At 45.1% G+C, this 131,625-nt stretch overlaps 1 long non-coding RNA gene and 1 other non-coding gene across 2 annotated transcripts; both read right to left on the minus strand.

Moving 5' to 3' along the window:
* Positions 1-43,337: 43,337 nt before the first annotated feature.
* On the minus strand, positions 43,338-115,643 carry LOC146893833 (uncharacterized). The gene is made up of 5 exons (XR_015738565.1): positions 114,944-115,643; positions 111,564-111,822; positions 108,038-108,304; positions 87,474-88,780; positions 43,338-44,189 (listed from the first exon to the last, which is right to left on the minus strand). It is a non-coding gene; the product is annotated as an uncharacterized LOC146893833 (long non-coding RNA).
* LOC148121156 (U6 spliceosomal RNA) lies at positions 84,732-84,838 on the minus strand. Its single transcript, XR_015738654.1, has one exon. It is a non-coding gene; the product is annotated as a U6 spliceosomal RNA (small nuclear RNA).
* Positions 115,644-131,625: the final 15,982 nt, after the last annotated feature.

The raw sequence follows: 131,625 nt of genomic DNA on the forward strand, positions 1-131,625 counted from the left end.
ACAATGATGTGGACAGAAGGTCGAGAGATGATGATGTGTAAGACTACAGAACACGGAAGTGGGAACCAAGAGTTGGGCTCCATAACTTGCCAGAAGCTCGGGGGCAAACGGAGTCAGATTCACCAGGCAGCCTTGAAATAAGAGTCCGGTACACTGACTGCACAGCCCCGATATCCCGCCATCCCTCTCTCCTGTTCTTCCCTCCTACTTTGAGGGGGTTTGTTTTACAAAATTTTGCTGAGTGAAGGAAGGAAAAGAATTTGTGTCCATGCCGCAGCTTACAGAAACAACGATCGACAAATCCTGGGAGGATAGATGTGGTAGAGAAAGTGAAAAGTTAACGAAACCCAGGGGAGAGCCGAAAGCCTGGGCCAAGAGTGGGAGGCCACTCTCACAGAAGAGTGAGCCCCTCCTGGGGCTGTTTAACACACGAGCCCCCCCACATTTTTTTCTTGCTACCTAGGGAAATTTGGGTTTGATTTTTATGGAGTATTTCCCACGCAAACTATTCTCCTGGTGGGGTCTAATTTGAAAATGATGCTTTGTTTTCCAAACCTGCGTGTGAGCCTGTGTGTGTGTGTGTGTGTGTGTGTGTGTGTGTGTGTGTGTGTGTGTACCTATGTGCACATATTCAGACTTTTTTAACATTGTTCACTGTCCAAAAGAGGGTGAGGGGATTTTTTTTGCTATCTTCCTCTCTGTCAGATTTTGTACTCCAACAGGTATACTCTGTGGCTCTTCACTTCTAAACTCTGTTCATTTGGGAAGGGAATCAAAGTTCATGCTAGTTTTTATTTTTTTTTTAATTAAATTACAGCATAATACAAACCTGGCACTTCTTCTAGTAGCCATACTAGTAGGGAGTCTTTTCAAAACGTGGAGCCCTGCAGAACTCAGCCCAAAGTAGAGAAGGGGATCATTTCAGACACACAGCGAGCGGTCAGCCCCTTCACTCAAGAGCCAGAAGCTGGAACTGAGCTTTGAAGTCAGAAATGACTTGGCAGTTCCTAGCTGCAGCCTTCCAACAGCTGTGCTTCGCCGTGTTGACACTGGTGGCCACACCCTTTCCATCCAGCCTTCTTTACCTACATTGAAAAGTCTTCACAAAATTCTGAAACTTCGTGCAAATTTTGGTAGCTTGAGTTTTTCCTTTCTTTTTTCTTTTTCTTTTCTTTTCTTTTTTTTCCCCCCGTTTTTGTTTAGTCAGAGTCTCACCGTGTAACTCCGCCTGCCCTCAACTCGCTATGCAGATGGTGTGGGCTTCTCACTCAAGGAGATCCATCCGCGGCTGCACACCTGATGTGAGCTGTCGTTTTTCATCCAAACGTGGCTTACTTTGTTCCCAACACTGTCGGTAGTTATAGAAGGAAGGAGAGAATGACAGTCACCGTTTCCTCCCTCCGTGCTGGGCCTTACTCTGTGCCGCTCCCCCATATCCCTCTGATGGCAGACTAGATGTGGAAGTTGGAGCCTCCAGCACACCGGGCAGGCTCTCTGCCAACTGAGCTACACCTCAGCCTAAAGGAACTTTTTGAAGAAAACGTTCTAAATCTATTGTGTGCCGATGGCTGCAATCCTATAGATTTACTAAAAGCAGTAAATCGTGGGATGATAATCAGTGAAATTCGGGGTCTGTAAATCATACTTGAATAAAGTTGGAAAACCTTAATGAGGAAATGCATGGGGGAATTGAAATTTACAAGACGTAAGATGAACTTTAAAAATGTTTTGCAATCGATCAGGAACGCTGGCCTCTCCCATCTGTGACTACAGAAGGGCTCCCAGGCCATCCCAAGCGAGTCCTTGGTTCCTCACCGTGTGGGGCGGAGGAAGGGTAGGATTTGGCGGGGCAGAGTTTCTGACTGGCTAATTCCCAGTGCTGCCGGCCAGTGGTAAAACCCTCTAGTAGTAACTCTGGGAGAAGTCTTCTGAAGACTTCTCACCAAACTGAAGCTGCTTGGAGACTCGGGAACTTTAAAGAGCACTGACTTACTCAGGATATTTAATCCAGTTAACACCTGGGTGCCCTTGCTTCTTACCCACAGTCCTCTGCTGCCGCCTCTCCTTCCTCTGTTTGGCTCTTATCTGCAAAATGAGGACAACCATATTCGGCACCACCTGCTTCCGGAAGCCCTGTGGTGCTCAAATATGGTAAATGAAGGGGAATTGCTTTTAAAAAGGAAGGAAGCCCTCTGCCACTAGAATGCTTTCAACTCCCAAGTCAACGGCAAGTCCGTGTAGCTCAGAAATTTACCCGAGATCTCTAAGATGCCCTTCCAGCGGCCATCTCTGGGGGGAAATGCTTTTCATCAACAGTGGGGTTGGGTCAGGGTGAGCAGCCGGGGGTGTTTTCAAATCCATCCCCCTAATTTCCTGGCACTTCTCCTACCTCCAAAACATCATTACTTTCCTGTTCTCTGTTCACTTGAATGAGTCTGAAGACAATGAAACTTACCCTGTGTCCACTGACCTGTGATACGGAGAAAAATAATAATAATTTGGTTTAGCTATCTATAACAGAAAATATATTTATTTCACCCCCTACTTTGAAAACGTATCCATTCTTGCTGAGATGCCATAAAGGGGCCTGTGTGTCTGTAACACCTGGATCCCCACGACTAATATATCCTGGGTATCCTGGGTGTATTCATTTCTGCTAAAGGCTCCCCTTGGCCCACCTTCTTCCCTGAGCCCCTGACCGCCCACACTGGGGCAGGCCTCACTGAGAACCCTCAGTGAAATGAGAGCCCAGCAAACCAGCCTTGCTGCTGGCCCTGGGAAAACACCAGGTGCACAACCCGGCTCAGAATGAGAACTGGGAAAACACATATAAATCAAGCCCAGCTGGGGAGTGAAAGAACAAGATAGCTGAAAAATGGCGATCACGTGACCGGGAAAGGTCAGCTCACACCCACCCAGCAGCAAGCTGATCACAGTGATCTCTCTAGAAAGAAGGCAGAACAAAAGCGAAGGAAGCAGTCTTGCCTCCCGCATCCCACAACCTCTTCTACACGAGTATTGGCCATTTTGTGGTGATGTATCCTGTAAACGGTTTTTCCCCATTTTTTCCTGGTGGCCAGTTGCCTTTTGACTTTGCTATGGTTCTTGTTGTTATTGATATTTTCTATGTAAATATGTCTGTCTTTTAGTTCAGCGGTCTGTCTTTTTCTTGCATCCAGGTTCTGAGTTTTATTTAGGGAATGCCTCCTTAGATCCATGTTATAGTCATTGCTGGTTTCATCCTTCAACCCATCTAGCATTTATCTGCTTATCTTCACATTATGGATACCTAGTGTCCCCAAGCCATTTATCCAGAAATTTATGTTACAGCTATTATTCCAGCACTTGGGAAGAAAGGAAGAAAATAGTGAGTTTGAGGTCAACCTGAGCTAAAGAATGAGATTCTGCAACCAAAATAAGAAAAAAGAGGGGGTCGGGGGAAGGAAGAGAGACGGCTCAGCAGATAAAGGCACTTGGCAGACAAACATAACAATCTGAATTCAATACTCACAATCTATGATGGAAGGAGAGAACCACATCCAGGAAGTTGCCCTCTGAACTCCAGATGCTCTGAACACTAACAAACACACCACTCACACGTATACACAACAGCAGTAAATAAAATTGAAAGAAAGCCAATTCACTTTTCAACTTTGTCCCATCCTATAATCGCTTTGGAGAAAGCACCTTGCTAAATCCCCACAAACATTTAAGGCTATAACTGGACTTGCTTTTCCTTCTTTCTTTCTTTCTTTTTTTTAGGTTTTTCGAGGTAGAGTTTCTCTGTAAAATGGTCCCAGCTGTCCTGAAACTCACTCTACCGTCCAGGCTGGCCTCAAATTCACAGAGATTTGCATGTCTCTGCCTTCCAAGTGTGGAATTGAAGGTGTGATGGGTTTTCTGTTTGATTCCATTGGTCTGTCTATTCTCTGTGTCAGTTTGAAACTATCTTAATTACAAAAACTTTACATTATATCCAAGAAGCTTTGCAGTTGGCTTGTTTTAACTACTCTAATCTTACATGTTTTTTTTCTTTTTTCTTTTTCTATGTAACCCTTATTATCAGAAAAAAAAAACTTTGTGATATTGACTCTTCCTATCTATGAGAAAGGACATCTTTCCTTGAGTCCAAGTTTATGTTTATGTCTTTCAGAGGTGTTTTGAGTTTGTCCCATATAAAACTCACATTCCTTGTGAAGCCATTCCCTGGCAAGCGTATCTTCTCTGTTGCTGCCTCTGTTGATCTGTGAAGCCAAGATGATCTCAGTGCTTGATCTCTGGTTCTGAATCAAGAGTAACACGTCTTGTCTACCTCCATTTCATTTCACGTTTGCCAGGCTCTCACATTTCTTGATCTGCATCTGAGAGCATCTTCATGGATCAGTTGAAGAAGAAAGAAAAAGAGAGGCAGTCTTGGGTCTCAGGACTGAAAGAGGATGGCTTGAGACAGTGTTGAGTAAGGCCTTCAGGTCTCGGCAAAAAAAGCATTCTCATATGTCTGGGGTCAGAGATAAGAAATTACAGAACTCATATTTAAAAACCTGAAATTGGTTGTAGCTGCTCTGCTTTTCCCTATCAAGTAAACTCTATCCATCTTTGTGACATCTTAGACAATCTTCTAAATCCTCTTTCCTCTGCTTGGGCTGATATAATACAGTAGACCTGTGAGTAACCGTATCGATAAATCCCTACGATAAATTCTCCTTCCCTGATATTTCTCTAAAACGTTCATGATCCACAGGACTCTCTCATAGATCATCATTGCCAAGGCCGTGGGTAAGGCAGGTTCAAGGCCATTGTGCTACACATCTCAGAGTGCACATTTCAATCCGATTTTAACTTAGAGTCTTTGCTGACTTTCTCAGGTGGTTTCTGCCTAGTCCTGCTGAGACCTGCTGCTCTTTGGGTTTTCCTCCAGGTCAGCCAGCTGTCCTCTTTCCTAACGCCTGTCTTCCAATTATCCTTCAGCCCCCTAGACCCCAGGATGACTCCGTGAGCATTACAGACAGGCTTTGGGAAAGGCAATAATGTAAAGACAACCGGGGACCTGAAGCAATGATGAACATTTAACAAGACTTCGTCAGGAATAAGCGGGACCCTGGTGAAAACAGGGAATGTAGCCAGTCCATGCCATACCTCTCTTCTGCCTATTAGTAAACTTGTAATTGGCAAAATGACAACCAATATAAGAATGAAATAAGATGAGAAAAATGTTGTTACTATGGAGACTGATGAGAAAGATTGGATAACAAGGATTAAATTCCGTGAATCAAAGGAATTCCTTTATTGAATTGCAACATGATCTAACAGTCTGTAACTCCACATCTTTTTTCTATCACTACACTGAACAAGTGGGACGTCGTTGCCAGGATGCCTATGCACTATATATAAACAAGAACTCAAGAGCACTGTGGGCAGTTTCTAGTGCACTTGCTGGAACGCCAAGGGTCTCAAGAAAATGGAGAGAAATGTCCATGTGTCCATGGCATAGCAGTTCATCCATGCGATCCATGCGTGTTCATTTCTCTTCACGGACAAGCTCAGTTTTTCATTATCAGCAACAAACTGCTTTAACATACTTCTGTTTGGACACTGCCATGTTTTGTAAAACTCAGTTTCTAAGATCCTCTGGTGCAGGCACGCTGAGGGCTGAAGGTGACCCATTGTCTCTGTGCTTACTATAATAATATATAAAGGGTGCTATAGATTGCTCTAATGGGTCATCATGACCCTTGTATGAAGCTTTCCTGCCCCATACATATTGTGTTTAGACTCCAGTCCTTGTAAGGAAAGAGATGAGCTAATTTAAAGGAGAGATTAAAGAGAGTTTGGTGGAAGAACAGGTTCCAAAGGGCTGGGCAGACTTACAGGTAAACAGGGATGGTAAGACATCCAGCACCTAAGGCAACCAGGAAGCAGCTGCCCTTCCCTTCCTTAAGCTTAAAGGGAAGAGGCAGGAATCAATCATCAGTCTCTGGGATCCTCCAGAAAGAGAGTTGCAGATGTGGGAAGAATAAAGCAACCACTGAGAATCAGCGTCCAACAGAAGAGAGCTGGAGGGGTAAATCTTCATTCCCCTTCTGCTTATGTGTCCACTGGCCAAACCCCGCTGGAATCCAGAGGCTGCCAGCCCCAGATGTGGGCCGCAAGGGCCAGTCTTCTAGGACAGAAAGCAAGGGAAAGGAAGCAAAGGATATCGAGAGAGCGACAAGCAAGAAGCATTCAACACAAGACAGCTAGCTTTTTGTTTTTCCTGGACAGGAAGCCCAGGCTGGCCTGTAGCTGAGGAGCTGAGGGTGACCTTGAACTTCTCATCTCCCTGCCCCCACCTCTTGAGTGCTGGGATTAAGTCCTCCACCTCGACTGTGCTTATGGGGTGCTGGGGATCAAACCCCAGGCTTTGTGTGTGCTAGGCGAGCATTCTACAGATTGAGCTCCATTCCCAGCCCTAGCCTAATGAGGTCTTCCTGACCTCACATTCTGAGTTCAGCCTTCTTGTTGTTGTTGTTGTTGTTGTTGTTGGTGGTGGTGGTGGTGGTGGTATTCTTGTTCTTAAAGTACTAAGTCTGAGTAATTTTCTACTTGGGCTAAAGGAAAAAGAACACTTTTTATTAGAGAAAGTAGAAACACCTAGCCTCCTGTGTATGGGAAGAAATCTGGAAATCCACAGCTCAGTCGTTTGTTTTATTTGAGGAGTATTCTCTCTCTATGTAGCCCAGACTGAGCTGGAATTCACTACAAAGCTCAAGCTGGCCTCAAGTTCAGCAGACTCCTACCGCAGTCTCCCAACTGTAGGATACTTAGGCGTGCCATTGATATGTTCCACTCACAGTTTCCCTGGGAACCTAAATAAAAACAGACCTCGTTCATGCTTTCCCTGAGTCGTTTTAATTCACTTCCCCAGCAAGAGTCTAGGTATCCCACTCTATCTTCCTTCTCAAATTATCAATTGAGCAAAATGTAAAGATAAAGTCAACAGAGTCAAAGGCGAAGGGTAGTAAAACCCAGTAAGGAGCAGAGACAGAGACTCTCCAGACTCCTCCTTTTTACTTCTTCTCGTGTTTACTCAAGGTTTTGATGGATGACAGACACGAACAGCCCGTGTGTACACGGCGTCTTGCTCCAGATGGAATTTCTTCCCCGGAAATGAGTGAAGGTCAGCTTGTACTCCCTGTCCGTGTTGGGCAGGTGGAGGCTCCAGCTTCCAAAGTTTACTCAGCTGAGTTTAGAGAGCATACCTGTCGTGGCTGGAATATAAAATGTCCCCCATAGGTTCCTGTTTTGGAGCACTTGGCACCCAGCTGCTGGTGCTGTTCCAGGATGTTAGGCAATCTTTGGGGGGTGGAGCTTGGCTGAAGAAAGCGCGCCACTCGGGGCTGATTTCCAGGCTTTACAACCTGGCCACTTCTCCGGCTTCCTCTTTCTGCTTCCTGTGTGTATACGAAACGTGATCAGCTTCCTGACCACCAAGCCAGCCTCGCGGTCCTGCTGTGCCATGCCTTCCCCACCGTGGGACTCTACCCACTCTGGAACTGTAAGCCAGAATAGACCCCGTCTTCCCTAGCTTGCTTTTTGTTAGGGTGCTTTATCACAGCACAGAAAAGTGATTAATACATCATCAAGTATCCACTCGGTTTACATCCAGTTTTGTGGATTGCTATGGTCCCTCACATTAGTCTTCTCCCCTTATCTGTGAGGCTTGCGTGCAAAGATTCCCAGGGAATGCAAGAAACCACAAACAGTACTGAATATGCAGATCTATGATACATTTCTAAATTAAACAGAGTAAGAGAGTAACTACAAGAGATAAAAACCACTTACAGCAATATAACAATTGCTTAAAATTTATGAATTCTTTATTTCGGAAATATTCCACTTAATAACTTTTGGACTTCAGTGTCCCTGGGGTAACTAAAACTATAGAAAGCAAATCGGTGGCTAATGGGCTTAGTTTGCCTGCTAATTGTATACAATTTGGAAAGCGCATACGTATCTAAAGAGAATACAAGTAGTGAATACCCTCAACACATAGTGGATACATTGTCACAGTCCCTTTCAATCCCTTCATAGCCACACATTTCCCAGGTGGGCATTCCACGCTGTGGGCTGTCTTCTATCACCCTTTATTATAATTGACAGCAGAATTAGATTATCCAAATTGTTAAGCATGTTGGTTAATTTTATGTCAACTCAATACAATCTAGAGTCATTTGGGAAGAAAGATTCTCAATTGAGGAAATAGGCTACTCTGTAACAGCTTAGAAGGTAAGAATTCTGAGGGCAAAGCAGGAGATGATCTGTGAGGTTTCAGGGTGGAGGAAAAACTCCTGCTATTTTGTGTTACAAGTCAGTGGTTCTGGGCAGCTGGTGCTGAAGCGTCATTAATTAAAAAGAGACTGGCATCATTGGGGCTGAATTTTCTGGAAGTGTTTCCACGGGGACAGCACACAGGAGCTGCAGTCAAGTCAGCCCAAGGCTGTACCTCGTGCTGGTGGCTGAACTTGGTAATGGATGGGTTCCCTGGTATTGGTTCTGAAGACCTGGGGCTTGGCACCCCAAGAGGCCAGGAAAGTCCACTGGCAGAGGCACAGCCTCAGTTGCACTAGAAGCCCCAGGATTAAAGGAGTCATGAGGAAAAATTGAAGCTTAGCATCATGGGACGGGGTCAGAGGCCCTGAGGAGAGCCAAGGAGAGGCCATTGGTGAAGGTGCAGCCTTGTTGCAGTGGAGACTTCAACATTTTGGAGATGGTGGCACAACGGGATGGCCACCAAAGGCAGTAGCAGCTGTGCAGCAGAGCTGGCCCGGGCCTAGGAGATGAGCTGTGTGTGCTGCAAATAGCAAGGACAGAACAACGGGGCTAGCAAGGCCTTTTGGAGCCCAGTGGATCATTGAGTGGATTCTAGACCCTAAGCAATGAACTTTTTACACTGATGAATTTTAACTGTGATGACTCCCTAATTCTTCCTTCTTGGAGCAAAAATGTATCTAACTTTTTTGATTTTAGGAGAACTCACAGTTGAGAGACCTTGACTTTTAGAGACTCTGGAGTTTTAAGAAGGATTTAGATATTTTAGAGATTCTGGATATTTCAGAGACGATTTGAACTACGAGAGTGACATCGGGTGTTTGAAAGAGACTGAATGTTTTGAGTGTTTCAATTTTTTAAGAGTGGGATTTTTCAAAGTTGGAATGTTCTATGTGGTGATGTTGACGTTACTATGAGATCGTGGGGACAGAGGAAAGGCTGTGGTTGAACAAGTGATAAGCTCACGTTGACAAGAGGTCAATTGTGTTGGTTAATTTCTGTCAATGTGACACAAGACAGAGTCATTTGGAAAGAGCAACTCTCAACTGAGAAAATAAATCCATTTTTTTAATTAATGATTAATGTAGGCGATTCCAGCTCACTTCGCGTGGCAGAAACCTTAAGCAACTGGTCCTTGGTTATATAAGAAAGCAGGCAAAGCAAGCCATGTGGAGCAAGTCAGTAAGAAGTGTTTCTCCGTGCTTCTGCTTCCGCTCCAGCCTCCATGTTCCTACCTTGATTTCCTTCCCTGACTTTCTCAGGCAAGTTCTGAGAGTTGTAAATGAAATTAACCTTTTCTTCCCCAAGTTGCTTTTGATCATGGTGTTTATCACAGCAATAGTAACCTAAGTAAAACTTTAAGTAATTTGCAAAATAATAAAATTTAAAGACTGCATGAATATATATTATATATGAATAGTTAGATCCTACCTTATTTAACTATTCCCCGGTTGTTGAACAATTAGAAGATGGAAATAAATATTTCCATTCATACTTTTAAAATTTACATTTACTTATTTATTTATTTTGTGTGTTGGGGGTACATGGCACACATACATGCATAGGTCAGAGGACAATGTTACAGAGTGAATTCTCCCCCCCTACAATTTGAGTCCCAGGAATCAAATCCAGGTCTGTAGGTTTGTTGGCAAGGGCCTTCACCTGCAGCGCCATCTCTCCGGCCCTCCCCTTCACATTTTTTTTTAAGCTGTGATAAATTTCTTGGAATGAGTTTTAGAAAATCAGAGTGATAGTGTTAAAAGTTTCACATTAGAGTTGGCCAAATCGCTGTTTAAAAGATTACATAAATTACAACCTCCATCACAGGAGAGAAAGTACATGTTTCCACAGAGCCTGGCTGCCACGGAGTTTGGGATATGTTTCCGTCTATCAGTGACATCTCCTCGTGATTGTAACTGACAATTTTTGTTCAGTGAGGTCGGCCATTTTTTCACACATTGTAGGCCACTGAACTCCCCTCCTTGGGGGACTGTCTGCTTCTGCAGTTTGGCAGCTAAACTTTCTTCCAAACTTTTGTCCCTCTCCTGAGAATCACAAAATTTCGTACAATTTTCCTCCAATCTATTGAGTGTTTTCAGATGGTCGGTTGCTTTAACAGAGCAAGTTGACTCCAAAAATGTCTTTTCACTTTGCTTTTTGACAGAGAAAGACTATACATTCAGTTGAATGCTACCCAGACTCTTTCCTAAAACCATAACTGAAGTTATCTTAATTGTCTCTCTGCATATATTAAAACACACAGTAGCCTACAGTTTGCAGTCCATAAATCCAAAGCTCTTGGAAACAAGTTTTTTTGTGGGCCTCTCTAGGCCTAATTAGGACTATATGATCCCTTTTAGGGACTGCGAAGAGTGAGAGAAACAGTCGGGTCAAGCACAGGCCTTTTGACAGCAAACTTCAACTTAATGCGAAACCCAGGAAAGCCAGGACAAATGTGTCCTTAAGTGGCTGAGAGCTGTTCCTCTGTTTCCATGGGAGGTGATGATGAGATTATTTCTATGCTCGGGCACACTTTGCAGGGGCTGCTAGAAGTTAGGAATCCCACAGGAGAAGTGGGGAAAACCAGTGGAATTTAAGTTCATAGAGTCATTTCACATCTGCAAGTTGGCCGTGGATAGTAAGTAGCTTTTGTTGAGCCCTCTCCGTTTTGCAAACATTTTCTCACCTGAAATCCCATCTGGCATTTACAGCGACCACGTGGGACTTCTATCCCCACGGCCCCGCTTTGCAGGAATAACTAAACAACCGCCTCAAGGTGTCTGGCTTAGAAGCTCCACGGTCAAGCTCCCAGCTTCTGCCTGTCAATGGATTGCAACTCCATTTTGTCACCCTGGCATTCGATTGATTGGATTCCCTTTACAAGCATCACGGCATCATGGAACATGACTAGAACAAAGAAGAACAGTGACAACCGAAGTACAGGATACAACCTGGGCCGTCTTCTTCCTCGATGGCCAGTCGAGAGGAAATGAGTGTTTCGGTGTGGTCTTTCCAATGAACAGGCACATGAGTGTACTCTTTGAATATGTGTTCATGAGTGTACTCTGTGCATATGGTGTTCAGAGGCAAGGGAAGATGGGCAACAATTTTTAACCCATATTGATACATCTGTGCAGATTTCCTAAACACGAATGTTCTTCCTGGAGGAGAGGAACTTGGCCCTCTCTTTCCCTCATCCCTGTCCTCTTTATCAAGAAGATAACAAATGGTTGGCTGGTCATTATTTTGCCCAAGTATACTGGGAGCTGCTATATGTTTTATACTCAGAAGGCCTCCATCAAAATGTCAGTCTCCACAAAATAACCAAATGACAAAGGTCACTGAGTGAGTCGATAGTGAACCCCACTACAGCTACCCAAGACAAGCATGGCCCTGGTAATGGGCATTGGGTGAGTAACTCCTTGAGGGTATGGGGTCACTGCGGGGGCCCCGGCTGCTTTGTTCTGCGCTCCACTTCACTGAGCGCAGAACAAGGCTGAGATAGTTTCATGACTGCTTCTTTGAAAGGAACTCGTGAACGCTCGGTACTGTGGATGAAGAAAGGAGGAGACTTGAGCCGCCCTCAGATAGAAATGAGATGACTGTGTGGGTGTGAGATTTCAATATTATTTCTCTCTCCTCCTCGTCTACCACCACCACCAACTCCACGACCACCACTTTCTGCCCAGAAAAAAATGGCACCATTGTCACCCTTTTAGGAAAACCTCCAAGGTGAGGTCAGATAGTATGGTGCCAGGGTCTCTGTGCCCTCCACTGCCAGCAAAGTCATGATCCTCAGGAGGCAAGAAGTCAATTCGGCTCCACACAGCTAAGTAGCCAGTGTTGGTTCAAACTTTGGGAGTCTGACCCCAAATGGTTTATTTTAGACATATTTTCACCCAATACAATTTGATGAAAACTTTTCTGATGATAATTGACTCTATCCCATGTACACAATAAAACACATATAAATCTCTTGAGAAACAAATTAAGCTAAATAAAAGTCAGAGATGACTACACTGAAACTCTCTGGAAAATACATGTGACACCCTCCATAAAGACGGGTTCTACAGATTGACTTAGAAAAGGAAGCTTACGATGGCAATCTGGGGAAGACCTAGTTTCATCTCTGTTACACAGCACAAACCGCACTACGGCGGTACACATCTGCTCCCATCCTGCTGGGCAGAAAACGGGCACCGCATTCCTTCCTTTGAAGGAACAGCCCTGGGTGCTAACATTGCACATTTCCCTAGAGCTCGTCTGCGAGCCTAAGGACCTTTGTGACTCTGAGAGCATGAATCCCAGACTGTTCCGCATCCTGGCTCCTGGTCTCTTTCATGCCACCCACCGCCTCCCATTAACTGGGAAGGCTTGTATCTGCCCTCAGCAAAACACTTCCAAAATGGAGTCCCTAGAATTTAGAACTTTCACATTCCAGGATTTAATTTTTTTTTTAAAAAAAGCATCTGAGAAAACCTTTTCTCTATCTAATCAAACAGTAAGATCGATGCACTAGCTCACATCTCCTCATCCTTTATTCTGGAACACAAAAGTTATCGGAACGTAAAGTACTAAGCAAAGTTACTAAGACATTCGTTAAGGGATGAGGAACAAGGCAGAGCAAAAGACTTCTCTAGCCCACAGGAAAGCATTTTGCCTTCAGAGGGGTGAGCAGCTCAGAGGCAGCCTCCTGGCAACCAGACGTTTCCAGATACACGAGGGTCGAATACTATTTAATCTCACCGTGGGCATTTTGGTTGGAAATGCTAGACAGTTACTCAGTTAACTTTATAACCACCGTCCCCTATTCTTTATAGCAATTAAGGATAGAATTCTTCATGAGCCGGTATATAAGTTTTCAAACTTAAAAAAACATCTTTCCAGGACTTCCAAAGAAATCACTGCATTTATAGTGACTTTTAAAACACACAAGATTGACTTTCTTTAAGTTGCTACCCATCCTCCGATACTGGAAGGGTTCCAGTGTCTTCTAACCTAGTGAAAATGAAGAGAGAACCGAAAAAAAGATTGTATTTATACACACACACACACTTTTACTATGAACATGTGAGACCAACTGCAATGTTCTTGTCGGCGCATTTGTCTTGTTGAGAAGGTGAAAGTTCAGTGGACCTCTCAATTGGGTGACCTCACAAATCTCCCCCACACCCCTCTATATGTCATTTTGATTTAAGTTTCTCTGGCATTCGCATCCAGTTGAAATCCTGTTAACAGACTGCCTCAGAAAATTTGTAGACCAAGAAAATTAGAAAATCGGTCTCTTTTGATGATCAATTAAGCAGCTTTTATGGCTAATCAGTATATCGCCAACTTTATGATTAAAATTTTCTGAAAGAATCTTAGTTACAGGGTTTTTAATTTTTAGAAAAAAAATATTGTTCTGGGTCTTTTTTGCCACAATCATATCACTTGAACTAAATGAATGTTTTGGAGAGATCACTGAAGGCCTCTTGATCAGTCCTAAAAGAGATTGCTTTCTTTCAACCAATGGAATCATTTCTCACTTCATCCCTATTTCTAATTTGTAGACTACAAAGTTTGCCTCCCTTTTTATTTACCCATGTTCCCCTCAGTTTCCCCTTTTGCAACCTGTAGCAAGCACTAATACATCCCTTTGCTGATCTGGGAGCAAATACGTATCTTTTTTTGTTTGTTTGTTTGTTTTGTTTTTGTTTTTGTTTTGTTTTTTGAGACAGGGTTTTCTCTGTAGCTTTGGAGCCTGTCCTTGAACTAGCTCTTGTAGAGCAGACTGGCCTCATACTCACCGAGATCCGCCTGCCTCTGCCTCCCAAATGCTGGGATTAAAGGCGTGCACCACCACTGCCCACTCAAACACATCTCTTAAAACTGACACCTGCTGACAGGAGAAAGGCAACACACCTCCACACAAGTTTAACCAGGGAAGCAGCTATAAGTAGCAGAATGACCCGGGAAACTCATAATTTAAGCCGTTTACTGATGAACATGCTTCAAAGATTTGCGAGTAAGTCAGTTATGCGAAACTCAGAATACAGTGTCCCAAACACATGGTTTTATTGTTGTCACAGATCCCCAGAGCAGACCCTATGACCCCTTTCCCATAAGCTATATTTTAGCACACTTAGCATCCCATTCTGCATGGGCCCCTCAGTCAAGAATCATAGGTCCCGCCAGTAATCTCCTAAGCCTGCTTTGCCATACGGAAACCCTCTGTTTTAGTGTGGCATAGCATTCAGTCCTTCAGAGACCCCAGTGTAGGCTCTGAGCCTTCTGGAATAGTAGTTAAAGTCCAGTCCACATTACTAACCACATTAGCAATTTCAGTTTAGCCTATTCTATGGTAGACACAGTAATACCTATCTCTTGAGGAATAAACAAAATGATAAAATAATGTACATTTAATACAAGCTTCGTCTCGGAAGAAACAGCGATCATGATTATGTGACAGAAATGGCCCCTGTGAGCCAAAGATAAAGGAAGACTGGGGGGAAACGTTCTTATATCAGGTTCATGTCCGTGATGTATTAATTGAGAAAATGCGTAGTGAATGTGTGAGTTTCCTAGAGCTGCCATGAAGAAGTACGGAGTGAGTTAACACAGAAATGCATCATCTCCTCTCTCTGGAGGTTACAAGTTCAGCATCAAGGCGTGCGCAGGGCTGGTTCCGTCAGAGGGCTGGGAGAGAGCATCTGTTCTGGGATGGTTACTAGGATCCTGATGACTTCAGACATCTCGTGAGCTGTAGCTGGCACTCTCCCTTGTCATCATGTCATCTTCCCTTTGTGTCTGCGTCTCTGTCCGGGTCCCCCTTTTTATTAGATGAGGACACAACCTCCTTATTATCTCCAAGACTCCTGAACAGCACCCCAACTGCTAGGGAACATAACACATGACAGTGCATCTGTGAAAACTACCACTGAGCATGTTCCAAATCCATGGAAGGAGGGAGGGGCACTCCTGTGTGGCCTCTGCCACCAGCATAGGGCAACCTGTCTGCAAATTACCCATGCCCTCAATAGTGATGCTCTAGGTACCTTTCTGTTGCGATAAGACACCAAGACTAAAGTCAACAGACGAAGAGCTTGTTAGGGCTATGGTTCTAGAGGGAGAAGAGCCCTTTGTAGTGGGGAGGTTCCAGCAGCAGGCATCCAGAGCAGCCAGTGAGAAAGCACATCTGCCACCACAAGAATGAAATGCACAGAAAGAACCAGAAGTCTGACGAGGCTGGATACCCTCATAGTCTACGTCCGGCGGCACCTGCTAAGTCTCCCCAGACCGTGGCACCAACTGGGACCAGGTGTTCAAACACCTGTGTGAGGTGTTTCTTATTTACACTACCTTGGATAGTAAACTAAGGAACCAGATTTCTCACGAAGTACAGTCAAGGGACCCAAAGCAGATGTACAAATGCACTTGTTCTCAGACTTTGTCCGAGGTGACTAGGCTGCTTTCCTTCCCGAGCAATAGCCATGCTGTAAGAAACTTCTGAGTGGGTGCTGGAGAGATGGCTCAGCCCTTCAGAGCACTGGCTGCTCTTCCAGAGGACCCGGGTTCACTTCCCAGAACCCACATGGCAGCTCGCAACAGTCTGTAACTCCAGTTCCAGAGGAATCAACACTAACAGACAAAAAATAAAAATAAATAATCTTTAAAAATACCTCAAAAAGAAAAAAAAAAAGAAAAGAAACTAAGGGCTGGAGAGATGGGTCAGCCGTTAAGAGAGTAGGCTCACAACAGAAAAGGAACTACTTAAATACCTTCTTGTTACGGCCGTTCTAAATGGACCCTTATAAAATTCAACACCTAATAACAATTTCACAACACCTGAGGTTTCATCCATTTCTCAAAACTCCTCAAAGTGAAGTTAATTTTATGTCCAGCTAAATATTTGAAACGAGCCCACATGGCTCAACACTTTGGAGGATGAGGTCACCCTGACATCTAATAAACGGTTGGGAATCAGCACTAGAAAACCAACTCTCCCTGGTAACCCATTCACCACCCCATCACCCGGAAGTAATTCCCCACTGGGAGCCTGTGTCTCAACAAAGTTCATTCTGTGTATCCCCCAGGCAGAGGGTAATCTGGGGTCACTCTTCCCCTCTTCCAGTAGGAACGCACCCCCTCAGGTTCTAGCAAGTGTGGGGGGGGGGTCCTCTAAAATAAAGTGGCTCAGGTCCCCTAGGGTAATGCTTGTGATCTCAAAACAAGCACCACCGTCTGGCTTCAAGCAATGTATTAAAACATTCAGGTTTCTAAGAAGCCAGTGGGTGGAGACAATAAGAGCAATTGTCTACTAGCAATGCTAGGATACCTGGGCCACTTCTGCCCTCTGGTCCAGTTAGCCACCTTTCACCCTCGCATTCACCTAACATAGCTTTTCTCAGAGACTCCCAAATAACCACTCTCCATGAGTTAGCAGCGTCCCAGCTATTTCTTCCACAATTTTCTATCTAAGCACTTGCTTGGCTGGCCCGCTCCATACGGTGTAAGCTTCAGAAGGGTAAGAACACCGCAGTATTCTTTTCTGCCTGGTCTAGATACCATGCCTACCACTGAGTAGACGCTCACTAAGCCTGCACTTCCCGAACTGTTTACATTTTCAACGGCAGGCAGGTGGACCTGCACCCTTGGAGCCCTGTTGACTGGCGGTCAAGGTGTATCCCAGATTGTACTGTATCCTGCATTGGGTGATAAAATACTGACCCCCAAAATATATTACCTTCCTGAACAGTTACCCGGCCTAAATAAACAGAAGGAGCCCTGGGGACTTATCGCGAGAGGCTGATTTAGGAGCATCATTGGCACTTGTGTAACGTTTTGGAGACTGATGTCCTGAGCACAGATGCCGTCTTTAAGAACTTAACACCAGGCCCAACCTTCTGGGGCCGACCGTGTGGGAACGGAGCCCTCTTTATGTCGCGGGTGATGTATGAACTGATGGCTCACGAAAGGTGAAGCTCAGACTAAGTTATCAGACTTCTGCCTCCTGAGTTATGGCAGGGAGAGCAGACGTGACCGATTACAGCCACTGACAAGAGCTGAGCCGTCCGTCCGCGTGCTTGTTTACGTTACTCGAAAGAAGTGACGGCGCAGCCCAATTTAGGGCCTGCAACCCAGCAACACTAAACAAATCTTCTCTCCCATCCGCGGCGGAGCTCACCTAGGCACCGCTGGATTTATAGGAAGCAAACGCCCAAGAGCGTCAACCCGTCTATACTGCTTGCTTGGGGCCAAATTACTTTAAAAAGCCACCACTTAGAAGCCTCTAGGAGTTGAAAAAGAGGAAATCTCTAAACGGTGCATCTAGATTTCTGGTATGTGCAGCTCATGCACGTCGGGCAAGGTTGTTTGCCCGAGTGAGGGAAGGTCACAGGGTCACACAGAGCCACCTAACTAACAACACATCCCAGAGCGGGGAGGCTCAGTAATTCAGAGTGGGGGGGGGGGGGTTCTACACAGCTGTACACTTTTAATGACAACATCCATCACCAAGCCGAGGCTTTCAAGCCCAGAGGTCTTCTGGCTAAGACAAGGTTACCTGCTCTGTGGGCTGGTCCAGAGATGGGGGTGCAGCGAGCTCAAGACGCAGGGCTTCCTCCCTCAAGAGCAAATGCAAACACTTGAAGGAGGAAAACGACCAGAGCCATCTAGATCTTTTTTTTACTGCTACAACCCCTGCTAAGGAAAACGGGAAGCATTCCAGTGAAATCTCCCTCCTCTCCTGTGCTGAAATGTTGTTTTTAGATCCCAGGTGGAGAAGTGTTCCTGCATCTATCTTCCTTCAGTATAATGCTTTTTAATAAGAGAGGGGAAGGAAGGGCCAGGAGGCCTCAGAATGGGGAGATCTTCTAACTGACGGAATGGGAAACGGCTTCAGGGGCTCAGACACCAAATTTTAAGCCCCCCCTCCCCGCCATGGACCCACAGCAGTTTCTATATTCTTAGAACAAAAAAAAATGTTCTGTTGATAGATAAAAATGAAGATGTGGTCAAGAAGTGATTCCATGGAGACACGGGAATGATGGGAGAGAAAGGGTGTGATCGGCCCAGGGACAGAACTCTATCCCAAAAGCAGGTCCCTAAGGCACAACACAAAGAGGCCCTGACGTGTAGGACTGACTTTGACTATGGACAAACTGGGGGAGTCCTCCGTGGCTGGGCAACTCGGGAGATCTTCAGTTGTGCGTCTCTTCCTTCGTTCTGCAACTGTGAGTCCACAGGTTTCTGACCACACAGCCTGGCAGTGAAAGATAATAAAAGATGCATATTAATCTGTTAGTTGCCTTTCTCACCACTGATAAAATATCCCATAGAAACAACTTTAGGGCCTTCTCCCCTTCAGGGTTTCAAGAGATAACAGCCCACCAACCATGTCAGAGAAAGTACCGCAGCTGGGACAGCTTGGGGCAGCTCATTCAAGTCTTTATAACAGAAACTCAGAAAGTGAATGACCCCTATGCAGCAAACATTTACTTCTTATTATCTTAGAAGCTAAAAGGTCCAAAAACAAACATGTCAGCTGAGTCACTGTCTGACAAGGGCTCACTTCTTGCTGCATAATCAACATGGAGGAAAGGACGAACAGGTCATCTTCCTCCTTTCATAATCATGAACTAATCAGCTCCCAAGACCCACTTCCAGACACCTTCACCTCAGGTGGTTTGAGACTCCCATAAGTGAATGTGGTAACATGAGCAATTAGTGCATCACAAGTAAAGAAAGGTAAAGAAAGCAAGAGGGGAGGATTCAGGGAAAAGGGTAGGGTAGAGGAGGGAAGGGGAGGGTTCAGGGGGGAAGAAGAAGGTGGAGGAGAGAAGGAGAGGTTGCAGGGGAAGCAGAGGGTGGAAAAGGGAAGGGGAGGGTGGAGGAGGGAAAAGGAAGATGGAGGAGGAAAGGGGAGGATGCAGGGGGAAGAGGAAGGTAGAGGAGGGAAGGGGAGGGTGGAGGAGGAGAGAGGAGGATGCAGGGGGGAAATGGAGGGTGCAGGAGGGAAGGGGATGGTTCAGGGGGAAGGGGAGAGTGCAAGAGGAAAGGGGAGGGTTCTGGTGAGAAGGGGAGTGTAGAGGAGGGAAGAGGAAGGTAGAGGAGGGAAGAAGAGGATGGAGGAGGGAAGGGGAGGGTAGAAGAGAGAGGAAAGGGAAGGGTGCAGACTTGCAAGCCGTGAGTGTCTAGATTGAGGGAGCCATCCAATGTTCAGAATCCTAACGTCAGGTGCAGTCCTGAGACAGTGGAGCCAGGAAGCAGGCCCTGAATGAGAGAGCACACTGGCCTCTGTTATCAGCAGCCAGACTGAGCACAGACAGCAGGGGGGTGCAAATGAGTTCAGACTGTCCCCTGTGGTTCACCAAGGTTGTCACACAGCCAGCCAACAAGATTGCACCAGGCGGTTTGCCTGTCCACTCCCTCCTCCCAGTTGGGTTTTGGCTCTCAATTCCGAAACATCGTCAGTGACAGGCCGGGTGCTCTGGAGACAGCCACTTAAAACTCCCTCACTCATCCCCTTTAAAGAGAATGGTTGTGAAAAATAGGGTAGCATGGGTCCCCACAGGCATTTCATCAGCTCCTCCCTCTCAGCAAGTTCCCTTCGGTTCCATTACTTTTCTTTTATTGCTTTTCTTTTCCTTCTTTTTTTTTTTGACTTATGATATCTTGCAAATGGGAAGCCTCACTTTGCTATCAGGAAATCCAAAAATTGAAAGGTAAGCTTTCATTTTCTTAGGAAGACAGAATGATGAAAATGTCCAGACACGGTATCAAATCAACACTTAATTCCAGGTCTCTACAGACCCACTTTGGCGAACTATCTGCTTCATTCATTTACCTAGTCGTTTGCTTGTTCAGCAGGTATTTATTGAGCCTCCCCTCGCTGCCAGGCATAGCTGAGCTCTGAATGCACAATGATGACACAGCGTCTGCTCTTGTTCTAACCGGTGATATAGACGAACAAAAAGACAATGTCATAAATATTCTGGGAGGATAAGGTCCGGTTTGGATCCGTTTTGAGTTGTTGAAGTTACGGCAGCACGTAGGAGAGATTTCTGTTTCTATAGGGATGAGTTTCCCAGCTGATTCCCTGTGCCCACATCTTTGTTGTGGTGACCAGTCGGATTTTGGCATGCTGTGACATGGGTCTAAGGAAAACAAGATAAAAGAAAGGTATTGTTTGGGCTCACAGTTTTAGAGGGTTCAGTCCATGGACACATCACAGTGGAAGAAACATGTGCTATGTCCTTTTCTTCTTGGCAAATGGGAGGCAGAGAGAAAAGAGGATTGAAGGCCCAGGACAGCATTCAGAAGCACCCCCAGTGACCTACTTTGTCTGAGTAGGCATCACCTCCCAAAGTTCCCACGGTCTCCCAAAGCAGCACCACCAGCTTGGAAAGCATTCAGAATGTGAGCATTGGAGGACATTTTATATTCAGACACAAACAAGGCTCCAAAATGGCGACCACGGCCTCAGGATTAGTCATGTGACCTGCCAGTTCTGAATCTAGGGCTGAAGATGCTCCAAGTATTTCCACTTTCCAGCTTGCACCTTCGCCGGAGTCCTGAGATGAGCATGCCCTAGATAGCCCTAGATAGACGAGGAGGATGGGAGACACGTGCAGAGGAGTCACTGTACTAAGCCCAAAGGACACTGAGCCACTGCATCCTGTGGTCCAGCCGCCAGCTTCTCAGTCCGACACGAACGATAACATGTAATCACTGTTCTGAGTCATGAGTCTTGGTTTGTTTGTTTGTTTGTTTGTTGTTGTTGTTGTTGTTTTTATTTTTTGAGGCAAGGTTTCTCTGTATCTTTGGAGCCTGTCCTGGAGCCAGCTCTTGTAGACCAGGCTGGCCTCGAACTCACAGAAATCCACCTGCCTCTGCCTCCCAAGTGGGATTAAAGGCGTGTGCCACCACCGCCCAGCTAAAGTTTTCCTTTTTGGTTTTTTTTTTAATTATGTGTACAGTATTCTGTCTGCATGTATGCCTGCAGACTAGAAGGGAACACCAGATCTCATTACAGATGGTTGTGAGTCACCACGTGGTTACTGGGAATTGAATTCAGGACCTCTGGAAAAGCAGTCAGTGCTCTTAACCTTTGAGCCATCTCTCCAGCCCAGCCACAAGTCTTTGAACAGTTCATTAGGCCCTGGTATTGTTCCTTTGCAGGAACTGATGTGACAATCAAATAATAAAAATGTGCGGCTGAGCATCCATAACCTAAAATCAGAAGAGTGGGAGTCTAGGAGACCTAAGCGTTGTGAGCAGTCACGTGACCGTCTTCTAAAACAGCCATGCTTCCATTTCGGTTCTTACTGGAGCATTGTCTCCACTTCTTCCCACCTTTGATGTCTTCAACGGTGTCCCTTGACGTGGAGTTTGACCACGTGGCTTAACACGGCCAACAGTGGATATGTTAAGCAGTGGATATCATTTGGGGCATCTCAAATAGAAAATTTCCTTCTTCTGGTATCCAAGTGGTGTGTGACTGTCATCTTATCCTCCTGGAACTTTAAACCAGGAACCAAGAGGAAGTGGATGCAGGGAGGCATTGTGGGCGCTGTTGGGTTGTCAGCCTGGACCGCAGTGTGGATGACGATGCCATTCATTCCCATTCTCTTGGTGCTTTTGCTTGACACTGCAGACTTAGGCTAACCCATGGCTCCGGTGCTCTACTCTGAGCATTAATAAGAAGTGCTTTTTGCTGGCTTGTTCCTCTTAAAACCCACAGTGCAATGATTCACTTCACTTGAGAGTCGGTAACTCTGTGGGCCGATTTAAAAGGTTCCCCCAAAACATCTGTCCTCGATTAAACAACAGATACCACTTACAGACCGTGTCTGTTTTCCAGGGTTTCAGAGCAATAATTAATCAGGCACATGAAAAAGCACAGGCCTCATCCTTTTATCCAATTAGAGAAATCTCTGGACGGCCAGGGCACCAAACTGTTTGGCTTTGTGGACACGCATTGTGGTGAGTGACTGATTTTACATCTTAGAAAATATCAATATTTACCTTAAACTTCCAGTGAAATTAAAGAAAAACAAAACGGACGAGTTAACTGTCACTGAATATATGGCGGCTGCTGTTGAGCTGCTACCGCAGGGTACCGGGAATGAGAAATAGCCGCGCGAGATGTGCTTCCCGCCAGCTGGAGACGCATTTCAGGTTTCCTCGGTGGCTTTTGATTTTTTCTCTCCCATCCATCATCCTCATGTAGTAGGTTTGTTTCCACCTCTACACATTTGCCCATAAATCCTGGGCTGCCCTTACTCTTCTCCATCCCACTATGGCCTTCGCTGCCTTCATAGCGTGTCACGTGCCGCTTGCAGGAAAACCCTGCCAGGCTTACGCTACCTGAGTTCTCATAGTCTCAACACCAGGACAGGTCTGTTCTCACACTTCCGGGAAGCCACCAGGATCTTCACAGAGGTATGACGACGTCACAGTGGACCCCAGGGCTCTGCAGGCTAAGTGCTCCGTGAGACTCTGAGGAATCACAGACACTCCAGCAAGGAGGAGTTGGCGCCACACTGCCTAAGCCCGAAGTTTGCCCAATAAGGAGACAGAGACACTCTGGATTCGATGGAGGCTTGCCCACAGATTTCTATCTCAAGTTCATTACCACAGACTCTCAGAGGAGAAGTTGCCCAGGCCTGTGCTGGCTGCGCCTCATCTGCCTCCTTGAGAAATTTAGGAGCAAACCCAGAAGAAGCTTCTTGGATCAGATGAAAGGGGCACAAGACCTGTGCGTCACAAATAAGAGTCACACTAGATGTGAGCTGCACGGAACAAAACTAAAAGGGAACACTAACCTGAAGGGGAGCTCCCCCCACAACCCACTACCGTTCTGAAGAGCAACTTTGTAAAGACAGCACAACCGGGAAGTGCAGAAAAGTCCAAATAACCCGTAATCACGTCACCCATAGGCTTGTTAACACCTTCCTGCATTTACTACTATATAAAAGTCCACACAAGACTACATAATTTTACCCTCAGACACAGAGAGAAAATCAACATTTTAAATGTGAAAAAGATCCAAACATTTAAAAATTATAGCGCGGTACGTAAAAAGTTGTCAAGTAGAGTCACAGAGTCTGTCAGTGCTGGAACTGAGGGTGGGTTGGTGTTTTGGAAGAGGTTGGCTGAGGTGTGGTCATCTCCGTGGCAATCTTGAACGGCCCTCTCCGCATCAGGGTCACCCTTGTGCCATTCCCATTTATAGCCAGCGATTGCCCTACATGTTCCCAGGACTCATGGGATCACCCGGAGAGCGGCCAGTGAGGCCAGTGGACGGACAGCTTTTGCAGTGGCTCGGTGCCAGCAGTCCATTACCACCCCCGGGTCCCCACCGCTCCCCGGTCCCCACTGGAGAGAAGGCAAGCCTCTCTAGTACTGTATGGACTGGCGATGCAGGCTGGGTCAGATGCTAGAAGACCTGGCAGGTTGTAGCAGGGGGTTGGGATATCCTCTTGGGTCCTAAGACTCCTACTCTTGTACCTAGAGTCTTGCAAAATCTTTCACACACGTTTTTGATTCTTCAGCTGTGGTGGGAGATTCTTTCTCTCTGCACCTCCACTTCCCCTAGAGCTGAGGGTAGGGAGCGCAGGGCGCTCTCTCTGACTAGCCTTCTGAGGGACTCTCATGCTTCTGTCTGAAAACTAGAAAACACTCTCATACCATGACCCCGAAGCCCTGCATCCTTGGGTGGGTTTCTCCCTAATTAGTCTCTCTTTACTGAGAACACCAACGAGAACCTTGTGGCCTGACTTGGGAGGTAGTGTCGACCACAGACCATGCCTTAGTCTTTCTCGCTTTCCTTCCCTCGTCACCAGCATCCTACTAGAGAACTCCACTTTCCCTGAACCCCCATCCTGAAACAAAGACCCTCTACCAACTCATGCAAATAGATTCAGGGTAGGAGTCGAGAATGCCATCTACACATTAGAATTATCTAGAATGGTAATGAAAGCCCAGCCAGAACAGCTTATGTATTATCTCATTTAATCCACCTGGATCATGCTAAGTACCTTTTATTATTATCTTTACTTTAGAGAGTTCAGGAAACAAAAGGCCAGAGAGATCACGGGATCTACTCACTGTTGCGAGGTGTTAGGCATTGAGAAATATCAAACTCAGGAATGTTTTATCGCAAAGTCTATATTCATTACCACAAGTCTGTTACCTCATAGTTAATAAGATCCAACTTCCCAAAGGTTAGAATAAGAACTACTGAAAGCAATCAAATATTAAGATGCAATCAGATATTATCAAAGCATAGTTATACAAAGAATAGTGTGAAGTAAATAAAATATGAATCAATATATTTATCTAAAGTGATCAAAGTATAATTAGGATGGGTAATCAAATCAATCAAGGATTAATATGCATTAGACTTTTCAACATCTAATTATAGAACAAGTAATCAAAATATAATGGCAATAGGAATAAGACCAGGAAAAGTTTCTTACCTAAAACTTCGGTTTTCTCCCCTAAGCAGAACCAAATTCACACTCTACGTGACACTATGCATACACCCAGGATCCTTCCTTGGTCCCATGAGCACCCCTCCGAGGGCTCTTATCAGTCATCCTTGAGATTGTGAGACTGACAGATTTGATTACAACAAACCAGGCTTGGTGGTGTACACCCTTCATTCCAGCACTCGGGAGACAGAGGCAAGCGAATCTCTGAATTTGAGGCCGGCCTGGTCTAAAGAGCAAGTTCCAGGACAGCCAGGGCTACAGAGAGAAACCCTGTCTCAAAAAGCAGACACAAACAAAGAGAGCATAATGATTGCATGGGGCCAGAAGGTAACAGTGGTGAGAGAAGCCTCCTTGCAATCAGCTCCATTCTCAGCTTCTAAAAATTGAACCCTGTTTTTAAAAACTAATTATTAAGCTCGTATTTGTGCAAGACTGTTGTTTGAATACTAGAAACACAGGGAGTAACAAAAATTCTTGGCCTTATCTTGGCTGCTAGAAAAGACAGACAAGTAGATATCAGAAAATTGAGCTCCAATGTGGTTAAGTTCACGTAGAACACAGTGGAAAATACACATAGGGAGGTGTGGCCAGCAACATTCCAAAACGGTCCAGAACAACAACCATTCCATTACTGCTGGTGATTTTGTAGAACAAAAATTGGGCAGGGCTCAGCTGGGTGATTCTTCTGTTAGTCCAGACATCGGTGGCAGTCACTGGGTGTCATGTGATTAGTGAGTGGACTCGTCTGGAAGACAAAAAAGGTTAAATTGCTCACATGTCCGCTGCCTGGCAAGGTGGCCTCAGTGCTGGATCCAGATGGGACAGTCCTCTGGAGCACTTTCGTGGGGCCTCTGCTGGGTAGCTTTGGGTACTTGGGTTTCTCACATTACAACTTAGGGATCCCAAAGCAAGTATTCTAACAAGCATGGTAGAAATTGCACGACCACTTATAACGATTTGCCACCAAGTCTCAGAACTTTGACATCTTCCTTCCCACTAGCATTCAGAACACATGGGCAAAATAATCGACATCTTATGTAAAAAGTATAGATTGTCTAGAAGATACTAAAGATACACAGAGAGATGAATCCCCATCCTCTTTGGAATTATTGTCTACTCACTGGGGGACAGAATTCTTGTCTACTCACTGGGGGACACACATAAATCATCGGGCACCGTGGATAGAATGAAGCTAGCCCTGCTTGAGTTTGTGTGGTGAGGAGAAGGCAGGTCTAGCTCCCGTTTGCACTGTGCTGTAATTGTGATAATTAATTCGTCAACAACTTCATATCATGTGACCCTCCTATGATACGCTCCATGTGAGAGGTTGCATCACCTGCTAGTCTTGAAGCTCATTCACTAAATTCGTAGGCCTGTGCTTCTGATACTGTTCCTATACAGCTATGTGCTCCTGATTTAATTTTATAAATTTAGAGGTGGTGTCTTGGTTAAGGCTTTTATTGCTGCAAAGGGACACCATGACCATAACAATTCTTAGAAGGAAAACTTTTAATTGGGGGCGGCTCACTTACAGTTCAGAGGTTCAGTCTAAAACCATCATGATGGAGAGCATGGCAGCGTGCAGGCAGGCATGGTACTGGAGCCGAGAACATTGCATCTTGCAGGTATCAGGAAGACACTGAGGGAAGCTTGAGCGAAAGAAACCTCAAAGCCGGCCCCTACAGTGACACACTTTCTCCATCAAGGCCACACCTTCTAATAGTGCCACTCCCTTTGGGGGCCGTGTTCCTTCAAACCACCATGGGCGATAATATTTTCTTTGTAAAAATACGCTTTTGATCGGCCCATGCCTTCTGGCTTGTGCTGGGGTGTGTATGGTTATTTACTTGCATAAATAAGGTATGAAGTTACCCTGCCTCAGTACTCCCATTAGAAACTGGAGCACACATTTTATAAGATGGAGTCACCAAAGGCAAGGCATGGACTAAAGTTACTGTGCTCTGCAATACGGAGTCAATTGCTTTTTGAAATCCCAGTGAAGCCCACTGCGTTTTCTTGCAGTAAGCACCCGATTGCCGTATTACAAATGCTTTCAAAATGTGACCAAGACTGGCCACTGACAGTACAGGGCTGACTTTCTGCTCACACCATGAAGCAGAACACTGCCTTGTAAGGCTCAGCTGTGTCTTGGGAGCAGGAAGGGATCGTCCACAACAGCCCAGAACTGGTGGAAGCAGAAAGACCAAGATTTGGAATTGTGGAATCCAGATATTTAGGGGACAAGCTGTTGTAGCTTTCCATTAAACAGTTGATGAGTCCTTTTTTTTTTTTAACTTTTCTTGATTCTTTGTGGATCTCACATCACGCGTCCTGATCACATTCATCTCCCCGTTCTCTCTCGGCCACCCTCTGCCCTTGCAACCCTCCCCCAAATCAAAATCAAATTTAAAAAAAGAAACAAAAACAAAAGAAGAATCTCGTTGTGGAAGCTGTAGTGTGGCCGGTTGAGTCACACAGTTTACCCTTTGTCCATTCCTCTTTACTTGCAAGTGTTCCTTGCCCTGAGTCATTGATTGGCCTCTGCCACACCACCGATAATGGACTCCCACTGGGCCTCCTCTTGGTTATCCTGGTGCTGCCCTATGCCACGGTGATCCTGCTGTTCTGGGTCTGTAGGTTCTTCCCCTTCACATGCTCCAGCAGATCACAGATGAGGAGAATGTTGGGTGGGCCAACTCTTAGCCCTGGTTCTGGGCCTGGGTGGTAGATGGGTGGCTCCGCCCACTAGCAAAGGCCTATAAGGGTCCTTCAATCACTGTGCCTACACAGGAAGCCTCTACAAAAATGAAGTCATTCTAATTCCAATGGCATACATATATGATAATATGGAATATGAAGCTGTATTGATGTGGACAGAAAGTGTGGTCTGTACCAGGAAAAACTCTAGCTGTGTGTGGATACATGTGCAAGCATGTGCAGGTTTGCATGTACGACTGTGCACATGTAGAGGCCAGAGGATAGCCGCAGATGTTATTCCTTGAGCACTACCCACTTGATTGATTGATTGATTGATTGACTGACTGATTGATTGATTTTTATGGAGCTCTACTTTTTTTCGGCTCCCCTCCCTGTCCCTCCCCTCCCACTCCCCACTTTATTTGACTTTATTGTTTTACACAGATTCTTTCATTGGCCTGAAACTCACTAAGTAAGCTAGCCTGGCTCCCCAGTGAGTCTCAGGGATCCGCCTATCTGTGCCTTCCCGGGAATGGAATCACATGCATGTGCCATTGCTACCAGTTTTTCCCCCCTTGGGTTCTGGGGACCAAACTCTTATCCCTCAAGCTTGCAATGAAAGCATTTTAGCAACTGAACTATCCCCCACCCCCAAAGAAAAACTAAAATTTTCAGTTTATTTGAGCAAAGAAGAAAGGCACAAATCGAGCAAATCAGAAGAGCTTCATTGAGTTCCCCTTTGCAAAATGGGCAGGAACCATTTCTAGATAAGAACACCAGAAGTGGGGTGCAGATGCAGTGTGAGTAGTGACAATTGGGAGGCTGTTCCCTCTGGGTGTGGTCTAATCAGCTGGCAGCCTGTGATGGGTTATGACTGATTGACATCTGGCTGCTTAGTAGAAAATACACTCCTAAATTGGGTTTCCCCTTGGCTTGTATATTAAGTCAGGTGGCAGTTTGCTACTTGGTGACTCAGACACTAAAGAACCCCATATTCAGTGTCACTTAGCAGCTCCAGACCTTGGTCCTAAGGCTGAGTACTAAGGCCTGTCAGGCACCCTTGTGCCAGGTCTTCCAGCTACTGAGGACAATCCTGCCTACATGGCAAAGACAGCATTAAGAAGGGACATCGCTTCCAGTCTTTGCACTAGGTAAGGCTCCTTAGAGGATGATACATCTAAGCTGGGACTTAAAGGTTGAAAACTGTTATCCAGGCTAGACTGCGTGGGTATGGCCTGTGTTCCAGGTGGAAGGGACATCGTGGTCTCTGCGTTGAGACAGCAGTTATGGGGAGATCTGTGCATCCCTCAGGATCGAGGGCTAAGGTTGTACACCAGATTGTGACGAGCCTTGTAGATTGTATGTGCCAGGGAATTGGGATTTTTACACGGAAACCCTGCAGAACCGCTGAAAACCCTGAGGCAGAAAATAAAACGATGAGCTGCGATACATTTTTCATTTCATTTTATGTATCTATTCTTTTGAGAATTTCATAAATGCACACAATAAATTTGATCATATTCAACCCCACTCCTCCCTCTCCACCTTCTCTCATACCCTTCCTTCTCTCTCCAGCTTCTCCCTGACCCCACCACATCCCTCCCCCACCTTCACAGCTGAGGTCCATTTTAAGGATCATTCTGATTGCTGCAAAGTGACTGGGCAGAGGCAGAGGACAAAGTTACACCACTCCTGGATGCTGGAATCTATTCACTTTTGCATTCCTCTTGCTCCAGCAAATGCAAATTCATGGTCCCAGAAGCTAAGGACAACTCGCCCAGACTCCACTTCCTTTACAAACCACCCTGCAGGCCAACAGGCACATCCCTCTCTCTGACCTCAGCCTGGGAGTTGGGGGGTTGAGCAGGCACCCTGTCACTTGGGGAGACCCAGAAGCAGAGCAGATCTTGGGAAACAAAATGCTAATCCAACCAGCCACCCAAGCTGTGACTGACTCCCCTGTACACTGAGACGGTCCAAGGAAAACACGGGCCTTTCAAAACAGCGAGGAATGCTCGCCCAGAGTGTGCGCTAACGACTCCAAAGCCAATTATGGCTCATCTGATCTAACCAAAGCTGATTTCCTCCGGTGGCCCAGCGAGGGGTCAAATGGCCATTCCTGAGGGTTTCCACAGAGCTAAGCCAGAACACGGAGTTCCTGGAGTGTCCCTCGGGCCCGCAGCCCAACTGCGGAAGAGCTAAGCTGTCGAATTTTTTAATTTCCCTCCCTCTCTTGATAATTATAAATACAACACCGCAAACTCCCTTCGAGGTGAGGGTTCACTGCTCACTCGCAAAGGAAACAAAAGGAAATCCTCCATATTTCTCTTCACCACATGTGCAAGATTTTCACCGAAGCTGATCCGGAAGGGGGCGGGGGGGGGGCTACAAAACAACAACAGAGAGGTACTATTTGCTAGTATGTGCGTAGAGCAGACATCCACATTCACGCAGCTCTGTCCACTGAGGTTTGCTCCTAGGCAGAAGAACTGCGGGGTCTCATGCAGTCTGAGATCGCCCTCTAGAGGAATATTGCCTGTATTGCGCCTAGGTACAGATGACCGGGGCGTCTCAGAATACTGAGCAAATCTTATCATTTTCAGCTCCCTTTTTATGCACGTGGCTTACAATTCAGGTAGAAAGCCAGAGATGCTGATTAAACGAAGAAAAATGTCAGGCTTAGGGTTAGTGAGCAGTATTAGCGGCTGAGAAAATGCTTGGAATTTAACCAGGAAAAAGCCTCGGGTCAACGATGGCAAGAATAAATGAATAAATGTCCATAAAACGGCCTCATTGCCTCTAACCCCTAGGCTGCTGACCACAACCAGAAACCCGTCTATTCTTCTTAGCTCTTCAGCAATCCAGACCCCGGGAAAGTCCCGTGATTTCTTAAGTAAAAGATGAAAAAAAATTTTTTTTTGAATCTTCTGTTTGTACAGTGAGGGGCACGCGTCTGAAAAATCTGGAGAGTCCTTTGTACCGAGAAGGTACACGGATAGCCTCGCGGGTGCCTAGTTCAGGCTTCCAACCGCCCCGCCGCAAACAAATACTCGGAACTTTTCTTCCTGAAGGAGGATTAGGTAGAGTTGGTGTCGATTTCACGTCAAACCGAAGAATGGTCCGTATGTGAGAGCTCTATGCTTGCCTGGCAGGAGAAAGGCTCGGCACCACCAAAAGTAAGAAATAGAAAAGAAAGAAAGAAGCAAATTAAGTTCTAATGTTTAGTGGTTTGGTGTTTGGTAAACTTTTATCTTGACGCCATCATGCCTTCGCTTAAAAATACTTTTACTTAATAGGGCCTTTTAAAATCATACTGAAGCATTAAAAGGGAGGTTCTTACTGCTCTGCCTTAAAGCGGTACTAAAACTTGCTAAGTTGAACGGAAATAAGTGGAGAGTACAAACCTCCAATCTGGTGGGACTGAATGGTGGAATTTTAAAAAATATGAGGCATCAGATAATAGATCTGACCGTGCTACATATTCCTGGCGCAGTGAAATGAGCAACGTTGGGAGCCAGGAAAGAGTTTTAAGTTCAATGTTTGGCAGAACAGCTCTCTGTCATACCTGCATCCGCAAACAAACCCAAACTTTACTTCCCCTTATCTAATTCCTGTAGTGAACCGCTGTCCCACTAGGGGGCGCAAACGCGACCTCAGTCAGTGTGGGTCACTCCGGTTTCAGCAAAAGGTGCGGAAGAAGACGAAGTGGGGCCACAGACCGGCAGCAGGGGAAGGTCTGCTATTGGACTTTACCTCCTGAGCTCTGGAGTGGCCACTAAGAACTCGCGTTTACGTGTGTCTTCAACTGTGTCATCTACTTAGTCACAGTGGGACACTCTCTCCATCCACTGGCGACTGCTTCCACTCTGTAGCCAAAAGTGCTGCTCCGAGATGCAAGACTGCCTCGGGCCCAGCCACGATCCTTGGGATCTGTCCCCGACTTGGAAAGTCAGAGAGCCAGTCTCTACCATCCGCCTCCTTGTCCCCAACCCTCATGGAAGGTGACAGTTAAAGCACCTCCCTTTCTCGGAGATCCATCAAGCCTCCTCATCCATCTGCCCCTACTCCAGCTCTTCCCACCCAGCTCAGAAAACCCCTCTAGCCTGGCAGGGCTGTCCGGGAGTCCCCACGTTTCGCTCCACTCAGACTTTAAAGAGTCCATGGCAAGTCCTTCCTGAAGTCTTGAATCTGCAAATGTTGCAGGAATTGGTGGACATGGCAGGAGCCCTGGGACAGGTGGACAAGGGACGTTGCCGACCGTCACTACCACAAAAGCTTCGCATGCGGATTCTCTCTTGAACCTCGGTTTCCTCGTCTACTAGGAAAGAGTGCGGAGAAAGTCAAATTTTAAACGTCTAGCACCTTGCGTCGAATGCCTTCTCTTTCCCTTTCTCGGTCTGTTAAGAGTTTTTGGATAGCAAGAGAAGGAGAGCGTTTTAGTTACAGGGCAACTGTTTCTCAGTCAAGGGGAGGCGCACAAGGGGGAAAGGAGGAGCGGAGAATAATGACATGCTCCCCTCAGGAACCCCATACCTGCAGAGGAGATTTAAGAAATAGGGGAAAAAGAGAAACAAAATTGGGGGGGGGGGGTGGATGGCGTGACGGCATAGCACAAGAACAAGGGTGCAGAGTGACCAGGGGCTAGTTCCACCACACTCAGGTCTTTCGTCATCTCGGGAAGAGAGCCTGCTCAGTCCGATTCATACACCCAAACTCTGGGGCCGCGCGGGGGTGGGTGGGTGGGGGAAACCTAGGAGATGAGCCTTACTAACAGCCCTCTATGTGCAGGCTTTAAGCAACACTCCTGCCATCTGCTGGGCAAAGTCCTGCGATGCAGTTTCTCTGAACTTGAGTCCAACCCACCTTCCTTGTCTGTTATTCATCTCACCACTCCTTGGCCAAACTTGCATCATTTTAAAATGACACTTCTTCTTAGACTTCACACATCTCCAGCAACACTATCTCATCCAGCCAATTAGGAGGTAATTAAAGGATCCCCCAAAGCCCCCGTCCCTGGATGTCAGAACCCCATTAGTTTTCCTCCGATGCATCTGTTAGTCAATATTTCCATTCATTTGTACACAGCGCTCCGCTGCTCCAGAGTCTCACGTTGCTTCTTTTATGCTTCTTCTCTAGCACTTAATGCAGTTCATAAATTTTATTCCAAAAGTTTAGGCATAAATCACGCTAAAAGCCCAAGTTTCTGAAGAAAGCCAGCTGTAAATCAAGTTGAGAATACCAAGCCACAGCATCAACCGCACACCGGCCCACTTCAAAGGAAGGACTTTTTCCTCCGTAGTGAAGAGTGGTTTCGAGTTTGCTGACAACTTTTCCCGTCGGGTACCTCAAGCTCTGAGTTTAAAAATGAGAATTCAAAATGTTTGCTTGGTTTTTCTTGTTGCTTTTCCGTTTTCAAGACTGAATTTTCTGACATTGCGCCGTTGTCCAGATACACAATTTTAAAGAAGGTCCTTGAGACAGGCGGTGGTGGTGCACAACTTTAACCCCAGCACTCAGGAGACAGAGGCGGGTGGATCTCTGTGAGTTCAAGGCCAGCCTGGTCTACAGAGGGAATTCCAGGACAGCCACGGTTGTGCAGAGAAACCTTGTCCTGAATAAACAAACAACAACAACAACAAAATAAATAAATAAAATAATAGTATAATTTAATATAAAATATTAAAAATATCCTCACAAAACCATGTTCAGTCTGGATAAGATGGAAGGTTATAAGTTCAAAGTCTACTAAGCAGAGAAATAATCACACACTCATCCCCCTGTATTCCATGCACTACCTAGGTTGGCGTCCATAGCGTATGAGGTGTCATTTGGCTGACAAAAGGCAATTGTTCTGGCTAAGAGGCTGACATCCAACCTGGATATGAGCCTTAACCACGCTGTCCCATTTCCACCCCATCACAGTCACATCTTTTTAAAAAGGAACATAGATGAATGGGACCCAAGGAGCTAGTGTACCTGAGGGGTTTTTCCTTATTGATAAATAAATACTCCACCTGTGAGCTGCAAAACACTCAAATTGAAAGTCAGTGGCCACGCTACGGCTCCCTTTCACAGGCAGGGACTTTCTCTCAGACAACATAATAATACTAATCGCCACGTCTCATCTTCAAGGCAATTTCTGAACATTAACTAATCAAGCTGTCCAGCATCTGTGTGAGGTGGATAAATAAGGATCATTATCTCCATCAGGCAGAGGGAAATAATGGAAGGAGGTGAGTGGCTGGGGCTCAGCTGAGGTCAGGACAGCGCTCCGGGAAAAGTCAGAAGAACCCACTGCAAGACTGGCTTAGCTTCGCCTGTTAGGCTAGACAGCGGCGGGAGTGGGGGCTGTATACATCAGGATGATACTGCAGACTCCAAATGGGACTTTTGCCCTGTTAAGGGGACAGCGGTGGGAAGAAGTTTTAAGAGATGGCTTAATGCTTAGGGACTTCTACAACTTGGGGATGACTGCTCCCTCCAAAATTCATGTTGAAACGTGATGTCAATGTGGCAGTGTTACAGGGTATGTTTAGGGACAATAAGCGGCCAGGATAGAAGAATGACATCCTTAAAGGATTGACTCGGGTACCATGAGAGCAGGTCACTATACAATAAAGTCAGTCCTTGAGTTTTCTCTTCCACACACAGCCACATGCCCAGCGATGGGCACCCTCACCAGAAGCTGAATGGATGCTGGCTTTGTAGCTCCGGGGGCTCTAGAAACACGAGCCAAAATATATTTGTATTCTTTATAAACCACCTCGTCTCTGGTACTCTGTTGCAGCAATACAATATGGACTAACACCATAACCCTGAGGGCCTCCCCAGAAACAAGATACATAGTTTATTAACTCATTCACCTGTTCATTCCTTAACTCAGCCCCCAGATGACAACATGTTGGTTAAACGGTAGAATTTATCAATGTTTTGTGTCAGGTGGCTGCCAAGAACTGTGTTGGCTTTGATAGACACAAAATAAAAAGGATAAAATTGGGATTTTGATTTCCTCCTCCATGACACTGTTATCAAAAGTGCTTCTCACTTGCCAGACCACGGTGGCACACGCTTTTGATCCCAACACTCGGGAGGCAGAGGCAGGTGGATCTCTGTGAATCTGAGGCCAGCCTGGTCTACAGAGTGAGTTCCAGGACAGTCAGGGCTACACAGAGAAACCCGGCCTCAAGAAATGAAGAACACGCGCTGCTCGCTCCCGGACATCGTGACTCCCATCATTGTGACCCTAGCTCCATCACTGCTGCACGCCTACCATCTCCAGCCACCTGCCCTTGTTCCCAGGTCCCCAGCCTGCTGTGTCGCTACAGTGCTTTTTCTCTACCTTGCAAATATGACACTAACTTGTTTCTGCTTGGAAGCCTTCCCCTGTGGTCCTAATATCCCAGGATTAAGGCCAAGCAAAGTTCTTCCTACTCATGCTTTTTTTGTCTAAAATCATCTTAATCCTCAATTTCAGTTCCCTGGATCCAGTATTGGGCCTATGTTGCCTCTCTGATTTGCACGTTTTTCTCTTTACCAGTGTGTCTGGGTTATTACCATTCTACCACTCTTCCTTGGTTTCCTATTCCCTCTGGGCAGTCTTCTGCCGCGTTCTGAGGCTGCATCTGCCCCTCCTCAACGTAACAACGTCATCAAATACCCACCCCTCCTGAAAGTACAGGTCCCCCTTGTTATCTGAGGACACCACTTACAGAGATTGACAGTATAACTTGATAGATAGATAGACAGACAGACAGAGAGAGAGAGAGCTAGACATTTACTTAGCAGTCCCTATCCCAGTGAGATACCCTCGCATTACACCTGTGTGTTGAATGTAAACATGGGCGAGAAGAAGCAGTGCCCACAGTCAGATGGCAGATGTCCTCCAGAAGGGACCTTATTTCCCCCTTTCATTGTCCTGTTCCATCCAGTGTCACTCTCAGGTAGGCACTCCAGAGTGTTAAGTGAAGATGTTTACCAAAGCACACCAGAGAAATCAGGTGACTACGCCACCCCCAAGAGAGCCCGTACATAGAAAGTGATGACGCGCCTTGAGAGAAGTAAACACGAAACAGACACGGTTCAGCCAGGCACACCCTCTCCTAACCATTTTTTGGAGCACGAGAAAATGCAGAAGAAAACTTAAAGTATTGCTCATTCTGGCAAGCTTCATTGGATATGGAGTGATATTTTTCAGTGTAAAGAAATACAGTATATAGGTGATCAACAGCCTCAGAAAGAGTGGGGTCACTGAGGCCATGTTCTTCTTCTTAATGTGTGTGTAGTATACATATCTGTGTGTGCATGTTCATATATGTGAGTGTGGACATGTACATGCTACTTGCTGCAGCTTGTGTGTATGTACGCCACGACATTGCTAGGGGTCCATTTTTCCTAGGGCGTACCAATGGGCACTCCATCTCATTGTGTTCTTGTGTACAGTCTGAAATGTGGGGCTGCTGTCCTTGTAATGTGCCAGGGATGGGGAAGAAGGAGAAGACTTTGGAAGGCTGTTTTGAAAACGAAGCACATTCCATAAGTCCAACTCTTGGTAGCTGAGTAACCACAGACCAGGAGCCATCCTAGGCATTCTTGCCTTTGGATTTTCATCTGATTGAGCTTAAAGTGAAGTCAAGAATGTTCAGAACTACAGCTCCCTCCTTCCAGTCTTAATAAAAATCAGTGTGGTCCTCTTAAACAGGCATCCTGTGTACCTCAAGAATTCCTTTCATATTATTATTTCCCAATGGGAAACCGCGCTTGTCCTCAGCTCGGGATTGTCCCTGTGGCCATGCAGAAGTTTTGAACTCTGTTATTCATGCCTGAAATCAATAACCACAAAGCAATAAGCCATACGGTCTAATTTGCCAGCTGTGACTTATGAACAGAAATGAGCAGGCTCCCTCGAGGGTTGCTTGGGGGTAGAAACAGTCTACAGCTTTATTTACAGATAACCCTACCACCTATTCTGAGCTAAGAATCCAGAGACTAGCTACTAGGAATCAATACATGCTCAAATTGCTCCATCAATATACACGTTCGTTTATTCCAAGGTTATCATGGCTCCTTCGGGGCAAATGTTCATTGTCTATATTGCAACCATGCCATGTTGTTTGGGTCAAATGTGTGACAAGAATCAGCCTGTCATACAGGGACGATAGCTTATGTTTGCAGCCCTGGGAGATGGCAGACCCATTCATGGACCAGGCGAATAGGACCTGCGACCAGCGTCTATATCTACTGATCTCGATTAGAAAATGTATCATGCTTATTTAAAAACTTATTCTTCGAATTCAGAAAACATGGCTCCTCCAGGAATTGGTCACACAAACACCAGAGGGTGGAATATACCACTCCAAAATATGCCACTTAGACATAAGGATTATTTTAAGCCGAAGGAATTTACACAACGGATTCAAGCAGCATGTTCTGTCCCTCCTCTCCGCCAGCCTAAAAGCAGGAGTTAAGTCTCTTGTGCAGAAGATGTTCTCTTTATCCAAAGGAGAGTAATGCTTGCTTCATCGAGGACGAGAAGCTGAGACGCACACAACACTCTGCACAAAGAGCGCTTGTTATAATAACTTTTATCTTCCGGTAGCCACCTGAATAGCTTCCTTACTTTGCACAATGCCTCTCTTCTTTCTGCCCAATATAAAATGGCAGGTTTTATGACTTCGTTGGGTCTGCATTTCCTTAGAAGGTCCCCATGTCACGTAACACATTCAGTAACTCCGTATGCTTCTTTCTTGTTAATTTCACTTACGTTGATTTAATTCTCTGGCTAGCCAAAGCAAACAAAAACCTTAAGTAGTAAAAGTTCTTCCTCCATGAGCCTGGGAGGCGTACCCAACAGTTAAGTGCTTGCCGCACAAACGTGAGGACCTGATTCCGTCCCCAACATCCACAGAAAAAGAACAGAATACAGAGGCCTGTACCCGTGTGCCAGCCCTGGGGAGCCAGACACAGGCTTGCTGACCTGCGAGTCTAGCCAAATTGGCAAACTTCAGGCTCAGAAAGAGAACTTGTCTCAAAAACTAAGGGGAGAGTGATGAAGGTAGACGCTTGTGACCTAGATATTCATGACCACACATGTGTGCAAACACAAAAGGAAAAAAAAAAAAAACCTTTACCTCCTTTAACACAGAAGTCACCAAACACACATAAGGTGAAGTTGTAACCATAGCAACACATTTTATATTAGAGCACTTGATACTTACATGTACATAATCAATAAATAGCAGTTGCATAAATAAAATATGCTCCAAGGAAATGAAATGGGCTCAAAATTAGTTCCTGCTACTTACAAAATACGTGTTATTTAATCTTTTTGGGCCTTAGTTTCCTTATCTGAAAAGTGGAGACAATAAAATCTTCCGTGTTAGGTGGTCGCCAATGATTAAATACACCAGCTTAAGAAAGCAGCTTATAGAGTGCCTGGCAGATAGGAGGCCAGGGTGACAAGCAGGTTTTCACATGTGTAGGAGCTTGACTCTATATGCCAGTGGCAGAAAAACCTGAGTCACTGAGTCTACAGCAAGAATGACTACCATCCTTAGGAGCAATGAAGAGGAAGGTTCAAATCCCCCCTTCTCTGCAAGGCTCAAGGAGTTTAGTCTACAAAACAGTATGGAATTGACAGGTTAGTAAGCAAAAAACATACACATTTACCCACACATATAAACACGAGAATCAAACACAAAGCACAAACCTGCACGGAATGACCAAGTAGTTGGGGCTTGAATACTATCCTTATATGAAAGAGACATGCAGGAGGGATGGAGGATTTTTGAGAGTAGGTAATAATTTGGAAGAATAAATGGATTAGGATTTAAAAAAGTCTCTAAAGATCCATGGGGCACAAATATCTTAGATGCACAGGAGAGCTGGCAACAGAAGCCAACAGATGATTATATGAGGAAGAGAAAGAGGGTCTCGAAAGACAAGAGTCAAGGAGATGTTATATGACAAGGGGATTCAGACCTTTGAATTTTACTACTTCTGTGGGGATTCATTTTGAACTTGAAGTCCTGAAGTTTTCAGCAGGAAAAGGGCAGTAAGTTCTTCCCCTCTCCACACCCACACAAAAACAAAAGGGCAAAGGAGATAGACATGAACTTTTAAATGGTTCTTTGGAACTTGAATGAGTCAGTATCAAGGTGTTTGAAAATGGACAGGGTCCACCAGAAGTCTTCAGCACTTGGCACTTGTGGAGAGTCATTAGAAGGCAGTGGGACCGTTAAGAGAAATTGTCTTTTTCTTCTTCCTATGTAGATTAGATCTATGTAAGTCTCTCTTGGTGTCCTCACTGTTGTCTAAGTTCTCTGGGATTGTGATTTGTAAGCTGGTTTTCTTTGCTTTATGATTAAAAGCTACTTATGAGTGAGTACATGTGATAATTGTCTTTCTTTGTCTGGGTTACCTCACTCAAAATAATGTTTTCTAGCTCCACCCATTTTCCTGAAGAATTCAAGATGTTATTTTTTTCTTCTCTGTAGTACTTCATTGTCTAAATGTACCACATTTTTCCTATCTATTCTTCAGTCGAGGGGCATTTAGGTTGTTTCCAGATTCTGGCTATGACAAACAATGCTGCTATGAACATAGTTGAGCACATGTCCTTGTGGCATGATTGAGCATCCTTTGGATATATACCCAAAAGTGGTATTACTGGGACTTGAGGAAGGTTGTTTCCTAATTTTCTGAGAAATCGCCACACTGACATCCAAAGGGGCTGTACCAGCTTGCATTCCCACCAGCAATGCAGGAGTGTTCCCTTTACCCCATAACCTCTCCAGCGTAAGTTGTCATCAGTGTTTTTGATCTTGACCATTTTTACAGGTGTAAGATGGAATCTCAGAGTTGTTTTGATTTGCGTTTCTCTGATCTCTAAGGATGTTGAACATTTCCTTAAGTGTCTTTCAGCCATTTTAGATTCCTCTGTTGAGAGTTCTCTGTTTAGGTCTGTACTCCATTTTAAGATTCAGATAGTGGACAACTCGGGAGACTCAGGAAGACCCTAAAACTGACCAATACACCAAGACAGGGATAGACTAGCTGCCCAGAAGAGGTTCAGACCAACTGAGCTGCCTGAAGGAGATACTTTCTGGACTCTTGAGCTGCCTGGAAGTCATGCAGAAACCCATAGGTGTCCAACTTCCATGAGCCATCACCCGTGGCTGGGCTTCTCCTATTCCAGCTGCCTTTGAGTCATCCCTACGCCTGCAAGCAACCCCTCACCTATATTTATATTAGTAACTTCAATAGGAACTCACTGCTACACCACGTTGGACTTTGGTGGTATATTTACTTTGGTCTATTGTTGGTCCCCTCTCTAGGGTAAGCAGGCATGTATTCACATCTCTCCAGGGACACTGCCACACAACATTGCCCCTGGTGTTTATTAAGTAGCTGGAGGCTGACAGATACAGGCGATGGTAACAAAGCCCATCCAGATGTGGCTGTGCTCCTCCTCCGTCTTCTGTTTCGCCGTAGATAATGAAATTCTATGGGAGGCAATAGCGTCCTTGACAGTTCCAGTGCTTAGACAGAAGAGGGATGCGAGGCCCAGCCTCTTCCTGCACTTGTGAGTCAGGGGAAACAGGGAACTAGATTTTCACAACTCTCAGTAGTGGTATAAATAGAGAATCATTTCATATTTTCCCACCTCTACTTCCAGCTGAGCTGCGTCCCCGTTCCTCAGAGACATCTTGGGCAGACTTTGTAACTGCCAGTCCTTTTGGCTATCAGAAACCTGGTCTGATTTGTAGGTGCTGTGAACCTCACCTGTTGCCCTTCTCTCGGAGCAGGATGTGGAAGAGCCTCAGGTGAGTGATTTGGGGATCTCTGAAGAAGCCCCAGTCCTCCCCACAGGCTGGCTTTGCCCGTGGGGTGAATGGAGGCTTTTGGACCTCCTCCTGATTTGGGCCGCTGTGTGTTTGCTAATTGTCATGATGGTAGGAGTGGTTTTCTTAGGGAGCTTCTTCCAGTTCTTCCTGCTCTAAGGACCAACTCCAAAGCAAAAAGGATTCTAGCAGGAGTCTATACATTCAACCACCTCTCCAAAGCAATGTTTGGGCGGCTCCAACATCCACCTGGCCACTCACTGCCCCAGTTCCTTCTCTACCCTCCTCCTCCCACCCTTCCCTGGGAGTGTAAGAAGCTCTGGGGTTCTCCACTCCCTGACAGTGTCAGGAACCTCTAGGAATATGGGTAGGTTTGTTCTTATGTTTCCCCTGCTGGGTTTGGCTCATTACTCCTTATCCTCCATACTTCAGGGGCATGTGATTAATTTTTATGGCTAAAACTGGCACTAACCTTTAGTTTTCATGATTAACTCTTTAATATATATTATTCTGCTCCAGTGACCCCCCCCAGAGTAGGCAAAGACGGTGTAGCGAGAAAAGGAGGTACCCTTCTTACCCTTCTCTCTCTCTCTCTCCTTCCTTTTTATTTATTGTGTCTTCCACACCATGCATCTCAATCCTATCCATTTCCCATCCTTCCTCTGCTCTTGTAGCCTCCTCCCCAAAATAAAATAAAATAAAATTTAGGAGAAAATAGGAAAGAAAATAAATATCTCATTGTAAATCTTGTCATGGAAGCTGCAGTGTGGCACAGTGAGTCACACAGTAAACCCTTTTATCCATACATCTTTACTTACACGTTTCATTACAAAGAGTCGTTGGTTTGGCTTGAGGCCTCTGGTTTCTGCTACACCGTCAATACTGGGCCCTCACTGGGACTCTCCTTGGATAGCCTGCTGTTGTCCTGTGTCGTGGAGATCCGGCAGCTTATGGTCGATGCCCCTTCACGTGCTCCAGCAAATCACAGATGGGGTAGATGTTGGGGTGGGCCACTTACAACCCTGGTTCTGGGCTTGGGTAGAGGCAGGATTGGTCAGCCCACTAACACTCCCCAGTCCTCACCACCAGGGGGAGCTCTCCAGCATTGTCTCAGAATGTGACCCTTTGCGGTGATGAGAAAGGGGAGAGGCCTTTTCTTCCGCTTTCCTGCCCTCAGGGCCAGCTCACCCCCACCTACACCACCAGGGCCAGCTCTACTGTGTTGCATAGGTGAGGTGTAGGGCCCACTCTCCTGACTGCTGCAGCTGGTAAGGACTGTCCCAGCTCTCCCACTCTGCTGACCTCAAAGCCCACCTTCCTACCGGCCACAAGGGTGTGGGAGAAGGTCATCACTCCCCCCACCCATGCCACCATATGACAGATGAGGAACAGGGCCAGATCTGCCACGTTCACATTCTGAGGCCCGATTGTCCAACCCCAGGCCCCATCCCCCACCCCTGTCAATAGGGTCAGCTCTGCTGTGTTGCCCAGGTGAGGTACAGAGCCAGCTTTTCAGAGTGCTGCATATGGTAAGGGGAGAGCGATCACCTCCTTTATCCAACTCAGGTGACAGATGGGGGTCATCTTTCCCTCACCCTTACCACCACATGGTGACCTTCTCTAGTTGAGGACATTTCCAGTCTGATGTGGGACTATGTTTTATTACCATGGGTTAAATAAAGAAACTGTTCTGGGCCTATGACAGTGCAGGATATAGAGGTGGTGATTTTGTGTCAACAGTGTCTGTTGGCATGAACTTGAAGGTTGAGACATGGGAATAAACCAATGACCTCATAACAGAGATAAAGACAAATTATTTTTTCTGGACTGGGGTATAGCTCTGTGGTAGAGTACTTACCTGGCAGGAAAGGGATGCTAGTTTTGACCCCTGTACTAACAAAAACAAATGTAATTTAAATATATGCACTCAAAACTCCTCCAGCTACCCTGCTTCTTCCTGACATCTTGAATGGAACCGATCAGCTTTATGTTAACACACAGAGTTATGACTCCTGGCCCATGTGTTCAGGTCTGACGACAGCTCAGGCATTTCAAGGTTTCCATTGTGAAAGATGATTGCAAAGTAATGAGGCTGCTATTCATGTATGACTTGCGGAGTCGGTTCTGTTGTCTTACAGCTGCACAGCACAGTTTCCAAAGGCTTTCTTCCTCTAAACTCGAAGCAATGGCAAGAAATCGATACTCAATCAGTTTGTGCAGAATATGGTGAAGGTTTCAGATCGCTATGTCTAGAATGCTTTGATGACAAGAAAAGTCAATAACTCCCATTTATTCATTTGACAAACATGCGCTTTTACTGGGCTCTGTGCACTGAAATACAAAATAAAAGGTGGAGCCCCTCTCCTCAAGATGCTGCAGCCACTGGATGCTCAGGTGATGGGGCAACTAGTCTCAGAGTGCGGATGTCACGGTAGAGTGAGGCTGTGGTGTCAGGGGAGAGTGAAGAATGGGACCTACCCAGATGTGGAGTGCCAAGAAAGGCTTTCGAGAGGAAGTGATGGATGAAGCGCCGTTTTAAGGATGAATTATTGACTAGATGAGGGAGAGAGAGTACGCCTGAGGGGAACATACGATGAAAGACCAAAACGCAATATGATGCTTTTTCTTCCCTGGGAAGAGCAATAGGAAAAGTTACAAAGAAAAATGAGGAAAAGACTGGAAAACTAAGAGGCTTCTACTTTCGTGGGCGCCATTTTGCTAGTACTAACGTTATTGATTTGCAAGGTGATTAGCCCCTCCCAGGGCTGGGAAGGTAAGACACAGGAACCCACACACCGGAAGCAAAGGAGCAGCCAGGCCAGGTGGCTGTGGTCAACTCTATAGAGGCCTAAATGATCAAAATGAGTAAGTCTGGGAGATCTACTGTTTAGAGATGCTGTCTATCCATTATGGGCCCTCCAGGTGTTCTGTGCCACTACCTGGTGAGACCCAAACAAATGTCTACCTACCTCAGAGAGGGAACTGACAACAGACCACAGTAAGAATACCACTAACGTCCAAATTGGCGAACCAGTGAGTTTATTGAGTTAAGTTACAGGATCATGGGTTACTTAATGAGCAGGAATAACATAAAGGCAATGTCACCAAAAGCCTGCCTCAGCCTGGGTGACTTCCCATGACAACTGGAATCCTGAAGCCCACTGCGACAAGCCGAAGTGTCTTCGAGGGAGCTTGACTGCTCTGCTCCTCTACCAAGCACCTGCATTTGCTCTTTGTCTCCTCAGCAGCCTTTACTGCTTATGTAGCCTTGGGAGGGAGGAACCCTCTGGTCCTCATCAGACTCCTGGATGAGGCTCTCTTCTTTGGGGCTGAGTCTTCACAAGCTTCCATCTAGGATGAAATGTTTTAATTCAGAGGAAATTGCTACACACCAGGCCAGGTTTCCAACCCTTTGAAAGCAGAGGGGAGTGATCAGTGTTTCTATGGCACAGAGTTCATAAATGAGTCATAAGAAAAAAAGCAACTATGAGTCTTGATCAAGTTTTATAATGAATTTGTGGATAAATTGTCCAGTGTATCCCACAGATAGCAAAAACTGTGCACAGTACAGCAAATATATTTCAATTACATGTATCCGTGCACATGCATACTGAATTACCTTGCAATACAAAGTTCTGCCACGCTTATGGTGAAACCTTTGGTAAATGTTGGCTTTTTTGGCATCTAAGATCTGATCATGTGCTATAGAAATCTCCCCATTAAAGGGGAAGGAAACACGCAGTGTGACTTGAGTAGGTGGCACCGAACTTCAAACCTGGTCGAGATGCAGTAACTGAGATGTCATGGAGGATCTTCAGATCTGTACAAACAAGGGAAGACATCTAGAGCTGAAGAATCACATTTTAACCTGGGAAACAAGAGAAAAAAACAAACATGTTGTTTGGAAGGAACCATAAGGAGAAAGTCAGCCACCGAGGAAGCCCCTGGGAAGATAGAATTCTGACAATTTTACCTCCTCTTCCTCAGTGATCTAGGTTTGAGGGATGTGTGTGAGTATCCACCAGGAAGCCTGGAATAACTTCAGGGATCCTGCAAACTCAAGTGCCCGGTGAGAAAAAGAAGGGCAGTGCTTTGCTTTGGGAAACGAGCTCCTTTGGAGGTCTGCATAAACAAGGAGAGAAAAGATGGCTTGACCTCAGCTTGACCTCAGTATACATGAGAATGGAGGGCTTGGAATTCATCTACTGTGGTTGTACGCAGAGGCTGAGGTGAGTTCGCTGGGTTCCCGGGCAGAGTATGGTGTTGTTCCAGGCTACACATTCTGGAAGCAGAAGGACTGGAGTCAGAAGGTGTATGGCGGTGCCCACTCCTTGTAGGGAAAGAACTAGCAAGCTTGGCATAACGGTTGAGGGCATCACGTAGCTCCAGAGAGATGATCCATGACAAGAAGAGCTTTCCTACGGCTTCACACGCTTGCACACATCTGCATCAAGAACATAACTACGACTCCTGGCACCATGCTTGCCTCTACCGCCAACTGCCCATTTAAGTCCTTTCCGTTTACAGATACACAACACCAAAGGTGACTTTAAGGGTACCAGTTGCTGCACAGACCAGTGTCAACAGTGGGTGCCAGGTCATTGGTGATGCTCTCCTGGTCAGAGTGGGTCTGAAAAAGGGAATGTCTCACAGCAGTTGGTGCCATGCATGGACATCCAAGAGCTCTGAACCATCTAACAGTGGTGCTTGGCCCGAAGTCTAAGAAGCTACGAATAGATGGTGTGATGGTTAATAATGATTGCCAACAGGGTCTAGAAGCACTGAGAAACAAGCTTCTGGGCATGCTCATGATTTAGATTGGGTAGCTTAAGATGGGAGGACCCACTCAGTAATAAGCGACCCCTCTCCCTCTATTCCTTCCTACAGTTGCTTTCGTCGGGTGTTTTGTTGAGTAGAACAAGAGTGATAACTAATACAGACAGGAAATTGAAAAGTTACTTCAATCATCTTTGATCCCATGATGTGCTGATCACCTAGTATTGGGACAAGAAAGTCCCAGACCAAGGACAAACCTCTACTATCAACATGCCCTGTGGTACCAGCATTGGTGATCCTTAACTTGAAATTTTAGAGCAGATTTAAACCACCAGAAGGCAGATGCTAATGTGTGGGAAATTCTTGCAAATATCAAACAGTTCAATTTAAATAGAAATTCAATTCTTAGCAATGTCTAGTTAAGCCAAGCACACCAACCTATTAGCTGCAGACCAGTTATGTAGTAGATAGAAATGTAAATACATAGAACATATTTTTATATTTTCATGGGAAACTCATTAAGTAGGCCTTACAGAATTCCCGTGTTTGTGGCCTATTTGCAAGCACCAAGTAGACCTGTGTGTGAAGCAACATGTTTTATGCATGCAATATATATTGGATCATGTCTTAACATACTTTCTACACCTAGTTCAAAAGAGGTCTGGGAGCTTCAGAGAAAATGCTATGAAAGTTTACCTCCAGAACAACAAAATGCCCAAAGAACAAGAATCCTTGCGACAAAAGCAATGTCCCTATATGCAATAAGGTAATTTTGTTATAAAACTATGCAATTCAATATAACATGATGGACTTTTAAAAGCACTTGTATTCCTCTTTTTTGCAGGTTGTAATTATGACAATAGAAGATATTCTAAACTTAAAACCATAATCCAAAAACATACCAGTTTGCTATAATTGTTGACTATTGTGCACAACACACACACAAATATCTGTGCAAGGTGGTAGGCAGCTTAACTCTCTGGTTTTTGGTAACCAGTTCAGTGTTGTTCATCTGCCAAAACATCATGTCATACACAACAAATATATACTTGAAAATAAAAAGACATAATCTGCTTTACTTTATCATACTAATAATATTTGTTTTCTAACTAAAATGCATAATTTTAAAGACATGATTTTTTGAGACAATGCCTCACTATGTAACCCTAGTGGACCTCAAACTCAGAAATCTGCCCACCTCTGCCTCTGGAGTGCTGGAATTAAAGGTCTGCTAGCCTAATTTTTTTAATTTTTTTCTTTTCAAGACTCATTTTTAATTTTTTTACTTTTTGAGATTATAATAGCATAATTTTCCTCTTCCCTTTCCTCCCTCCAAACCCTTTTGCCCTCTCTCAAATTCATGATCTCCTTTTTTTCATTGTTGTTACATACATATATGTCTATACATATATATTCCTAAATACACAGCCTTTTCAGTCCATATGTTAGTTGTATGTATGTTTTCATGAATGACTGTTTGATATTGGATAGCCAGTTGGTGAGCTCTTCCCTGGGGAAACCTCCTCCTGCTCCCAGCATTCCCTAGTCGCCTGTAGGTTTTTGTGTAGGGTTGAGGTCTCCTAGGCTCTCCACATCCATTGCTGTCTTTGTTCAGTTAATGTTTAGGCAGTCATGTTCGTGAGCCGTTATGGATGCAGCTTAATTTCTTTGTTAAAATGACACCTTCAATATTGGTAAGCTGAGTCCCACAGTTTGGACCTGTCCCTAGCACCTTGACATTGAGATGCTGACTCAGTACCCAGCTCGCTCCCTGATGTTTACAAATATCTAATGAGTATTGATCATAAAACAAGCACGGTGGGAAGGGCTTGGAAACCTCTGTTTGCTTTTCAAGGCTAGTCCTGAAAAGTAAATAAAAGTAGAAAACTATCTGAATATTTTCCTGGTGAATCTGGGATGTAATCAACATAGAGAATTCAGTACTTCAGAATCAGATGCTTAGAGCAAACAAAGAAACAAACAAACAAAAGGAAACAAAAGGCCTACAGACTGCTTAGAAGCACCTTAACCACCTCCCCAGGGAAGGGCACACCAATTGGTTATCAAACACTGAATGGTCAGCCCTAGAACAAGTAGAATTATATGATGTTTCATTGTGTTTTCCTCCAAGCTGACTCCTTCTCGATTGTATATGTTAAATCTCCATCGTTTTGCCAACCAAGTTTAATTTGGTGGATAATGTATAATGATCTAAAGTTTCTTTAAAATTGTGTGGTTAAGGGGCTGGAGAGATGGCTCAGCAATTAAGAGCACCGGCTGCTCTTTCCAAGGTTCCCAGCACCCATACAGTGGCTCTCAAGTGGCTGTAACTCCAGTTCTGAGGGACTTTATTCCTTCACACAGACTTACGTGTAAACAAAACACTAATGCACATAAAATAAAAATAAATAAATCATTTCTAAATGCTTTTAAAAAGGAAAAGAGAAAAAAGAAAGGTCTTACTGCCTATAGAAAAGAGGAACCATGTGATCAAAATGTGGGAATTGGGCCAATGTCAAATGTCACATTCAGAAAGAGAAAGGCAGGTGATTAATCAGACAGTGTCGCATGAACAATGCATAAGAGATTTGATAAAGCTTGGCTACATTACATGACATCTTACACTGCTTAATAGTGGCAGTACAATTTGATGTGCCTTTCTCACTAAATGTAAGTTTCTTTCTCTCTTTTTTTGCATAAATCCAGCTTTTTGCAAAATAAAAAAATGTTTTTCTCTGTGTGTGGTCCTTCTGCACCTTGGCTCTGAGATTTGCCTTGTGTTCACAAGTGTATCCTTTAGGACCAGAAAGTGGCCTGGCTTTAATAAACAATAAAATATTTGTCAGCTGAATGAATGAGCCATATCCTGACTCTTTCTTCAAGAAGCAGACGTGTTTTCTACTCTCCCAGCTAAAAACTTTGGTTGTTACACAATGCTAAGCCACAGCTGTATGAGACCATTTGTTCTCTCCTTCACGCCAAGTGCAGACGTCACATGAATTTTCCCACCACGGGGTGCCTGAATAATGCATGTGTATTGCAGTGTGTCTCCACTTTCTGTTGTCTCTCAATACAGAAATGATAGTCTCAAGCTCTTGGAATCACCCAGGCAATCTGCCCCCTTCGTCTGGAATTCAGCGGCAATCTTCACAATGCAGTTTGCTAGGTTCTGATCAGGAAACTCCCGCCACACGAGCAATGATGGAAGCGATCCACCGTTTCCACGGTACCTGACAGCTCTTTGCCCTGCTCAGGGGTTTCAGAATCAAGTACGTGGAGTTTGCCTATAGTCAGCAATTGCTACTATGTCAAGAATCTTCTTATATCTGTGCAGAACACACCTTTAATCCCAGCACACGGGAGGCAGAGGCAGGAGGAGCTCTGTGAGTTCAAGGCCAGTCTGGTCTACAGGGAAAGTTCCAGGATCTTCTATCTGTGAAGGCTTTCTTCTGGACAGAAAAGTCACCCACATGTCATTTTTTCTTGCATTTTTACTCAGTGTGACTCTTTCTTGCTTCATTCTTTGGCTCACGGCACCCTTTCTGGTCCAGAACACTCATGCGATGACCATGTTTCCAAACTTCTGGCCTGAAGTCAGGCTCTGGCAGAGACAATTTCAATTTGTGAACTTTTTTTTCTGATTCCCCAAAATTAGAAATAATAAATTTTGTGAACTAGATATCTAACTATCACCTTTTATTGATGTGTATGCGTGTACAGAAATATAAAATCCTGCCAGAATGATAACGGTGGGGGTTAACGTAGCTTTTGCATCATCTTTCCGCTGTTCATTGTTCATGTTGAGGCAGACAGCAAGGCCTCCCACTCTTAAGCTGATTTGCATAAGCCAATGTGCAAAGTTAGGATTTCCTTTTTTTCAAACATCTGCTGGAAATTTGGAGTAACCCATATAGGTGATCAAGTGAAAGTCTCTAAAAGAATCTTCAGGAATCCCCAAAGTTGTTAGCAAGAATGGCTGGATAAACACGTCGTACCAGGCGTAATATCGGTTTTCCATGAAGATATCTTAGAGACCTTGTGGGGTTTCTTGCTTCTACACAGTGAGCAGATATTTAGGCAATAATTTAAGATGGCAAATGCATCACATTTTAATGTCTTCACAGTATCAGAAAAGAGAATGTGCTAGAAATTATTCCATGTCTCCCTTGGATCTTTCCTTTTCATGGTTGCTGTCACAAATTTTATTTGTTGCTTCTTAACCAAATAAATCAAAATTGCTAATGACTTTTCAGTATATTCCTTCTAAAGGTGGGTGATTAAATTCCCATCCTTTACTTATTTCAGTAACTCCACATCACCATGGAAAGTTAACATTGTTAGGGATCTGCTCCCCATATTCATCTATTTTTATAATTAGATATTCCACATTTTTATTGTTTTCTTCAATTCTGATTAAAATGCAAAGATTCAATATTCTTCCCCTTCAGTTTAGAAAAAGTGACACGGAAAATTGCAGTGGGCATTGTTTTGATTTTCGTGTCTTTGGAAAATGTCTTGACAACGGAACTTTCCCACTGATAAAAACTCAGCATGTGATGTGGAAACATTAGTATTCTCCAGAGAACAGGCATCAGTATCAGAAATCTATGTCTGAATAGGACCAAATCTGTCTTTGATAAAAATCACATGACTATTTCACTGTCTTCTCTCATATTATAGAAATGTAACAAATTGTGAATAATTTTACAATAACAATTTCTATCAGTTGAAAAAATCTGTTGAATTATTAATAGGACTGTTGCGAATGTGTACCACGGGTCTGATCCTTTCCACGATTTGCCGTTATTGGAAAAGAATCTCAAAGATGGCATCAAAATACTGGGCGACCTGACGACAAGGATCACCAAGCCCGCCGAAGCTTAGACGGGAGGAAAGACAGTCATTTAGCTGGTCACCTCCGTCACTCAGAAGCAGGCCTCTTCCTGGCCTCAGTGCTTTCTTCCTAACTCTTTATGCACAGTGAATTAGATCGGCAGTAGTCAAGAGGGAAATTGTCATTGTCACTCACCTCATTGTAGTTGTCATCGTGATCATGAAATACTGGAGAGGTGGTTTCGAGCATTTGGGGGGCAGAGGCAGCTGGATCTCTGTGAGTTCAGGACCAGCCCAGTCTACAGAGCAAGTTTCAGGACAGCCCTGGATACACAGAGAAACCCTGTCTCAAAAAAATCCACCTCAGCCTTCGTTCTGACCACTGACTGGATAGGAGGCACCAGGCCAGTTACTTTCCTGTGCCCTATGCCTCGGCTCCTTTTTCATGAGTGGATAATACACCCAGCTTTATTGTGTGAATTAAATAAGACTTTCACAATGTCTAATGCAGTAGGCACCTTTTAAAATTTGGGGGGTGGGAGATTTCGAGACAGGGTTTCTCTGTATAGCTTTGGAGTTTGTTCTCTGTAGACCAAGCTGGCCTTGAACTCGCAGAGATTCACCTGCCTCTGCCTCCCGAGTGCTTGGATTAAAGGCATGTGCCACCATTGCCTGGCCATTTAAACATTTTTAGAGTCCATTTATAGCTAGACAAGTGTATCCAACATCAAAAGCTAAGTAAAATACTATATGATTTTCTTGAGATTCTGAAATGATGCTTTTCCAAGTTTTGTTCTGTATTTGTTTGTTTATTTTGTATTTTGTTCGTTTACTTTTTTGAGAGAGTGTCTCATAATGTAGTCCTGGGTCGCTTTGAATTCACGACGTAGTTCCAACTATTTGTGAACTGGTAGTGATCCTCCTGCCTCAGCCTCTTGAATGCTGGGGTTACAGCATGAGCTGCAAAAGTGGACTAGAAGTTGTTAGTCTCTTTTGTTTGTGGTGATGAGAATTTGGATTTAAACAATATCAAAATTAGCCTAGATATGCAGCCCAAGTCTGAAATTATGATTGTGCCTTAGGATATGAAAAGCAGTAATTTTCCTCCAGAATGCCATTTCAGCAGGAACACATGTTTTGTAGAACAGAAGAGCAAGCTACACTTTGATTGACTATATAAAGTCTCAGTAGCCCCATGGAGGATTTATTTAGACCCTTGAGGAAGTTAAGCTTCAACAAACACGAAGAAGACAACATTGGTAGCATATGGGTATGAGGACAGCTCCCATGTCTCTATGTGGGACGTAGCCCTGGTGACCTGGGGCTTGTGTTCAAAGTTAACACTCTCACGGTTCAGCAGGACTCCGCTTCTGAATGCAGGCACCAGCACCTTCTGGCCCCCTGCAACCACCCTTCAGCTCCAGCATCGCTCCCAGGCTGCAATCGTGCAAACTGCGTCTAACACCAAGTTCTGAGAACTGTTTCCTAAGGCCCCTTGTCTTCTCCAGCTTGTGTGAAAGTGGGAAGCAAGCAGCAGCCTATGGCCAAACACAGCTAAATGCCTGCTGTTTTCTGTTTGCTTGTTTGTTCGGGGGTGTTTGGGTATCTTGGTAGCCCACAAATTAAGACTGATTTTTAATTAAACGTTTGGCAAAATAAGAGAATAAAAACACTTATACAGTAGGTGGAAATATTCTGATAGTCACATTTTATCCACATCCTGCTTGACTGGAACTCAGATGCAGGACAGAGAGTTCTAGAACAATACTCACATCTCCTGCTGTGCATATTCTCTACAGCTCGCCTCACCTAAAGCACAAGTGTGACCTGACGGCAGTCACTCCCGACACTACAGGACCATACAGAGCAGATGGATGGACTCGTCAGAGGAAATCCTTAAGAGCCAAGTTGGACACAGCCAATGAGTGGAAGATGACGCTGGGCGAGACTAGCCTGTTCCAGAAAGCCCTTAAAGAAGCTTAAAGCCTCTCTGAGGGCCCATTGAGAGGAACACTTCTAATAGCCTTAAAGCAAGCTGCCAAGGGTTGTGTAGTAACAAAATGGGCCGGTAAGCCCTGGAGCTTGGAAGATGATGGGTGGTCCCATCTGAGACAGAAGTTCTCCTTGACATCACAAGCTCAGCCTAACAAGACTCTGGGCAGAGGACCCAGCTGAGCTGATTCTTGACCCACAGAAACTACAAAATGGTAAATTACCACTATGCTTATAGTAATTCACTACACTGCAATAAAAGTAACTCAAGCAGACTCGTTGAAGAGTAGCCTCACCGTGCCAGACTGGGGAGTCCACAGAACTCTTCACAGAAATGGTTCACAAATGTCTGTTGTCTAGCTATGACCAAGCATGGCACGCAGACCCAAACACAGAACAACACTCTCCAGAGTGACCGGGGCTGAGGAAATCAAAGATTTCTCGTGATAAGCAGAGACCAAATCTGGGGACCAAAACTTATACATGATACTCCCACAGGCAGATCTCCTCCTTTTGATAGTCACTTGAAAAGGTTCTTCCTTTACCAGCTCCTGGGCTCTTTTTGAAACAGAGTTTTATAATTAATTTTGAACTTCAAACAACTTTTAACTACAAACAGTTACACCTGATGGTACCACGGATGCTGACTACAGCCATCGCCTTATAATGCAATCAGCTGTGCCCTGAAGCACAAATCCATGCGCTTCACTGCCTCTTGATGAATCTCTGTGGATGGGCAGGGCGAGCATACACTCCTGCACAGAACCAGACTGGCACAATCCCAGCGGCACCTCGACATCCTTCACCCTGTGCCTTCCCTTGCACATCCAGTGGCTATCTGTTTAGGAGATTGTCTGCTTACATGGATTGTCTGCTGTCTGCCAGTTGGGATTTAACAGGAAAGAAGACACCTGTGACCACTGCCAAAGACTTGCACTTTCTTGGTGCACTGGCTAGTTTTCTGTCAACTGGACACAAGCTAGAGTCACCAGAGGAAGAGGAATGTTTTTTAATTAGCAATTGATGGGGGAGGGCCAAGCCCATAGTGAGTGGGTGGTGCAATACGTTGACTGGTGGTCCTATATGAAAGCAGGCTGAGCAAGTCATGTGGAGAAAGCCACGAAGAGAAAGCCAGCAAGCAGCCTCTGCATCAGCTCCTGCCCCCGGGGTCCCTGCCCTGCTTGTGCTCCTGTCCTGACTTCCTGGGATGACGAACTGCGGTGTAGGAGGTTCTTCTCTTCCTGTGTTGCTTTCATTGGTTAATGAATAAAGAAACTGCTTTGGGCCTGATAGGGCAGAACTTAGGTAGGTGGAGAAGACAGAACTGAATGCTGGGAAGAAGGGCAGAGAGAGAGAGAGAGACACCATGGATCTGCAGCCAGAGGTAGATGTGATGAAATATTTCTGGTAGGGGAGGAGCTCGTCCCAGAGAGGTCCAACCGAGAAGCAGCAGGAAGAAGAACGTGAGCAGGGAGGGCAAGATCAGAGAGAACCTTCATCCGGCGATGGATGGCGATGCAGATGGAGACCCACATTGGAGCACCTGACTGAGCCCCCCAAGGTCCAAAGGAGGAGCAGAAGGAGGAAGAACATGAAAAAGCAAATCAGAACGGCAAGGGGAGCGATCACCCACTGATACAAGGCGACTGATCTAATGAGAGTTCACCAAGGCCAGTTGACTGGGACTGAAGGAGCGCTTGATCCAACCAGATTCTCTGGAGGAGGCTGGATTCTCTGAATGTGGCTGGCCCGAAGTCTTTCTAAAAAGCCATTGACAATGACTCTGGGACTTGTTTCCTCTGCATATTCTGGTTTTTTGGGGATCCAGTCTGATTAGATACTCACCGTCCTGGTCCTGGAGGGAGCGGGGAGGAACTTGAACTACACACAGGGCAGGAAACCCTGACTGCTCTTAGGGATGGAGAGGGAAGAGGAGAGGGAGTGGGGGAAGTGGGAGGGTGTTGGGAGGAGGGGCGAAAATGGAAACTTTTATATTTTAATAAACTTTGAAAAAAAAAGAAATATTTCTGGTAGGCCACGACCTTGTGGTGATACACAGATTGATAGAAATGGGTTAAACTAATATGTTAGAGTTAGTCAATAAGAAGTTAGAGCTAATGGCCAAACAGTGTATTAATTAATACAGTTTCTGTGTGGTTATTTCAGGTGTAAGCTAGCCTTGCGGCCGGGACAAAAAGCAGGCCCTCTCTCCATCAATATGTGATGATGTAAGGTGCACACTGAGCAAACCCTTCTCTCCCCAAGTTGCATTGGTTATGGTGTTTCATCACAGCACTGGTAGACCTGCTGAAGACAACTGGGAAGATATGCTTTCACAATGAAAGCAGGATTTATGTGTGTGTGTGTGTGTGTGTGTGTGTGTGTGTGTGTGTGTAACAGACTCAACAGCCAAAGCTGCAATTAGCCTACACTTCCCTTTTCCCTTTCCTCCCCATTAAGGTGAGTGTCCCATCAAGCTAGGACAGATCCTTGTAAATGTCTCCTCCCATCAACAGATCCAGTGGTCATCACTGGTCTTTTTCTTCATCTTTTCCTTTCCATTATCATTTAACCATGCTTGAGTCTCACCTATATTGAATACTCCCTTCTCAGCCTCCTCCAGGCTCCTCCTCTTCCTCTGGCTCTCCCTCTCTTCTCTTCCCTGGCTTTTTCCAGTGCTGAGGGTCAAAGCCCGGGCCTTGCACACTACAAGACAAATGATCCTCCACTGCGCTATCTTCCAAGCCCTCTGCTCTTTCTCTGTAGACAGACTTCCTCAAAGAATGATCTACATTGCGTGCTTATCCCTGCCACTCTTCAGAATGTAGGTGAGTGTGAGCTCCAACCCTGGCCAAAGTAACCTTGTCCGTGCAGACGGTGAGTCCCTTTCAGTCCTTCTACACAAGCTCTCAGCAGCATTTGCCAAGACCAGCCACCTACACCCTTCTCAGAACAGCCCCTCTCCCTGTAGCTTCCAAGATCCCAGGCTGCTTCATGTGGTTCTCACTCTCCCTTCTGTTCTTTGTATCAATGGACAGCAAGTGCCATCCACACACGCTGAACTTTCTAGATGAGTGTTTATGAAATTATGATCTCTACAAAGTCCAGGGTTTACTGCCCGGAGCCTAACTCCAGGCTTGCTAAATTAGAATCTCTGAGAATGGGAGCTAATTTTTAACCATTTTCACCAGATGAGTTTTTGCAGTCGAGTTTGACATGCTTTGTTCCAGACCCATTCCAGTTGCCTGCAGGGCACTTCCCTCGGGTATCTCACAGGTCTGAAAACGCACCATCTGCGTGCTGGGTATGCCTGAGGCTCATGGACCCATCTCCTTTGTTTCCTGGGCATGCAGAGGACTGTGCTCCCACCGCTCTTGCAGCTAGGCAGACCCACATGATATGGCCTACACAGTAGACTAGGAACAGGGATAATATATGTCATTTTCCAGCCAAGGCGACGAGTGCCAGGGATTGCCCTTTCTCTGACAATCTGGAGCTCCAGTTGAGATGATAAAGCCATGATATTCCTTCATTGCTTGGAGTATTGCTTCCAAGTGCGTATCACACAGGCAGAAGCAGGGAAGTGAACTAACTTTTGCTGAGTAATCTCCCTGAGGTTTTGTGATTGGCATTATAGTGGAATAATTTAGCTCATACAGAATGGAATTCATCATTAGTATGAGTGAGTGAGTGAGTGTGTGTGTGTGTGTGTGTGTGTGTGAGAGAGAGAGAGAGAGAGAGAGATTTACTCATCTATCCAGATACATAGTGCAGTCTTTATAGTACAGTTTGACCGTGAACACTTGGGCATGCCATAATACGTGGTTTATGTGGTGCTGGGTTTGAGCTCAAGGCCTTATACACCAGCTGGCCCTTTACCAGCTGAGCTGCATGCCCAGTGCCCCGTCATTTCTGTGTACTGCTGAGATTCAAACCCAGCAACATGTGCATTACCATGCAATTGTTCTACCCCTGAGCTCTCTTTTTGCTTTAAAAAATAGTTTTTTATATTTAATTTTGGGGAGAAGGGGTGCATGCCACGATGCACACATGGCGGTCAGAGGACAACTTCAGGGAGCAGGTTCTCTCCTTTTACTGTGCGGGCTGCAGGAAAGGATGAAGGTTGTTTGGCTCGGAGGCAATCCACTGAGCCATCTTGCCAGCCTTGCTTTCACTCTTAAGACAGGATTTTACTTAGTCTTCCAGGCTAGCCTTGAACTCACTTTGTAGCCCAGACTACAAAATGACTCTCCGGCCTCAGCCTCCCAAGTAGGCTCACTCTCTTTCCAGTCCACTCTTCCTCTCCTGGTCTCTCTACTTAGCTAAGGAGACCAACAGCTGCGTGCTAGCATGGAGTGCATCTTCTCGTCTCGGTTTCCCCTTTCCTTAGGCAGAAGGAGTCCTCCGCTCCGCTCAGCTGGAGGGAACGATTCTGGAGAACCGTTCTCAGGTTCTTGCCCAAATTACCGCCTGTCTCTTTAAGAGGGAAGGAGCTCCTACATTGCCAAGATTATGTGATTAGAGAGATTCATGGAACTACCCTCACAGTCACTTATCTTCCATGTCCCAACATTGTATGCTAATATTCACGCAGGTCTTTGTGTCTGAGCTCCGGTGACATCGAACTAGGAGGGAAGAACTAAGAGTCCAATGGCACCCTTCCATCTGTCTACCGAGGCAGACACCACAACCCTCTTGTTTAACACGATGCTCCCAGCACGTAGCCGATAGAAGCCAAATATATATGCTGATCCACAGGCTAACATTTCATCACTGATTGTTGATAAAAAAGAGAATTTCTACTGCTAAATAAAGAAAGAATATAAAATATTTTAAAGCAAACTAGCATAGAAAACCTGGCACCAAGCTTCTCTACCACTCATTCTTGCTCATGTCCACTTCATACTTTCATATTTCAGGAGCATGAAAAGCAGAATCTGGCTCACAACAGCCGGCTCTGCTTCCCATCCCTTTTGATGTGTGTGGGGTCTGAGGCCTTTGGTCTGTTTGTTCTTTTGTCTTGTGACTCTAAATGCTCGTATTTCCATGTTTGTGAAGTTTTCAGAATCCTATTACACGGTACATTATTCTATTCCAGGATCTCTCTGTTCTTACCCTTTAAGAATTCAAATTTACCTAAACACGGGCACTGCGGCATTTTCCTCTTCATCTTAAAACCCCCTTCATCCTGCTTCTCTAAGGCTTTGTCTTGTGTGACAGTTACGTGTTTACTCATTTCAGTTAGTTCATCCAAATTATTTCAGTGAGTGCTTGCAGGTGCCAGGCATAGGGCTCAGGGCAGGGAATAAAATGATAAACAAAACCAAATATAGACCCTCCCTAAAAGAGCTTAAAGTCTATTAGGATTAAGAGATAGGCTAATTAATTGATCCCACTTGGAAGCAACATTCCAAACATAGATAATGACATACGACCACGTGTTGACAGTCATGTGACAGAAACTGAACACTGCTAGGACATGTCTGTTGGGAGAGGTATGCATAAATGGGGTACATCCAAGGATGGAAGAAGGGGACTGGAACTTGACAAAGGTGGTGTCATACAGGCATAGGACATTTGTACAGGGAAGTCTTGGGAGTACCCACACAGCACCTAATCAAGTACGTGTTTCTAAAAGATTTCTTGGAATTCAGTATGAGGAATAGATGGGAGAAACTGTGTCTAAGGGAACCAATTCATCTCTCCAGGACAAGATGAAATACTATAAAGTGTGGCTGCGGAAACGGAGAGACGTGGTTGCTTTGAGAACTATTTGAAAGGTAAACTAATAAATAACCCTCTCGTGCCTCTGCTCAGAAGGTGTCAGCCACTGTGGCTCTGCAGCGCACAACACAAGGGCAGCTCAGCACTAGATACTGTCAAGTGAGAACGGATACCCAGTTCCGAAGGCATCGGTGAGGACAAGAGAGATAAGCCAAAACCTCAAAGGATCTCATAACTTTAGATCAATTAGACATTGCAATAGTATTATGTTGACTATGTCAGGTTAAGTAAAATACAATTTTCTTTCTTTTTTTAAGGAATGTGATTATTAAAATGTTTTTAAAATTGTCTCACGGGGGCTGGGGATATACTCAGTGGCCAAGCAGTTGTCTAGCATGTCAGAGGCCTGAACTCCATCCCCCAGCACCACACAGACACAGACAGACAGAATTACAACACGGTTCCCATGCCACACTATTTGACAATACAGCTGTAAACACAGCAACTCCACACCTCTGCCAAGAGCCCTTTAGACTCAGTGTCGCTTACTAAAACAAGAACAGGGACCTCGGTTGGACATAACCTTTCAACTAGTTAAAGGTGAGCTAGGATTTGAAGCCATCCAGAGTCTGGTTCTAGAATTTATTATTTTTTTTTTCTGAGACAGAGTTTCACTGTGTAGCCCTGGCTGTCTTAGATCTCATTCTGTAGACTAGGCTGGCCTCAAACTCACAGAGATCTGCCTGCCTGTGCCTCCCAAGTGCTAGGATTAAAGGAGCATGGCACCATGCCCACCTAGAAACCATGTTCTTAATCTCTGCACTTTCTCTGCCTCTTGGAAAAATTTGATGTCAAACACCTAAAGATGTTCAGTTTTGCCACCGATATGTCAGAGCTGTCTCAGTGGTTGGCACACTGTGTCTGTCAGGGGTCCCTATAGACAACCCTGATTAAAGACGCATATGTAAATGAAGAGTTGACATATGCAATTATGGAGGCTGTCAAGTCCTGGGCTCTGCTGTCCACAGTCAGGAATCCCATACAATCTCATGGTGTGGTCCAGTCTGAGTCTGAAAGCCTAGAACCAAGAAGACTCGGTGGTTGAAGTCCTAGTTCAAGGGCAAGCAAAGAGTAAAGTGTCAGCTCAAGCAGGTGAGTTTAGGTATGGGTGGGTAGATTTTTAATGAAAATAAAGTTAGGATGTATATCTGAGGTCTACATAAAAGTATGCTAGGAGGGCAGAGTCTTCCTCTCTTTTGTTCTTTTGGATTTTTTTGTTGTTGTTGTTCTCGATGGGTCCTCCATGGACTGGTTGACACACACCCACCTTGGAGAGAACAATATGTTCCATTTATTCCAGCAATTGAGATGCTAATCTTTTCAGAACAGTCATAAAATAGGCAACCCATGTTCCAGCCAAGTAGACACACAAAATATTAACTATGAGAGAGAGAGAGAGAGAGAGAGAGGAAGTTAATTCTAAAGATATGCTCAGTTGCATCTTTAGGTATTTGTTGCTGGCACACTCCTTGGTGACTGGTAAAGTGTATCTCTGTGTGTCTCATTTTCTCATGGATAAATTGCTCATAATAAGTGAATTTCCATTATTTTTGTAAGAATTAAGTAGTCATTCATATACACTACCAAGAAGAAAGAGCTGGACACATAACTGTTTTTATTAAAGGGGAGCCAAATCCACAGGAACTGTACTAATGGTTACAAGCGTACTTCAAAGAGAAATAAAGCCTTAGAGGATAAAACCTTGATGAAATGCATCACTTCACACTGCCCTTACAAGACTCTTACTGTCCTACATCTAATGCACACTGTGTCACATTGCGTGCATTTTTTGCTTGAGTACTAGTCTTACATATGTTATTTTAGCTCTTGTGCGCCTTCTTTGGACACAGGTGGTTTTGCTCTAAGAATAAAATCAGAATGCATGCCTGAAGTCTATATGAAAATCTGCACAGATCCTTGCACACTCTTTGTGGTAGTTAGTTTTCATTGCCACGCTGACACAATCTAACATTGCCTGGGAAGAATGTCTTGGGATTGGCCTGTGGGAATGTCTGAGAGGGATTATCTTAGCTATGCTTTGATGTGAGAAAATCTGTCCACTATGGGCAACACCATACTCTAGGCTTAGGATCCTAGACTGAATAAGACTGAGGAAAGCAAGCCAAGCATGGGCATGCATATGTGCCTCCTCTCTCTGTTCCTGACTGTGAATGTGACTATCTACCTCAAATCCCACCCCCCCCCAACTACTCCACAATGATGGACTATAATCTAGAATTATGAGCCAAAGAAACCCTTTCTCCCCTGGGTTTCTTTTGTCAAGATATTGTGGAGTAGTCCTTTATACTCTGTAAATTATGCTGTGATTGATTTAATAAAGAAGCTGACTAGCCAATAGTTGGACAGGATAAGGTTATCTGAGAAAACCAGACTAAGGACACCGAGAAGAAGAGTGGAGTCAGAGAAGTAGCCAATTAGACACAGAGAGGAAATAGGAAGTGCAAGATGAAATTTTACCATGTGGCAAAATGTAGATTAATTTAATGTGTGTGTATTTAAGTTGTAAGAGCTAAATAGTAATAAGCCTGAGCTATTGGTTAAGCATTTATAATTAATATTGAGTCTCCATGTCGGTTATTTGGGAACTGGTGGGCAGGAAAGAAAAAGTCTGACTACAGGGCATTTTATCACAGCAACAGAAAGGGAAAACAGCAAAGATACTTTCCTAGGAAGATGGTTATAAGCCAATTAGAATCAAATGTGACATTCTGTATATACAGTCACTTAGGGTCAGTTATCTTGCTCCAGGTTTTACAAGAAGTGTCAAGGGGTGTTTTCTGAATGACCCTATTACATATTGCTTCTCTTTACCTCACCCCAGTCAATACAAAGTGTACATTGAGAGCAAGAAGGTGCCATCAAGATTTACTGCTGCAGCTTCAGGTGTCTAAAGGGAGGTGAGACCAGAGTCTCATTCCTCAGTTAGATGAATGCATGGTGACGAGACTTGGGCTTCTAGCCCCACTGCTAGTGACCATGAAGAATATCTCAGTTAGGGTTCTATAATAAAAGATCATGGCTTTGTGACATATGAAGAGTAGAGACTTATTTGGCTTACAGTTCTGGAGGCAACAAAGTCTAAAAGCATAGTGCCAGAGTCTGGAAAGGGCCCAATAACCTCTGAATGACCCATAGCCACTAGACCCTGCTTCTCAAATGTTCTGCCACCTATGAATAGTGCTATTTGGGACTCCCAAACCTTGCCTGGGGCAAGTGGTCCAAGTTTTGAGGCTCACACTCCAGTTCCCAATCATCTAGGATCATAGGAGCATTCATATACATACACATACATACATATATATATATATAAACTATATATATATATATATATATATATATATATAGTTTAACTTTATTTTATGTACATTGGTGTGGAGGTTTCAGATCCCCTGGAACTGAAGGAACAGACAGTTGTGAACTGTCATGTGGGTTCTGAGAATTGAACTCAGAACCTCTGGAAGAGCAGCCCATGCTCTTAACCGCTGAGCCACCTCTCTAGCCCCCAGAGCAGCAAGCATTCGAAGCCCTTTTCCTGCTCTACATATCTGATTCTGCACGGGTGTCAGTAAGCCCAGTAAAAATCAATAGGCTCTCCCATCTGTACCCTCCACACCTTCTTGCTGTGTGATGCTGACAAATACAGGGCAGAGAAGAACAAGAGAGAAGAGTTTATCTACACACGTTTTAAATTTAACATTAAACAAACATGCCAAGGGTTTGACCTTACCTGCTAGCCATTTTCAATATTTATATAAGCGTGTAATAGTTTTTAAATGGAAGCAAGCTGAGGGAACCAAGAAAGAACCCTATTGAAAGCACATTTTTAATAAACTCGTGGCTTCTTAACATTACCAACTTTCAACCCTTGTAACTGCACACACCGAAAGGCATTTGTGATCCAAGCTTGGAATCATTTACAGTAACTCCATGAGTCTCATGAGGACCTTGAGAAACAATAACTGTTCTCTCATTTGGCCTCCTCAGTGATAGGCTGATGTCCTATATACAGTGTGTATCAGAACAGGTTCGTGAGAGGTAGTGAAGATGAGGCCTGGAAAAAATTACTAAAGGGCTCAGAGCCTTCACAGCCGTAAAATTCAAGAACACTGTATAATGCGAGAGTCTCCTACAGCTACAAAGCAGACGATGACAGCCCAAGTCGACGCTAAGTGTGGACACTAAACTCTGCTAGTTAAAGCAACAGTGTATAAGCCGGGCAGTGGTGGGCACGCCCTTGATCCCAGCACTTTGGAGGCAGAGGCAGGTGGATTGCTCTGAGTTCGAAGCCAACCTGGTCTACAGAGTGAGTTCCAGGACTCCAGGACAGCCAGGGCTATACAGAGAAATCCTGTCTCAAAAAAAAACAAACAAAAAAAAACAAAACAAACCAAAAAAACAAAGACAGTACATACATCATGTAAAGGAGAGTGAATTAACCTCTACATGGCTTTTACTTATTAATATAAATAAAAACCATGCCTAGCGTCAAATACAAGTTTATTTATATAAGATGGTATCAGTTTCTTCTTTGGTCTCCTTATAACTTATGCTTAATAAACCAAATAATGAAAACAGAGGAAATGTTTTAAAACAAAGTCCTATGTGTGATCGGCAGAGGTGACATTTGCAGCTGGGCTCCAAATCCAGCCCTTGCTTTCTACTTGAACATTCTTGGTCCCAGACTACCCAGAGGACAAAAGACAGCAGACCTGTTGTCTCTATCCCCCAGCTACTCAACAGCTTTGCTACATACGAAGACCATGATTCTGCCACCCAGCACAGTGGCTCTCTAGTGCTCATGTGTGTTTGCAACCCTTGCTGCAAGGTCTGGAAGTTTCCTATTCACTTCCTCCCCCACTACACACACACACACACACACACACACACACACACACACACGTAGATGAACCTGCACTTCAGTCCCCATACTACATCACAAAGTATCCCCCCAGAGTAGTTCTTGAAGCCTCCTTATCTCTGTGATAAAATGGACAACAATCATCTGGCCACTGAGAGGACTAAATGAGTTAATAAAGGCAAACACTGAGGACAGAGCTTCATGTGTAACAAATGTCCACCAAATTTTAACTATTGCTGTTGTTAGAAAGATTTACTGGACTGAGGATCTAACTCAGTTGGTAGAGTACTTGCCTAGCACTCACGAAGCTCTGGGTTTAATCCCTAGCATTGTAAAAACAGACACGGTAGCACATACCTGTAATCCCATCCATTGGGAGGATCAGGAATTCAACCATCTTTGAAGACATAGCAAGATTGAGACCAGTCGAGACTACATGAGATACTGTGTTTAAAAATTAAAAGAAAAATTCTACTGAAAAAGCAATGTTGAGATGATGTCACTTTTTCAAACCAGATGGAAATCAGAAAACACTGAACCTCTAGAAACAAATTATTTGGCATATGAACTCCATCATGAGCATCAGTAAAATGTCAACAAACAGCTCACCACCCAAAGGAAGCCCAAGGGAATAACTCTGTGGCTGGATACTATGGGGTGATGCGGGTGAATTGTCTGTATTCTGTCAATCATGTATTTTAATAAAACGCTGATTGGCCAGGCAGGAAGTATAGGTGGGTCAACCAGACAGGAAGTAGAGGTGATGCAATGAGAACAGGAGAATTCTGGGAAGCAGGACGCTTCCCCGCCATTCCTGCCCAGACCACCGAAGAGGCAATATGTGAGCTGTCACGCTGAGAAAGGTACTGAGCCGTGTGGCTAACATAGATAATGATAATGGATTAATATAAGTTACAAGGACTAATAAGAAGCCTGACCGAATGGGCCAATCAGTTTTTAACCTAATGTAGACTATGTGTGATTTTCTTTGGGACTTGCTGGTTGTGGGGTACCGGGCAGGACAGAAACCCCAACAAGCCGGCCCTCATGTTACAGAGCGGGAGCCATGGTCAGGCCTGCTCTTGGATCTTCCAGAGTCCACAGCAGGAATCTCAAAAAGCATGTGAACCCTGGGGACATGTGGAGCCACAGACTTCTTAAGTAGCAGAATTTATTGTGGGAGTTGGTGTGGCTGGGCAGAGAGAATGACAGATCCATTGTTGCTTGTCCTCTGAGTAGCCTAGGGTCTTCTTCCTCCTGGAAGACCACCAAAGCTGCCAGACCTTGGAGTGATCACTCCTCCATGAGAAAAAGGAAAAGAGAGAGGAGCCATTGCCTTCCAGCTATCCCTTCATCAAGAGCAAACCATTTAGTCTATGTTGACTGCAGACCAGCATCAAAGCTTCCCAGCATTCGGGAGGCAGAAGAAGGCAGATCTTTGAGAGTTTGAGGCCAGCCTGGACTACACAGAGAAACCCTATCTTGAAAACATAATAATAATAAATAAACACAAAAGGAAAAAGTAACGTTCACTTTATCCACTTTATCTTACCTTAGATTCTTCATTGTTTTCTCACATCTGTTGTAAAGCCCCCTCCTGTTTTTCAGTGTATTTCAGATTCACTCCTCTCTCACACCCTCACTCAGGGGGTGGGGGGCATTCGGAGGCTGGATTTGGCCTCTCTCACTGAGAGTTCTTCTCCAATTTAGATATTTCAATGTTTCATGCCCTCTCAGCATCACTAGCAATAGAACTTTGAGTGAGCGCAACCTTTCTCTGGAAGTGGTGATTTAATGTGTGAATTATATGGTTATTAGAATGGGTGTCAGGGAGACAGTGTAATGTATGTAATGTGGTGACTGGTGGGGCTGGAGGAGCTGACTCCATCGGGTTGACTTCTGGTGCATCTTTTAATGTTTATGTCAATTATTCTTATAGCCAATCATTCAAAGTTGTCTATTACCTTCTAATAATAATAATAACATTTTCCTATAATGTTGCACCTTTCTCCAGGGGATTCTAAAGAGCTCTGCAAACATCCACTAGCCTTTTATGAAGTGGGCAGGTAACATATAAATACCCAAGTCACACATCTTTGAACATCAGCCGGTAATCGTTCCTTTGACACCACATTTAGAGAAGACACCAGGAAAGGCTGCATACATGAGAAGTTGGACTTGGTCATCATCAGCATTCACTGGGCATCCACAGAAGCCTGCCAGGGATGAGCCTCGCTTTCTTCTCACGTCATGTGGTGGGAGGCGCTGTTTCCTTCCCCATGATACTGCCCCTCTTCCTGAGACACTGTACAGAACAACGTACAAAAGGCGCGATTAATCTGGCCTGCTACTTTCAGTCCCTGCTAAGAGGAGGCTGTGCTGATGATGGAACATTCTGGATAACTTATAAGAAGATCCTTACAGAGAACCCCATCTATTTCACCCCATCCTCAGATGGGATGATTGACAAGGCACACTGGAGGTTGGGAAAGACACCATGTCAGACACTAGGTGAGAAGGGCTGTCTTAGCCATTGTTCAATTGCTGTGAAGAGACACCATGACCAAAGCAACTCTTACAAAAGAAAGCATTTAACTGGGGCTGGCTTACAGTTGAGAGGCTCAGTCCATTGTCATCATGGCAGGAAGCATGCACAGGCAGATGTGGTGCTGGAGAAGAAATTGAGAAGTCTGCGCTTGGATTTGCAGGAAGCAGGGAAAGACTGAGATGCACTTCCTCCAACACACCTACTCCAACAAGACCACACCCCCAATATGGCACTTCTTGTGAGTGTATGGGGGCCATTTTTATTCTAACTGCCAAAAGAGTAGAACAGAGGGAAGTGTGTTTAAATGTAAGCGGTGACCACATGAGGGGTCCGTGAGAACCAGGACTGAAAGTGCTCCAGTAAGCAGATGGTAGGGGACAGCCCAGGAGGAAGAGCCACTTTGGAGCTTCTATGTTCTATAAAATTTGTTTCTACTGAAAAATATAAATATACGTCGGTTACTGCTCTGTTGCTGTGATAAAATTCCATGACCAGAAGCAATTTAAGAAAGAACATTAATTTTGACGTACTGTTCCAGACAGAGTGATGGATACAGCCTGCCAACAAGCAGAGGAAACAGGAAGCTGACTCATCACATTGTACGGGGCACACCTAGAAACAGAGGAGGGCAAACTGGAAGTGAGGCAAGCCTGTGAACTCTCAAAGCCTGTCCCCACGGACACACTTCATCCAGCAAGGCCCCTTGGCTAAATGATCCATCACCTCCCCAGACAGTGCCGCCAACTTAGTATTTATCTACATTAAGTGTTCATGTACATGAGCCTACGGGAGACAGTTCTTATTCAAACCAGTAAAGAGCCAAAACCAAAAGCTTATTTTATATGTCCCTTGGGCTAGTGTGTGTGTGTGTGTGTGTGTGTGTGTGTCTGTGTATTATGTCCCCACTGATGAGTGTGATCATGATGGGCTAAGTCAGACTATAATAACAAACATCACTAGAAGTCTCAGGGCATTAGAACAACAAATACTTAGTTTCTGATCTCATTAATCCACTGTAGGCACAAGCAGTTCTTGGGGACATTTGTCCTTCGTGTGATAGCTTATGACCATCCCAGGCTTCAGTCTTGGGCATCTCTGTCTTAACATGATTCTTAACATGTGGCTCACCATGATGAAGAAAGATGAAACATGCACTAGCTCTTACGTGCTTTCCCCAGTGACACTATTTTATAAATTATTTCTTTTATTTTTTGAGACTATAATATAATTACATCATTTCCTCTTCTCTTTTCTCCCTCCAAACCCTCTCATATTCCATATACCTCTTCTGGTTCTCTTTCAAATTCACGGCCTCTTTTTTATTGTTGTTATATGCATATTTACACATGTACACACACATATATGTGAATACACACACACATATTGTATTCCTAAATACAAAAGTAGAACCTGCTCAGTCTGTAGAATGTTGGTGTAGGAGGGTCTTCTTTCTATGTGTTGCTTTCATTGGTTGAATAAAGAAACTGCATGGCCTGATAGGTCAAAACTTAGATAGGCGGAGTAGACAGAACAAAATGCTGGGAAGAAGGGAAGTATGGCAGACGCCATGGCTCTCCTCTCCTAGACAGACACTGGTTAGACTCATACTGGTAAGCCACAGTCAAGTGGCAATACACATTAATGGAGATGGGTTAAACTAATATGTGAGAGTTAGCCAATAAGAGGTTAAAACTAATGGGCCAGGCAGTGTTTAAATGAATACAGTTTCCATGTAATTATTTCAGGTAAAGCTAGCTGGGTAGCCGGGAGCTGGACAGAATGAAAAGCAGCCCGTTCGCTCCTTTTACAACAGAATGTTGCTTGCATGTATGTTTTCAGGGATGACTATTTGGTATTGAATAACCAGTTGGTGTGCCCTTCCCTGAGGAAGACTGTTTCTCCTGCTCCCAGCACTCCTTAGAGGCCTGCAGTTCTTTAGGTAACTCCCGACATTCCTAGGACAATCCCATAGCTGCCTCCCGGATCCTCTGGCTCTTACAATCTCTCTGCCCCTCTTCTGCAATGATCCATGAACACTAAGTGCAGAGGTTGTGTTGCAGAGTTAGCTGCTAGGACCAGGCTCCACAACCCTGCATTTTGATTGGTGACACACATGATTTTTATTCCTAGCATACTGGCTGACTCCACTCACACCATCACAAGCAGCTAGCAGAAAGGCACAATTTCCACATGTCCAAGGAGGGGATGAGAACTGGGTCATGAGCATCTAACTAGTATGGGCTACTTTAGCTTGGTATCGGGGCAGTAGGGCATTCTCTAGACCCCTGAGACTGTAAACAAGCCTAGAACAAGAGTGTTACACACATGGGCTGACTTGTTTTGCCTCATGATACATGGAGACCAACAGAAGACAAACACATGCTCGACATGGTATAGTCAGTTATGCCCGGAGGGTCCTCTTTGTACCTGGAGAGACCTAAGTTTTCATCCAACAGCTTCTACCTCCGAATAAAAGCATGCTTTATTATTTTTGTCCTTTAATAAGGAAGGCTTAGGGGTGGCATGTTCCTTTCTTTCCCCAGCCTAAACTTCTTTTACATAAGGGTATTTCCTGGCTTTGTAAAAAACATCGGACAATCAAGAGATACTGTGAACCAAATATTTTCATGTTCACTAAATGTTTCTTTCCTGTATCCTTGGAATTCAAAAGCTGGTGATCACCACACCAGTTGGAGCAGTTTGTCCTTATGACGCCGTCTGTGCATTATCCATCACTTCCTGATCACTCTTGACACAATTGGGTTAGGAAGATATATTCCCTCTAATCCACTATCTTTTTTAATAGATGTGATTTTCCTTTTTCTTTCTTTTTCTTTCTTTTTCTCTTCTTCTTCTTCTTCTTCTTCTTCTTCTTCTTCTTCTTTTTCTTCTTCTTCTTCTTCTTCTTCTTCTTCTTCTTCTTCTTCTTCTTCTTCTTCTTCTTCTTCTTCTTCTTCTTTTTTTGAGTCAGAGTTTCTTTTTGTAGCCATGGCAATCGTAGAGCTTGTTCTGTAGACCAGGCTGGCCTCAAACTCACAGAGATTCGCCTGCCTCTGCCTCGCTCCCAAGTGCTGTGATTAAAGGCGTGTGCTACCCCAGCTGAAATTAGGTTTTTCTTAAGGAAAATTTGTATTCCTTCTGTCAGAAAGGGCACAAAGAAAAACTGCTCCCATGTCTCTCTTGACTTCTAACTCCAAGTTTCTCCCATCCACCCACCCTATTAATCCTGATGCAGCATAGAGACTGCTTCGGCAGACAAACGGTAACTAAATAAATAATAAAGGGGAAGTAAATGAAAGTCTTTTGTGCCACCCTAAAGGAAAAGAAAGGATCTGAGAAAGAGCATAGAAGGCAAGGGCCTGTGCCAGCGCTTCTGAGCTAGCAGTGTGGACAATGTGCTTAGCTCTGTGGTTCTCCATTTACACATCTTTAGAAAGACACTGATGCTGTCACCCCTGAACACTGCCCTAGGGAATGCAGGAAGTGACACGTACGAACCAGCACAAAGGAAGAATGTGTATCCCCTTTCCTGACAAATTTGTTCCTCTCTTCCCTCCTCCACCCTCTTCCTTTACCCCCCCCACACCTTTTTTTTAAAAGATTTATTTATTTATTATTTATACAACATTCCTTCCATGTATGCTTGCATGCCAGAAGAGGGCGCCAGATCTCATTATAGATGACTGTGAGCCACCATGTGGTTGCTGGGAATTGAACTCAGGACCTCTGGAAGAGCAGTCAGTGCTCTTAACCTCTGAGCCATCTCTCCAGCCCCACACACACACTTTTAACTTTTGCGGTGTGGAGATGACCACACTGACCCTTTCTCTGCTCAAAGCCCAGTCCGGCCAGACCTCTGCCATGGCTGTGCTCCGTCAGTCAATGCCCAGGGGACACTCAGCATTTAAACAAGAGGACAAGACTGTCAGTAGGCATCTTAGGGAGCAACAGAAGAATTCCTAATCACAAATCCACTTGCGTTCCTTGTCCTCCCCTAGTCAGCCTACGCATCCACAGTCCTTAAGAAAATGGCTGCAGGGGAGCGCTGTTCGTGACTGGAGGAAGCTAAGGGGCTTCAGATGCTGCAACCAGAGAGTAACATGAGCTCCGCCTTCGGGTTTCCACACCCTGTTAAAGGGCCTTCTTTGTGCTGCTACCCCGGAATCTAGATACTTCTTTAGGGCCTTCTCGGCCTCTCGGAGAGCCGCCTCGATTCCAAACACTCCCTTCCCACACATTCTGTGTGAGGAAAAGTAAGCAACAAGCCCTTGACCCTCACGGGCTTCAGCGGGGGTGTGGGACGGGAACTTCCGGCTGTACTGCGCAGACCATGACAGGGACCGAGAGCAACTCCCATGTGACCTCCCCACCCTCACAGTCAGGAGCTGAAGGTCCATATGGGGCTGCTCCTGGCTTTATTGCTAGTAACTATTGAGCTAAGTACACTGCAGCCCCCAACCGAAACAAAGAAACCTCATTTTTTCATTCATGTATTCTATAAATACTGATTGGGCACCTCTGCGTGTCTCTCCTGAAGTGTATGTCCATGGAGGAGCATGCAGTCAGTGTCTCTTCACCCGCTTAGAATCTTTCAAAAGGGTTCGTTTTATTGCTTCCCGTCCGCTATCATGGTTAAGTGGGAAGCTTTCTGCTGGGTGGGACTTTAGAGACGCAGGGAACTACACAAGCGCAAACCGGCTCTGGGTATTGCTCACGGTGCTGTTAAAGGGGAGGACTAGACCGACAGCTGGGGAGCCTCCACGGGACTGAACTAGATCCTCCGTCTGTGGGAGACAGTGGTGAAGCTTGAACTATCTGAGGCCCCTGGCAGTAGGAACAGATCTCTCCCTGGTGTGTCAGCTTGTTGGAGCCCATTCGCTACGGTGGGAAACCATGCTCAGTCTTAATGCAGAGGGGAGGGGCTGCTTCCTGCCCCCAACTGAATGCCCCAGACTTTGTTGACTTCCCATGGGAGCCCTTAAATGGGGGGTGGACTAAGGGGGAGGAGAGGGGGAGCGGAAGGAGGGGTGGGAGGGAGAACTCTGGGTGGAGTGTAAAATCAAGGGGAAAAGGGAGAGGACTGTTGCATGGTAAGGCTGAGTTAGGAGCAGCTCTTTGAGTGACTGACTGGCAACAGCGTTCAGGAAAGCTGTGGAGTCGAACATTCTAGACACAGGAAAAAGCACACGCAAGAGACAAGCTGGAAGAGCACTGCATTGCCCCCCAGGAAGATATAAGCAAAAGAAGTGAAGAAGTTGTACGTTCCTAGGTGATCAGCTGCAGAAGACAGCAGCCTGTTTTCCCTTCCTGGAAAGGAATTCTGAGTTTGATTTCACTCTGAGGCTATGGGAAGGAGCGGAAAAGCTTGGGGGGGGGGGTGGTATCATGATGGGCACATTATTGAAAGCCTCCCTTGGGCTGGTCTGTTAGATTGTTGGGAGACAGAGGAAGTGGGAATAGCCATGGGGGCTTCAAGCAGCAATCCAAAAGAGAGAGGATGGTGACTTGATCAGATGACAGACAGGACCAGGGTTGGGTTAGGACTTTGCAGGAATGTGATGTGAGGGGAAGATAAAGAGGACTGAACCAGAGATGGTTCAGAAGCTAACAGCACTGTCTGCCCTTTGTGAGAACCGAAGTTCAACTCTAGGGAACCACAAGGTCGCTAACCCTCTGTAACTCCAGCTCCAGGTCATCTGATGCCCTCTTGTGGCCTCTATGGGAACTGCACACACATGGCACACAGACAAACATGCAGGCAAAACACCTAAACTCATAAAAGGGTTCGTTTGTTTGCTTTTGTTTTTAAGCTCTCAAAAATGTTTTGAAGAAAGGAATGAAGGATGCCAGCGGACCTGGACAGGGACTCGAGCAGCGGTGTGTGATGATGCCCCAGCACAGAGAAGGTGAAGCCTAGGTGGCAGGCGTGGGGCCATGGGAGGGGTGGAGTGGGAAGGGGGGTTAGGGCCATTTTGATGGTGGTTAGATGGGAGGGCAGTTTAGACAAACTATCCAGGTGGAGATGCCAGAACAAGAGGTGTAACTGTGGGCTTTGTTGGCATGGGGAGCAGAGTTTAATTAACGGATGTGGAGCCAACCTGCAGGGCGAAACAGGAAGTTCACACAGGTACCAGCTGAACCTGAGGAGGACCTGTGTTTCTGCTCCTGCCTTTCCAGCCGCTGCCTCGGCAAGCCACGGGTCCCATTAACATGCGGAGCAGTGTCTCCTTTCTTTCTTCATTTCCTTCTCTCCAGTTGCATATCTCTGCCCGGCAGAGAATAAAGAGGAGGCCGGATCTGAGCCGCAGGCCCTGAGTACCTGTTGTTTTGGTAAAGCAAAACGAACCAGATCCTGTAGAGGTGGTCTGGTGCTTTCTTCCTCTTCTATGAACCTTTGCTCAATTTCTGTCTAGGGGACAGACAGACAGACATTCAGGATAGCTTTGCTCATTTGTATTTTCATTTCAACATTCCTTGATCACGTAGTGTTGGGCTCAAAACACTATACCCCAAGTCCCAGAGTGGGGTGACTTAGAACTAAGGGGACATCTTCTGCCCTTCTCCTGACCACAGCCTGGTACTTTAACATACACACATTCTCTCTCCCAATGCACACAGTGCGTCTCTGACTTCCCAAAGCACACAGTGGTTCTTCCTCTGAAAGTCTGTTCTAGAAGCAATGCAGTCACTATGAAGTCTAATTAAGCATGAGGCTACTTCAGGAAGAAGAGGCCATAGGTCAAGCCCTGGCCATTATCCCCAGCCTACGCCCCAGATTCTACCCACCTCACAGACAGCCTGTGCTGGTGGTCTCTCCTCCTCTCCCACTTGCCGCTGGCATTCTCACCCTCTAGGGCACCTGCCTCACCCGAGCTGAGGGTCTTCTCCTTTGTATGGCTCAGCAAGTTTCTTAAGCTCTTCTTGTGCGCAGCTCCCAAGCCTGCAGAGATGACCCAGTCCGTAGAGTGTTCAGTGCACAAACACAGGAACCGAGTTCAGTCCCTCTGCAGCCACGTAAAACCCAAGCATGGCCGCATGCAGCTGCAATTCTAGCACCGAGGAAGCAGAGACAGGGGGCTCTTTGGGGGTTTCCTGGTCAGCCTGTCCCAGGCTCAGTGAGAGATACTATCTCAAAAAGTAAGATGGAAGGGGCCAATGATAGGACAAGCACTTGGTAGGAAAGCCTAGTAATGAGCCGAATCCCTGGGGCTCACGCAAAAGTGAAAGGAGGAGAAAACCTACTCACCAATGTTGTTCCCTGGCCTACACACACACACTGCCACACTCGTACACACACATCATACACACATACTCATTAGCAGAGCGCAATTTTAGAGTATGCCTGATATTGACCTCTGACTTCCACATGCATGTGCACATGTGTGCATGCACACACACACACACACACTCACACAAAGACAGTGCAAGATAAACTAGCTTAACACCTGTCTAAATATATCGTCAAGGCTTACAGATATTTTTCTCGTCAATGGAATTTTCCAGATGAAAACTGGAAGCTAACATACTGGCAAACTACAGGATTCTTTAGCAAAATGTTGCTCACACAGTATGGCAGCTCCTGGATCCTGCTCCAGGCATCTTCATCCCTTCCTGGTTCGGCACAGAAGAAAAAAAAAACAACATAGAAGTTAAATAGCAACAGTGTCTTCAAGTTCTTACTCAACACCTCGACAACAGTGTTAATGCCCGTGCTTCCTCCCTTCTTGTTGGCCCCATTTCCAACACTGGAATGTTGGGCTACTACACTGAATGAGCAGGATGGCACAGGACACACGACTCACAATGCAGGGCCACTCTGGGCAGCAGAGACAGCTTCACCCCGGGCCTTCTCATGTGCCCTCAGCCTGTCTGATCAGAGCTGCACATAGGTGGCCACATGGATACATCACCTCTCACAGTCAGTAAACACACAACTGAGTCTTCTCCGGGGAGGCCTGGTGGCACCTTTTCCAGTGAGGGCTGAGCGTGGCAAGGGCAGCACTCGGAGGGAGGGTGGGGACAGTTCCTGGCCACATCCTCTGGCATCACCGGCTATAAAGCCGTTGGGCAGTGCTGTGTTCTGCATTGGTAAGGAGCTGTAGTTGAGGAAGGATGATTAATTAGTGCTTGCAGGCTCCCAGCACAATTGCATCCTCCTGATTACAAGGCATCACGGAGAAGCCCCTGCAATATTCAAACGTCCAAGCACATCTGCCTTATTCTTTCGTGATAAGGACTGGAAAGAGGACTCTGTAATTGCTTTCCGAGAAACAGAGGTAGGGCTGTGACCACTGTTTCAGAGGACACAGTGTTTCAAGGCTTCTCTAACTAAGAAATACTCTGTGTGGACAATAAAACTGTTAAACAGATTGCTAAATTAATTTTCTTAGGTCAGCACACAAAGTAATGATTTCTGTCATGGTATCTTCATACATATGTGTCATTATACCGTGTTGATCATTTAAAATCTGTGAAAATTTCAAATTGACATTGCACATCTCCTATACTGTGGCACCAGAAAAGACAGAGAGGCAATCCTGGGCAGATTGTAAGGAAACAATCAGATAAACTTAAATTGGACATTTTACCAAGTAAGGCACCTATGCTCTTTTAAAATTAACAGTCATGAAATATAAAGGAAGGCCTAGACCTGACTGGAAATCAAAGAGGAGTGAAGGAACATGACACCCAAATGCAATGTGGGATCCCAAAATGTAAAAAAAAAAAAATGTGGCTGGCCAAGTTTCAATGTGGATTGTCTTGTATGTACACTAATGATACCCTTACATGGATGTAAAATTGTTTAGATTTGAAAGCTCAAATGTTGAGGTATTTTATGTTCTTAGAAAATATTTGCTGATAGTATGATAGTCTACACAACTTACTGACAAATAATTCAACAACAACGTAAGTGAAATGAGGTCTGAGATGTTTCCATGGGTAAAGCATTTGCCACCAAGACCAACAACCTGAGTTCAATCCATGGGACCCACGGAGTAGAAGGTGAGAGCTAACTCTGGCAAGTTGTCCTCTGACCTCCACACATGGACCATGGCATGCCGTGTATGTGTGTAACAAACACACACACACACACACACACACACACACACACGTGATCTGAAAGAAATTAGTGGAAAGGTACTCTGCAGGCTGGAGCGATGGCTCAGAGTCTTAGAGCATTGGCTGCTCTTTCAGAGGACCCAGGTTCCATTCCCATCACCCACAAGGCAGCTCACAGGCATCTAAATTTGAGTTCCTGGCACTTAACGCCCTCTTCTGGCCTCCCTGGACACCAAACACTCATATAGTGCACAGACATACAAGCAGACAAAACACCCATATATGTATTTTTAAAGGTATTCTCTGACAAGATATAATATTTCCTGTTTGTTTTGGAAACTTTGAGAAAGAGGATCAAGTCTTGAAAACGCCATAAGAAATACAAAATTATTTTGCAACAAGTCCCCCTCGCTCTGTATTAGCTAGGGTTCTCTAAGGAACAGAACTGATAGAATGAAGTTTTTTTGTTTTGTTTTGGTTTTCGAGACAGGGTTTCTCTGGGTAACAATCCTAGCTGTCCTGGAACTCGCTCTTGTAGACCAGGCTGGCCTCAAACTCACAGAGATCTGTCTGCCTCTGCCTCCCAAGTGCTAGGATTAAAGGCATGCGCCACCATCACCCAGTGCCTAGAAAGAACTATTGTGTGCACATGTGAATGTTTGTGTGAGTGTGTGTAGGTATGTGTGTGTATATGTGTAAGTGTGTGTATTTGAGTGTGTGTAGATGTGTATGTATTTGTGTAGGTGTGTGTGTTGAAAGAGATTAATCAGCGTGGCTTTCAGGCTGTGGCCCAAACAATCCAACAATGGTTGTCTCCCGACAGAAGGGCCAAGGATCCGGTACTCAGTTCAGACTGTGTGTCTCAGTCGTCCTGACCCGGTGCTGGAGCCCAGCGATATCCTAGGGAAATGCCACTCTTCAGCCCACAGCAGGCTCTAAAACCAGTGGGAAAATGGCTCAGGAACAAGATAGATGAACTTGTCAATAGTGTAAAGTCAACCGGCAAATGTAAAGGCTTCCTTCTTCCACGTCCCTGCATGTGGGCTGTCACCAGGTGTGGCCCAGACTCAGGGAAGGGTCTTCTGACCTCAGGTGATCTGGATTTAGAGTGGGTCTCCCAGTTCAAACGATTACACAGAAAAAATAATAACAATCCCTCACTGGTATGCCCAGCTGTTTAGGTTTTAGTTAATTCCAGATGTGATTAAGTTGACAATCAAGGCTACACAGTGTTTCCGGTAGGTCACATGACACGGGAGAGCTTTCTGAACACTCAGGTCAAAGTCCAGACCTGAGCACACACACACACACACACACACACACACACAGGGCTTGGGAAATGACAGCAGCTGAAGAGAGGGTGCTTGAGCCGGCTCCACTTGGAGCCACAGCTGACCTCACTTTCCTTCCTGCCACGGCTTGCAACTTCCCCACCCCGATTTCTGTCTGCCTCTGCGCTGAAAATACAGCCTGGCCTGCGCCTCAGCATAAGAAAATCCAACACAGCTGTCCAGCATGTAGACTCACCTGCGTCACGGACTGTGCTTTTAAATATCCACATTGGATCTGGTGACGTAGCTCAACGGCCAGAGTGCTTGCCTGGCTTGCACAAAGCCCTGGGTTCGATCCCCAGCACCACCTAAACCAGGTATGGTGGACTCTGCCTGTGATCCCAGCACTCAGCAAGGAGACGAGGACACGCCCCACGGTATGAACAATGAACAGCTTTTCTGTTAAATCTTATTTTTACCTGTATCACTAGGATCATACTTACCCAGTTACCATTTATTCTCTTTATGAGTTTTTCATGGACAACTTGGCTGCCTTTTTTTTTTTTAAGCAGAAGCACATTTTTGCACCCCACCCCAAAATTTAAAGTGTCTAAATTTTATAAAGTGTATAAAATTTATACAGGCCCACACCAAACACTTCGGGATATAACTCACGCATTACAAAGTACAACACAGAATGCGAAGATCTTGAAATTCATACTGCATAAGTAATGGCCGTAAAAAGCCAATGGTATTTTAAAGATATTTTAAAGATTTAGTATTTATCATTGTAACACAGTTTTTATGCTTGATGTTATGTGAAGCTCCTAGCTCACTTCTGAATCAAGGCTACTTTATCACTCGCTGTTATATTTATGGAATGTTACTGTGAGCAAAGATGAACAGACCAAGTCTATTCCCAACAGGACCTATAAATAATGTAAGTAAATAAACTAAGCAGATCTTCATGAAGCAATGCATTATTTACTATTTCTTGTTGCTGAAATATGAGTTTAAATTTTGGTTATATATTAATGTAAGATCTTAGCTTTTTCTAGGCCTCCTTAAGGCCTTCTTAACTCTATACTTAAAAGCCATATTCTTTACGGAAGCAGGAGCCAGAAGTCAGAATATGAAAGCAGCATTTTCATAACAGGTCCATGATCTATGATTATCCTAAGCATGTCTACATTAGTCTCATAGCGTAGCTAACACAAGTGAGCACCCTACATATATAGTTTGGACAGCTGGGGTATGCAAGACCAAGTTGCCAGTTGTCATGGTTAAAAGTGTACAAGGAGTGGCCCTGTGGTGGTTCGTCTTCATTGTCGACACAACCAGCTTTGGAATTCACAAGGAGGTATCTGTGGGTGTGTCTCTGAGAGTGTTTCTAGACTGGTCCCACCCTGAAGGTAGGTGATGTCATTCTGAACTGGCTCTCAGAGTAAAAAGGATCAAGAAGGAAGTGTCTCTCTCCTTCCTGACTATAGACACAAAGTGACTGGGTTGCCTACACTCTTCCTAACACAGTGTGGCTCTTCCTGCTGCCGTGCCCTCTCTCGTGAACATTCTTCTGAACCCAAGAGCTGAATCAAACCCTTACTCAAGCTGCTTGTCAGATATTTTGTCATAGCGCTGAGAAAAGTAATTAATATGCCAGGGTTAGGTATACCTCACTAATCAAAACAATTTTAGTTTTCCTATATTATGATCCAAATGGGAGCCACTTAAATTTTCTTCAAGCAATAAAATATGATGACTTCTCCTTCCAAAATATTAACTCTCCCCATGACACCATGCCCTGTTCACATTCAAATGTCAAATAAGCAGGACAGGAAAGGGGCTTTCTACACAGATGGCTGTGATGGCAAAGTAAAAAATTAAACACAAGCTAATTTCACAGTAGCAAAGAAAGTAAGAATGACGGTGCTAGGCAACGATGGTGTGTCTTTAGGGAGGAAGGCCGGAGAATGTCTCTAGAAGGAAGAAATGTCCAAACTGGAGCATCCTGAATCTGAACTTTGTATAATACGCTTTTATGTTTAGTCCTCTCTCTTTCGGTTTGTTTGAGACCAGTGAAAGTTCAGTGATATACGAGGCTGTGGTTCGAATGTGTCCCCCAAAGCCGGAATGTCGGAAACTAAGTTCCCAATGTTTTGAGAGACTGGGCTTTATAAAGGATGGTTAGGTTGGGAGAGCAAGCACTGGCCTCATAAACAATTAGATGCTGTCATTGTGAGGGTGGGCTAGCAAATCTCCAGAGTAGGGCTGTCACAAAAGCAGCCTCCTCTTGTGTCACTCTCTGCTATGGGATGATGCAGCACATGCGCCATCATCAGGCCCCAGAGCCACGCCCTAGGGTTCCAGAACTGCAGTCAATCTCTGTTCTTTGTAAGCTATATAGTCTCGAATAATCTCAAATAAAAACACAAAGCAGGTTAAGGTGCATAGGGAAAGTGAGTACAAGTCTAGTTACGGAAACACCCCAGGATAGGGTCTTCTCAGAGAAAGGAGAGGATGCTGGTCGGCAAGTATCAAAGGGTGGATGCCACTCCTCACAGAGCCAGACTACAAAACGACACCTACCACAAAATTCAGAGGCAAGAGATGAATCCATGCAGGAGGTAGCTTTTCAGATGATTGCCATCAAAGTAGGGCTGAACCAAGTAGTAACAAAAAAGGTGTGTGTGTGTGTGTGTGTGTGTGTGTGTGTGAGAGAGAGAGAGAGAGAGAGAGAGAGAGAGAGAGAGAGAGAGAGTTCTTGTGGGTCCTAGTGCATGTATGTGTATATGCACTTAGAAACCAGAGGTGCCTTCTTTGGTTGCTCTCTACCAGGTGTCAAACTGGCCTGGGGAAGACTGATTCAGTTAGACTGAGAAGCCAAGAGAACCTTATTCTACCTGTTCTGCATCCCCAGTGACAGGATTAGAAGTAAACACTATGATGCCGTGTGTGTGTGTGTGTGTGTGTGTGTGTGTGTGTGTGTGTGTGTGTGTGCAGATGGCACTCTATATGCCTTCCTGCTAGTGAGGTCCTTGCTGGGTTCCTGCTTCCAGGCAGCACAACATTGTGACCTCGTCCAGCCTCAGACCAGAGGTCTTGCTTATCTGGGAAGGTCGTCCACATCTCCGAGCCATGCCTAGAAGTTCTAGCGTTGCCGTTCATGAATCTTACCCCTGAATTCTCTGAAATCAAAGGACCAGGAAAGATCACAGAGGTTTATGAATTCAATGTCCAGCCTCTAAAGAGAAGAAAGGAACAAACTATTCAGAACAGAGACTAAACATTTAGCTAGATGACCAGGCCCTAAGCACGTTTGTGAAGACAGAAGGGCTGACTTCTCTTGCAGCGACAGCACCCTTCACTGTGTGAGGTTAATGGGCCTTATTTTCCTAATGCCTATCATTTATTTCACGCTGTCTGCACCTGCTCTCTCTATGAGGCCGCTACTCAGTAAAATATCAGGGATAAAAGACCATAATAGGTGAATTCACTCTAAATAGCCAAGAATTTACAACAGTTTAATTATAATCAATCAAAACCTTTATTAAAGATCTCCTCAGAGGGTAGAAATGGGACAGGAGAGGAAAAATGGAAGCCAGATAAAGTTAAGAGGAATCCAAGACTTTTATCTACTTATGGAACTTGCTTGTTTGTTTGCTTGAGACAGGGTCTTGCCATGTAGCTCTGGCTGACCTGGCACTCACCATGTAGCCCAGGCTGGCCTCAAACTCATGGCAATCCTCCTGTCTCTGCCTCCAGGGTGCTGAGATCACAAGCCCAAGTCATCATATTCAGCCTTGTTGAACTTGTATTGACACATCGGACAGGTGTGCCTAGCCTGCTTGCGGGTCAGTGACATTAGCACCTGGGATAATTTGAGCACAATCAGCCACATCCTTTCTGCCACTCCTGTCTCCAGGGCAACCCCCCTGCTGACACCGAACACCCGAGAGAGGCTTTACCTGTAGTGAACTTTATGTAAATGGATCAGACTTCTGCTGCCTAACATTATGTTTGTGAGGTTTGTTATATCGTGGCATTCAGTTAGTTATCCATTCTCATTGCTTTATAGGATAAGAAGTTATCTTGTAAATGTCAATATTTGACCCTCAGGACTGAATTCCAGGCATACTTAAGCAGGGAAAATATAAACTCGTCCCTGGAGTAAAATTAACTCCCTTGACTGAAATCATTTTTACTTTGTTCATTGAGCACCGAGCTCATAATGCATTCTCTCAGTTTCTTATTTAATTTAAAATTTACATCTGAGCTACTCTTAACATCAGGATGCAGACGGATAAGTTCAAGTCACAACCCTTTTCCTCTCCCAAAGAAATAAAGCCAATCTGTTCTCTGGCTCCAATTTTATTTCTCCTATTACAAGTGACTATGCTTGAAGATACATCAACAACACAGTGACCCATTCTCCAGGGGCCTCAGCCCGCTCAGCCGTTCAATTGCCAGCATTTGTTCGCAGGTTACAAGCAACAGAAAGAGTGTGATCATTGTGTAGGCAATTCTAAGCCATGCAAACATATACAAAGACATAGGCTACAGCTCCTCTCGTATTTCTGTGGGTGCCTGTCCCTTCTCCCAGCTTGCCTCTCCGCTAGCACCTGCCCTTCATGGACACCTAGAAAGATAAGTTACACCAAGGGGCTCCTGCTCTCTCTGGAATGAAAGCCATCCTGGATTTTGCCTGGATGGCAGTAACATGTAAGATGAGACAGGTGGAACTGGAGATCAGTTTGACATTGGGCACCATGCCAGATCTGCCAAAGGGTCATGGGCAGCTGAGGTAGATTTCTATTTACTCCAAGGAGGTTTAAACAGTGGAATGTTCTCAGGACCCTATGATATGTGTGGCTTATTGCAGTGCCTACTAAAGTCTCAAGGGTTTTCCAGACTGGCGAGGGGAATCCCTTCCCTCCATCCTGAGGGTCTGGGTGAGAAGGGCATCAAGTTCTAAGTCAAAAGATGTAAAAGTCGGAGCCTGCTTGGGAGCTACAAGGCCAGCTTCCATCCAGAATGGCTTAGGCAGGAGGCTATGTAACAACCACAGAACTTAATAATCTAAGCTTTGAAAATGTTTTTATTGTCCGATGTATTTTTATTAACATGTTTTTTTGTAATTTTAGATCATGCTCCCCCACCCCACTCATTTCTCAGTCCTGCCATGTCTGCCCTCCACCCACATAGCTTCCCTCCCCAAAAGAAAATTTTAAAAAATTAAACAAACACAAAACACTTTGCTACTCTGTCTTTCTGCCTCTCCCATCATAGCGGCCTTGGGGGCTGCGGTGTGTCATGCAGCATACACTTCTCAAACAGCTTTACTTGCAAATGTCCATCACAATGAGCTGTTGGTCTGGTTCAAGGCCTCTGGCTTCTGGTACACCATCAGTACTGGACCCTCACTGAAACTCTTCTGGATATCCTGCTGTTGCCCCAAGTCATGGAGATCCTGCGGCTGTGGATCAGTCCCTTCATGCTCTCCACAAGTCAGATATTGGATAAATGTTGGGGTGGGCCAACTCAGAACCCTGGATGTGTGTCTGGGTGGTAGTTGAGCTGGTTAGTCATGGCCTCCACTGGGACCGCCCCCCCCAGGTGAGGGTCAGGGCCAGCTCTCCCATGCCCATGCCACTGAGGCCAGTTCTCCCAGGAGGAGGGGTGGGGGGATACAGCTTTCCCTCTGAGGTGACTGGTGTAGGGCGGGCCCAGCTTTCTGGTACCCAGGCCCAGTAGACATCAACACAGATCCCATCTGTGGTAGAACCATGGATCCAGACGTAGCTCTCATCCACAGCTAGGGTCGCATGCCAGCTTGGACCCAGGGAGCAACATAGACCACCCCGATCTGCATGACCTTGGTGGCAGCAAGGCCCTTGAGCACCAACATGACCCAGGCATCTTCACAACCTTCAGGCCCTTGCTTTTATTGGGCCACAGACCCAGACATGATCCTCAGCAGTAGCCCACGTCCAACAACATGGCCCCGGGTTGCAGCAGTGGTCACTCAGGTCAGTATGATCCCAGCAACAGCATGGCCCTCGAACACCAATGTGGCCTTAGGTGGTGGCCCAGATTCCCAGGCACCCTCAAGTCCTTCGATGATAACACAGCCAGCCACGGACATCACCACAGACCCCAGATATGGTAGGACCACAGACCCAGACGCAGCCCTCTGCAGCAGCTGGGGCCAGATGTCACCATGACCCCAGATGGCAGGATAGACCGCCTATATCAACCTCATGGCCCTCTCCCCTTCAGATCTGCTTCTCTCCACAGTACGGGAACCCTCCTCTACTCCTCCTCCTTCCCGTTTCTCCACCACACACCTGTTCATCGCAGTGGCCCCACCAGCCCAGGCCTCAGGCCTGTGACCTGACTTTTTTTTTTTTAACTGATTATTTGTGTCCTAAAGGAAATTTTGGGAGTTGAGAATCTGGACTTTTAGAATTCTTGGGAAGTCTTAGTTCCTGGAGTATATCTGAAAACAACTGTCTAGTTAGAAGAGATTTTTGTAATTTTCAATACAAAAAAATTTTTAAATTATCAGGCAAATAAGTAAAAATCAAGAAAAGATGCCAGTAAGAGGGGATAGACCTCAAGGTGTCCATTTTACCACTTAGTCATTTTAATGCTTTTTGTGAGTTTTAATGTTAAAAGAAGCACAGGATCACCGGAACAAATGACACACTCCATTAACACATAAAGTCACCATCTCCCCCTCTACCCCCTCTGTTCTCAACCTCTTCCAGAGAAATATGACGTCAGCAGCCCGGATCTACACTTTCAGACCTTTTCCTGTGTGTATAAAACAGTGATATAAAACCTGCCACAGAGGGCCTCCTTCTTCACATAGTTCAAGAGTTTCCTTTTCCCTTTAATTACCTCATAGATGCACACACACACACACACACACACACACACACACACACACACACACAAACACGCACACACATCACACACAGATGCTGGTGGAACTCACTCTTTTAAATGGTGGCATAAAATTCCAATGTATGGATCTTCCTATTCGATAATTCTGTTGATGAACAGTGAGGCCGTTTCCAGTCTTTTTGTTCATTTGTCAATAAAAGCAATACTATAATAAATATCACAGTGCGCATGTTCTTATAGATGGATGCTTTCTTTCTATCGGGTAGAGTTTCGCTCACTGTGCATGGTGAAAACTAAGAACATTATTCATTCTAATAGATATCGACATATTTATTAGTCTCTTAAATCCATTTGGCTTCATGATGAAGTGAAGGGTGTTCGTTTTGTTTTCTTCCACGTGTACAGACAACGTTGCCAACATTGCTTATTAAAGCATCTAATCTTTTAGTGGACTATGGGGCCACATTTTATGTACAGCAGGTCTCATGAACACCAGGGTTTTATGTCTGGAGCTACTGTCCTATCCCTCGGATCTATTTGTCTTACTTAACATCAATAGCAAACAATTTCACTATAGTTCTAAAGCTACTTTTAATATCTAGTAAGTTATTCTTTTATATGCTTTTTTGACTGTCTAAAGATACCCATTCTTCCATTCGAACTTCAAGTTTTACCCCAACAAAAATAAATCCCCATTAAGATGATGAATGTAATCTCCTTCTGGTCTCTGGTGTTTCTGCACAGACATGCCAAGTCTGTACACATCGCACACATCAATCCTAAATAATGGCACAGATGTGTCATTAAAGAAAAGCTCTAACCACACAGATACGAATCTCTTAATGAGGTAAATGTCAACGTACTAAGTAATATATGTTTTTCTAAGAAGCTCAACAAGAAGGCCTGAAGGAGATATAGCCCAACAATGCTTGCACCATGAGCTCACGTACCAAGGATATCAAGGCCCTTGTAAAGAGGCTGGGCCCAAGCCTTGACTGGCCTGCATTTGGTGAGCATGTCCTTGATGACATTGCCCAAAGGTCCCAGGTTCTGGTGACCACAGGCCAAGGCCAAAGCCAAGTCAAGGCCCTCTGGCTCTAATTCTTGTTTTGTCCCCACCCTAGCTCAGCTCCAGCTCTATCTCAGGTCCCCAAAGGTGCCCGGTCTTCTGTGAAAGCTACATAGCAGAGGCCTCTGTTTGCCTCTGTGAGGACATAAGGACCCAGATGATCCCATAACTGCAATCTGCAGAAAGCTGGGGTCCTTTGTTGTTTCTACAGATAAACCTGACTCAGGAAACCAATTCTAATGCAGCTACAAATATATACCAACTTTAAATGAACTAAAAGAACATGCCATGTTAAATATCCCATGCCAATGGTTCCCATCTGTCTTTATCCAATGTGACCCTTTATTATTATTATTATTATTATTATTACTATTATTAAAATATGAAAGTTTCCATTTTCGCCCCTCCTCCCAACATCCTCCCACTCCCCCCAACTCCCTCTCCTCTTCCCTCTCGATCCCTAAGAGCAATCAGGGTTTCCTGCCCTGTGGGTAGTTCAAGTTCCTCCCTGCTCCCTCCAGGTCCAGGAAGGTGAGTATCCAAACAGACTGGATCCCCAAAAATCCAGTATATGCAGAGGAAACAAGTCCCAGAGTCATTGTCAATGGCTTTTCAGAAAGACTCCGGGCCAGCCACATTCAGAGAATCCGGCCACATTCAGAGAATCTGGTTAGATCACGTGCTTGTTCAGTCCCAGTCTAACTGGCCTTGGTGAACTCTCATTAGATCAGTCCCCTTGTATCAGTGGGTGATCGCTCCCCTTGCGGTCCTGATTTCCTTTTTCATGTTCTTCCTCCTTCTGCTCCTCCTTTGGACCTTGGGGCTCAGTCCGGCGCTCCAATGTGGGTCTCCGTCTGCATCGCCATCCATCGCCAGATGAAGGTTCCCTCTGATCTTGCCTTCCCTGCTCACATTCTCCTTCCTTCTGCTTCTCTCTTGGACCTAGGGAGTTAAGTCCAGTGTTCCAATGTGGGTCTCTGTCTCTATCTCCATCCATCGCCAAATGAAGGATCTATGATGATAAGCAAAATATTCATAACCATATGGTTATGGGCCAAGGCCAGTTCAGGCACCCTCTCCTCTGTCCAGAGAACAATCTGGGGATCTCTCCTTGAACCTGGGATCCCATTTACAATCAAGTCTCTAGTAAACCCTAAACTGACTTCCATAGTTGAGATATATTCTTCCCTGAACCCATATCTATCCTTCCTCCCTCCCCCCCCTCCCAGTTCCCCGAGCATTCCCCATTCCTCCCCTACTCCCTTCTCTCTAACCCTCTCCCCTTCCAACTAAAAAATATGGAACGCTTCACGAATCTGCGTGTCATCCTTGCGCAGGGGCCATGCTAATCTTCTCTGTATCGTTCCAATTTTAGTATATGTGCTGCCGAAGCGAGCACCAATGTGACCCTTTTTAAGCGTCCTTAAGGAGATACAAATCTTGTGAAATTACTCATAAATATTTTAATCCTTGCTGCTATTAGAGGTGGGGTATTTTTCCAAAGTTCATTTATAGCTAACTGGATGGATGACACTGGTAAAACAAACAAACAAACAAACAAACAAACAAAAACCTGAATTAGCAAGACGGCTCAGTGGGTAAAGGCCTTGCCACATAGTCCTGGTAACCTGAAACGGATCTCTAGGAGTCGCTTAGAAGTGAGAGGAAAGAACCGACTCCACAGAACTGTCCACACTGTGATGTGCGCCCACACATACATCATGCATGCACACACAAAAATAATAAATAATTGATCACCCTTTTAAAACAAAAATTACTGATTCTTTCTACTTATATCTAAACAACATATGGAGTTACAAATGTAGCAATTTTGTGGCCTCTTGGATTTGCTAAATATCTGCAAATAGAGAAACTCTCTTTCTGTGTTTCTACCTACTATTTACTCTTCCCAATCGTATTAGCTAGCAAATGTAAACCATTTTGGTCATAGAAGGGAGCCACTCTTCCTAATTTTAAACAAAATGACCTGACTTATATTTTCTTAAGAGAATCTGATATTTCTTCACCTTTAAGTAAAATTCTACATCTGAACTTTATACAGTTTTGTCAAGAATGGCTATTTATAAAATTTCAATATTAATTAATTAATTCTATATTTTACCCTCCCATTTACTTGTTGACTCAAATATTATCTTGTAGGCAGGCATGGAGACACACCATGCTATCTGAGCATTTGGAAGCTAAGGCAGGAAGGCATATCAAGTTGGAGACCAGCCTGGCCTATACAAAGACCCTGTGTTAAAAATCAAAAGAAAACAAACATTTAAAAAACCGTAACCTTATAGATTTTCAGGTATTAAATGTCTTTGCTCACAGAACTAATACTGCCTAGTCATAATGTGCTCTTCATTTTTCTACAGGGCTGGATTTGATGGACCGATGGCTGCATGAGACTTTCGTGGGGGAGGGGGGAATATATTTTGTAGTGCTGTCTGTCCTGGAACTCAACAATATGCAGAGCAGGCTGGCTCAGCTCACAGGTCCTCCTACTTCTGCCTCCCAAGGGCTGGGACTAAAGGCGTGCACCACCACATCCAGCAGTATTAGACTTTTTACAGCCATATTTACAAGTGAAATCAGTGTGTCATTATCAGATTGTCCTAGTTTGGGGAAACAAGTGAAGGCAATTCCTTTTCTCCCTCCGTGGCCTAAAATATTTAAACAATATAAGAATTTTCGTTTTACTTTATAACACTTAGAAAAGTATTAGATATTGTATTGTTGTTACATGCCTTTCAAACATGGCAAGGAACTGGTGCTTAGACAAGTCCATAGCTCAAGCCGAGCAGACAATCAGAACAGAGCTAGGAGCACACACACACTCTGAGACCAGGCCTTCTTTGGTCATGGCTTTCTGCTTCTGCTCTCCTGGAAAGACCTGGAATTCTGACCTAAGCAATGGTGAGCAGAAACCCCACAGCAGGATCGTCCCTGGAGAAGCATCTGGTAGATCTGTCACAAACCTTGCAAAGAAGAAGTAGACACTAGAAAGCGACACTACAACCGTCTCCTTGGTGGCTGTTACGTTGTAATGGTGCAAAGGCAAAGAGACCACCAGCAGCGATTCAACATGGCACATTCACAAGGGTCTGAAGTTTAAGTAGTGCAGACCGCGTACACATTACTTAACAGCTCAGAGGGGAAGCCATTTGTCTGAGAGTATACTCCGTGACTCAGAGGTGGCAGACCACTCTATAGTAGAACATGTGCCATTCTTGTTCATGTATCATTCTTGTTCCAGTTACTGTATTTATTTGTGCTACTCATGGCTTGCCTCTTTGTCCTGCTTCCTGACCAGAATGCAGGCAACATAAGAGCAGGGACCACCTTGCCCGGTTTTACTTACCAGTAAACACAACGAAAAGGAACTCAAAATATTTGTTCTTAACAGAGAAAAGCAGTTGGGCATAGTGGTGCACACCTGTAATCCTAGAACATGAGGATTAGGGGTTCAAAACTAGCTGAGGCCATGAGACCCCGTTTCAAACCACCCTCACTCCCACCCCCACCCCCACCCCACCCCCCACCCCACACACACAAAGATAAGATAAAGCAGGATTTGGTGGTGTACACCCTTAATGCTAGCACTTGGGAGGCAAAGATGGGAAAAGATCTCTGTGAGTTCAAGGTCGACCTGGTCTATTTAGTGAGTTACAGCAAAGTCAGGACTACACAGAGAAGCCTTGTCCAAAAAGAAACCAAAAGCAACAACAGCAAACAACAAAGCACATTCAGAGCTAAACTGATCCCTGTTTGAACATCTATTGGAAGGGCGCTGTCCTTCTCCATGGTATTCGGTCCCCACTGCACACAAAGTTAGAAATCCCAGTTTGCACCGGCCTCTCTAAACAGCAAATGCGCAGCTTGCCCAAGCCACAGCTCCCCCTATCAATCTCATGCAATCACCGCATTTGACAGTGACATTCTTTTTAAAGGCAAATCAGTGTGAACTCCCAATATCCCAAATGAGATCAAGCGCACGGGTTCAAATGAGTTGGTCATTAATTACTCACCGCCACTCGCCGGAGTTTGAAACCAGCAGATCTCATTTTTCACTGCTGACGTCCTGAAAGGCACATTCTTCAGGAAACCTTCCTTACCCAGGTTTTTTTTTCTTCCCCTTTTCCACTATTGTTTCACCGAATCAACCCAAGCAATATTAAATAAGTTGCTAAATACAGATATTAGTTCATTTGTACCTAATTATTATAGGTAAATGGTGCAGTAAATGAAGCCCCCTCCGCCCTCCTCGGCTTTTTTTTTTTTCTGAAGCTTTTGTGATGTTCTCCAGGTAAATCCCATGCATAATGTAAGAGTGCCAATGTTGTTTGCATAATAAGCTATTTTCTACTGCAGAAGCAGAAACATTTTATCGCTATAGAGAAAGCTCAAATTATGAATACATTTTCATATAAGTTGATTTATGTGAAAATTACAAATAAATGCAGAGCTGAGCTGCAAGTGAATTGTTTGTTCCCAGTTCAAGGAGTGGTGTTATTTGAAATTAAAAAAGAAAACAACCCTACCACGTTCTGCTAAGAGAAATATTTCTGATGTTATTCAGATGGAAGCCCATCCCGTAAGACCGAAGAAGGTGGGTTCAGGCTGGTCCTGGTGGTCACATCTGGGGCTACAAACACTAAAACAGGGTTGTCCGGTGACTCCTGAAGCCACGCAAGCTCTGTGACACATACATTTTTTTACATGAACTTGGGCTACATACATTCTCAAAGAACTTAACCAGGTCTTTCAGTGGTCGAAGGAACATAGACTCCATTATCGCCCTTGAACAAGTATGAAAAGAAGCTCAATGTGTGCCGAAGGGGTGCAGGACCCAAAATCCACACTTCTCAGACCCCAGAAGACAGGCAGAGTAGGCTGCGCATGCACATTCTGACATCAAGAAGACGATAGTCTCATCGCTGTCAGGAATTGCTGCTTTAGTCTTCCTCTTAATGCAGAGACAAGCAAAACTCATGTAACTTGATCAGCTTCACTAGATCAAAAGTCCTTGTCCTGTGTCCAGATTTAGGCACCGAATGGCCATGCGAGAATGTCTGCCACATTTACCATTTTTATGACTTATTTGCAGCTCTTGTGTTGATTATGTGCTTTCCCCACAACGTTTTGTAACATTTACTCTTTTTAATTCTTTTCGTGGGGGGAGGCGGGTAGGGCTCGAGACAGGGTTTCTCTGTGTAGCTCTGGCTGTTCTGGAACTCGCTCTGTAGACCAGGCTGACCTCAAACTCAGAGAGCTCCACTTGTCTCTGCCACCTGAGTGCTGGGATTCAAGGCCGTGCGCCGCCACTGTCCAGCTTCTGAAACATTTATAAGATTTCATCAGAAATGTTGGGTGAAACACTACTTTAATCCATTACCTTGGATTTCACAATCTGTAAGTATATCAGCATTGGGAGTAACACTAACTTGGCCTACCACTCCTGGTCCATTTGAATGTTAGTCTAGCATCAAATGGTGGATGCCTGGCATAAAAGTCAGGAGCCTGAAGCAGACACTCCACCTATACCACTTGCCTTTCTATTAGTCTCTACGATTTAAACAGACCAAGATTCAACCATACTTCTCTTTAAATTAGACAGAAAACAGTTCACTTTAACAAACATTATCATGTGGTTTATATGGCTTCCTAATTCAGAAAGATGATATAAAAGAAGGTCTTTGAAGAATAAATGTTGTGTGATTCCATTTGTACAAGGTGTCTAACATAGACAAACTCACAGCAAGCAGAAGCCTTAATAAATATGGTTGCCAGAGAGTGGGGCAGAGACAGGGGAGACCTACTTCTTTTTCTAACATTTGTTCATTTCTGTATCTGTTTATGGAGGTAAGTGGTCATGTGCATGGCACGTGTGCATTTGGAGGTCAGAAGACACCTTGTAGGCCCTCTCCTTTCATCATGTGGGACCCAGGGTTTGAGTGTCGCTGTCTTTATTATACCCATTGAGCCATCTCCCGGCTCACTTATTCCTTAACCACAGAGGTATGAATGCACTTAAGGCCACTGAGCCACATGCTTTAAAATAGCTAAGGTGGTAAAAAACGGCTAAGGTTATGTGTAAGCTTTATGTTATGTGTATTTGGGCACATATAAAAAGTAGGAAGAAAGGATGCTTGGACGACATGTACAAAGATTAAAAAGTTCCTTTCCTGGCTATCAGATTTCCAGATCTTAATAGAGCAGCTGTCGTGAAGTCGCTGGTTACTGGACAGTTTTCAATCACCTATGCTTGCTGGGAGAAGCTGCCCCTGCCAGGGACTCTTAGTGTGCCTCTGCTGTGGCCTCTTGTTTCCTGTAAGGACTTCCAGAGAAACTTGCAAGACACAAGCCAACATCCCCAAGCCATTCTTCCCCTTTAGGCGACCTAGCGTAAACCAAAATTCTTTGACCGGAGGTATTCCCATCTGCCATTTGTTTTCTGCATTAGCATGTATGCAGAAGCACCACTTTAAGCCGAGCATGCTCAAGAATGCACCTGCCTCTCTCTCCGTGAGATAAGAGGATACTTTTGCTTTAGTGCCTGCAAACTGGCTTTGCTTGCTGGGGACACTGCTCCGAGAGTTGTTACAATGTGCTCCCTTCTGTGACAAGTAATGGACTTTCTCCACTCTTATTCCCCAGTTGTGCCATTCAATGGCTTTGCATTCGCAGAGACGCGAACCCTTTGCATGCAATTGCAGATTTCCTAGCAGCTCCTCTAGGCCTTACACTCTGCTGGAAGACCGCAGAACCTGCTGAAGTCAAGGCATTTCACAAAGACTGGAAATGCATCAGCTCCACCAGCTGGAGGGAAACAGTGGCACGACTAAGCCTTGGGTTGTATCCTGGTTTATTCCGTTGGCACCCAGATCCACACACACAGGAAAAAGGAAGGTTTAAAGTCTTCCCAAGTCACACTGGCTAAAATACAGTAACCCCAGTAGGGTTTCTCCAGCTTCAGAATGCCTGTGAATCACTGTGGGGGTGGGGGGTGGGAGTGTATGCTATAATGCAGATTCAGTTCCCTGGTGTAGGGCCTGGAATTCTGCTTTTCAGTGTGTGTGTGTGTGTGTGTGTGTGTGTGTGTGTGTGTGTTCTTGTGGAGGTCATGTATGTGCAGGTGGAGGTCAGAGATCAACCTCCAGTAACACCATTCAGGAACTCTCTCTTCTCTTGGATCTTTTGAGACAGGTCTAGGGTTAGGTTAGACAGGCCAGGGGTCTGCCTGTCTCCTTCAGCCCAGCATTGGGATACAAATGCATGACACTACTCCTGGCTTATTTACCTTTGCTGCATAGCTTCTGGGGATTGAGCTCAGGTCCCCACACTTGCCAGGCAACCACTTTATCACCTGATCTTTCTTCCTAGCCCCAAGACTCTGCATTTTGTTTGTTTGCTTGTTTGTTGGAGACAGGGTCTCACTGCATAGTTCTGGCTTTTCTGAAACTCACTGTGTAGACCAGGCTGGCCTTGAACTCTTAGAGATCTGCCTGCCTCCAAAGTGCTGGGATTAAAGAGGTGCACCATTACACCCAGCTAGGATTCTATATTGCTAACAAGCTCCGAGATGTCCTCCAAGCTCCTTCTGCAAACTGCTTTTCAAGTACCAAAGGTCTGAAGATCGACGCACAATATTGGGTCTCCTGGTTCCAGGGGCCATGCTATCACAAAGGCAACACAGAAACAGCTTGTTTCTGAACAGCATGCAGTGATCTCCCCAGGTGCTGGGATTTGTCTCTAATTGTCTTTTAAATGGCCCGCACCCCCACCAAACCATCCTATGACTCCAACCATAAGTCCCTCTGAAGGAGACCCCCAGCCTGTCAGGCAGTGCCTGTAAGCTCTGCGGAGCCATGTTGTTTGTGGATGGATGCCTAAGGCTTTCTGCTCTTCAATCTGTTGTCAAGTCAGCCAACCAGACTCACATCAAAGCCAATTTGAATTCATTTTGAACCATTCCAACAGATTCTATTTCAAAAGGCTCTGCTAACTTCAAAAAATAATATTCATTACCTGGTCATTGAAGGAAACTGCTCTCAGGATGGTGTACCCCGCCACCCCCTTAATTTGGTAATTCTATCAGGAAAAGCAATTAAGTTTGTCTGACATGACTTGTTTTTATAAATCCATGATGCTTACTGCTCTTAATTTAATTCTCCTCTTACCACTTATAATTTCATTCTCATCTGACAGTTCATATTTTCTCTCTGAATGATTCTTTTCCCTGTATATTACTAATCACAGAGAACACAGTGAAGAACATCAGCCTTTGGGTAGGAGGGAGACTGGAAAATGACGGGGGGGTGCACAGGCTTCCCTCGGTGAGAGCAGGAGTTTTTCCCTTGCCGTCTCTGCAAGTCCCCAGAGTAGTGCTTGGCACACAGATGGTGCTCAATAAATATTTGCTATCAGGCACCATGCCAGGCACTTTGGAGACAAGGAAGACTCTGACCTATGCCTTGCTCCACATGTCACATTAGTCGGGAGGCAGACACTTGAAGAAATAATTATAAAGCAATCTGGGGGAAATGGTATTGTGCCAGCAATTCCAGGCACTGGATCTCACAGTTCTATTTTCAATACTGAAAAAATTTCCACAGAAGACGGTTGGCAGTCTCTTTCCTATCGACTGGAGACCTAGACTGCTTGTGATCATGCACTAACTACAGTGGGGGTGAGTGGAAGGTAAGGTCAACCCCTCTCGAGTAAGTCTGCAAAAAGGCTGTAGACACAGCTCAGCAATTGAGAGTATTCGCTGCTCTTGCAGAAGACATTGGTTCAGTTCCCAGCACCCATGCAGTAGCTTCCAACTGTCTATAACTCCAGTCCCAGGGAATCCAGCGCCTTCTCTGTTGTCCCTGTGCATTGGACACACATGGTGCACCAATAGGCATGCAGGTGCAACATGCATCCACATCAAAGAAACGAATATTTTTAAAAACAAACATGAAGAAAGCCACCTCTTCCCGTCTTAGGTAGTGGCTCTCTTTGCATGGATTTGTAGACTGTCTGAGTTGAGGGAGGGCTGCATACTCTTCCTAAATAATGAGTGTAGAGAGCAAATGGCCAATAAACACATGAAGAAATGTTCCCCATAACTCATCATTAGGGATACTCAATGAGATACACTGCACACCCATTAGGATGGCTATTAACAAAGCAATAGAAAGTAACAAATATTGCAAAGGATCTGGAGAAATTAGAATCCTTGTATGATGCTGGTAGGAGCAGAAGATGATTCAGTTGCTGTGAAAACCCATAGTGTATGAGAGCTTCCTCAAAGAATTAAACACAAAATTAACACAGAATTTATCCATCCCATGCCTGGAAATACGCCTGGAGGAAAAGAAGGCAGGTGTGTGAGCAGATTTTTGTCTCACACATACAGCATCAATATTTGTAGCAGGAAAAAAATAGAAAAAGCATGGGTGTCCACTGACAGGTGGACAAAAACAACGCATGTATAGAAACGGGGGGTTATGTCTCAACCTTAAGAGCAGGAGATGCACGCTATAGCATGGATGAGTCTGGAAGACAATATGCTAAGCGAAACAAGGCAAAAAAGGTCAAAGAAATAGCCTCGCCTATCTGACTCATCTGACCTATCTACAGTTAAATCTCTAGGAGCAGAAAGTAGAATGGAGGCTATCAGGACCCAAGGGGGTTTGAGGCCAGATTACTGCTTGATGTTTTAAAGGTTCTTTCCAGAAAATTCTTGAAATGGATGGTGGTGATGGTTATATGACAACATGCATGTACTTAGTGCTATGAAATTGTGCACTTAAAAGTAGCCAGTAAATAAAAAAATAATAATAAATGTTGTGTTTTATTATAAGAAAAGAAATAGGTATTTGCTAGAAAGTGTTCTGACTGAAGAGAGCTGGGAAGAACAGCTTTTCAGAGAGAAGCAGGAACAGTCTTAAAGGTGCCACAACTACCACCATCACAATATGACTGAGGTCTGTTGTCACAGCTACTACCATCACAACCATTACTGAGGTCTGTTTTCACAGCTACCACCAACAAATAGCCATTACTGAGGTCTGTTGTCATAGCAACCACCATCACAACCATTACTGAGGTCTGTTGTCACAGCTATCACCAACAAACACAGCCATTACTGAGGTCCGCCGTCATAGCTACCACCATCACAACCATTACTGATGTCTGCTGTTTATCATTTCCTGGCCCCATTCACCAACCACTGGCTTTTTAATTTCAAACACTTATAGCCTCAAGATTAAGCTTTGTTCACAAAGTTACCCTATTTAAAGAACATAACACTCAGGAAGGTTCATGCATCCCAGCCATTTGCCTCAGAAGTGAGTGTCTGTCTAGAGGTGAGGGCCACAGTGAGTTTTGTTTGCTGACTGGGCCACAGCTGGGGTTCAGGTATGAGCATCATACCTTGGAAAAGGGTCACACACACAAATCAGTCACACATATGACAATGGTGATGAAGAAAGCACTTGAATCCCTGTCACGGAAGCCATAGAGAAAAGCAGATCTCCTGGTCCTTTCGTTTGCCATTCCAGGGTAGTCTAGATAACTGAGAGCCATGTCTGTTGCTGTTTAATCCCTGAACCCTTGTGCAGAATACAAGACAGCTAGAGGTCCGCCAATATTGGCCCAGATAGCCTGTCAAAGCACAATGGGGCCCAAGTATGTCCTTCGTGGTCCCCAAGTATAAAGCACTTGAATATACTGACTGTGATGGTTAATGGCCATTGCCAAATCGACTGACTTTCGAATCACCTAGGAAACACACTTGAGTTTTAACTGAGCAAGACCCACTTAGAGAGTGTACAGCGACACTAATAGGTTGGGGTTACTGGGTGAAAAGGAAAGAGCAAGCTGAGTAACCACATTCATCTCTCCATGCTTCCTGATCGCAAATGCGGTAAGATTTAGCACCCCTTGTTCCTACCATCACGTCTTTCTTCCCCATCATGATGTGGTGTAGGAGGGTCTTCTTTCTATGTATTGCTTTCATTGGTTGAATAAAGAAAACTGCCTTGGCCTTTTGATAGGGCAGCCCTTAGGTGGGCGGAGTAGACAGAACAGAATGCTGGGAAGAAGGGAAGTGTGGCAGATGCCATGATTCTCCTGCCCAAGACAGACCCTGGTTAGACTCATGCCAGTAAGCCACAGTCAAGTGGCAATACAGATTAACAGAAATGGGTTAATCAAGATGTGAGAATTAGCCAATAAGAGGCTAGAGATAATGGCCAAGCAGTAATTTAATTAATACAATTTCCATGTGATTATTTCGGGGCTAAGCCAGCCGGGCGGCCGGGAGCCAGGTGGTGGGACGTGGCCTGCTCATCCTACAACAATGATGAGTGGGATCCCCTCGAACTGTAAGCCAAAATAAACCTTCCTAAGTGCTCTTCTTGTCAGATATTTTGTCAGAAAAGTGTCCACCGTGAAAGTGAGTCCAAGGGCAAGAGCTGGAGGAGTTTCTCTTCTGGGTGCCCAAAGAGCAGTGTGTCACCATTACATCGTACTGTCAGCTGGGGCAGGAGGTGGGAGTCTCCAGCAGGTGTGGTTCTGGGAATGCCCAGAGCCTCTTCCTCAACACGTGTCACATACTTTCCTCTATGCTGAATGACAAATTTCCAATTGGTCTTGGCAGCTCACCCATAAGTGTGCTGGAGCATACTGTCTTGAGATAAGGAGGAAATATCTGAAGTCGACCAAACACTGTTGTCCCTCCTAAAGCAGGATTCCCTACAATTCTCTATCCAGAAGGTCATGCTGTCTCCAAATAGAAAACCCACAGTGGACTCTTGCCGGGGGTCTCTGAGATGTGCTGAGACACAGAGCAAGCACAAATGAGACTTTCTATGCCTTGTGTAACTTTCCTGAGTCCTGGGGGACAGGCTCATGATGGCTCCTAGGCTTTTATTATCCCTTTGTGCCCATCTATAAGTAAAATGGCATGCTAATTAATTGTCCTGTTGCACCAAATTCGTGCAAGTAGTAGGAACCGCAACCTAAGGTTCACTGTTAATGGAAGCAGTCACCAGTGGACAGATCTGCGTCGCATGTATGTAACTGATACGTCCTTTCATTCTGCCAGGGTATGCACACTCTGCAAAATTTTTCTAGTCTTTCCATTTTTATTCACAAAAAAAATCAACTTTTATTCAATTGTATTCACACACATATATGGGTGTCTATATAAGTATATGCCACCTGTGTGTGACTGCAGGGAGAGGCCAAAATAGGGTATCAGATCCTGGAACTGGAGTTACAGGCAGTTGCGGATGCTGTGAGCTGAACTCAGGTCCTCTGTGCTCTTAACCACAGCAATACCCAATCCATAAGTGTTCCAACAGTATGACTGCTTGTCAGGACATCAGAGGTAGAGATTAAAACTTCAGATCACGGTGGCCTCGGGGCCTCTTCTGACCTTTAGAGTCTGATTCTCTACCTGTCAGCTCAGGATGCCTTGCAGTCTCTTCCTTGATGAGAAGGAATTCTCAGTATAGAGCCAGGCGGCTGTGGCGCATGCCTTTAATTCCAGCACTCAGGAGGCAGAGGCAGGAGGATCTCTGTAAGTTCGAGGCCAGCCTGGTTTACGAGAGCTAGTTCCAGGGCAGGCAATAAAGCCACACAGAGAAACTCTGTCTCAAAAAAAAAATAATCTCAGTACAGAATAAGTGGCATCAAGCAACACAAATAAGAAGCTATCCACATAACATACCTGACAGAAAGGATTCGCTAGTAGAGCCTCTTTATTGTCTTTATCCTTTATAAAGGCATGCGAGGGGACAGACACTGACCAGAGTTCAGAATGCATCTTCAGTAAACTACACACTAACCAGGACACGCTGGGAAAGCCAGTTCCCCTCTGATTTCTGCCTCTCCTCAATGTAAACAGTGGGAAAGGTACAGGGGCCCAGCTGATCTCTACAGGTCTTCGCAGCTTTAGCAATCTGAGATTGTAAATATAACTTCTTTTTGTTTTATTGCTCCTGTATAAATATAGAACAGCCTCTCTCTGGCAAGGTGGTTCATTTATTTCAACATTTACTAAGCATACTCTGTATGAAAAATGAGAGTATTGAAAATCGAGGAGGCGAGCATCAGGAGAAAGAAATGATTTCTCCAATCTCCTATAGCAACACTGCAAAGGAATACAGACAGACACCGCTGTGTGTGCCTTGAACAATAAGGAGGGTGGATGAGGAGCAATTATCATGACCCAGGGTTTCCTGAGAGGGGCAGGAAAGGAAGGAAAGATAAGCATTGTGACACCAAGGGTAGGGTAGATGTACCATTCAGTTCTCCTGAAACAAGTCCTATAAGGCAGTTCTGATAGCCACCAATGGAATTCTGGGAAGCCAGCAGGTGCCACTGAAGACACACTCCCGCATTCTCATCACTGTAGCCTCTTTCGGTAGGAAACACAAGGACAACAACTGGAGATAGGCCCTGCAGACTAAGGTCATCCAAGAATTCAAATGGCGTCTAAGTACTAAAACATGTCAGGCGGTGTCTTCCGTCCGTCTATCGACTCTAAGGGATCACGGGACGGTGCCATAACTGGGCTTGTTCTCCTTGCCGTGCGAACCTCGATATGCTGGGGAGGGGGGCTTTTCCTCCTGGCCATGCTCTTTGAAATAAATTACTTAGGAGAGCTCACAAGCAGTTAATAGGAGGAGGAGGAGGGGCCTCACACAAGGAAAAAAGACTTTATACATCCTGTGGCCATGGAAATCATAATCAAAACACTGACGTGTTTTACTATTCACAGGAAGACACTGCGAGAGCGAACCCATAACATAGGTAAAGGGGTACTACAAGCAGTCAGTCACAACCTACGCCACACAAAGGCGTGGTGACATGGCCACTTCACAATCTGGACAAACATCTCTCTAACGTTGGAGGTGTAATCTTCCCCTCTGATGGCTGCACTGCATTTAAATAGTGTCTGTGTCTACACAGCATTCTTGTCCACAGCCCACGTCTGTCACTCAGCTGTGCACTAATGTCGTCTTCACCCAGCTTTCAGGTTCCAGCCCCGTCGGTTACACAGCCTCTGTTTTCTCCCCATATTGAATGTCTCTGTTGTTTATTGCTCGACTCTCGCGTGGGGAACTTGTCTGAATGGTCTGGGGGCTTTCATTCGGGCCTGATCGGAGATCATGGTTATTGGAACTCTGTATTTTACAGCTTCCATCTCATTAATGCCAGCACTAATTTGTGGTCCCATCCAATACCACCCCCATAAGATCTGCATGAATACACACCGGATTTCAATCTGCCATTCAACAAGCATGAAGTCCTTTATGTTCATTATGAGCCAATCAAACAGCCTCAGATTCTTTACTCTGCATTTTTTCCATAGTAAAATCATTTTTGTTATTATCCAAAGCAGTTGCTTGGTAGGAAATATTCAGGAAAGCTGGTTGTGTGTGTGTGTGGGGGGTGGAATGACAGGAGAGCCAATCTGTCCTCTGCTTCCTTTTCTTTACAAACACAACGACTCCAACCTGGAAACGGATCCAAATTAAGTCATCAACTTTTTGTCAAAAACAGCTCTTGTTCAGAACTATCTCATGGCAGGTTATAAAGCATGCTTATTGGTCTCGCCCTCCCAGGCGCAAACGGACTGCTGAGATGAAACTAACTCTTGCCCTGGCAGAGACTCAAGCCAGGTTGACAAACCCAAGCCACGCACTACATCAATACCGTGCATGCTGGAAGGACCTCATTCTGAGGCCTACCATTTTATTCTCCTGAATGCTAGGGCCTGGGGTCATTATTACAGAATTCTCCTGTGTTCGATTTGCATGGTTAAGTGATTCCCCCTTCCCATCATTCCAGCCCCATGCATCATTACCAGAAGGACTCCATTCTGCTGTAATGCTCTCCACTTCCTGTTCCAGCAAAACGCCGCGGCCTTCAAGTTCCTCTGGTAATTGTCTGTTCTACAACAAATTTCAGTCACAAAATTGGTTCAAGTAGACTTGACTACTCAAATTTGGAAATAAATTAAAACGAGGGAAAATGCTAGTAAATAAACGGAAATAGCAAGTGTTAGGGTGTTCTCAGTGAACAGATGCAGGGAATCCAAGAGGGGGTCGTTTTCTGTTCTCTTATTAATGACCAAATATGGTAGACCTCAAAAGTAGCTCTTTCCTCATGTAGTAAAAGCCTCTCAGCTACAGGCTTTCCACCACCTTCTCTGCCCTTGCTCTCCATGCTGTGTTCTCCAACAAACAGACTCTGGGGTGCAGAGGAGGATTTGGAAATAGTTTTCATAAGAGGCAGGAAAAGGTGGAGAGAGAAATAGGCTGCGGCAAAGTCACACCATAGACTCAGCCAGCCCCGTAGAGGGTGTGAGGCAGGAATGCTCCTTCAGGGTTATCCACAATCCAGGGAGAGGAACAAGGTTTTCTCACCCCTTCTCAGGCTTTCACTGTGGCACGTCCCCATGAAGCAATGCTGACTTTGGGCAAGAATGCTAATTCCCAGAAAGGAACATCAGCCAGCCTTGCAGCCATTACAAAAATAAATCCTTGGTCATGTAGGTGTTGAGAAAGACACAGGGCAGTAGGCAAGGCACGTGGCAGCCCTTTATCCTATGAAATATCTGATTAACTACCCTAGACCAAGAAGGCTCCACGAGAGAATGTGTGCTAAAACCACTTCAATTGCATCTGACATCTGGCCATGATCTGCAAAACTGATCATTATTATTATTAATTATTATTATTATTATTATTGGCTTAAAATATGTGTTCACCCTTGCTTTCACAAGACATAAACCTCTAACATGGGCACCATAGAAGAGAGTTGTCTCCTATCAACTACTTCTGTGCCTTCAAGTGACTCTTAACCTCTGTGAGACTTTGCTTCCTCAGCAGGCAGGCCAGGATGACAATATTTACTGCACCTCCTTACAGGGCTGTAGAAGGCAGCAGTACCTGTGAGCCATCAGATAAACAATAAAAGCTTATGCAGGCAGAATTTATAATATTTGGCAAAGAGAACATGCTCAGAAAGTACACATGAAATGGTTATAAGAATCCGGTAATAGCTTTCCCCATTGCCCCACAATCTATGGTCCCTGGATTCTTTCCAGCACATTGACTGTCTGGGTGCCCCAGTCTAGAAGCTTGGGTATATACCTAGTGAGATTTAGTATGATGTGTGGACACACCCTCTGTTATGACAAATGGCACAGCTGAATGCCCTCCACCCTGACATCACGGCTTAACTCTCCAAAAACCACAGGAGGCCCCATGGAGCAATTGATATCATTGTTTGTGTTTTGCATGAAAAGAAATTTCTCTTTACCATTTATGTCTCAGCAATTGTACCCAGCGAACTAACCCTTGTTGAGGTCTCTTGAGGATGCCACCATAGGATAAGGTCTAAAATCCTTAATCCCAAATCCCAAAACCCAGAAAGCTCTGTAAACTAAGTTTAAGCCCCAAGCCCATTTGGTGGGAAAACCTGAGCCTATATGAGACAGGTAATGAACTCAGCTCCTGGTGGTGCACTTCGCTGAAGACCATACGACCATGGTTTACTATGAGAAGCTATCCTGACTCCCTGCCATGGCAATCTCATACCCTCCACTACAGTGATTCTCAACCTTCCCAATGTTGTGACCCTTTAATGCAGTTCCTCATACTGTGCTGACCCTCTCATCATAAAATTTCATTGCTACTTCAGCGCTCTGATTTTGCTACTGCCATGAATCCTAATGTAAATACCGGTGTTTTCCAATGGTCTTACATGACCCCTGTGAAAGGGTCGTTGGACCCCCTAAGGGGGTCACAATCCACAGGCTGAAAACCACGACTCTGATATGACACCATCCTTGAGGTCTCTCCAGCACAGGTGCTTTAAGGCTTCTCATGGAATAGCAGGTGGCTGTGCTGGCTCGTGTGGCTCAGCTTTACACACGCTAGAGTCCTGGAGAGGAGGGGCCTCAACTGAGAAAAATGTCTCCCTGAGATCCAGCTGTAGGCAAGCCTATAGGGCATTTTCCTAAGTAGTGAATGATGAGGGAGGGCCCAACCCATTAGGGGCGAGACCATCCCCCAAGCTTGTGGCCCTGGGTTCTATGGAAAAGCAGGCTGAGCAAGCCATGGATAGAGAGCCAGTAAGCGGCACTCCTTCATAGTCTCCACATCAGTTCCTTTCTAGGTCCCAGTCCTGTCTGAGTTCCTGTCCTGGCTTCCTTCGGTCATGGACTACAGTGCAAATGCGACAATCAAATCAACCCTTTCCTCCCCAGTTTGCTTTTGATCATGGTGTTTCATCACGGCAACAGTAACCCTAAAACAGGTGGCATTGAGCTTTAAGTCTGGAACATACCTGCAGGCTCATGTTTTGAGCACCTCTGATGCTATCTGGGGGTACCAGAGCCTTTCGGAGGCAGGGTCTAGCACTAATCATGTGGGCTCACGTTTTGAGCATTTCTGATGCTATCTGGGGATACCGGAGCCTTTAGGGGGCAGGGTCTAGCACTGACCATGTGGGCTGGCCTCCAGAGGATCCAGCTACTGCCTCGCTCTCAGTTTCCGTGTGCCGTGACGTGAGTAGCATCTGCCACAAGCCCTCACTGCTGTGGATTGAGCCTCTCTGCCATGTTTTTTCCACTATGATTGACTGAAACCCCCTGAACCCTAGAACCAAAATAAAATTTTCTTCTCTTAAATTGTTTCTGCCATATATTTTGTCACAGTGATGCAAAAACAGCCGGCACGACAGGCATCTGGAAACAGCAACGCTTACGAAGGAACTACTAGTGTCAGGAACTGCGCTAAAGGTTTCCTACCATCTCATTTAATCCTCACACAATCACAGCTTGAAGCCACACATCTGTCCCACTTTACCAATGGAGAAATTGAGAGCCCATGTCACAGCATATACATGGGAGAACTGGGGTACGGTCATCTTGATGAATCTGACAGAGCCAGTGGTAGGCAGAATCTATGACCCTTCAAGGCACATATTAAGAATCTATAGGGTACTGGAGAGATGGCTCAGTGGTTATAAGAGACTGGTTGCTCTTCCAGAGGACCCTGGTTCAATTTCCAGCACCCACATGGTAGCTTACAACTTCCTGTAACTCCAATTCCATGAGATCTGGACTCTGCATGCTGCACATATATATAGGCAGGCAAAACAACCATGCACATAAAATAAAAATAAACACATAAGTTTTAAAAGAAAAATGAATAATCCATAATGACTTTAGGTATACACTACCCTCTACTTATATTAGAGAAATAGAAGGAATACTATTTACATTAATGTGTGCTGCAACGGGGTGTGGAGAGAGGGAGTGGGAGACATGGGTGCTAGTTTAAGGAACCGGCTCATGAAATTACAAGACCTGGCAAATTTAAAAATTGCACAGTGAAGTTGGAAGCCCAGGAGAGAGCTGGGACTTCAGCTCAAGTCAGAGCCATCCACGTGCAGAATTCCCTGTGGTTATTGCTCTCCGAGGGCCTTCAGCTGAATTCATGAGAACCACTCGCAGTCTTCTGGACACACTCTACCAATTACACGTCAATCACATCTAAAACATATTTTCACAAGGACATCAAGAGTGGTGTCTTACAAACACCTGGCTACTCTAGCTTAGCTGAACTGACGTATAAAATTAACAATCATACTATTCTCAGAATAATCACAGATCCAATGACAGCCCTGGAGAGAGACAGAGAGAAAGGAAGAGGAAGGGGGGAGGGAGGGAGGAAGAGAGAGAGGTTCCTGACCACAGATCTCCTGTCCCTGATTCATGTAGAAAGTGCACTTGAGCAGACATATGTTAAGTACCTCTGTTTTCACCAAAAAGTATGACATCTATGGCGTGGCATCTTTTAGAACTGTTGGTTCATGAGTGACAATAAATTTAAAAAAAGCCATTTGGAAATGGGTTAAGCAAACAGGGAGTTTATATGCAGGATGGTAAACCTACCTGCACATCTCCCACCCACGGTGCTTAAAGTCGAGCAGTGGGGAAAACCTTTGCCCGTAACAGCCAAATAAGTAGAGTAAGGAACAAACAGAGCTCCTGGTGCTATAATAAGAACCACGAGCAAGGACACTTAACAGAAGGAAGGGTCTATTTGGTTTACGGCTTCAGGATAAAAGTCCATCACCATAACGGTGGGGAGGCATGGCAGCAGGTGGCAAGGATGGCAACAGGAAAAGGAAGCTAAGAACTCACTTCTTGAACTACAAGCACAGAGCAACAAGCGTGAACCACAACTAGACTAGACTCTAAAGGCCCAGCCCAGTGACATACTTCCCCAGGAAAGCCGCTCCTAAACTTCCCCAAACACGCTACTAACTGTTGAAAAGGCCGGCTATGGAGGACATTTACCATTCAAGCTACCACACTCCAAGCTCCTGAGGTGGAGCAGGATTCCCAGTCCTTTCCACCTCTGAGTTACCGAATAGCCTTTCCTGTTTAAAGTTACCAAAGCTGGCTTTTGTTGCTTACAAGCAAGAATCTAAATAGATATTGGTGGTGAGAAATGAGATCATGTAAATAGAAAACTGAGAATAAATAACTGAGGGGCTGGAGAGATGGCTCAGCATTATTGCTCTTCCAGAAGAGCCAGGTTTGATTCCCAACACCCACACAGTAGCTCATAACCATCTGTAGCTCTAGTTCCAGGAAATCCAACACCCTCTTTGGGCCTCTATAGGTACCAGGTATATAAGCGGCCCACAAACATACATATGTGTAGGCAAAACACATTCACATTAAAAAAAGTGTAAAGAGAAAATAAGATTAAATAACTGAATTAGAGCTACAAAGCAGGCGTAAATGTTACAAACTTTGACAATATATAATATGATAAAAACAAGGAGTTGGGGGTAGTTAATGGAAGAAGGGGTGCTAATTTTCTCATCTTTCATAGCAGGGAATTAACAGACACCCACCTAGATGGAAACACAGTTTAAAAACTATAATGACTCAATACTTCTCATAATCATTTCATGAGTCTGTGGACACTATTTTAGTGAATACAGATGAGGACACTTACATTCACTAATAACTGACTTAACCAAAGTCTAACAGATGGCCCAGTCAATCAAAAGTTCAGTAACTTGACCTGAAAGTACCAAGCATCATGCTAAGGACTTAGAGTGGTTGTGGTCCCTGCCTTTGTGAGACTTGCCATCTACCATGGGAACCAATGATGAGGCAAACAGAGCTAAGCATGAAACTATCACAGTAACGACTGCTGTGAAGAAAGATCAGGGTCTCTCAGAGGTCTGACCAGGAAAACAAACACTGGAGCAATTTCTAAAAAGGACTGGCTAAAGGGAGGCAGTTGAGGGGCCACAGGTAAGGAAGGGCAGAGGCTCAGGTAACGGGGAGGGTGTAGCAGAAGAGGAGAGGGAAGATGGTTGGAACCTGGGGACAGAAAGACAAAGATTCGTTTTCTCAAAGATTCGTTCATCACTGACAGTAGGTTGGAAGATGTGGAGGGAGGCTTGAGGGAGCAAGTGAGCTGTCAGGCGGTGGTGACAGGTGCTTGGCAGGGTAATGACCTGGCATGCCTGAGGTCTAGGGAAGGGCTGCCACCCAGTGCCAGCCTGTGAGACCCAGTTGTCCGGGTAGGTGTGTAGGCAAACCCCAGATCAGCATGTTGCCATGGTCATGTGGCAGAAGAAAGAATCCAAGCTATCTAAAAAACATCAATTATCCTGAACTCTGAATGAGATGATGAGGGAGAGAAAGGGAGGGAGGGGGCTGTGGATTATAAAGAAGGATGAACAATAGACAAGGATATGACAGAGTGGCCACGGCAGGGTAGTGACGGAATAAGGCAACTTCCGTCATGGAAAGTAGAGGTGTCGAGTACTGAGCAGAGCCGTAACTCAGGAAATGTGATCCGTGGCTTGGCAGCCATGAGAGCATGAAGGTGAAGGTCACAAAGCTGGTGTTGGATGGTCACCTGCTAGTCACTGGAACCATCACTTGTGGTGACATGTGTCAGGGTGACTGGGGACTGCTGTTGGCTAAAGCGATGTTCTCACAGAGACAAGACTGAAGGGTGAGCTCCAGCTCCTGGTCCAGAGTCAGTGGCTTTCCCCTATAACTGGGCTGGTCTGCTCTTTCCCGTAGGGGACTCATTTTGATTTCCTCAGGGTTCACATTCATAAGTTGCCCCGAGGAGATAAGGAGATCAGAGGATAAAGGGAACACAGCCTGGACACGTCCGCCCACTTCCAGGTACGGCTGAAGCCAGCAAAATTGAAGAGTTAGTGGAGAACAGTCTTGACAACTTCTGCTTCCCACAAAGATGCCTCTCTAGGGGGTCATCACAGTTCCTCATGGGATGTAGCTGGCTCAGGTAAGGCTTTGCACGGGAATGTGCTGCCTGGAGGCAGAATGAGGAAAGGACTAGTTAATGCGCCACTCTGGCATCCGTATGTGTCACACCATGTAAGTCTCTGCAGATTGCGTGCCGCACACATTCATAGTACAGACACCATAGATGGGGATATTTTTTTCTGACAAATTCCTGCAAATAACAATTGAGTGTTTTGTTTTGATTATCAATATGTTTTAACAAGTATCTAGCTGGCAGAAGTAAAATCACTTGAGGGAAAAAGTGAATTTCTTTCAGTACATATGAAGGTGTCACATAGACCAGCAGTAGCCCTCAGAACCATGGTGTCAGTTGCTGTCTTTTTGTTTTATCTTTTTTTGTTGTTGTTGTTGTTGTTGTTGTTGTTGTTGTTGTTTTGAGACAGGGTTTCTCTGTGTAGTCCTGGCTGTCCTGAAACTCACTTGGTAGACTAGGCTAGCCTCAAACTGACAGAGATCCGCCTGCCTCTGCTTCCCGAGTGCTGAGATTAAGGGCGTGCGCCACCACCACGCAGTCAGGTGCTGTCTTTTATAACATCTCTTGCCATTGATACACAATCTTAAGTAATAAGGACTTCAGAGGAAGAAAAGCTCAGGGACGTTCGGTATGTGATTAAGTGTCAACCACGTGCTGGAATGAAGCAGAGGACAAATGTTTATCCAATTAGCCGATTCCATGAGCCCCATGCTTTCCACTGTCTCAACATTGCCTCCACTAAGAATCCTCAGATGGAAGACACACTCACATCTCCCTGCTTTTACTGCTGCATACACTCTTCTGGAACACAACACACAACACACAACAACCGGTAGGTCTTAACTCTGTGCTCAAGATGAGGAGGAAATAGCCCCAGGGAGGTCGCCCAAGAGCACCCAGCTTAGCAGGCTGCCTGTGGACTGCCTCTTTCTCCCCTTTCTCATTTCGCACATCACCATTTCCTCATACCCAACCTTCCCGGGCATGAACACAGAACAGCCTCTCTCCTGTCTAGAACATTCTCTGTATCCCTTTAACACAATCATCATCATAGATCATTTACAAAGTAAATAAGGTAGCCATCATCTGGAAATACATCGGTGTCCCCAAAAAACAAATACATGAAGAGCAAGTCAGGAGCCAAGCAACAGCGTAACCTCACCGAATACGTTTTCAACTCTTCTTGTTGGAGCATGTAGTTTTCATTTGGTTGGCTTATGAATTTCACCCTAAAGATTAATTTGGCTCGCTATAAAGAGCATAAGAATTAATATTCAGTCAAGATATGAATCTTTCTTCATTTTCATTTTAGTGGAAATCAATTTGTTAAACTACTGTTGAGTGCAATTTGTTAGCCGTTCCCTCCCACTTTCCTGCTCCAGTTGAGGTATTTGAAAACATCGGTGTGAACGCTTTCCGTCAATACTCCCAGATTTATATAGCCGTCTTACGGTAACTGCTAGCTCTGAAAGCGTTATGAATTAAGCCTTGTGATACTAGATTTTATTGGTCTTATGCAACAGAGAAGAGATCATTTTTTTTTAAAGCTCACTACAAGTTTTGTCTCTAGAGGGCGGAATACAGAAATGACCTCTAGGTAGAAAGCAAGCCACCAAAAACCTGGTCATGGCCTCTATCAGAACTTTCATTAATGATGACATAATGCCTGACATAAACAATAGGGGTGATAATTCATAATCTTTCATTATTCAGGCCTCGGTAACAAAGGCAAGGCAGAGCTGAATAGCTCACAACACACAGCCAAAAAGCAAAGAGAGAGAGAAAAGGGAGTCTCAGGAAAAGAGAGAGAGCTCCCAGAGACACATCTCCCAGGCTCTAGTGACCCACTAGGCCCCCTAAAGTTTCCAGAACCTTCCAAGACAGTATCGCCAACTGGGGTCTGTAGGAGATGTTTCATACTCAAACAAGACCATAGCCCTCTGATCTACAGGCATGTCCGTGTTGTCTGTAGTTCATTTCCCAAAATGGTCATTAGGCAGAATACTGCACTAGCTCTGAACCAGGACTTCAACTAGCTCTCCACCCAGCTCTCTGTCTCTCCTCATCCCCCCCCTCTCCCTGACCACAATGACTGATAGCACAGAGAACCACAAACAACTTGAACACAGAGATGTACTGTCATAGTGCGAAGGGTCTGAGTTAAACGTGTCTGAAAAAGTCTTCTCCCTAAAGATGCCACAGAGGTGTCTGACCCAGGCCTCTCCTCTAGGTTCTGGTGGCTTTCTGGCAATCTTTGGTGATCCTTGGCTATGGTCACGTCATCCCAAGCTCTGCCTCTACATTCATACGTAAGTCTCCCTGTTTGTACATTCATACCTAAAGTCCCCCCCCCCTTTTTTTTTATAAGAACACCAATTGCAATGGTCTATTTTCTCCACTAATGAAATAACCAAGATATGGGAACATTATAAAGGAAGTGGCTTACTTAGCTCACAATTCTGAATGCTAAAAGGACCTGGGCAGGCACTGGCTAAAGCCAGGTGAAGCCCTTCCTGGGTGCCTTGCCTAGTACTAAAAGCAATATTAGGAGCAACCAATATGGAAGAAAAAACCACGCCACAAAGTCAAACCCAAGAAAACCCACTCAGGACTCAGGCTCACTCTCAAAGCCTAGGGATTCCTGTCCCCCTCTCCCACCTCCCACCCCCCCCCACCCCCGCCTCCGGAGATTCCATTCATCTGTTTAAGGGCAGCTACATCCTCAAGTTCCCAAACCTTTCACACCACGCTTGGCACTAAACATCACTTAAGAAACTTTGGAGGCCACACGTGAATCGTACCACTCTACCACCCATCTTGCTAGATTTGGAACATACCACAGACCACTGTGACTTTCTCTTAACTAACTACACTGACAAAACTGCTTTCAAAGGATGTCTCATTCTGGGCCTTGTGGTTTCAACCCATGAGCACAACCCAAGTTCACAATCCCTCAGTGTGTGCATGTCCTACCATCTCCCCTCTTACAGGTGAAACCACAGAATAATAACACCTACTCAGGCTTGTTCTTCCCTATCACAGAGTCTCACTGGAATACTCTTGCTTGCTTTCTCAATCTACCGTAAACTCTTTACTCTCTCTAGTGTGAGTTTACATCCAGAGCCTTGTATGTGCCAGATTAAGTGCCCTTCCATGTGGCTATACCCCAGTTCCCTAGGCTGGCACTGTGTTCTTAACAAGATTGTCAGTAACTATGACTTGGCATATTGTCTTACCTTTCATTCCGATTTTGCTAAATGTCTCCAAACCTGCAGAAACCAAATCCACTCCTCCTTCAGAAAATGCTCCCTCTCTTGGTGTCAGTTTCATTCTCTTCAGCCTCTTCTCTTCCTGTTTCCAGGTCGCTCTGCAGCATCCTCTGATGGCTGTCTGGGAATCTGTCCCATACCACTGGTCTTCATCCACCGACCCAAACTCATGCCATTAACCGCCATCTTCATGCTGACTCCCAGAGTCCGGGAGTCTGACATCCATCTCTCTCTCTATAGATAGATAGATAGATAGATAGATAGATAGATAGATAGATAGATAGATAGATATAGTTATAGTTATAGTTATAGTTATTGACAATCTTGCTAAGAACACATAGTGCCAGTCCAGAGAGCTGGGGTACAGCAACATGGTAGAGAACTTGACATGAAATCCAAAGTACCTAAAGTGAAACCTTCTTTCTCCTTTTCCTTTACACTTAATAATGACCACCATGACCTAGACCACTAGGTGACTAGTGGTCACCATGCCTTCTCAGCCCCTGACCCTAAACAGAAAGTCACATTGAACACATCTTCCAATAAAAGGCCTTGGGAACAAAACAGAAAAAGGAAAGCAATAAATGAACTTGGGAGGTTGGTAAGAGAGTTTCCTTGGTAAAGTGTTTGCCCCACAGGCGCGGCCCAACTTTGATCCCTAGAACCCACATTAAAAGGGTAAAGAGCTAGCCGGGGTGGTGTGTGTTTATAATCCCAGTCCTAAAGAGACAAAGACAAGCAGATCCTGGTTTCAGGACCAGTCAGATGAACCTCCTTAGTGAGGGACCTTGTCTCAAGAAAACATAGCCAGCATCTAAGGAACATTGTCCAAGCCTGTCCTCTGGGCTCTACATGAATGCACACACAATTATGCGCCCATCTGTTCACATGCTCCTACACTATCTGTGTACCTGGACACACACATGCACACACGCGCGCGCGCACGCGCGCGCGCGCACACACACACACACACACACACACACGCGCGCGCACACACACACACGCGCGCACACACACAGAGAAAAGGCCCTGGGAACGCGAGGCACATTTTAGCACAGGACTTGGCGAGAACTCTGAATAACTGAAAATCTGGGTTATCCATACAAAGTGTCCTAGTTTCATTTCCATTGCTTCAATAAAACCCACTGACAAAAGGCAGCTTAGAGGATAAAGGGGTTTATTTCAGCTTAAATTCCCGTCACAGGCCATCGCTGTGGGGAAGTCAAGGCAAGAGCTTCAAACAGTGATGTCACATCTACAGTTGGGAGTGGAGAACACTGGCCGCAAACATGCTGACCTGCTCGCTTGCTCCTCTCTCACACAGTTCAGGACCCCTGGCTGGGGAGTGGTGCCACCCACAGTGGACTGTGTCTTCCTACAGCAACTAAGTAAAGCCACCCCACAAAGACAAGCGCCTCTCCCCCGTGGACCCAAGGTAGATTGATCGCTTCTTGGGATTCTCTTCTGAGGTGATTGTGGGCCCTATAGACAATTGAAGCTAACATCACACAGGACTAACAATACACAAAAGTTCTCAAGGCTACAGGAGGCCCGGGAGGCAATGTTTCATCCTAACTTTTAGGAGCCCACCACGTGCTGGTGTAATCCCAGGACAGACTAAGAAGAAAAAGAGTACAGAACGGGAATTCCTCCTCTGCCCAGTGCCTGGTCCCTAAGCCTCTGCGCCTCTTCCCTGACACAGGGCACCATGAAGCATGTCACATACTAACAGTGCTATGGTCCTTAGGAGCCCAACGGAAATGTTTTAGTTTCTTTACGAATCAGAAGAGAAAAGAATCCAGTCTGGATTAGACTGGTGTATACAACCTTCCTGTTCTGTTCTCTTTCTCTGGTTACAAAGACGTATGTAAATTAATTCACACTGCAGCACTAAAGAGTGACCATTTAACTGGGTAACCATCCAAGGAAAATTTGCTTCCAATGTGTCAAAAACCAAAGAGAACATCCTTAATTGTTTTTTTTCCCAGCTGAATCTTCTTCTTCTTTTTTTTTTTTAAAAAAGTGTAGAGAGAACATGTGTAGAAGTTTTAGAGAACTTCAAAACAATGAGAGAAATGAAAATCACCTATAATGTCAGGGAAAGTCACTACAAATACCTTGATTTTTTTCAATATTCTTATGTGTGTGTATCCATACTCTCTTAAACAGTTTTATTAACATATAACCAAAGTTATGATCATCTTTGGTTACTTACAGTTTTTATGTATAACAAGTAAATTCCTATCACAGTAAATAACTTTGATTATTCACCCAATAATTTATATTTCTGTATAAAGACTTTTGTCTATAGTTCCAATTATTTACTTGGCATAAATGCATTTAAGTCCCATCCCCAGGACCACAGTTTAAAAAGAAACCACCTTTTAGTGAAACTGTAACCTGACACCACGGCTCCTCCAAGGGCTGGCAGCTGTAAAACTGATAAGCACAAACAAAGGAGAGGAGTAAGGCTGAAAGCCTTGGGGGCATTCCCAAAGTAGTATCCCCAGCAAACAAAGAGGCTTTCACTGAAGAAAGCCAGCACCTTCCTGCAGAAAAGACGCCGAGAAATGAGCTCTTGAGCTGCCTTATTTTATTTTCTTACAAGTCGTTAGTGATCATCCACACACACTCATGGGATGGAGGTCAGAGAACAACTCACAGGAATCGACTCTCTCCATTCATCCTGTGGGTTCTGGGGATCGAACTCATATTGTCAGGCTTGGCAGCAAGTACCTTTAGCTACAGAGCCATTTCACTGGCTTGGCGGGTGCGTTCTGGGTCTTGTTCAGTTCAAAGTCATGTTTCTTCATACACTGCATGTTCAAAACCTGGTAGAAGTGAAGTCTTCTGGGCAGTAAATTTTGTAATGTAAAAAGTAAAGTTGACTCTAGATCAACCCAAAAGGGTCGGTCAGAATGACCATGGGATTTTTGACTGACTCTGTGTAAACTCTAGATGCGGGGATCTATGTGAAACAAAAAGCAACACACGAGGGACATTTATAGTCACTTGGGAGTCCGGCAGTGCTGGCACATGACTTTAATCCCAACACTTGGGAGGCAGAGGCAGGCCAACCTGGTCTACAAGAGCTACTTCCAGGACAGGGTCCAAAAACTACAGAGAAACCCTGTCTCGAAAAACAGATAGTCACTTGGGTGTGTCACAGTCTTTTCTTCAGACACGGGTGATTTCTCTCTTTCAAAAGCCTTACCACCTTTAGGTTATGCTCTATGAGAGCAGGGAGCTTGCTCCGCGACCTTGTGGTCATCCTCGCCTGATGCTAGATTCCGCCCAGGCACTGTTTTAATATCTGTAACTTCACAGTGTCGTTTTAACATTTGCTGGCCTCAGGCTCCACTTAAATACAACTGTTGATTACTCTTTACCTTTCTTGTCAGATGAAGGGAGAGCAACAGAGAGAGGCAGAGACAGGGGAGAGGTCAGGGAAGGACACTGAACAGACTCCAGAGCAGAGTCAACCCAACCTAACCTGAGTTTTCAGCAGCTGAAGAATGTCAAATTCCATCAGTCTCTGTTGACTGCACTGAGACCTCGGTACATTTATTGATGTCACGTCTGGTCCTTCCCATTTAGTGTCAATATACAACCTTTAATCAATATTATGCTTTATATCTTAAAGTCCAAAGAATGTAGGTAAAGTTGTTATGCGTTTGTAACTACATATAAGTTGATTAGTAGGTAAAGCTCTTGTCTGTCACGTGTAAGGCCTTGGGTCCAGTCGCCAGCATCTGCCAAAAGAAAGGAAAAGAGCATGTAAAACTTCTCTGCACGTAGACCCTCACACCCCAAGTCATTCCTAGACAGACGACCCTTCCTATTCTAGGACCTGGCTCCCTTCAACAGTCACAGAATGGAGGTGTGGCTCTGTTGGAGTAGGTGTGGTCTTGTTGGAGGAAGTGTGTCACTGTGGGGGTGGACTTTGAGTTCTCATATAAGCTCAACACCCTGTGTCAGTTCATCTCCTGATGCCTGCAAGATGTAGCGTTCTCAGCTCCTTCTCTAGCACCATGTCTGCTTGCATGCCACCATGTCCCATCAGGATGATAATGGACTTAACCTCTGGAACTGTAATGAGCCACCCCAATGAAATGTTTTCCTTTATAAGAGTTGCCATGGTCATGGTGTCTCTTCACCGTTAATGTAGAAACCCACACTAATACAGCGTGGAAGCTGCCAGAACAGCTCCGGGCTCAGCTCTGCCACTCCTTCACTTTGCAATGCTAAACAACTTTGCTCTCCGTGGAATGAGTGAAGCAATACCGAGCTTTGGGCTGCTTGGGATTTAAGGGGTGAATGGAGAAAGGAATGTAGCTTGGTGGTGAGCATTTGCCTGGCACACATGAGGCCCTGGGTCTATCCCCGGCACCACACACATAAACTGAAAAAGAAATAAATCGAGTGAGTGCAAGCAAAATGCCTGACTTGGAACCTAGCAAGAAGTGGAAGCCTGTGAGTAACGGCCACTAAAGGTTTTTTATTCTTTTTCATGAGTGCACATGTGCACACATGTGTTGTGTATTCGTGTATGTGTTTGTAGGCATATGAGCACACAAATACAAGTAGGTGCACATGTACATGTGTGGGGTGTGTGTAGTGTGTATGCCAGTATGTGTTTTATGTATATAAACACACAAATATGAGTAGGTGCACATGTACATGTTCGGGAGGCATGTGTAGTGTGTATCCATGTGTGTGTTTGTATCTGTATGAACAAACAAATACAAGTAGATGCATATACATGTGGGGGTTTGTGTGTGTAGTGTGCATGTGTTTGTATGTATATGAGCACACAAACATGAGTAGGTGCACATGTCTGTGAGGGGGGAATGAAGATCTGAGGCCACTCCCTGTTTTCTTAATTGCTCTCCACTTCATTCGCCTAGGCAGAGTCTCTCAACTGAAGCCCGAACTCTCTGATATGGGCAGTCTGTCTAAACCCCTGCTCTGGGGATCCCCTACTTCTGTCTTCCCACTGTTTGGATTCCAGTCAGATTGTCACACCCACCTAGCCTTTACCTGGGCTCTGGAGACCCCAAATACAGTCCTTATGCTTGTGCAGTCAGTGTTTTGCCCCCTAAGCATCCCCCCAGCTTTCTACTGAAGCTCCAAGTGTTAAAGGAGTTGCTTCTTTTTAAATAAATCATATCTGAAACCATGAAGCTCATATATAGTTGCTATTTAGTAAATGTCAGGCAACAATAAAGTGGTGCCTTTTCAGGATAAGAGTCATTAAGATTTTCTTACACTGATGTTAAAAACATCAGTCATTAGACACTCCCCCCACACACATATTTGTTTTCATAATGCAAAGGAGAAGAAGCAAAAAGGATGAGCTCTATTTGCAACCTATGACACGTTTTTAATCCTCCACTCTGCACTCCTCTTGATCACAACACCAGGTCCTGAAGATGGACACACACAGACACACACAGAGAGAGACGTACACACTCACATGCATACACACACAATACAGACATACACTCACACAATATACATACATGCAAACACACATGCATACACACTTCACAGAGAGACATATACAGATGCACATGCATGCACACACTACACAGGCACACACACAGAGAGATGTACACATTCACACACATATACAAACACACACAGTAATATACACACATACATTCACAGAGATATACACTCACACACAGAGACATACATACATACACACACACACACACACACACACACACACACACATATTTTGCTTTATTCTGGTTCAGTTTTTGAGACAGGTTCCACTCCTTCTATTTATCCAGGCAGGCCTTTAACTAACTACGTAACCCAGGCTGGCCTCAAACTCCAGATCCTCCTGACTCAACCTCCCAAGTGCCAGGATGACAGGCGCATGTCACTATGTGTGGCCAACACTCCACCTGTTAGATGAGTTTCTATTCTCACACAATTGACAGTGTTACAAAATTCTCTCTGCAGCCTTTACCCCTGCCTTGCCCTGCTTCCTTTGTGGTGGCACACAGAATCACACAGATCTCCAATGGCAATAGTATATTGATATACCAAAGTGAGGAATGCTACCAGCTAACCATTGCCACATTTTCCTAAGAGAGCACAATATATGGGATATTCATTTCCTATCACTGTCCACTCATTTTTATAAATGTCATATGAAAGAGTAATGGTAATTAGTTTTTATTTTTTTTAATATTTATTTATTTATTTATTATGTATACAATATTCTGTCTGTGTGTATGTCTGCAGGCTAGAAAAGGGCACCAGACCTCATTACAGATGGTTGTGAGTCACCATGTGGTTGCTGGGTATTGAACTCAGGACCTTTGGAAGAGTAGGCAATGCTCTTAACCACTGAGCCATCTCTCCAGCCCCGGTAATTAGTTTTTAAAGCGTGAGAATGAGGAAGCCAATATCTGAAGTAGATAAAAGTGAAGCCTTGAACACGGTGAGAAAATGGCAACCCTGCTAGTGACAACCACCCCAGCCTAACAACCAGGGTCACTGCCACTCCTGACAGCCTTGATAAAACATGTACAGAGTCTGTCACAGTTTAGTGAAGGCCTTCCAACCATCTACTGCACAAGATTAAAACTCAGCTTCAAGAGGTTGGTGAGATGGTCTGGTGGTTAGGAGCACCTGCTGCTCCTGCAGAGGACCGGGGTTCAGCTCCCAGCACCTACACTAACAGCTAACTAACAACTGTCTGTGACTCCAGTTCCAGAGACTCTGACTCCCCGTTTTGGCGTCCAAGGGCACATAACATACATAAAGACGAAATACTCACACATAAAGTGAAAATCAAAATTAAAAAAAAAAAAAACACTCAACATTCACACATTGCCCAGATTATTCTGGTCATACCTGTCAATCTCTGGCGTCACAGCCACTTTCTCCTCCCACCTCCTGCCAGGCCATTTTCTTGTCGCCATGAAGCACTCCACAGCTACTTCAGTCCTCCTTGGATCCCTCGAGAACACAGACGTTGGCCCCTTGGTCCCCTCTCTCTAGTCTTCCCATACAAAGTCACATCGCTTCTCATACTTTGTCCAGGTCTGTGTTGAAATGCTATCTCTTTGGTCTCCCTGGCCGCCCTGTGGAAGTCTGGATGCTTCCACCTCCCTTCTTCTCTCTCCAGGTCCTGGTTGGTGTTTGTTGGTTTGTCAATGTCTCCATAAGACTGGCCTGTGGAGCATTTTCTCTTTTTAATACTTTTATTAATATTGATTTACATGCACGTGTGTCTGTCTGTATATGCGCATGTTTCTGAGGCTAGGGTCATCCTGTGGAGTCGGAGTTACAAGCAGCTGTCAGCTGACTGATGTGGGTGCTGGGAATTGAACTTAGGTCCTCTGCAAGAGCAGTGCATGTTCTTAACCACTGAGACATCTCTCCAGCCCCAGGGAGCATTTTCATAATTAGTGACTGATGTGGGAGGGAGGTGCCATCCCTGTGCAGGGGTCCTGGATAATACAAGAAAGCAGGCTGAGTAAGCCAGTAAGCAGCAGGCCTCCAAGGCAGTGGTTCTCAACCTGTAGGTCCTGACCCCTTTGACAAACCTCTATCTCCAGAAATATTTACATTATGATTCATAAGAGTAGCAAAGTTACAGTCATGAAGTAGCAACAAACATAACTTTAAGATTGGGATTCACCACAACATGAGGACTGTGTTACAGGGTGGCAGCATGAGGAAGAGTGAGAGCCCCTGCTAAGGCTTCTGCTTCAGTTCATGCTCCGACTCTCTCGGTGATGGAGTAAGATGTGGAAGCACAGCTGAACTACACCCTGTCCTGCCCAAGTTGCTTTTGGTCATGGTGTTGTATTACAGCCATAGAGAGCTAATGAAAACAGTCCACTAGCAGTTTTCCTTCTCAGCAGGGACTGTCGTGACATGTCTTTCCATATATAAACTGCCCGTGCCTCCCAATTCAGTAAGACATAAATTTTATTTTTCCACCAATTCATGATACAGTGCCTACATAGTAAATACTTATTAAATATGTTGGGTGAATAGGTATTGAGTAAAAGACCTATGCTGTGGAAGAACACACACACACACACACACACACACACACACACACAAAAACCTCAAGCAAAAAATAAAAACCTTCTAAAGAAAGTTCAAATATGCCAGACATGGGAAGAAGAGGCAGGTGGATCTCTATGAGTTTGAGGACAGCCTGGTCTACAAAGAGAGTTCTGGAACAGTCAGTGGGACAATGGTCTTATACCCTGTCACTTGTATTGTTTAATAAAACACTGATTGACCAGTAGCCAGACAGGAAGTACAGATGGGTGACCAGGCAGGAAGTAGAGGCAGAGTAACAAGAACAAGAGAATTCTGTGAAGAGGAAAGGCTGAGTCTGAAGTCATCACCCAGACACAGAGGAAGCAAGATGAGAATGCCTCGCTGATAAAAGGTACCAAGCCACATGACTGACACAGACAGGAATTATGGGTTAACATAGGATGTAAGAGTTAATAAGCCTGAGCTAATAGGCCAACTGGTTTATGATTAATGTAGGCCTCTGTGTGTTTCTTTGGGACTGAATGGCTGTGGGACTACAGGGCTACTACACAGGAAAACCCTCTCTTGAAAAACAAAACAACAATTAAAAAAATAAAGGTTCAAATACTTATGCTTATTATGATGCTGCATGCCAGGCCCAATGTTCAACCTCCATCTGGAAGTTCTAGTTACCTCATTCTTAGTTATTTTCTCTCCCACCTATACTTTACAATGCAGGATTTCTCTTCCATATACATTTAGTGGCTTTGTGTGGGCTAGTCTGGCCTGTCATCAGCAGCATGAAACTAGTCCACTTTGAAAAACACACCTAAATGTTTTCTCTCATTTGTGGTTCCTAGATTTTATAGAGATATAAAATTGTGTGTGCATGCATGGCACGAAAGTAGGAGTAAAACTGCCTAGGGAACAAAGGAGGCTAAAAGGAGAGGTGGATGGGCAAGAAAAGATGGGAAATATGCCAAGCAGACGATAAAAACTTATATCAACTTCTAACATATATACCTGACCTTAAAAACACGAAACACTTAAACAAAGGACTGCAGTTGGCAAATGATTTAAATAAACCAAACAAAGGAGCTTGGGGCGGGAGAACTGTCTGTATTCTGTCAATCATGTATTTTAATAAAACGCTGATTGGCCAGGCAGGAAGTAGAGGCGGGTCAACCAGATAGGAGTAGAGGCGGGGCAATGAGAATAGGAGAAGGCTAGAGAGGAGGAAGCTCCCTCCACCACTCCTGCACAGACCACCGAAGAGACAGGATGTAACCTGCCTAGCTGAGAAAGGTACTGAGCCCTGTGGCTAACGTAGATAAGGATAATGGGGCAACAAAAGTTGTAAGAGCTAATAAGTAGCCTGACCTAATGGGCCAATCAGCTTTATAACTTATAGAGATCTCTGTGTGATTGATTTTCTCTGGGACTTGCTGGCTGTGGGGTACCGGGCGGGGACAGATACCCCAACAAGCCGGCCTTCATGTTACAGGAGCTAGACACCACAGTACTTAAGTCTATAACCAGAGAGAGAGAGAGAGAGAGAGAGAGAGAGAGAGAGAGAGAGAGAGAGAGAGAGAGCAGGTAAACAGGTGTGGAGGAAAGAGAGAGAGAAAAATACATATATAGATCAGACACCCAAACCCTCTGCTGAGAGAGTCTTGTCATTCTCTTAACTCAAGTTTTGTCAGAGCAGGAAACAGGTCCCAGAAAATGACACAGGCTATTTTGGACATTACTTCAACTCACGGCTGACACTGCAGCCTACCTGCTGGAGCTTTCTATTCTGAGTGACAGTTGGCTGTGTTATAGAACTCTTGCTCTTAGAAGAGTGGGTGTCTTCTCTGAATGACTGTCCCTCAGCCTTTCCTGTCACTCCCTCAGAGATGCTATCCCTGCCTCCTTTCTCCCAGCCCAGGAGACTTCCACCCTCCCCACCCCACACAGCCTCAGGAAGTCTGGACTACGCCTTTGCTATCCCTCATTCCCTGGGATCACTGTGTATCTTTAGCTGACTAATAGCTGTCTCCCCTACTAGACTATAAGCAAGCTCTGGAAGGGCAGGTGCCATGCTTCGTGGCTCCCTGTTGTATTATTCCCATCCTCTAGCATGACGTCAATGCTCAACCTGAGCTTCGTGGCTCCCTGTTTTATTCCCATCCTCTAGCATGATGTCAATGCTCAATCTAAAAAATAAACAAATGGGTGAAACGTGAATCATGTGCCGATAGGTAGTTTGCATGCATGTGTGTACATGGTGTGCCTGTGTGTGTCTGTGCACATGTGTGCACACGTTCCCATGTGGTACTCACTGGAGCAGGGTGCCCCCTCTATCACTCTCTGCCTTGCTGTCTTGAAACAGTTTCTCGCTGAATTGGAAGCTTCCAGCAGCTAGCCTGCCAGCAAACTCTTGGGACTCACTCCTCAGTGCTGGGATCACAGGCACATTCACTCAAGCACAGCTTTTTTTTTTAACCCAGCTTTTTATGAAGTGTTGGGGATTCAAACTCAGGCCCTCATGCTTGAAGGGCAAGTACTCTTACCCACTGAGCCATCTCACCACTCCCAACCATGGCTATCTGTAAAAGACCAGGCTTATTGAAGGAACAGTGTCCCCTACACAAGATAAAAACAGTGACTCTTTGGAATAAGACATGATCATGTTCCCATCCCATGCTCCCTCAGCCAATCATTCAAATTCTTCACAGTAACACCTACATGGGTCAGGAAGCTCACGCATCTCAGGCTCGAGGTCCAAGCCAAATTGACCTTGCGACTTCTGAAACTTTGATAGGAATAAGACAAATTAGGCCAACTGTCATTCCAAAGTTGCAACCAGACACTAAACAAACAAAATAGCAAAACTCAAAGAAATAAATTTTAAAAAAAAGCACTGCTTGTCAATGCCCAGAGGCACTGGGCCATCTCTCGACATGTTACTTCTTCCTGGCACCAGGAAAGCCAGAGCCTTGGGAGAATCAAAGGCAGCAACGCTGACATAGACACCATCTTGGATGTGTATGACCACCGATGAGGGTGGTCTCTGTCACACATCTCAGCTAGGAAGAACCAAAGCAGGAGAAAGACCATGGCAGCCAGTAAACTGTCTACAGCTGGCATGGAGACCGCAGGACTTGCCTTGGGGGACTCCGAGGAGTATCTGTTAGGGCTGCTTCAGGGCCAGTGAGGACACAGACATGAAATCTGCGTTCCTAATGTTGTGACTTCCCTTGTATCTGCAAGGGAGTGATTGACAACTTTTAGACACCAGCATACATTAATCCCAAGAAGAAGCAAGACAATGGGAAGTTCAGAAAATAATGAGTATGGAGGGAGGGAGAGAATCTGGACAGTTGGGAAAAAAAAGTCCTCCCTGAGACAGAGAGCACATGAGAATCACCCCACAGGCACCAAGTGTCAAAAAGAGCAAGAACTGAACAGTAAAAGCCATGACAGCAGGGAACAGGCCTGACGGCGGCCAGCAACACCACAGGCTTGGAAGCTTGCCCAATCCTTGCTTAATCCCCTGCGAAATTTTTTCTCCACAGAAATACATATTTAAGTCCACAATGGGGATGAAGACTCAAAGAGATTTTATGTTACAGTCTCTTTACGAAAGGCCATCTATTCCATTAGTAAGCAGACATCTGTATTTATCTAGGAAGGGTTCCCTGGTCATGGTCATTTGACCTGGAGGAAATTGCTTCTGGTTCATTCATTCAACAAATATTTATCAAGTAAGGCACTGTTCTAGGTGCTTGGGCTACTGCAGCAATCAAAACCGTGTACTTTCTGGAGTTGCCACGCTAGGGAGGACAGGCCAACAGCTCACAAGGATTGTAGGATGTGGTGAAAGCAGGCAGGAGCTCTGGGCACTTGGGGCTGTGTCAGGGCGGGTCTCACTGAGAAGGTGACACCTGATCTCTTTCTGGAGTTGACACTGAGAAGCTAAGGACAGACTGAACAGAGCTGGAGAGGGGAGTGGTGTGCCTCAAAGGAGAGGCCCAAGCAGAGCGGTCAGAAAATAGAGAACGTGAACTCCTTGGTTTTTCCAGAAAGAGTCACACAGGATGGTGCACGGTGAAGACAGAGGGTGAGATCAAGGACGGACGGAAATGTGCCTGTGCTGCGTAGGGTGTGGCCTGAGTAAGAAAGGAAAAGCCACACTTGAGCAGAGAAGGGATGTGACCCAAGGCACTTCATTAAACCCTGGTGGTGGTGCTATAGGCCTTGGAAGCTATGCAATGAAGCTCCAGACTTCCAAAATGAGAACCAGGTGTAGTGGCGCATACCTTCAATCCCAGCACTTGGGAGGCAGAGGCAGGAGGATCTCTATGAGTTCGAGAACAATTGGTCTACATAGTGTGCTCCAGGACAGCCAGGGCTACATAGTTTAAAAAAAAAAAAAAGACTTCCAAAATGCTCCCCCACACCCACCACTCACCTTCAGCATTCCCACTGAAGTTTTCAAAGCTGAGCTGGGAGGTCATTTTTCAAAATGCACAAGTAGCACTTCTGTCCCCTAAATATACTAAAGAGATGGCCAGACGGCACAGATAAAAAAGAGGATCTCTCTCTTCCCAACATGAGGTTGCACATGGATCTTAGGAGCTACAGACCCTGGGCTGCGGCAGGATACTTCACACTGTGAACCCCGAGATTTCGTGATTTACTGGAAAGCCTGTTTCTCAGTTGTGGTGTGGCTCAGCCCTAGCACACACCCTTTAATCCAAGAGCTTTCTGCTTGAAATAAATAAATAAAGTCAACCATAGGTCAAGAGGTGGCGAAAGCAACCAGTCTACAGGAAGTGAACATGGGATTATACTAAAGAGAGAGAGAGAGAGCTGGAGGGAGTCAGGAGGACAGACAGAAAAACACAGGAAGTAGAGGGGAAGGACACTGGGTTTGAGAGGTGTTGGTGGAGGCTTCCGGGACGTCAGCAGAGGAGGACAGTCAGTTGGTTGGTTTCTCTGCTCTCTGAGCTAGCCGGCTATCACCCCAACATCTGGTTCCCGAGTCTTTATTGGTAAAATCAAACAACTGAGATCTAGTTAAAAATAATACTGAACCATATTCAGAAATCAGTTAGTTGCAGTCCGGCTGGAAGCTGGGGGGTGGGGCTACACAAAAGCAGGAAGGGAGAAGAAATAAATGAGATGAAGAGGCCTAACGATTCCCAGATTGAATCATCTTGTCAGGATAGAGGCAAGGCCCAGAGCTCTAGAACAAGTCCTTCTCTCAAAAATAAACCAAAGCCCAGGTAAAACTTCACAAAGCTGTAGACCAAAACTATCGAAGGTATCTGCCAGAGACAACAAAGAAAAAACAAGGAAGAGAATTTCCATGGACAAAGAGGCTGTCAAAGGGAGTATGGAAGACGTGCCAGGGAGTCTGGCCTGCTGCTGCTGCTGGCTTCCTGGGCCGCTGTCCTGAGTGATCGGGCAATGTAAATAAAACACTCCACACTGTTCAACACTCAAAAAGGCCAGTTCCCTGTCCACACCCCTAACCACCACTATCATTTTTAGGAAGAAAGAAAAAATGGGGGGTAGGGGACTTTCCTTAGACAAACTGTATGATAGAATTCTTTACTTGTTAAGCATGTAAACACCATACCAAAAAAAAAAAGAAAAAAAAAAGAAGGAAGGGAAGGGAAGGGAAGGGAAAGGAAGGGAAAGAAAGGGAGGAAAAACGAAAGAAAGAAAAAAGAAAGAAGAAGGAGAAGGAGAAGGAGAAGAAGAAAGAAAGAAAGAAAGAAAGAAAGAAAGAAAGAAAGAAAGAAAAAAAGAAAGAAAAAAGAAAGAGCAGCAAGATGCACGTAAGTCTGTGTTGATAGTCACCATCTGTGGGTAGAAGTATTATGGGTAACGTTTTCGCTGTTGACTGTATTTTCCTTTTTGCCTTTTCCACAGTGAACCTGGACTATTTAAGGCTTCTTTTTAAAGGCAGAGAAGTGTAACGCGGTAGGGAAGTTCCTAGGACAAACTGCTCACTTTTCAGGAAGTCTCCGTGAAGTTACTTCATGACGTAGACTACGTGCACCTAGGCACACCTGGAAGCGGTTCCTGGACCCCTGTTCAGGTAGGCAACCTGCCTGGGGGTTTGGAATATACAGCAGTCAGCCAGCACATCACTCAAACCCTAAGTGGACCGGTTTGAGCACAGCCCAGGTTTGGAGATCAGAATGTATCTTCTAATCTCCTTAACAAAATATGCTAAGCCCTCTGCTGTTCCATCATAAACTGCCAATAAAACCATGTCAAATCTGCCTACCTACCTACCAGCTAAGGGACTGTTCTCTTGCTCTGGGAAACCCGACTAACACAGCGGGGTTCACTGAGGACACTTGTTACCAAGTACCCAGCTCTAGCATCAATCACCAAGCAGTGGATCCCATCCTCACTGCTTTGTCCTAAAGACGCCTACCCAGTTTGCTTTTCCTTCCGCGCCATGCTGCTCTCTGTGTAGCCAACTCACTTTTCCTGCCTGCTGGACGGCCTGGTGTATACACCGAGGCATCGAATGACGGTAAACCTATTATCAACCCAGGGCTCCCTTAGATCATCTCACCCAGCACCGGTTGTTGCTAGACAGGCTCATGGAATTCCCTAGCAACGGAACATAAATAAAGAAATGAGCCCTGGCAAAGGGGCACTGGGCCACTGCAGGGTGGGGAGGGAGGGAGGGAGGGAGGGAGTCCGCAGCTCAGGGAAGAAGAACATTTTCTGTGCCACCTCAAAGACCCTGGCACCTGACAGAAGAGCAACGTGAAAAATATGCAGAGTGTCGTCTCTCACCGTAGGAATTACCAAAGAAGCTAAAAACGGCAACACGCCCTGCATAATCTCTAACCTCAGGGGACAGGGAAACAGAATCGCTGTGTCAATCTCATTTCCTTGTTAGGCGCATTATCATAAGTGGGGGCCTCTCGTTCCGAACACCACACTTCACTAGCATTTACTGGACTCGGCCTTCTGAAATATTCAATTCCATAGTAATTTTATTTTTTGCGTTTGATCTTTACTGTTTTACCCATTTATCCATAAACATGAGCTACTGAACCAATTTGAAATTAAATCGCTAAGGTTAAAGCCTCAGGCCATCCAGACAGGCTCACATAAGAAGCCCAGAAAGGACACTGTGGACCTGAGGAATGGCAGGTGTTAGTCTCCATCTTTTGGATACTTTGGTGTGAGATCACCTGCTGGCGATCCATGCCTTCATTTACCTTGCTCCTCCGGTTTCTGGAGGGAGACTAAGGGACGGTCTGTGTTCCCCTGGGAGGGGACAGCAGAGGAGGTCTGGTGTTAACTTTGTAAGCCCTCCGTTCTTGTCAAAGCCTTATCCCACAGGACACTTCCGTGAAAGGGGCTTGTTAGAACAACCCGGCAAAGCGGCACTTTTCATCACTTGACTAATTTTAAAAGGAGCTCATTCAACCAATTTTGGCAACTGAACTATTTTCTGAAATCCAGAATAGCAAAAACCAGTGTAGGGTGGATGCCATTCATTTACTGAAACACTGCCAGCCAGCGAGGCAAAGGAAGACGTGGGTGGATCCTGGGTGGCCTCCCCCACCCTCCCTGTGTCCGTTCCCCTTGGGCAAGGTGTCAGGACAGCAGGCAATCACAGACTGTTCTTCCCATACAAGAGTGAGTCTGGAGAGATCATTCTGGTGACATGAGAAAAATGGATGCAGTGGCATGCCTAACCCATCGAGGGTTATACCACCCACCCAGGATATCACACACAGGGGCGGGATGGAAATCTTCATCCAGGGAGCTGGGTCCAAAGTTTCAGTACTTTGTGTGGCTTGTGGAGGGGCCAGCGGCACATGGTGACGTCGGGAGTCCTATGATACACACCGGGACGTAATCTGAATCCATCAATGTGGAGCAGGGGAGGGAAGAGCTAATCTTTACAAAGTGCTCCATGTGCTGGGCACTGACCACATTCCTCAGAACAATGCCGCCAAGTGAACACTAGTATTGTCCCCTTCACAGAGGTGGGGAAACCAGCTCAGTGACACAAGAACGCAATCCTGGCAACAGACGGTGTGGCTGCAGAAGGCCTGGCCCCTAACCTCTGTGGAACTGCTTCTCACGAGAGTTCACAATTCACAACCTCCAAATTCCAGACTTCCCACTGGACTTCACTCCCCTACAACTTGCAAAGGAGATGTCAGCGGCGGGGGCATGCTCTCAACATTACTCCATAGAAAAACAAATTGGAAGTAGTTCTGTGACATCCAGAACACCTATGCTAGCTTCAACTCTGAAAGACCTGTGTCCTCATACGTTCACCGGTCAGGCTCTCTAAGACAGAAGTAATATCTCTGAGTCTGTCTTTATCTTTTGAGTCCACAGATGACCATCAGGGAAAAGCCTGGACACCCAAGTGGGGTGAAATGAGGTTTTTCATTAAAGGCAAGGAAAGCTAAGAAAGGCTACTGCCACACGCTCCAGCAAAGGCACGGCCTGGGTGACAGGCCAGAGTGTAGACAGCATAGTCTGTGTGCGCTGCCGCATCTGGACAAACTGGTCTGGACCAATCCCTCCGAACTCCTCCACCTGGAACAAGAGAGAGGAAAACCAGAATTCATCTGGCCGCCACTTTTGACACCCATGGCCTTTGTCCCTTCATTCTGCCTTACAACTTCACAGAAGGCTGTCTAGCTCCTTGGCTTAGGGTACATTTTTCTCACCCCTGGAAAAGTTTTTTATTCAAGTTTGAAGGAGAAACACTTCATTTCCTTTCTCTCAAAGATACAAGAGTGAGCAGGTGCTTTTGTCTACCCAGCATTCCTTGCTGAGGAAATGGTACTTTCCCATATGCAGTTCCAAGGCTGTCCTGAGGACCCCAGCTTACCCATGAAATGATTTCAGCCAATAATGAAAAGTTCCAGGATGGCACGGGGCAGCTATCTTTCTGTTGCGAATCGGAGTTGCTGGAAACCATCTACTGAGAGGTGAGAATTAGATGAAGAGGAAGAACTCTGCAATCAGTGAGCCTGTCTTCAATCCCAAGGACGTCTTCCTTCCTTCTGTAGAGACCATGGGAATGGAAGGACCCAATAAGTGCCCTCTGCCTTCAATCCAGTTTGACCGGAATTTTTGTCCCTCACAACCAAGTGTGATAATATGAGGGTTGGAAAGTTTAAATTGCTGCCTTGACCTCCCACGGAAGGTGCCCACCTGTGCGGAATGCATAGCCCTCTCGTAGCAAGGTCTCCGCTTCCTTTATACCAATAAACATGCTGCCTTGGAGCCTCAGATCTCTGCATTGAGTTCATTTCTTTCTTTTGGAATTCATCCCTAGCACAGAGATAGGGAAAATGTGATCGCGCTCTGTCTGCAGGAACTTTGTCCCCAGAGATGTGTATTTCGGCACAAATGACAATGTGCATCCTGGGCGCCTCGTGATCACCCTATACCATGATGTGTACAATGCTGCTACTTCAAGCAGTGGTTCTGAAAATAACTCTCCAGTCAGGCATGGTTGCTCACACCTAAAACCACAGCACTCAGAAGGGTGAGGCAGGGGGCTGGCAATGGCCATGAGTTTGAGGCACCCTAGGCTATGTAGTGCACACCAGAACAGCCAGTCAGACTAATGAGGTTTTTTGTTTGTTTGTTTGTTTGTTTAAGATTTATTTATTTACTATGTATACAGTGTTCTGCCTGCATGTATGCCTGCAGGCCAGAAGAGGGCACCAGATTTCATTATAGATGGTTGTGAGTCACCTTTTGGTTGCTGGGAATTGAACTCAGGTTCTTTGGAAAAGCAGCCAGTGCTCTTAACCTCTGAGCCATCTCTCCAGTCACCAGAGATTTTTGTTTTGTTTTGTTGAGACAGGTCTCATTCTGTAGCCCAGGATAACTCAAACGCATGGCAACCCACCTTAGCCTTACCAACTATTAGGATTATAGGCGTGAGTCACTATACCTAGCTTTCTAGAGAGATTTTTAAACTACCAATGCCAAGGTCTCATCCCAGAGATATGATTTTAATCTAGAGAAGAGGTCCAATTATCAATAATAATAGTAATAACCTCATATTATTATTATTAAATAATAATAATAATTTCCAAAAATCTTCCCCAGACATTTAGACTGGCTGATTCATATTTTTTAAATTTATTTTATGTGCACTGGTGTTTTGCCTGCATGTACGTCTGTGTGGAGGTGTCAGATCTTGGAGTTACAGACAGTTGTGAGCTGCCATGTGGGTGTTGGGAACTGAATCCAGGTCCCCTGGAGGAATAGTCAGTGCCCTTAACCACTGAATCATTTTCCAGTCCCAATTCACTATATTTGAGCTTATCTTTAGTGATTTTTCTAAGTGTCAACACTACAGTGACTTTGCTGCCTGTGATGTTCGATGGCGAGGCTAGAAAAGAGCAGGAAACTGCCTGTCCTTAGCATTCCCTGCAGTGTTGCTGGATGTGTGGTGATGTCTGTGTATAGAGCACACACACCGACCTTGTGTTCTGTGGCCTACTGAGAACTCGTAGCTGTGCCCACACTGTGTGTGCCTAAGACCTTGTCACCATCACCTCTGCTGTCACAATGGTAAGGAGAGACCTTAAGCCTTAAACCCAGAAGTCTGAGTGGCAAGAAACAGTAAATCACTATTTTTCTAAATATTTATTTATTTGAGTGTGTGAGGACAGCTTGCAATTCATGCAGTCAACACCAGCTGCCTAACAAGGACAGAGAAGAGATTTAAAAGAAAGCAACATATTCCTAACCCAGAAGACAGACCCAAAGCATCCAGACAGTGAAAAAAAAATTACTTAGAAAAAATGTATTTATTTATTTATTTATTAAAAATTTCCACCTCCTCCCCGCCTCCCTTTTCCCTCCTCCTCCCCCCTCCCCCCTCCCTCTCTGGTCCTAAGAGCAGTCAGGATTCCCTGCCCCGTGGGAAGTCCAAGGTCCTCCCCCCTCCATCCAGGTCTATAAAGGTGAGCATCCAAACAAACCAGGCTCTCACAAAGTCAGTCCATGCAGTAGAATCAAAACCCACACTGATGAATATCTTGCGTATCACCATAGAACCTTCATCTGGCGATGGATGGAGATAGAGACAGAGACCCACATTGGAGTACTGGACTGAGCTCCCAAAGTCCGAATGAAGAGCAGAAGGAGGGAGAACATGAGCAAGGAAGTCAGGACCACGAGGGGTGCGTCCACCCACTGAGACGGTGGGACTGACCTAATGGGAGCTCACCAAGGCCAGCTGGACAGGGACTGATGGAGCATGTGATCAAACTGGACCTTCTGAATGTGGCTGTCAAATATTAATTTTTTGCAATAAAAACATTTTTCCATTGGTTTCCAAAGCCAAAAGAAATATGATTGTTCATAACAGCTTTGTTAGGAAGCCATGAAATACCTCAGGCAACCAGAAAAATTCAGTTGCTCTCTGGGCCAGGGGACAAATGGCACAGAATAATTTATATATTCTATATGTTGTTGCAAAACCTAAAGTTGCTAATATCTAGGACTGTATTTTACCATTTCACTTCAGGGTCCTCTCCGTGGAAAGCCAAAGTCCTCTGTTACTGTGAAGTTAAACCTTGGCTTAAACACTAAGACTGAGCATGACCTGGTCATCCAATTACAATACAGTCCTCAGGCAGGGAGAGAGCTAGCAAACAGAATGGAAACTGATCTTGCCATGGTAACTTAAGAACTGGATCACACTCATTTTGTCACTCTGCTTTCTAGCTTCTAACCTCTCCTTTCTCGTCCCCTCCTGGGCTTCAACATCCCATTTGCTTTTCTTAAATATCCAAAACACTTAATATTTCTGTCCATGGTGATTTCTGCTCTCTGGATAGGGGGATTTTTCTTTAAGAATTGAAGGGAAAAGCCAGGTGGTGGTGGTACACATCATTAATCCCAGCACTTGGGAGGCAAAGACAGGTGGATCTCTGTGAGTTCAAGGCCAGCCTGGTCTACAAAGCAAGTTCCAGGACAGGCTCCAAAGCTACAGAGAAACCTTGTCTGCTTTAAAAAAGAAAGAAAGAAAGAAAGAAAGAAAGAAAGAAAGAAAGAAAGAAAGAAGGAAAGAAAGAAAGAAGGAAAGAAAGGAAAGAAACAAAAAAATGAAGGGAAGTAAAGAATAAGAGACTAAAAGGTTAAATTTACAAAACTTCACAAGGGACGCTGGCTACTTGGATTAAATAGAAGAATTTTCAGTTAAACTCTTCAAATTTGCTGTGAGTGTGGAGAAATCTCTTCAACTCTTTGCTCTTCAGTCCTCTTTGCTCCAAGGGAAATGATGCTTGCATTGTAATATTGGGAGTGTTCATAGATGAGACAATCCATCACCAAGACTCGATCAGGCAATGGTGGTCAATGCGGACACTTCGGAATCTGGTAAGAAATAGATATCCTGCGCACAGCTGATGGTTGGGGCCATGTGGACTAGCAAGGAACAGACTCCACCAGAATGAACAAACACCAAGAACAGAACAGGCAGGAGGAACACTGAGGCAGACTGCTCATAACAGTTCAGGAGCACGCAGGTCAACCCTGCATCAGGTGGTCTCCTGTCCTCACGAGAACCTGAGCCATAGGCTCCTTTATATCCACCTCAGTTGGGGTCTTTGACTTATTTATGAGTTTTCATGAGTCTAGAATACTATTTGTGAAAAGAAACAGTAACTCGATTTTTAAGAATGACTGCCTTAGGGGCTGGAGAGGTGGCTCAGAGGTTAAGAGCACTGACTGCTCTTCCAGAGGTCCTGAGTTTAATTCCCAGCAACCACATGGTGGCTCACAACCATCTGTAATGAGATCTGGTGCCCTCTAGTGGCTTATAGGATATATGTAGGCACAATACTGTATACATAATAAATAAATAAATCTTTAAAAAAAATAAAAAAGAATGACTGCCTTATATACTCTTATATACTCTTTCAAAGGGTATCACTTTCCTGAGCAGGCTCCACTGACCTTCCTTTACCTAAAGGAAAGGAATCTACCACAGACCTCCTTTGGAAGAGAGGATGAGGAGAAGATTGAGTCTACCTGAGTAATCCTAAGGGTCAACAAGCAGGAGAAACAAATAAGAATGTAGACCAGGCTGGCCTCGAATTCACAGAGATCTGCCTGCCTCTGCCTCCCGAGTTCTGGATTAAAGGTGTGCGCCACCACCGCCCGGCTAGAGAATATTTAAGTTCAAAACAAAGACCATCTTTCCCCTGCTCAGAGCAGTGTACAGTAGAACGCATGCTTCTCAAATATACGCTGCCTGTGTCCTCCTCCTTCCAGCAGGACTACTGCCACTCTGTCCCGTGACATCTTACCACTTCCTTCGATGGCTTCCACAGGTCTGCGGTCATTCCCTTGCACAGTGAGCTCAGCAGGCCTCCACCACGCGCAAGGCACTATTCCACAGGCTGTGGACTCAGCAAGCCTCCAGCAAGGGGATTACAACCTCCTCACAAGAGCATGGTAGAGCGTGACAGACAATGACCATGCTAGATAGGAAGGGAGATGGGTGTGTGGGTGCAGGGAAGGATCACAGCTGTAAGCCTAGTGAAGGCCTCACCAAGCATGGATACCACAGTCTACGGGAAATATGGAAGAGGCTCTGCAGACACCCTGGGAAAGAGCATTTCGGGTAAACACCTCTATCTTATTCAGAAAGGCCCGTGAGACTGGTGTGGGGACAGGAACAGAGAGGGGAGAAGGAATGAGCTCTGAGAGGCAAGGGGTGGCAGCCACGGATCATAAGGACCTAAGTCAGCAACTGCAGCTCTGGATTTCACCCTGGAGAGGGGGAAGACAATGGAGGGGACACTGGAAGCTGATTAGATGTGTGGGGTTTTTGTCTTGTTTTGCCTTTGAGACAGAGTCTCACCACAGGGTCTTACTATGTAGTGCTGGTTTTCGTGGAACTCCCTCTGTAGACCTTGAACTCTCAGAGATCTGGCTGCCTCTGCCTCTCCCCTCCAGTGCTGGGATCAAAGGCGTGCACCAACACACCCGGCAGAAGCACAGTTATATTTTTTTAAAAATCCATAGCTTCTGGTTTGAAAACGAACTGCCTCTCTCGCCCATCAGATCCTGTAAAAGTAAGAAGGCACAGTGAAGCCCCTCAACAACCCACTCTTAGCCACTTAGCCCCAGAGAATAAAATTTACCTCCACATAAAAGTCCCGCACGACTGTTCAGAGCAGCCGTACGTGCTGTCGCCTCAAGCTGCTAACCGTCATAACATCCCTCAAAAGAGGACCGACTAAAAGCCTGGGCTACCTCCACACCACAGCCTACTACTCAGCCGTAAAAAGGAGCAAACTACCAGTGCATGCAACAAACACGGGTGGGTCTCAGGATGTTAAACTAAGTGACAAACCTCAAAAGGGCGTGTGTGTGTGTGTGTGTGTGTGTGTGTGTGTGTGTGTGTGTGTGTGATGCAAAGTACATGGCTAGAGGAACACAACGTGTGCTCCTTGCAAAAAGTAGATGAAAGTTATTTCTTTCTGGAATTTCTTTATGCCATTTTTTCAACCTCCTGTGAATCTAAAATAATCTTAAAAATACTTCTTTTGTTTTTTTTTAAGCATTGCAGAAAAAAGTACTGTGTTTCATTGGGACACTGTCGGGTACAATGACACTCATTTTTGTAGTTTCCTGTTGGTACTCTCTCACTGTCTTTCACTGTTTTGTTTCTAACTTTTCAAGCTTGGATAACTGCTAGACATCAGAAAAGGTTCCCTCCTTTGCCCACGTCCCCTGGAAAATGAATCTACTACACATTCATTAACCTTCCTTTATTCTATACTAGTATGTAATTTCCTTTGAAATCATGAGGTGGAATTTAACTTAGTCCACGCTACCAAGTCCAAGCCAGATAACATCTTTAACATGCTTCTTTGTGCGTCTGTATAAGAATCACAGTTGTACCTTTCCTGTAAATTAGCTTTTAAAAACATAAACCCGACGGTCCTGTCACTCCCCAGCTTCACTCTCTCCTGAGTTCTCAAGGTCCCGCTGCAGTTAGAATGAGCCCTGTTCTCTGCTCAGCCTCCATCTGTTCTCACCCCCCACCCCCTACATTTGCCTGACCTCTTTCTGGCCTTCCTTCTGCTCCTCAAATCACCCCACCCAATGGCTGTTGTACCTGTTGTCCTTTGCCTTGGATTGTTCTTATGAACTGTTTTTTTCCCATGTGAGCTATCAGCCATTTATCAAACTAACATCGGTTGTCTTAGGGATTCCACTGCTGTGATAAAGCACCATGACCAAACACAACCTGGAGAGGAAAGGGTTTACTTGGCTTATACTTCCACGCCATATTCCATCATTAAAGGAAGTAAAGCAGGAATTTCAGGCAGGAATCTGAAGGCAGGAACTGATGTAAAAGCCATGGAAGTGTGCTCCTTACTGGTTTGCTCAGCCTGCTTTCTTACAGTACCTAGAACCACAAGCTTAGGGCTGTGGCAGTGCCCACAGTGAGCTGGGTCATCCAACATCAGTCTATAATCTAGAAAATGCACCTTATAAAA

This window comes from Myodes glareolus, chromosome 8, assembly GCF_982192425.1.
Source record: "Myodes glareolus chromosome 8, mMyoGla1.1, whole genome shotgun sequence".
Classification (NCBI taxonomy): Eukaryota; Metazoa; Chordata; class Mammalia; order Rodentia; family Cricetidae; genus Myodes; species Myodes glareolus.